The sequence below is a fragment of the Lactuca virosa genome, chromosome 1, assembly GCF_052849685.1.
Source record: "Lactuca virosa cultivar CGN04683 chromosome 1, Lactuca_virosa_CGN04683_v6, whole genome shotgun sequence".
NCBI lineage: Eukaryota > Viridiplantae > Streptophyta > Magnoliopsida > Asterales > Asteraceae > Lactuca > Lactuca virosa.
Genome location: NC_136426.1, coordinates 176,446,026 through 176,578,855, shown reverse-complemented (window position 1 = coordinate 176,578,855; position 132,830 = coordinate 176,446,026). Strand labels below are relative to the sequence as shown.

Below are 132,830 nucleotides of genomic sequence, written 5' to 3'. Positions count from 1 at the left end.
CCTATCGACCTAAAGTAGCCAAGGTTTCCAACGTTCCTTTCCCCGTTTCTTTCTTTCTTTCTTTCTTTCTTTCTTTCTTTCTTTCTCTCTCATAATATTCTTATTAGGGTGGATGAAGTGGCAGCGGGTTGGGGTGTTTTGTAACATCCAAAATTCCACAAAAAATTTAAACTTTTCAAAACAACCCATTTACTAAAAAGAGTGTTTACAAAACCATTGTTTACAAAACATTAGTTAAAATTAGAGTCTCCCAAGATCCAATCAGTCGTAAAACCAAGGATGTGTACGGTCACGCCTTCGCCTTGCCATGGTCCTCTGAAATACCTGAAACAAAAATAAAACTGTAAGCCAATGCTTAGTGAGTTCCCCCAAAGTACCACCATGAAAACATAACAAATAACAACATGCACTAGGTCCACAACTAAAAGACCGGACTACCCCTGAGCCCACAGTATGAGTGTGGCTTGTCTATCGGGCCCACAGATCATATTTGGCTTGCTCTTGAGTCCACACCATAAGTATAGCTTTCCCTCGGGACCACAACTTCTGTCTAGATTACCCCTGGCCCAGTCAGTCATCGGACTGGAATGCAAATATACAGTGGGTCCACTCAATCATCGGACTGGAATACCCTCAGGGCCTCAGTACGAGTCTGACATACCAACCGACCCTCAGCTCGTATCTGGAATGCTCTTGAGCCCTCAGTATGAGTATGGCATGCCAACCAGCCCTCAACTCATATCTGGAATGCTCCCGGGTTTGTTGGCTACATCACAAAGCAGTCTAACCTCAACCCAATACAATATGTCGACATATAACAAATAACAAACATAAGTAACAGACAGATAGTCATGCAGACAGAAATCACATGTAGTTCTATAGATCTACCAGTCTAAGCATATCAACAACTAACCTATAATCATGTAGATCTCTCCCACACTAAGCATATCAATGTATAGTAGGATATTAATCCAATGGGCCGACTTTGGTGCCTTCGACCCGTAAGTACAGTGAGGAAAACTCACCCCTTGATCTGAACAATAGCTGATGAGGTCCTGATTCCGAATATCAGCTCTAACCTACACCTATCCATTCAAATGACCAATTCTCAATCACAATCCAAAATACCCAAATTGCCCTTTGGTCAAACTTAGTCAAAAATAAGGTAAAAGTCAAAATTCCCAAAAAGTAGACCGAGTCAACCCTGCTGAGTATGCCCAACGTACATGACGTTTGACTAGGCACGAGCCTGTTGACCATGTACGCGCAACGTACGCCTAGTATGCCCAGCGTACGCAGCTGGCTGTGAACACAACTCAATAAGAGCTTAATCCTTAATCCTTTTAGTCCATTTTACAGATCCAAGTCCAAAACGATGTCTTTGACCATAAAGTTTCCAACTTTATGGTCTTGCATGGCCAATAAGTCCCAACACCAAAGATCCTAACCTCTTAATCCATTAAGACCATGCATGAGAAGAAACTAGTGTCCAAGATTACATTTTATGACTAAAGAGGCTCCAAAACCTCTGAAAGGACAACTCAAATGGATTAGAGTAACCCTTACTCATAATACCAAGCTTAAGGGACCAAAAAACATAAAAACAAGCCCAAAACAAGATCTAAGTATAACTTCACCAAATTCAAAACTTTATACATCCAAGTGATGCCAAATGATGGTGTGATTATGGATCTAAAGTGCTTCACTCCTCCAAGATGGTCTCTACTTCCTTCCTTCTTCTTCAAAGGCACAAAACATACACACACACTCAAGCTTAGAAATACTTCACAGGGTGGATTAGGGTTGCAAGAACGTTTTGAGAGGATGGAGGCTGATGAAAAGAACCAAGGTTGAGAGTTAATGAAGAATAAATAGGGTCTAAACCCTAAATATTAGGGTTTTGGACTTCACCCCGTACGCCCAGCGTACGTGGCTCTGGCCCATAAATCCAAAAGTGGAAATAATAAAACGTACTCCCAACGTACGTGGCTCCACCCCATAAATCCAAAAGTGGCAATAATAGCCCCTCCATTTCATAAGTCTTACATTATAAGGACCAAAATGAAATAAATCTCAATATAAGGGTCAAAAGTGAAAGTGCCTCAAAAAAAGATGTTACATGTTTGGCCTAGTGATACTGTCGGTGGAACCATTTCGGATGAGTTCTAGTACCGCTAATAAAGTCTGAAGCGGGTTGTTGAACCATCATATGTTGCTTGTTGTGATTCCCCATTTGTGTTTCCTTATTCTTTGACCATTGACTAGTCAAAGCAAATATTTTTTTTACCTATACATAAAACCATCAAACCTCAATTGTAATGTCTGGTTCCTGGTATGTATTTGAACTTATAATTTATTCATCTTTATAGAGCAACTCGACGAGTTGAAGGCCCTAGACTCGTCGAGTAGAGATGTTTTGGACCGCGCATTTTTGGTGACCAACTCGACGAGTTGGGAGGTCTCAACTCGACGAGTTGGCTGGGGAAAATGAAACCCTAATTCCGAGGTTTTGCACCCTATTTAAACACCTTACCCTAAGGTGTTGGCCTCATTTCCAGCCTCCAAGTCCCTAACCCTGAATCTCGGAACCCTAAAGCATATTTGAGTGATTGTGAGCCATTTTGAGTGTTTTTGTGGGTCTTTGAAGCTCTTGGAAGGAAGAGAAGCTTGAAGGAACAAGGAAGAGTTGCTAGATCCAAAAACCTCACTCCATTTCCGTCACTTTCTGGTAATCAAGTCTCAAACTTGCCAAATAGTTGATTAGATCTTATTCTTAGCACTTTTACTTGGTTTTTGACCAAATATCATGGTCCTTGGGAGTTGGATGTCCCAAGTGGATAACCCTTTCAGATCTAGGGCCTTGACGAACTTTCATGGCATAAAGGTGCCAACTTTATGGCCATGGAGGTCTCATGCAACCTCTAAACCATCATTTTTGCCTTTTGAGCTTCTAAAGGCCATGCATGTAGAGAAAGCTAGGAACTTTACGTGACCATCTAGTCCCTAGTGTCGAGATCTATGACCTCATGGTCTATCTTGAAGTTTTGTTGGCTTTTGGTTTTAGACTTAAGCCTTTTTGGACCTAGGGTTGAGGTTAATCTCTTCACGAGGGGTATTAGTGGGTAAAGTTGGAAACATTACCCTTCTAGAGGCATTTCCAGTCTAGATGTGGAACATAGGGCTTAGATCTGAAGAATAATGGCTTAATGCATTAAGAAGGGATTAACAGACTGAAGAACTCGAAGAGTTCATGGAGGAACTCGACGAGTTGATTTGAAATGTCACGATTCTGTTAAAAAGGAAGAACTTGACGAGTTGGGAGGAAAACTCGACGAGTTTACTCGGGAGATCGCGATTCTGCGATTTATGGAAACTCGCCGAGTTGAAGGATAACTTGACGAGTTGAGTCAACTCGTAGTGATGACATTAACTTTGAATTTGACTTTGACTTTGAATTTGACCAAGGTTGAATCTTAAAGGGGTATTGAGTATGGAATGGTATCTAAGGGTTTGTTCTGTTTAGGGGTTTGAGTAGAGTCGATCGCGGAGCAGAGACGTTTCAGCTAGCACCCGACACTTGAGGTGAGTTTACTCCTAGATTGAACGGGTCGAAGGCACCAATTCCGGCCCGTGTATATTATATGTGCTGATTAGTAGCTAAGTGTGGGCAGGGCCCATACCTTAGCATTACTTGAGTATGGATATGAAATGGATTGTTAGGTTTGGTTATACTTGTATGTGTTTCTTAGTTAGCTGAGTATGGGCGGGGCTTGTATATCACTATTAGTTGAGTGTGGGTGGGGCCCGTATCTCTTAATTAGCTGTGTGTGGGCGGGGCCCGTATCTCACCAAGTGTGGGCGGGGCCCGTTATCCCAGTGTGGGCGGGGCTCGTATCTCCTTGATTGTGGGCGGGGCCCGTATCTCCTATTTGCTTGATATGTGTGGTATGTGGTAGTTTGGGGGAAATTCACTAAGCTTCGTACTTACAGTTTTCAGTTTTGGTTTCAGGTACTTCCGGTAGCAAGGGGAAGAGCTCAAGATGACTGCATTGCACACACCTCGATGTTTAGCTTGGGATGTGTTACTCTGATTGTATTGTTTTGGATACTTTGACTTATGTTTTGACGGGATGTTTTGATAACTGCAGTTTTATTTTATAATTAAAAATGAAAGTTTTGGGACCATATTTTATGTATGTTACAAGTGGTATCAGAGCCTTGGTTTGAGGGATTCGGGTACACTCTCGGGTGTGTCTGAACTCAAACTGAGGACTTGGTACGAAAATTTTGAAAAGAAAAACATTTGTTATAAAAAGGATTTTAAAAAGAGAAAAGGGTGTGGTGCATGCAATCAGCCGAGCTCAAGTAAGTTCTCCCAAATTACCCGTATATGTTTATATTATGATATGAATTGTGAATATGTGAACTGCATGCTAGATTAGGGGTAAGGATCTAGGAAGGATGCCTTGTATGCCTACTATATGTGCTTATTGAACTGCATGCTAGTACTGATTAGTCAGTGATATGATGGCCTGATTAGGATATGCTTGGTTTTGGTTACTCTATGCTCGAATGCTGCTTGCTTTGTGCTTTTAGGAGTTCTAGTTATCTTTAACTAACTAGTAAACGAATACGCTAGGTTACATATTACGAGGACTAAATAATTTCAGAAGGTTAGGTTTAGCCCTATTTCACAGCTCTTGTTTGAGTCCAACCGTTGTAGGGAGAGACCTCTCATTCAAAGAATTATCTGGTCTTAGTAATATATAATGGTATTCGCGAGCTAGTTAGGGAGAGGTAGCATGGACTTCTTACGCAGCTGATGGCATAGAGTGGGTCGGAAATTACCTTAGGATAAGCCTAGGATGAGATTAGCGCGAAGAGCAGTAGTAGTGAAAGGGACTTGGTGAAGTCAAGGCAATCCTAGAGGAAAGTACGGATATATGTGGAAGGTAGTATGGGACCGTACTACTGAGAGCAGAGGATCCATACTCGAGTCAAGGAGGGCTGAGATAAAACCAGGGAATTTGTAGTGTGTGATGTATGTGACATAGGCAGGGCCATCTTTTTTGAGCCTTTGTCTCAAGAGATCTAAAAACTTGATTTCTTCTTGGTCCCTTTCTCCCACGTCCACTTCCAATTCCCTCCGGTCCAGTCGGTCGCGATGTTGGCCCAAGAAGTCGTTAAACGCTTCTTGGGGGTTGTAAGGGGCCTGGGCGGCCAAGGTAGGATTCTGGGTTAAGACTTTTTGAAAAAGTCGTAGACACTCATGTTTGAGTTCTCGGATCTGTAGATCACTGTTCTCAAACTCGAGTAATCTATGATACTCTTGCTCCCTCGAGTTATGATGAGTATTCTGATGATTGTTATGGTGTATTGTCAGTATGGTGACGCTACGTACCAGACCAATTAGCAGTTCTGGCGCCGACGAGGGATCAGGCTCGGGCTCTGGAGCTAGGCAGCTCGATGATCAGATGAGGGGGTTCATTTCATCTGAGATTACGCGTAGTATCATTGACCAGACTCCTGTGATCTTCGGTACGCTTAAGGAGGGCATCTTGGAGATTGTTGATGAGATGCTGAGTGCGATCCGCATTGAGATGGCATCCATGATGGGGGCGCGCACGTTGACGTTTAGAGAGTTCCGAGCTTGTGGAGCTCTAGACTACCATGGGGCTAGGAACCCCATTGCTAGCAGCAGGTGGTTGGCGGATGTTGCCAACGCCTTTCGCATCATCCGTTGTCCCGAGGGGGACAAGGTCTGACTTGCTTCCTGCCTTCTGAAGGATAGGGCGCGGGATTGGTGTGAGGAGATTGGACATGCTATTGGTGATGTTGTCCTTGATACTATTGTTGGATTAGGTGTCTAAGCTCATAACTATTTTGGTATGTACTTGACCCGATTATGAGCATGGTCCTTTTGGGTTGCCTTCACCATAGTAACTTGTAGGATGAATTATGAGAAAGAGGATTTATTATGATTTATTAATAATATATTAAAGGATAAATCATATTATTTAATTAATATTGGTCAAGAATTAATTTAGAATTAATTTTGTGGTCAAAAGAGATTAATTGAATAAATCAGTAATATTTATAGTTTGGGCTCATGGACCTTATTGGTATAAGGTGGACGAAATATCTATGAGAGTCCATAAAGATTTCGTCCAAGGCTTGTCCATTAAGGAGTCCATATGTTGCTTAGGGCCTAAGCAAGGGAACTAGGGTTTCCAAGTTGATAACCCTAGAAGCCTCAACTATAAAAGGAACCCCAAAGGCTCCCAAAAAACGTGCTAAGATATTCTAAGAGAGTCCTAGACGTTTTTGAAGCCTCCTCCTCTCTATCTTGTTCTTCCTTGTTGCTAGTGGTGTTTGTGACTCTATTAGAGGTGCAACACTTGAGGCACTAAGCTTTCAAGAGTCAAGGACTTTGTGGATTGACTTGTTATTGCTACATAACAAGTAAGGTAAGATTCCAAACCCTTATTTACATATGAATTTCGTTCTTAGACATGTTAGATTAGGGTTTATACTTTGGAAGATTGTTTGCATGTTTAACTTGAGGAAAACCTAGGTCCAAAGCATTAGGGTTGCATGAACACCATAAGAATGATGTTATGTTCAAAACCCATCAACTATGACCTGGAGCGAATTCACGACCAGGTTCAGGGCCGAGTTTGCACCTGTGGTCGAGGTGCAGCAGTTTGCGCGAGAGTTCCAGGATCTCCAACAGACGACTAAGATTGTGAATTCGATCACCGCCATGTTCAGGGAGCGGGCCCTTCTCGTTCCGCAGTATATGGCGGACGAGGAAATGAAAAAGGCCCGGTACCATGAGATGTTGAGGAGCGACATTCAGCAGTTTGTGAGCCGATCCAGCTGCAAGACGCTGGAGGACATGATAGCGAGGCCTCGTGAGAGGGAGATTGATTTAGAGATGGAGAGGAAGAGGAAGTTAGATGCGACATCTAGTGTCGAGGGTTCGGGCAAGAGGCCCAAGGTGGATTCCCGAGGGAAGGTCCAGCAGGGCCGAGGCCGCTGCGGCAAGTGTGGTAGGACGCACGAGGGAGTGTGAAGGGTGGGTGGTTCTGGTTGTTTCAAGTGTGGCTGGACTGGTCATGTCAGCAGGGATTGTGCTGCTACCACCACCATCACCCCGATATCTGATCTGATTTACTTTCAGTGCAATCAGAGGGGCCACAAATGGGCCCAATGTCCAAGTTTGGCTGCAGTGGGACCAGTGTCAGCACCTGCTCCTATGACCTTGAGGATTACGGACGGCCGCCAGGGCCGGGCCAATGCGCCAGTGGCAAATAGCAGGGCCTTTCAGTTGACAGCAGAGGAGGCGCGTGCAGCTCCCGATGTAGTGACGGGTATGTACTTTCTCCTTATCTCTTGATTTATATTGATTTATCGCATATGTTTATGTGTTTCGTTATAGGATCATTCCTTGTGAACGGTATATCTGCTATGGTATTATTCGATTTGGGAGCTACCCAATCTTTTGTATCGCTCGCGCTTAGCAAGCGATTTGTTGGAGCTCGAGGGGAGCTGGACTGTCCCCTTTATGTAGAGATTGCGGATGATAGGACCGTTCGGGTCGCGAGATTTCATCGGGGATGTATATTGTAGTTGTTCCATGAGCAGTATTCCGTGGATTTAGTCCCTATTCCCCTGTGAGGGAATAAGGTTATCGTGGGTATGGACTGGTTGAGCCCTAATGGGGCAGTGGTCGACTGCGAGAAGCAACTAGTGCGAGTTAGGACCCCAAGTGGGGGAGGGTTGGTGATTCAGGGCGATAGGCCGCAGTAAGGCGACCATGCATGATGTACCGATCGTACGGGAGTATCCGGACGTGTTCCCGGAGGAGTTGCCTGGGATACCTCCGGAGAGACAGGTAGAGTTCAGGATCGACCTAGTTCCTGGTACAGCTCCGATAGCCAAGACACCGTATCGGTTGGCTCCTCCCGAGATGTAGGAGTTGTCTACACAGCTGCAAGAGCTGTTAGACAAGGGATCTATCAGGCCGAGCAGTTCGCCATGGGGACCCCCGATTCTGTTTGTGACGAAGAACGACGGGTCACATCGGATGTGTATAGATTACCTGGAGTTGAATAAGGTAACGGTGAAGAACCGTTATCCCCCCCCCACGAGGATTGACGATTTATTTGACCAGCTTCAGAGTGCATCTTGGTTCTCCAAGATTGATCTGCGATCGGGTTATCACCAGATGTGAGTTAGGGGCGACGATGTGTAGAAGACAGCCTTTCGGACTCGCTATGGTCATTACGAGTTCGTGGTGATGCCGTTTGGGCTCACCAATGCTCCTGCCGCGTTCATGGATCTCATGAACCGCGTGTGCAGACCAATGCAGGACCGGTTTGTGATAGTCTTCATCGATGATACCTTGGTGTATTCCAAGACTCAGGAGCTGCACGAGGAGCTGAGGTAGGTGCTGGAGACATTGAGGAGGGAGAGACTTTTCGCAAAGTTCTCTAAGTGTGAGTTTTGGTTGCGCGAGGTGCAGTTTCTGGGGCATCTTGTTAACCAGAACGGTATTCTGGTCGACCCTGGCCAAGGTAGAGGCCGTGATGCAGTGGGAGTTTCCGAGATCTCCATCCGAGATTCAGAGTTTTCTTGGCCTGGCAGGTTATTATTGGAGATTCATCCAGTACTTCTCCAAGATTGATGTTCCGTTGACCTGACTGACCAAGAATTCAGTGACATTTCGATGGGGGCCTGAGCAACAGGCAACGTTCGAGACTTTGAGACAGAAGTTGTGCGAGGCACCGATATTGACCCTGCCAGAGGGCGTCGAGGATTTTGTAGTATGTTGCGACGCGTCTATCTCGGGTTTAGGCGTAGTGTTGATGCAGAGAGGGCGCGTCATCGCTTACGCCTCGAGGCAGTTGAAGCCTCATAAGGTGAACTACCCGACACACGATCTGCAGTTGCGTGCAATTGTTTTTGCCCTCAAGATTTGACGCCACTACCTCTATGGGTTTCGTTGTACCATTTACACGGACTACAAGAGCATGAGGTATCTGATGGACCAGCCGAATATGAACATGAGGCAGCGTTGTTGGTTGGACGTGGTGAAGGATTACGACTGTGAGATTCTTTATCACCCGGGGAAGGCCAACGTGGTGGCCGATGCTCTCAGCCGCAAGGCGGTTGCAGCACCGATTCGGGATATATGCTTGAGGATGACAGTGATTACTCCATTGCTGGAGCAGATCCGAGAGACACAGGTAGAGGCTATGAAGGAAGAGCACCGGAAGAGTGAGCGCATTGTGGGTCAGGTGGCTTCCTTTGATTATGATAGCAGTGGGTCATTGACCTTGCATCGGAGGGTCTAGGTGCCATATCTGGGCGGTGTACGTCAGGTTCTGATGGAGGAAGCCCACAAGTTTAGGTTCTCCATCCATCACGTGGCGACGAAGATGTATCACGATCTTTGCCCTGACTATTGTTGGCCGTGCATGAAGCGGGATGTGGCCTGGTATGTGGAGCGGTGCTTGACTTGCAGGAAAGTCAAGGCCGAACATCATCGACCTCACGGAAAGATGCACCCGTTGGAGATTCCCGTGTGGAAATGTGAAGACATCACTATGGATTTTATCACAAAGCTTCCCAGGACTGCACGTGGAGTGGATTCTATTTGGGTCATCGTGGATCGGTTGACCAAGAGTGCGCATTTCATACCGATCCAGGAGAGTATATCAGCTGAGAAGTTAGCTGAGATCTACATTCGCGAGGTGGTGGCACGTCATGGGGTGCTAGTTTCGGTATTGTCAGACCGAGACGTTCGCTTCACTTCCAAATTTTGGAAGCGGTTTCATGACGAGATGGGCACTCGTCTCCACTTCAGTATAACTTTTCACCCTCAGACGGATGGGTAGAGTGATAGGGCAATTCAGAATCTGGAGGATATGCTATGCGCATGTGTATTGGATTTTGGTGGGAGTTGGGATACGTATCTTCCATTAGCGGAATTTTCGTATAACAACAGTTATCACGCTAGCATAGAACGACCTCCCTTCGAGATGCTTTACGGGAGGAAATATAGGACCCCAATCTGTTGGGACGAGGTCGGTCAGAGAGTCATGGGGAGTACCGAGGTGGTACTCAAGACGACAAAGATGATACATCAGGTCCGGAGCAGGCTCCAGACAGCTCAGAGTCGGCAGAAAAGCTATGCCGACAAGCACCGGTTGGACCTAGAGTTTCAGGTGGGGGATATGGTTCTCTTAAAGGTGTCACCATGGAAAGGTGTCATCCGGTTCAGGAAGCGGGGCAAGCTGGGCCCCAGGTACATCGGTCCGTTCAGGGTTATGGATCGGACGAGTCGGGTTGCGTATCGACTGGATCTGCCAGCTGAGCTTAGTCAGATCCATAACTGAAAGAACCTCTTTCTAAACTTTCGTATTTCTGAAAGACCCAAACTTTAATACTTCACAATATTGTGACTCCAAAACATGCTACATGCATATTCATAAAACAATATTTTACATTGATAGTTTATTAACATAGACTGGATACAAACCGACTATTAAGATTTTTACAAAGTTTTATATATATTACATACTTTCCCAGGAATACAATACAAAAGTTATAATATTATCTATTCTACATCTCCTACCAGTACAAAACTATACTGGATGCTTATCACCTACAATAATTAAACATTGAGAGGGATAAGCGGGTGACGCTTAGTGAGTTCAATAACAGTTACAATATAACGCTATGCCATATACATATCAATATGACAGAAGCAAAGAGGGACAAGGAACAAGAAAGGCAAATGAGTATCATATGACAAGATTTCCATATCAACGAATAATCAGATTCAAAGATTTGTAATCAATGAGACATAACAATTTCAATACTTGATATACATCAATAAGACTTCAGCCCAAGTGGCGCAGAAAATATAATTTCAGACTATCATTTTGCTAGAATACACAGGCTTTCAGCCCTATCTTAGCATTCTATCAATTCCAAAGTGATGCTTATGTCATACACTTCATGGCCAAAGGCTACATACCTGTACACAAGTGATGCTTATGTTATACACTTCATGGTCTAAGGTATAGCTCATTATCATAATAACATGGGAAAGCACATTGAACATATAACAGATAACATACAATTGTCCCTATATTGAACTCATCGTGAAATAACCGGGGATTAAATGATAATTTGGGCAGCACTTCGGCTCTAAATATGATTTTCTGTGACGAAACCGGAGATTTTAGTTGAAAACCGGCCTTACTCGGGCATAGTTTCGGCTAGAAAATATGATTTTCTCGGGAACTTCGAAGTGTCGGGACTTGCTTCGGGTGTCGGGGATGATACCGGGACTTCGGAGGGTTAAAAGTGGGCTAAAAATGTGAAAGAGGGTGAAAGAGATCAAGAATTAGCAACCATTTCCGGACAATCTCGCATCCCTTTTATAGGGGGCCGAAGCCTCGGAGTACGCTGAGCGTACTTCGGTACGCTGGGCGTACGAGGCGTGGCTCCTGCTCGGTTCCTGGGTCTCGGACGTGTCATCTTATGCGTACGTGGCATCTAAGCGAAGAGAGGGGGACGTGGCTGGCTCTGGGTCGCATACGTGTGAAGTACGTTGGGCGTACGAAGCGAAGTACGCTGGGCGTACCTCCTCGGATAAGTCTCGAATTTTTATTTATTTTTATTTAAAAACTTCAAAAATTCATATCTTTTGCATACGAGCTTTGTTTTTTACGTTCTTTATATCCACGCGTAGGTGAGATTACACTCTACAACTTTCGTTTAGACTCCGTTGGCTAATTTTGATTTCATTTTTAATATTATATTTTTAACGGGCCGGGACAGGAAAAGTCCGTTAAAAATTCATAACTTTTTCATCCGACGTTTGTTTTCATCTGTCTTTTTACCGTTGTACTACTATTGACGAGACCTTCGATTCTCGTTTAGGTTGCGTAGGCTAAAAATGACTCGATCTTTATTTCGAGTTTTTAGCTGTCTACTGCTATTCCGAAACTTAGAAAAATCATAACTTCCTCATACGAAGTCAGATTTGGACGTTCTTTTTATGAAAAATCTCAGTTTAACGAATACTACGACTTTCATTTAGATCATAAGGGCTAAAAAATAGTTTATCGAAAACTCACTTTTTACGTCATTTGGCATTGTACCGGTTCTGTCGCGAAACTTCAAATAGTCATAACTTCTTCGTTATAACTCGGATTTCGATGAGGTTTTCGCCTAAATGTTTCTAACGAGATTCTTTACAACTTTAAATAAGGGAAAGTCACAAGGTTACCGAGAATCTAGTAATTGATTCCATTTTGTTCAAGTATGTCGTTACCATCGTTTCGGTAATGACTAAGAAGAAGATTGTTATTCCGACCCAACTGGTCATATCAAATTGAGTCCGACTAAGATGAGTATGTTACATGGTTCAGAGAACCAAGTTCGATGTAGCATCTGACCTAAGCCAGAAGATTGAAGTGAAAGATAATCGAAGCAATCAATAGAAGTTCCGCGATCGTTGTTAAAGTAAGAAGCTTGTAGCTAGAAGTGCTGCATGCTAGAATATGATTATCTCACATTAGAACATGAAGGAAGGTATATTCCTTTCTGGAATTTGACTCTAAGAGACATGAGTCTAAGCATTGCATCATACGATGAGAGGTCATTAGAACATGACCCATCGGTCTATTACGATAATCGAAGTAAAGTCTGTTTACGAAGGATCAGGAGTTTCTAATAAGGATCAAGATTGTAACTCGGACGTTACAATTGAAAGTCCAACACCGTATGAAGAGCGGGTGCAAGATTGAGCACCGCCAATAGTCAAGAAGTCCAAGAGTTAAATACTCGTTTGAAATGACATAAGAGTTACGATTATTACCTAGGATGAAGAGATAACTTATGGAGTCATTATACAAGCCCTGTTTTGTTGATGATTCTGGGACGTAATCATCCTAAGGGGGAGATAATTGTAACGCCCGCAGATTCGGGCTAGTCAATTTAGAGACAATAAGCGTCAAAAATGACTTTTTAATAGAAGATTATTTAGAATAAATAATCTTAACCAAGTTATAGTACATGTCACAAGGGTTCCGTACATATAAAGAACGCCGAAATCTGAGTTATAACGAATAAGTTATGACCCGTCGAAGTTTTACGGCAAAACCGGCACGACACTGAGAATCGTAAAAAGTGGATTTACGATAAAATACTTTCTAGCCTTAGCGATCTAAACGAAAGTCATAGTATATGTTAAACCGAGAGTGTGCATAAAAAGAACGTCCAAATTTGACTTCGTATGAGGAAGTTATGATTTTTCTAAGATTTAGCATAGCAGTGCACAACCCGAAATTCGAATTTTAGATCGGTCGATTTTTAACCAAAAAAGTCTAAATGAGAAATGAATATATCGTTAATAGGAGTTCAATGATAAAAAGACAGTCGAAAACGGAGCTCGTATGCGAAAGATATGGACGAAACTTAGTCCCTACTCTTCAAGCGCGGCGAATTCGATACAGATTTGTAAATTCGAGATAGAATGAGAATTAGCCGATGGAGTCTAGATGAAAGTTTTAGTACTCATAAATTCCAACGCGTGGATATAAATAACTTCGAGAATAGAGCTCGTATGCTAAAGATATGGACGAAACTTGGTCCCTACTCTTCAAGCGCGATAAATTCGATACAATTTTGTAAATCTGAGATAGAATGAGAATTAGCTGACGACGTCTAAATGAAAGTCGTAGTACTCGTAAATACCAACGCGTGGATATAAAGAACTTCAAAAATGGAGTTCGTATGAACGAGTTATAATTTTTAATAGCACATTTACGTATTAAAATAAAGCGTCAATCATATATACGTGTACATATATATACATATGTATATATCATTAGAAAGGTATCGACGATGCGGTCCTTATAAGACTAATGTTGAGTACTTTCGACATTAGTTTAGTACAAATATCATTAAATCTATTTAAAATAGTATTATAAATGGGTATTTAGTCATTTATATAACTATAAGGTCATTAAGTAACTATGGAGGGTAGTTTTTGAAAATTCAATCACTATAAATAAGAGCATCTAGCTCTCATATTTCTTGCACCATTCTCTTGATTCAGGAGTCTTTATCTTCTTATCCCCCGAGCATTTCGGTCCCTCGTGATTCGACTTCTCTTTCTGTAGTTTTAGTATAGTAAGGTAAGCGCTGAAGCGCTACAAGAATCTTTCTAAGAAAGATTCATCGACGAAGTTCTGCCCATGCAGAGCCCGACTCCTAGCTAAAGCTCCCTTGTAAGTAAGTTATGCTTACCCTATTTTAAATATAACTTATATTTAAAATTAGTATTGTTATTATGAACTTATAATAAATATTTGGGCTATTATTATGACTTATATAAGTGTCGTTATAATATCTTTTTTAACTACTCGCGGTACGGAGAATCTGGTTTAAAGGGCCGCATAGGGTTGTTGGATTTCAGAAGTGCTATATGCCAAAATGGTCATGCCCTCCGTTGTTTTATGTCTGGCTCCTGTCTGTACATAGTGGTTAGAAAATATTGTTTAAACGCTTATATAATAATAATAATAATAATAATGCTAAGACTAATAATTAGTCACGATAAATATTAGACTAAAATCTAGTGGTAATAATACTAGGTTTTGTCGAAGGAAATTATATTGTTAAGAAGCGAAACGATGTCCGAGTTTGGAATCATCACTTTAACAAGTGAGTGCATAGTTACTTTCATCTTACACATAGATATGAAGTATTTTATATAAATTACGTGCTATGTGTGCATATTATTTGAATACTTGCTTTCTATGCTGGATGAACGATTTTATACATGTTTTAAATAATTTAAACTGTATATGTATTTTATATCTACGAATATGTTGGGTAAAACATGGGTAGATGAATGATGAGAGATGAAAGATGATATGAGTGAACATTGGCAGCTATAGACTTAGTGCCTAACAAATAACATCGACATCTATGGACTTAGTGCCTATCGAATAAACATTGGTAGCTATGGACTTAGTACCTGTTAGATAAACGTTGGTAGCTATGGACTTAGTACCTCTTAGATAAATGTTGGTAGCTATGGACTTAGTACCTGTTAAATAAACGTTGGTAGCTATGGATTTAGTACCTATTAGCTGAACACTGGTAGCTATGGATTTAGTACCCGATGAATGAACTTTAGCATATATGGAATTAGTGCTTTACAAACAAGCATTGGCAACTATGGACTTAGTGCCTATCATATAAACCCTGGAATCAATGGGCTTCGAAATGAACGAATGCAGGATAGATGATTCTTAGGGTAGATACTTAAGAGTAAGGAAGATAATGGGGATGAGTAATTGGGTTGATTGTATGATGTTTAAGCATAATAATTAAATTATTGTGGGTTGAAAACCCTATGTACTCACCAGGTTTCCCAACCTGACCCACTCAAGCTTATTTATATCACAGGTGTCGATACGAAGCTACTTTACACTGAGGGATTTAAAAGAGATGTAGATCACTAGTGTAAATGAATGTAAGATCTGTTTATGCATATGTTTCTGTATTGACGATGACATCCCAATGTTTTCAAAAAGAATAAAAAAATACATTTCTTCGGAAATGCTTTGATAACATTTTTATCATGAATTTTTGGAAACAAATTCCGCAGCATTTTTATTAAAAGAGTACTCTGATTTTTATAAAGCATAAACAAAATCGGTCTTTTCTGGCCGTAAAAATGGGGATGTCACAGGCAGCACCGCAAGGGTTCTGAGTGCACGTGGGAGCCCGAGGAGGAGATGAGGGAGCACTATCCAGAGTTGTTTTCAGACGCAACAGACTTCGAGGACGAAGTCTAAGACAAGTGGGGGAGAATCGTAACGCCTGGTTCCTGGTATGCATTTAACTCATTATTTATTGATTTTAGAAGGGTAACTCGATGAGTTGGTGGCTCTAACTCGTCGAGTAGAGGGTAGTCGATGCACGGGGTTTAGGCTATCTACTTGACGAGTCAAGAGCCCTCGACTCGGCGAGTAGATCGGCCAGAATGAAACCCAAATTTCGGGGTTTTGCACCCTATTTAAGCTCCTTAACCCCCACCCATTGGCCTCATTTTCCAGCCTCCTTGTCCCAAACCCTAATCCACGAAACACTAGAGCTTTCTTTGAGTGTGTGATCCATTTTGAGCGATCTTTGTGTGCTTTTGAAGCCTGTGGAAGAAGAAGAAGATAGAGGGCTCAAGAGGGGAATAGTAGATCCAGAAGCTACACTCCATTTGCTACATTTTCTGGTAATCAAGTTTCTATCTTGGCTATTGGTTCATTAGATCTCTTTATGTCCTCTTTATGTGGGTTTTTGGTCCAAGATTGATAGCTTTTGGGAAATGATCGACCCAAGAGGGTATTCTTCCAGATCTAGTACTGTGACAACCGTCAATTTAGTCAATAAAGTCAACTCAACTTATATTTGTATGTTAAGGTTTACGTCATATTTCCTAATGTACAACTTACTATTATAATACAAAGTATCACTCGGAAGTTTCTTATGTTTAACAATCTAAACCCTAAATAAGGTGAGTGATGTACCAAATCGATAAAACATAACTATGTATCCTTCAAGGATGGAGAACACTCATAACACAACGTAGTGGAATTCATAAACCTAACACTACGGGGCAAAGCCATAAGAAAAACTACACACACCATCTCTCTAAACTCTCTCTCTCTCTCTAAAAATCTCTCTTTTTGTCTCAAATCTCTCCCAAATCTCTCTACAAACCTCTATTCCAAATCTCTCTCAAACTTTTTCATAAACACCCACATCATCCTATCCCTTCCTATGTTGAAAACAGCCCAAAACGGGAGTAGAAAACCCAAAAGAACAAGTCCACTTCGGAACTAGAAGCCCCACTTCGGAACCTTATGCTTCACTTTGGAAATTGTGCTTGACTTCAGAAGTTGTGTTTCGACTCTGGAATAAGAAGGTGACTTCGGAACTTCAGTTTCGACTCCGGAACCTGAAGACAGACTTCGGAATTCCCCATGTCACTACGGAACTTGCTGATTCGACTTCGGAAGTTGAAGGACCACTTCGGATTAGGGCTAGATGACTCCGGAACATGAAGAACCACTTTGGAATTCACCATTTGACTCCGGATTTTTGACCATTTCAGACCTTTTCTTCATTTTAAGAGATTTTGACGCCAAAAATTTCCTCAAACTTGTATTTTTCATGACTTAAACCCTCTAAACCCCTATTTTATGCCAAAATTGAAGCCTTTAAATCACATTCACATAAAAATAATAAAGATATATTAAATCCTAAAGAAATTACCCACTTGGCCACTTGTGTTAACACTTGATGGTTAATTCCTTCCCAAGGTGATATATTGCTTTTACCAAGGCAAACATCACCTCACTTACATCACCTCATCTTAACTCTTCATATATATACATGTGTTAGAGTTCATTTCACACTTCCAGTACACAAATGTTCTCCACTCAAACTCCCTTATTTTCAATACTCATATTCATTTCACTTTCTCTCAAAAATCAAACCCCGTTTTTTTATATATCCAAATTCAAGAAGCCCCTGGAGCTTTCCTTCAAAGTTGTAAGTATTGTACATATAATCCAACATTTATACAAACAGTTTTATGATTATTCATATTATTCACACAATAGTATGTGTTAAAAACTCTTAGGATTCAATCATCTTCAAGTGTTCGTAACTTAAAGATCATCACCGTCGTCTCGTTATCAACCCGCAAACAAACATAAGGTGAGTTCATACCCCTACACTTTTCAACGATTTTTCTATATTTTAGGGGGGAAATACAAGTATAACACAAGGAAAATTGTGTTAAAATACAAACCATTATTTACGTTTTCTTACATGTTATGTATCTTTTTACGTAAAAATATCAAATATACGAAACGACATTACTACCAAATTTATAAACGTTTACATGCAAAGTTGTCAAAATACAAAGTCGTTCATTTTATCGCTACATACATTTTAAACTATAATATGTATAGTTTGGGGATCAATGACGTTATTTTACCCTTTCGGGATTTAGAAATAATTATATAAAAGTATAATTATTTTCATACTATACAAACACTATGAAAGAGTAATATTTACATTTACAACAAAAAGGAGTTTTCATTTCATTTGACATAAACCTGTTAATGAATAAATTTGTGAGACATTCGGCTTCACGGTACCTTTAAAGTACTGCATTAAATTCCTGTAATTATAACCAAAATCTCTTGTAGGAGAGCGTGATAGTTGTGTATAGATCTATACAGGACTGACAATCCCACACCTAATTTGTTAGCTACAGTTAGACCGGTAGGTCTGGGGTGACAAATGTCATAACATTTCCGACGCCTGAAGAACGTCGTTACAGGCCGACTGGGTCATAGCATGATTATAATAACTCACATGGAGTATTAACAATACATACGATTTACAGGGATTAACAAACACACAAAAAGGAGTTTTATTTACATAAAACTACAATATACTATTACAAGTACATGAGCATTCATACATTTTCAGGTCTTAGGGTAGCTAAGACTACAATACATATTACAAGAAAATATTGGATTTTCTGGAAATCACACTCTATCATTTTTAAAAGGAAAAACGACATATTTCTCAAACAAAACTCTTATGAACTCACCAACTTAATTGTTGACACTCTTTTAAAAATTACTTGTATTCTCAGGGAATCAGTGAACATGTAACCAACCACTTTTGAGGACGGGACGCTAAGGCGTTAGTTCAAAACTCATTTTGTCATCATATTGTAATTTATTGGGAAACATGTAACACTATCAACAATATAAACTTTTAAATTATATCAATGATGGTTGTGTTTGCTTTCTTTACTATTACACATTTGTTATGATACTATTCATGAAGTCATCCGCCCCCGGACGTTTCCTCCGTTCTGGTTTGGGGGTGTGACAAGTACCTAGAGATTGATAGCCGGTGAGTCGTTGGAGCAGCCGTCAGAGATTCCTCACACGAGATTTCACAGCTAGCATTCGAGGTGATTTTCCTCCAGCAGGAACGGGTCTAAGGCACCAAGGCCGACCCGTTTAATTAGTAGTAGTTCCGGACTACGGTTCGATGCCGGTTGGGGCCCGATGTAGGTTTATATGCTTTTTCGGATTTCGATCTGATACCGGGGCGGTCCTGAGGAATGTTTGTATGCTTGATGTCTTTGTGATTCTTGCATGTGCTTGTACTTGCATGTTTCTGGACTTCATTCCGATGACGGGGCGGTCCCAAGGAATGTTAGTATGTTACCGGATTACGGTCCGATGTCGGGCGGGTCCCGAGGAATGTTTAAGTGTTAATGTTATATGCTTAGGTTTATGTGTATTATTGATTATGCTCATATGTATTCCGAGATGTGCTCGATGCCGGGCGGGGCCCAAGATATGTTTATGTGATATGTGTATGGTATGTGGTAGTTGGGGAGACTCACTAAGCTTCGTGCTTACAATTTTCAGTTTTGGTTTCAGGTACTTCCGGTAGAAGGGGAAGAGCTCGGGATGACTGCAGTACGCACACCATTATGTTTATGGCCTGGGATATTTACTCTGATATTTTGACAGATGTTTTGATATGAGATACTATTACTTATGTTTTGATGTGATGGTTTTTATAACTATGGTTTTATTTATTAATTAAAAATGAAATTTTTGGTCATGATTCTTGGGATGTTTCAGGATCTATCAACTATCTTCTAACTGAATGAAATAACAAACTATACTCTGTCTAATAGAATGTAGACACGTGTTAAGTAACTTAAAATTGTCCCCTCAAGATGAAACTAGGTGAATATCACGAAGATTCATCTTGGACATTAAAAGTTGGAATTGTGGCCCGAATAAACCTTTTGTGAAAATGTCTGCTAGTTGCTTATTTGTTGGAATATGTTTTGGTATAACAAATCCTAGTTTGTACTGATCACGAACTAGATGACAGTCTATATCCAAATGCTTCGTTCTCTCATGAAATATTGGGTTCTCTGTTATGTGAATTGTTGATTTATTGTCACACCATAATGCAATTGGTATCTTGAACTTCACCTTCAAGTTTCTAAGAATGTAACTGATCCATAAGAGTTCACAAACAGTTGCTACAAGACTTCTATACTCAACTTCACAAGAGGATTTTGACACTGTTTTCTGCTTCTTTGTTTTCCATGAAATTAGTGATGAACCCATGAATATGCAGTAGCCTGTGAGAGATCTTCTAGTATCTTTATAGGTTGCCCAATATGAATCGATGTATGCTGTTATTGTTATTTGTGATGAACCCTTTTCAAAGAAGATTCCTTTTGATGGACAACCTTTTAGGTATTTCAATACATGAATTGCAGCTTTCCAATGTACTTCTGTGGGACAATGTAAAAACTGACTTAGCTGTTGAACTGCATAGCTAATGTTAGGTCTTGTAAATTTTAAGTAAAGCAATCTTCCCACTAATCTTCTATACTTCTATGGATCATTAAGATCTTTGTTATGTTCAGAAGATAATTGAATATTTTTGATTGTTGGTGTAGGAACTGGTTTTGCTCCTGTCAAACCAGTTTCTGAAAGAATATCAAGAACATATTTCCTTTGATTCTCATACAATCCTTGTAAACCCATTTTGAACTTCACCTTGTAAACCCATTTTGAACCAATGGGTTTCTTATTTGGTGGTAGGGGCATTATGGTCCAAGTATTATTTTCTTCCAAAGCTCTAAGTTCTTTATCCATTGCTTTCACCCATTCTATGTCTTCACAAGCTTGTTAATAAGAAGAAGGTTCATTTAGAGAAGAAACTGAACTAAGAAGACTTTTATGACATTGGGTGAGTATCGGTGATTGTATATAAGGAAATGTAGGAGGAACATGTGGTGAAGTATATATTTTTGAACTTTCTCCATCATCAGATGTGTTACAATGCATCACATAATCTTTGTGCCAAGAAGGATTCTTTTTAGTACATGTTCCAACTCTGCCAGTATTCAGATTAATATGGAATTATTCTTGATTTTGTTGTTCCTCTTCAATTTTTGCAACATTATCAAGTTCTTCTATATCTGGAAAATCTGAATTGTAGTCATTTGATGGTATAAAATCTTGATGTTGAACTTGAAAATCCAATTCTTCAGCACTATCAACTGGAAGAACATCATTAGAAATATCATGTATGTTGCCTTTTCTTTTAAAAGGAAAATGATTTTGATAGAAGACTACATCCCTTGACATAATGATCTTTTTGTCAGTTAGATCATATCATTTGGATGCTTTTTGGCCTGGATTATAGCCAAGAAAGCAACACATTATTGCCCTGGATTCAAACTTCGTCTTGTGTGGAATAACATTCGTTGCAAATGCCAAGCAACCAAATATCTTCAAATTAGAATAAGATGGGCACTTGTTATGTAATTTTTCAAATGGAGTTTTCCAATTAAGAACTTTCGTTGGAAGTATGTTGATGATGTATGTTGCCATAAGAATAGCATGTCCCCAAAAAAATATAGGTAATTATGATTGTGACATTAATGCCCTTGCAACTTGTAGAATATGTTGATGCTTTCTTTCAACTTTTCCATTTTCCTGTGGGCTATATGAAACCGTTTTCTGATGAGTAATACCAAGGGAAGAAAAAAGTTTTGAGCAATTATGGTTTACGAATTCAGTCCCATTATCTGTTCTGATAAATTTAACTGAAGTGTTGAATTGATTTGAGGTATAGGCAAAGAAATTTGATAGGGTTAAAATAGTCATAGACTATGGTTAAGAAGAAAGATGCACCTGTTATGGTTTTACTTTTGTAAGGGCCCCAAAGATCCACATATTAGCTGAAAAATCCCATCAGTAACAGATTCACTATTTTCAAATGGAAATATGTGTTGTTTAACATGATGACAAGGTACACATAGTTCATTTCTTGAAACATCTTTGATTGAAATAAAGTCTAAATGACTTAATGCATCATGAGAAGAGTGTCCTAATCTTTAATGCCAAACATAAATTGCATCTTTATTCTTATTCTTGAACATATTACATTTCTCAACAAATGTTGTTGCCTTAGAATCTTTACATGTCTTAGATGAATTACATGAAAGAAAATCAACAATGCTACTATTATCCAATATGTAAAGCTTTCCAATCACTTTTCCTTCAACTACCACCTTCTTAGTTATCAGGTCCTGCAAAATGTGGTATTTTGGATAAAATTTGAACACAATCTGTGCAGAATCAGAAAGAGCTTGAACTGATAATAAGTTGCACTTAAACTCTGGTACATGTAGAACATCTTTCAAGATTAATCGAGAGTTTAATGTGATTAATCCTTTGTGAGTAACCAGTTTGATTGATCAATCAGGCAAGTAAATAGGGGTATACTTGTCCAGTTTACAAGATTTTTCAATGTATGATAATCTAGCACACATATGTGTTGTTGCCCCAGTGTCAAGAATCCAAGCAGTTTTATTAAATTGATTACTTCTTAATGAATTTTGTTGGGTTTTTGTACAAACAATTCTATGTGTGCATGCAACCCTAAGAATTGGATCTATGTTTTCAATATTAGATATACAACATTATGAACACATGAATAAAACCCTAATGTAGCTTGCTATTTTCGAAATTCATATATAAGGTTAGATCACATACCTCTTGTTGTTATATTGCAATAACAACTTAAATCTTCAAACCCTAAGTCTTGAAAGCAAGCACCACAAGTGTAGTGCCTCTAATGGCTCACAAACACCACAAGCAATTGGAGAAGCTATAGAGAGAGAAGGGGAGAGGTAGAAATCGTCCTTGGATGCTCTAGGGATCAAGTGGACGAAATCCTAAGGCCTTAGGGGTCTTTATATAGGGTTGGGATTAGGGTTTCAGTCCTTATCCTTATCCAGTTACTTGCCCACCAAGCAACCACAAGATAAGCCTTGAAAACCCTTATCTCTTGGACCTTGGACGATTTTAAGGATATCCTTATCCTTGAATTCGTCCATCCTTTAACAAGGATAACCATTGCCCTATTTTGCAACTATTACATAATTACAATTCAGCCCCTCTAGTTTAATTAATTACACTTGATCACAAAATTAATTCTTAATTAATTATTGACCAATATTAATTAAACAAATATGATTTCTCCTTTAATATATTATTCTTATAACATATTAATAAATCATAATAACCTCTCTCTCTATTTAATTTCTCCAGTCAAGTTGCTTTGGTGAAGGCAACCCAAAAGGACCATGCACAACCGGGTCAAGTACTTACCAAATATGGTTACGGGCTTAGACACTAATCCAACAGTCTCCCACTTGGATAAGTCTAGTAACCACAAATGTAACGTACAACTCGATTAGCAATCGTAGCTCTCAAAGACGCTGCTGAACTCTGATCTCATCAGTAACCTGTCCTTTAGATAAGGGATCGTACAGTCCTCTGTTTTGATATTGTGCGGATAATTTTTACGGAACTAATTGTCCAGCAGTTGGTTTCTCGATCTCAGATTTATTTGACATAGAACTTAATTGAACACATCAATTCAGTCCTGACCGGGCCCGGCACATAAGTCAAATCAAATCATCGAGCGGCCGTGATATCGCTTTTACCCTCTTAGGATAAAAGTAACAGATAAACTTCGACTTATATGCATTTACTTATCCACTAATCAGCTATACACAACAATGCGTTTTATAACATCAATTTACTGATGTGGTTTCGCATTATCAATGCACAACCAATTAGTAAATAATAAACCATATATCTAGGTTTTAAGACCATATGATATTATCGTCTTGCGATCACTTTTGTCACGTTCCGTAAAGTGATTCCAGCAAGCGCGGGTTTATTCCAATGCTCAAAACTTGTTCATAAGCACTCATGAACGTTGTAGCAAACCTTTGCTATATCTAATACCATTTAGACAATCTACACACCAATTCATGACAATCTTCATTCATATCTACTTCCAATATATGAACAATTGTGGACTATTTGAATAATTCGATTATTCCTAATAAAATCAATTATTCTGGAAGTCAAAACATGCAAAGTGAAACAATAGTTAAACAATTAACATAAGACAGTAACTTTACTCATAAATAATACTCCTTTATTTAATCATCAAACGTCAATTACATTTATCTATTACATGTTTCTAAAACTAATATCATCCTTCAGCCCAATGCTCCTAGCGTGCTGCAAGTGCTTAACCCTACTCAGTCCCTTCGTAAGCGGATCTGCTGGGTTATCTTCTGATGATATCCTCTTAACCACGAGATGTCCTTCTTCTACTCGATGTCTAATAAAGTGATACTTTCTGTCGATATGTCGAGATCTACCATGATCCCTCGGTTCCTTGGTTAAGGCAACTGCTCCTTCATTATCACAGAAAATTTCCATAGGCTCCTGTATGGCAGGTACAACTCCAAGATCACCGATGAAGTTCTTCAACCATATTGCCTCCTTTGACGCTTCGCTTGCTGCAATGTACTCTGATTCGCACGTTGAATCAGCTACTGTTTCCTGCTTGGAACTTTTCCAAGTAACTGCTCCTCCATTCAGGGTAAAGACCCAGCCCGACTGCGAACGGTAGTTGTCCCTGTCGGTCTGAAAACTGGCATCACTATACCCTCGCACCTTCAAGTCATCACTCCCTCCGAGGACTAAAAACCATTCCTTCGTCCTCCGAAGGTACTTAAGTATATTCTTGACCGCAATCCAATGGGCTTTGCCCGGGTTCCCTTGATATCTACTGACCATGCTCAAAGCAAAGGCCACATCAGGGCGAGTACAAGTCATAGCATACATGATCGAGCCAACTGCGGAAGCGTAAGGTACTCGGCTCATCTCTGCTATCTCGGCTTCGGTACTCGGACTTTGAGTCTTACTCAACTTGGCATTACTCTGTATCGGTAGTTCTCCCTTTTTCGAGTTTTCCATACTAAAACGTTTTAGTACCTTATCCAAGTAAGTATTCTGACTAAGTCCTATTAGTCTCTTACTTCGATCTCTCACTATCCTTATTCCCAAAATATAGGAAGCCTCTCCGAGGTCCTTCATAGCGAAGCATTTCCCGAGCCAGGACTTAACATCCTGCAGTGTCGGGACGTCGTTTCCTATGAGTAGTATGTCATCGACATACAGAACGAGGAAACTTACTATGCTCCCACTGGCTTTGACATATACACATGATTCATCTTCGCTTCGTACAAATCCAAACTCTTTGACTTTCTCATCGAAGCAAAGATTCCATCTGCGAGACGCTTGCTTAAGTCCATAAATGGACTTCTCAAGCTTACACACTCTATTCGGATGCTTCGTATCGACAAAACCCTCTGGCTGAGCCATGTAAACATCCTCAGCCAACTTTCCATTAAGAAAAGCGGTCTTGACATCCATCTGCCATATTTCATAATCATGAAATGCAGCAATGGCCAGCATCACCCTAATAGACTTTATTTTCGCAACTGGTGAGAAGGTCTCATCATAGTCAACTCCGGGAGTTTGAGTAAAGCCCTTCGCAACCAATCGCGCCTTATATGTGTGTACATTTCCATCCACGTCGGTCTTCTTCTTGAAGATCCATTTGCACCCAACGGTCTTACGTCCGGGCACATTATCAACCAAATTCCAAACTTGGTTATCATACATGGATTGAATCTCGCTGTCCATTGCTTCCTTCCATTTCGCAGAATCCGGGCCTGCCATGGCTTCCTTATAGCTTTTAGGTTCATCTAGATTTATTAGTGTACCATCACTAATATACGTATCCCCTTCGGTAGTAATATGAAACCCATATAACTGGGGTTGAACTCTAACTCTTTCGGAACGTCTTAGAGGTAAGGACTTGTCAATTGGTTCAACCGGAGTTTCCTCCTCGGGTTGAGTGCCAGCGGTAGAGGTTCCTTCATCACTCGACTCTTGAATCTCTTCAAGCTCGATTTGGCTCCCACTGTCTCCTTGGCTTATGAGTTCTCGCTCTCGGAAAACTCATCTCCTTGCAACGAAGACAACATTGTCACTTGGTCTATAGAAGAGATATCCAAAGGATTTTTGCGGGTAGCCGATGAAAATACATTGCTCACTACGAGGTTCGAGCTTGTCGTGAGTATCTCGTCTTACGAAAGCCTCGCAACCCCAAACCTTGATATGTGCCAACGAGGGAGCTTTCCCTGTCCACATCTCGTGAGGTGTTTTGGCAACCTTCTTTGTAGGGACTAGGTTAAGGATATGGGCGGCAGTCTCTAAGGCATACCCCCAGAAAGAGATAGGTAGTGAAGCACGACTCATCATAGAACGAACCATGTCCAACAAGGTTCGATTACGCCTTTCTGCCACACCATTCAACTGCGGTGTCCTAGGTGGCGTCAATTGCGAAATGATTCCGCATTCTTTAAGATAATCGTGGAATTCAAGACTTAGGTACTCTCCTCCTCGATCGGATCGAAGCATCTTGATTTTCCTGCCCAATTGATTCTCCACTTCATGTTTGAATTCTTTGAACTTTTCAAACGTTTCTGACTTTTGCTTGATTAAGTAAATATACCCATATCTACTATAATCATCGGTGAAAGTCACATAGAAGCGGTTCGCATCCTTTGTGGTGGATCTAAAGGGTCCACATACATCGGTATGTATGAGATCCAACAAACCCTCACCCCTTGCACAAGAACCAGTGAAGGGTGACTTGGTCATCTTTCCAAGTAAACAAGACTCACACGTGTCATCTTCCCTAAGGTCGAATGACTCCAACACTCCATCCTTTTGGAGTCGGGCTATGCGCTTCTTGTTGACATGTCCAAGACGACAATGCCACAAACATGCTTTATCCATACTATTGGACGAATCCATGCATAAAACATCATTTCCTAGGTTATCTACAATCATAACAGTTTCATAAATTCCATTACATGGCATTGCTTCAAAATATAAGACACCATTTAGATAAGCACAAATAGAACCATTCTCATTATTAAAAGAAAATCTAAATCCTTGTCTAAACAAACCATGAAATGAAATGATGTTTCTTGCCATTTCTGGCGAGTAGCAACAATTATTCAAATCTAAACATAAACCATTCCTAAGCACTAGAGAATACACTCCAATCTTGGTCACAGGCGACGATCTTCTGTTCCCCATGATTAGATTTATTCTTCCATGCTCCACATCCCTATTTCTTCTTAGTCCCTGCAAATCAGAACAAATGTGGTAACCACACCCTGTATCAAGAACCCAAGAAATAGCATGAGATGAATCATTAGATTTAATTGTGTATATACCTGCAAAAGATGGCTTGATCTTTCCTTCCTTGATAGCTTGCAGGTATTCTGGGCAGCTTCTCTTCCAATGCCCTATTTTGTGGCAATGGTGGCACTCTGCCTCCTTTGGGTTAGGACAGGGTTTAGCAGGATCAACTTTGGTCCCACTAGAAGAGGCACCATCTCGGGACTTAACCTTGCGATGGCTCTTAGACGAAGCCTTCCTCTTCTTTCCTCTTCCTTGCCCAATGGCCAAAACAGGAGCAGCGGGTGGATTGGGAGTGGGTGCAACAGACTTGTCCTTGAGGTTGCTCTCAGCAACCCTAAGGAGACCTTGGAGCTTACTTAGGGTGACCTCTTCCTTGTTCATGTGGTAGGTCATCCTAAATTGGTTGTAACACGAGGGCAAGGAGTGAAGAATAATGTCGATAGCCAAATCCTCCCCAAAGTTAACATTTAACTTGCGAAGACGATCAACATATCTTTGCATCTTTTGCAAGTGCACGGTAAGAGACTCTCCACTTCCCATTTTAGCAGTGATCATATTCGTTATGATCTCATAGCGCTCTTGCCTCGCGCTTTGGTGATATCTCTCCATCAAGTCTATATGCATCTCATAAGGATACATGTCCTCATAGGACTTTTGGAATTCGGAGTTCATTGTGGCTATCATGATGCAATGGACCTTCGTTGCATCACGTTCGTGGGTCTCAAAGACAGCCATTTCTTCGGGAGTAGCGATTTCTGGATTGATCTTCTCGAGCTTCTCGTCGAGGACATACTCTTTGTCCTCGTAACGCGCGATGGTGCGAATGTATCTTATCCATTCGCTAAAGTTCGATCCATCGAAAGTCACTTTTGGACAAAGACTCATTAGCGTGAATGAGTTAGCAGCAGCGTTGTTTGCGTTAGACATCTACAAATAGAAAAGGACAAAGTTTGATTAGAATTGAATCCCTAATTAAACACCCAAAATGAAAAATTAGGGCTAGGACCCAACAACATTATTTACATATTAGAAAAGGGATGCCGTAATCCAACACGCAAATAATTTGGAGGTAAGTGAATGACGATTCACTAATTCTTCACCATGAAAAACATAAGCTTAAGTTTTAAATGTATTGAGAATTCCTAGATTTTCTTGGAGATACATTGAACTTTTCAATGGCATGTTTGAATCTCGATATGCCCCTCTCGTTTGTGACTGGGATGCCGAGGATCACAAAATGGGTGTGAATAACCATGCAAATCTACATGGTGCCTTCATTGTTACAATCACCTATTCGATGTGCCGGTAAACCACACACGCTCCATCGAACTATGATAAACAATGAATCACCCTTTGCCACCTTTGCTTAGAACCAATTAGTGTGCTGGTAAACCACACACGCTCCACTAACTTCTTTAGCAAGGGTGCAAAGTGTAATTTCATGGGATTGCATCAATTTCACTTTTGCCTAAAGTAACTAGGATTGGGAATTTGTAAAAACGTTTAGTTACTTTAGTATACTTATTAATGAAGAGTGGATTGCCCTATCCTACCCGTTCGGCTAACGACCCTCCACCAGTCAAGCAAACGGTGGGTGTGAGTGTACACCTATTAAGCGCCATTTTATAGGCAGCAACCTTATACCCACCTTATAGACCGGCTTCGTGAATGAGGCCTACTAACGGTAAGACTAGCCTTTTAATTATACATATATATTTATTAAGCTTGTAATAATATAATAGTATAGGGTGTATTTTAGACATTTCAAAATACTAGGGTTTTAATCTTCAATTTAAAATTTTCGAATTTAATACCATTTAAATTAAAATTTTAAATATTAAAACAATTGATTTAATAATTATCTTAAATTAAACTATTAATTTAATTATCAAATCATAAGGGATTATCTAAATCATAAGGATAATTACCATCTAAACAATTAATTTATCCTAATCCCTTTAATCCCTCTAAATTTCGAAAATAAGGGGATGGGATAATTCCAAATCTTTGATTTAACATATTTAACCATTAAAAGATAATTACAAGATATGGGATTATCCTAATCCCTAAAATTTAGGATCTTATCTTGGGGAAGGAGGCAAATCTCGAAATCTAAGGGTTTGCAAACCCTAGATTTCGAAATCTTGGATTAAAAGGAAAGGATTCAAAAACCCTTTCAAGATTTTCGCAAATTAGGGTTAGGAAACCCTAATCTCGAAATCTATGGCCTCCTGGGGTTTATTGGCTATAAACCCTAATTTGTCAAGTTCATACAATTGAATAATACTAATTGAAAACAAGTTAACCAAAGGCTCTGGTACCACTGTTGGGTTTTTGTACAAACAATTCTATGTGTGCATGCAACCCTAAGAATTGGATCTATGTTTTCAATATTAGATATACAACATTATGAACACATGAATAAAACCCTAATGTAGCTTGCTATTTTCGAAATTCATATATAAGGTTAGATCACATACCTCTTGTTGTTATATTGCAATAACAACTTAAATCTTCAAACCCTAAGTCTTGAAAGCAAGCACCACAAGTGTAGTGCCTCTAATGGCTCACAAACACCACAAGCAATTGGAGAAGCTATAGAGAGAGAAGGGGAGAGGTAGAAATCGTCCTTGGATGCTCTAGGGATCAAGTGGACGAAATCCTAAGGCCTTAGGGGTCTTTATATAGGGTTGGGATTAGGGTTTCAGTCCTTATCCTTATCCAGTTACTTGCCCACCAAGCAACCACAAGATAAGCCTTGAAAACCCTTATCTCTTGGACCTTGGACGATTTTAAGGATATCCTTATCCTTGAATTCGTCCATCCTTTAACAAGGATAACCATTGCCCTATTTTGCAACTATTACATAATTACAATTCAGCCCCTCTAGTTTAATTAATTACACTTGATCACAAAATTAATTCTTAATTAATTATTGACCAATATTAATTAAACAAATATTATTTCTCCTTTAATATATTATTCTTATAACATATTAATAAATCATAATAACCTCTCTCTCTATTTAATTTCTCCAGTCAAGTTGCTTTGGTGAAGGCAACCCAAAAGGACCATGCACAACCGGGTCAAGTACTTACCAAATATGGTTACGGGCTTAGACACTAATCCAAAAAATTTAACAAAGAGATGTTAATACCTGTAAAATCTCTGAAGCGAGAGAAATTTGCAAAGTGTTCCATCTTCTGATTGGCTTTCATGAAATGGCTGAATTGCTGAAACAATAGATCCATGGAATTGTTGTTCTGTGAAGTTTGAGAGTATTCAGGTGTTTGGATTGGATTATCATATTGATTCACCATATGTGCAGAATGATTAACTTTCTTCTTCTCTTTAAGCTCTTTATACCAATCAGGATATCCATGAATCTTGAAACAAACATCCTTAGTATGTCAAACTTTCCAAAAATCACAATAACGATCGTTATTTGATTTTGTTTTTGGATCATACTTGGATTTATTTTGAAATGTCTTCTTGTTTGTGATTTGATTAGATGATTTTGCAAAAAGTGCAGTAACTTCAGTGGGAATCGAGAAGTTAATTTGAACTTCTCTCTAATTTTCGACACTTAAAGCCATGGAATAAGCTGTGTGCACAGAAGGTAATGGATCGAGAACCAAAATTTGATTTCTCAAATTATCATAGATATCATTAAGTCCCATTAGAAATTGCATCAATCTGGTTAATGAATTTAGATCTGATAAAGCTTTTGCAGATCAACAAGTACAAGAAGGTAATGCGATGATACAATTCAATTGATCCCATAATTGTTTAAGTTTCGTATAGTACTTGGACAGAGAAGAATCACCTTGATTGATCGAAGCTATTTGTCTCTGTAATTGATATATCAACGGGCCATTACTTTCTCCAAAGTGTTCTTCAAGATCCAACTAGAGTTCTCGTGCAGTAGTCGAGAACACAAAAGCACTAACAATCTCTTTAGAAATTGCATTCAGTAGCCAAGAACGAACCATGCAATCATTGCTAATCCAGTCATCAAGCTCAATTCCTTCGTTATCTGGTTTTTTCGAAGTACCGTCAATGAATCCAACTTTCTTCTTCGCTCCTAAAGCAATTTGAATTGAATACTTCCATTGAAGATAGTTTTCATTTCCGTTTAACGGATTGGATACAAGAAACATATGTGGATCATTACTCTTTGTATTAAGAACAGATGATCCAGAATTAGGAGGAACAAAAGAAGAATTTGTGTTAATCGGATCGGAACTCATGATTACAAAATCACGAAATTGCGGAAAAAAATCAGATCGAATGCTCTGATACCATTCTAATTCATGTAATGAAATGATAAGAGAGAATTGTGGAAAAGTGTTAACTCTATCATTGATGAATATGGCATATATACAAAGAGATATAGTGGATTTATCAACTATCTTCTAACTGAATGAAATAACAAACTATACTCTGTCTAATAGAATGAAGACACGTGTTAAGTAACTCAACATGCTCCATGTTGGAGAAGAACATGGATTTCCAGGTATGGTAGACAGTATTGACTGTATGCATTGGGAATGGAAAAATCGTCCCACCGATTGGGCTGGACAATATGTAGGTAAAAGCGGTAAGACAACAATAATTTTGGTCTAAGTTATAATATGTTTTTAATTTTGATATCAAGTTATAATAAACAATAATAAAGAAAATATTACTTTATTATTATATACTTTTTAGTCTAAGTCTTTTGGAGTTGAAAATGAAGTTAATGTAAATTTTACAAAAGAACAATATAACTTTTAGGTTATATGAAAAGGTGAGGGAAACACACTCGTGAGCTGACGTGGAAGCCAAAGTCACACGTAAGCTGCAATCCAACACCACCCCAATCTCCGTAGGTGTAAGCTCTCGTAGATGTGGCTACGCTTGCTCACAATCTCTCTCATTCCTTCCTCTCTCTATCTCTTCTCCCCTCTATCTCTCTCTTCCCACCGGTGAGTATGTAAATGAACACCAGTTGGTGATGATCATATGAAAATGTGTTTGAGTGATGTGGCTAGCTCAACATATGCGTAAGTTAGAGATGCTTTCTATATAACCTTAGTGTTAAAGATTGTAATTGTTTTTATACGATGAAGTTACACGTTTTCTTTTTCACTAGTCATGCAAAAAGGTTATGCATTTACCAACAAATTAATGTGATTTTGTTATAATATTATGTAATAAAATTCAAGTGTTACCAATTTATACATGCATCATAAGTTGATAAATGATATATTTTGTATATTCTAATAAAAGCATATAACTTTGTTAATATATACCGAGATCATATAAGTACAAAGTTTTGTCATTTTTATTATATATTTTATAGCTATAGATAAGTAATTTTAGAAAAAAAAAATTCACTCATTAATATATATATATATATATATATATATATATATATATATATATATATATATATATATATATATATATATATATTAAAGTTATGAAAGATAGTAAAGTGGCACATTTTTTGTCAATTTTGGTCCTCCAACTTACAACATTGACCCTTCATCTTTATGCTTTTGTTCACAAACAACCCTTTCACTTTGGTTTGAATTTTTCATAACCCTCGCTTTTTATTACATATTATTAGTATTTAGTCTTTTGGCAGAAATGGTCCCTCATCATTATTATTATTGTTAGACAAAATTACACGATTGGTCCCTATGGTTTACCAGATTTAACATTCTCTTTTTGGTTTTAAATTAATGTTTTATTTATTAGAAAATACCCACCCAATACCATAAACCCACCCACCATCTGCCATCACCACCACTACCGCCGCCAAAATTACATAAATGGTCCATATGGTTTACCCAAGGTGACAAATTCAGTCCCTACTACTTGAAAAGACCAAATTACCCTCACATTAACGGACAAAAAACAACCAACATGCTACTTTACTTTACAAAGCAATATCTTCCGACCCCGACAACGCCGGGAATCTTTTCTAGTTATTATTAAATGATAAGTGGAGAAGATAGATGATTGTGACATTAGTGATGTATGATGTATGTTATGAAATTCATCAAATTATTAAAATTCTTTACGATTTTATTTTTATTATGATAAAGTATCTTAATAATTCTTTGATATATGTATTTTGTCACCCTTTTTATATGTTTATTAACAAAAACTTTTGGTTTCAAAATTCGCCAAATAAAATATCTTTTGTGGCTATACACATTAATTTTTTTTAATTAACTACATATATTTTCATACTCATATGCTTTATATTACTTTTATCCAACTTTAGGTATTATTAAAATGAGAAGACCGACGTAATCTTAATAATATTATCTTTGTTTACAAGTTCGTTTGCTTTAAGAAGCATTTTGTTTTAATATTTGGATGGAAATCTTCAGTCACCTATATTTCTTAATAATTCATTTTGTAATTCCGTAAACCAAATGTCACCTATATTTTTTAATAAATTATTTTGTAGTTCCGTAAACCAAATGCCTTAAAATTATATTGCATAAAATATAAAGATATAGATAATATATGTTGCTATTTATTTCAACTTCTTTTCTATGTTTTATCGTATTTACTAGTTACATTCGTTTACATAACGTTTTTTTTTAATATTTTTTTTATTCCATACATTATTGAAGTAAAACGTGCCCTTGTTCTCATCGAATACGATTATTAATTTAACAAAGACAATATTTTGATTCTTTTATGGTTTAATCATTACCTTTTTATTTTGATCAATAGAAGTTTTTTTTTTTTTTTTTTTTTTTTTTTTTTTTTTTTTTTTTTTAAAGAAGTTTCTTTTTATTTTGATCAATAGAAGTTTTTTTTTTTTTTTTTTTTTTTTTTTTTTTCTAAAGAAGTTTATACTATGATCACTGTAACTGACTATTTGAGGTTTAATAGGTGCTACAACTAACACAACTTTTCATCACTGAGATGTCATTTAATGTCTTTTATAAATAATATTTTGTTTCTTGAAATGACTTTTTATATACTAATTTAACAGATTACAGTGTTCATTTAAATTGAAAAGTTTTTTTTATAAAATTAAATGATGTTTTAGAAATTAGAATACATAGGTTTAATGAAAATTAATGTTAAACCTGCTAAAAAATAGAATCTCACGTTAGAAATTTTTGATATATATATATATATATATATATATATATATATATATATATATATATATATATATTTGATTTATATTGCTCTTTAACAAAAAGCCAAAGTTATAGACCTAAGTGTAAAATTTAGTTTTATTTTTGTTTAAAGTAGCAAAGGTCTTCAACGTCCCTTTCTCCGTTTTTCTTTCTCTCTCATATGTATTCTCAGTGAAGCTTCTCTGCTTCTTCTTAGTTTTTACTTGTTTTCAGCTACTTTTTCTGATTGGATGTCTCCTTATCCATACACCCAACCACCCCACACACAAACTACATGTAATTAGTGAAAAGGAATTACTGTAGCTACTCATGCGAAGTTAGTTTCTATGGAACTTTGATGCGTTCAGTTACTTGGTAAGTTCATAATCGTCTTCATCGTTTGTTATTTGATGATCGTATGAAGATTCACTAATCGAAGAAGATAAAGTTACTTTAAGGGTTTTGACTTTATGAATTTGAACTTTTCCGATGAAAACTAGATTGAATTTTGGGTTTTAACGAATCTGAGATATTCGATGAACTCGGTTTCTTAAGGTCTTCGATTATTTTCTTATAATAACGACAAATTGAATAGAGTTGAAGCTCTTCCTTCAAAGATTCCTTAGTGAATTTCGAAAATTTGTCCACTGTTTGACTGTGGATAGAAAGTTGATCTTTTGTTTTCTGGCCAAACATGTGCTACTTTAGAATAACTGAAAGCTTCTCCCTCTCTCTTTCTCTTTATCTAATCGAAGCTTATCTGATCAAAAGTGTATTCTATATGATACTGATTGCTATACCAACAGGTAATTTAGAGTGAACTTAAGCTCTTCAGCAAGAAGAATCTGAAGAAACAATGGCTTACACTAGAAGAGGATCTGATCAGCAGCCACCTGGCAGGCTGCTGAGAACTCAAACAGCTGGAAATTTGGGTGGTGAGGCTATGATGGATAGTGAAGTGGTGCCTTCATCTCTTGTTGAAATAGCACCTATTCTTCGTGTTGCTAATGAAGTTGAACCAAGTAACCCTAGGGTTGGCTATCTTTGTAAGTACTCATCTGTTTCTGTATCTGACTAGATGTTCTTATTGTTTTCAATAATCCATACTTGTCCATGCTATTATTTTGGGACACATTCCTTTTGTGTTTTTAGCTTTAGCCTTGTGGTTGCAATTGGTTTAAGGGTTAAGAGTACAATGATAAAGCTACTTCATGTTGTGATAAAATTAGGGCAAGTTATTATAAGTTGGATATCTTGTTACTTGTTAGTTTGTCTTTAGTAGGGTATATCATTATTTTTTTAGCTCACTTTTCTTGCTTAAATGCGAAGACATCAAGAAACAAGAAACTTATCATATGCTTAATTAGGTCGATTCTATGCCTTTGAGAAAGCTCACAGACTAGATCCAACATCAAGTGGTCGTGGTGTTCGTCAATTCAAAACTGCTCTACTTCAACGCCTAGAGAGGGTATGTCTTCTCTTCTTTTCCATCAATTATTATATATATATATATATATATATATATATATATATATATTTTCAAAATTTCCTTATTTCCATTTTATGAGTATCATTTTTCATTGAAAACCTTCTTTGTATTCTATATAGGAAGATCAAACAACATTAGCAGGGAGAACAAAGAGTGATGCTCGTGAAATGCAAAGCTATTATCGCCATTATTATGGAAAGTACATTCAAGCCTTACAAAATGCTGATAAAGCCGATCGGTAATCACATCTCTTCAAGGGTATTTTTGTCTTTTTTGCATTTTTCCATTTCTTGATTGTAGATGTTTTCTTCTGATATCAGTACACGTCTTACAAAAGCTTATCAAACTGCTGCGGTTCTTTTTGAGGTATTAAAGGCTGTGAATCAGATAGATGGAGTTGAGGTGGCAAAGGAGGTAATGTTGGATATTTTTCTTCTTTCAAGAAATTTATTTAATATAGGGTTAATCTGATAAAAGACCTTATATTTTGTGTTTTTCCCGTATTAAACCTCATCTTTATTTTTTTCATGGAAAAGACTTTGTATTTTTTTTATTTTGTCCAATCTGGCCCTTTTAGTCATTCTTCTCCAAAAAAAGTGGGTTAATCTCAAAAAAGACCTTATATTTTGTGTTTTTTTTTTGGATTAAACTTCAAATTTATTTTTTGCTTGAAAAAGACCTTGTGTTTTTACATATTTTCTGAAAAAGCCCTCAACTTTGTATTTTTTTTCCAAAAAAAAAACCCTCAACCTTCTAAATGCTTCCAAATAAACCCTCAACTTTTTTAGTTTTTCAGGAAAAAACCCTCACATTTTACAATTTTTTTTGGAAAAAAATGACTAAAAGGGGCAAATTGGAAAAAAAAATGAAAAAATACAAGGTGTTTTTCAGGAAAAAAGTAAATTTGAGGTTTAATCCGGAAAAAACACAAAATATAAGGTTTTTTTTGAGATTAAACCTTAAAAAGTTGTAAAATGTGAGGGCTTTTTCAGGAAAAACTAAAAAAGTTGAGGGTTTATTTGGAAACATCAGAAGGTTAAAGGTTTTTTTTCAGAAAAAGTACAAAGTTGAGGGTTTTTTCAGAAAAAAATGAAAAAATACAAGGCCTTTTTCATGAAAAAAATAAAGATGAGGCTTAATCCAGAAAAAACACAAAATATAAGATCTGTTATCATGTTATGAGATTAATACTTTAATATAAACTTATATTTGTATATGACTATATGTAATTTTGGTGAATTATAATTATAGATATTGGAAGCAAACACAAAGGTTGAAGAGAAGACAAGAATGTATGCACCTTATAATATACTTCCACTTGATCCCGATAGTTCTAATCAAGCTATTATGACATATCCAGAGGTTTGTTCCAAAAATCTTTTACTTTTCCAATTCTACCCTTTTGCATTGTAAGGAATTATTTAATTTCTTATCTAATAAACTGAAGAACACAACAGAACTTTTAGGATTTTGAAGCTATCAACAAATATTTACAGCTGGACATCCTATGTGGATGATGACATGGCATAAAAACTTGTTAACTTGTGCCATGTAATTATAATTCAAATCAGCAGGTTACCTGTGTCTAATTAGCAAGGAGAAATGAATAGTATACTTTTAGGTTTCGTACTTTGGCCACAACAGTTTTGTATCTTGGCATGTTTGGTCCCTGTGTGGAAAATAAATTACAAAAATTGTCCCTGTAATATACAGAAAAGGTCCCTGTGCAGATTTTTTTCACTGAAACAGTCCATGTGTTTAAGACTTTTGTATGTTGGCAGGTTTGGTCCCTATGTAGAAAATAAATTACAAAAGTTGTCCCTGTAGTTTACATTTACAGAAAAGGTCCCTGTGCAGATTATTTTACAGAAACAGTCCATGTGTTTAAAAAAATTACAAAAATGGTCCCTGTCTACATTGCTTTTTCTTGCATTTTGCCCATATTTAATATAAAAAAGATTTTTACTTGTTGAATTTGTAGATACAAGCTTCTGTCTCTGCTCTCAGAAATACCAGAGGTCTACCATGGCCAAAAGGCTACAATAAAAAGGAAGATGAAGACATATTGGATTGGCTACAGGCTATGTTTGGTTTTCAGGTTTGTTGCTTTGTAATCCATACAATAAAATATGTTTTATTATTATTATTATTATTTTTTTATGATGATTTTGGTGTAACTTTTATTGATTTTCAGAAAGATAGTGTCTCGAATCAAAGGGAACACTTGATCTTGTTACTTGCAAATGTTCATATTCGACAATTCCCAAAGACTGGTCAACAACCAAAGGTATTTTACTCCAGAGTGTGGCATTGAATAGTTGTAAGAGTAAATTACAAAAATAGTCCCTGTACTTTCTGAGTTTTACCGTGTTTAGTCCAAATTGAAATTGTTTTTCAGTTTTTGTTCTTTCAAGTTTTCATATCGATTTTTTGGTTTGTGGGACTTCCATGTGGTCCTTTTGTCAAGGTTTTGTATCATTTTTGGTCCTTATTTCAAGATTCTGGAACCAAACTCGATATAAAACCTTGAAATAAGGACCAAAATTGACAATTCCCAAAGATTGGCCAACAGCCTAAGGCATTTTACTTCAGAATGTAGCATTAAATAGTTGTAAAAGTAAATTACAAAAATAGTCCCTGTTCTTTCTATTTTTACCTTGTTTATAGTCCTAACTGAAGCCTCTTTCAATATTGGTCCTTATTTCGAGGTTTCATGTCAGTTTTGGTCCTTATTTCAAGCTTCTGGGAACCAAACTCGATATAAAACCTTAAAATAAGGACCAAAATTGACAATTACCAAAGACTAGCCAACAATGTAAGGTCTTTTACTGCAAATTTGGCTTTAAACAGTTGCAGGAGTAAATTACCAAAATAGTCCCTGTGCTTTCTAATTTTTCCCATGTTTAGTCCAAATTGAAACTTTTTTCAGTTCTGGTCCTTCTTTTAAGGTTTCATATCGATTTTTAGTCCATAGGACTTTCTTTTGGTTCTTATTTCAAGGTTTCATATTTTGGTCCTTATTTCAAGATTCCAGGAACCAAACTTGATATAAAACCTTGAAATAAGGACCAAAACTGAAAAAAATTTCAGTTTTTGTACTAAACATGATAAAATCAGAAAATACAGGGACCATTTTCGTAATTCACTCTACTTTTAATGTACATATTTACATATTCATTTCTGCTGACATTCTTGCAAATTGTTTTTTTTAATAGTTGGATGACGTGGCAGTTGATGAGGTGATGGATAAACTTTTTGAAAATTACCTGAAGTGGTGCAAATATTTGGGTCGCAAAGATAGTCTTACGTGAGTTTAGTTTCCTTAAATTTTCTTTGTGGTTATTTAGTTCTTTGGTATCACAATAATGTTATATTTCAGGTTCCCAAATATTCAAAAAGAAAGGCAACAAAGGAAACTTTTATACATGGGTTTGTATCTTCTCATATGGGGTGAAGCTGCAAACTTGAGATTTATGCCTGAATGCCTTTGCTACATCTATCACCACGTATGCATTATTATGATCCTCTTATGCTCTTTCCAATACTCCTTTTTATTCTTTTACATCAAGTAATTTTAGAAGCCTAATTAAGCTTTTCGTTTATATTCGAGTAAATTACTATTCTGGTCCCTGAGTATAGCTAGTTATTTTAATTTTGATCCTAAAAAGTTTTTCTTGCAATTTTGCTCCTTATTTGAGGTTTTCGTAACGTTTTTGGTCCCTAAGTATAGCTGATTTTTGCAATTTTAGTCCCAAAAATTGTCATTTCACTTGGCGTAGGGACCAAAAATGTACAAAAACCTCAAAATAAGGACCGATATTGAAGTAATTTTAGAAACCTTATTAAGCTTTTCATTTATATTCGAGTAAATTACTATTTTGGTCCCTGAGTATAGCTAGTTATTTTAATTTTGGTCCTAAAAAGTTTTTTCTTGCAATTTTGCTCCTTATTTGAGATTTTTGTAGCGTTTTTGGTCCCTCTTCCCAGTAAAATGACCTTTTTGGTCCCTAAGTATAGCTGATTTTTGCAAAGTTGGTCCCAAAAATTGTCATTTCACTTGGGACAGGGACCAAAAATATACAAAAAGCTCAAATAAGGACCAACATTGAAGTAATTTTTATTAACCTTTCCATTTATATTCGAGTAAATTATAACTTTGGTCCCTAAGTATAGCTAATTATTTAAATTTTGGTCCCAAAAAGCTTTTTATTGCAGCTCTTCTCCTTATTTGAGGTTTTTGTAACGTTTTTGGTCTCTCTTCCCAGTAAAATGACTTTTTTGGTCCCTGAGTATAGGTGGTTTTTGCAATTTTAGTCCCAAAAATCGTCATTTCACTTGGGACAGGGACCAAAAATGTACAAAAACCTCAAATAAGGATCAACATTGAAAGAAATAGCTATTTTCAAGGTCCAATATATTCACAGATGGCATTTGAACTTTATGGTATGCTGGCTGGAAGTGTGAGTTCTGTAACAGGTGAGAATATTAAACCTGCATATGGAGGTGAAAAGGAGGCATTCTTGATGAAAGTTGTGACTCCTATCTACAATACAATTGCAAAGGTGTAGTACAAAAAGGTCTTTTAATTTCATGTAACTTACTAACTTACAGTTCATAATTCTCACTATATTGTTTCTTACAGGAAGCTCATAAAAGCAAAGGAGGAAAGACAAAACATTCTCAATGGAGAAATTATGATGATCTGAATGAGTACTTCTGGTATCTCATTTGTCATAAATCTTGAATCACATTTCTTTTTTTTTTTTTTGAAAATTTTGTTAAACATGTTACTAAATTGGTGTAACATTTTAGGTCAGTTGATTGTTTTCGCATAGGGTGGCCAATGCGTGCTGATGCTGATTTCTTTCATGTGCCTGATGAAGTTAAAGAGAATGAGGTGAGTATTATTATTATTATTTTTTTTTAAAACTTCCTGTATCAGATTCTTATTTTAACCCTTTTTGTTTATTTATTGTCAGGTGGAAAAACCTACTGGTAGTAGGAGGTGGGTAGGGAAGATCAATTTTGTTGAGATAGATTCATACTGGCATATATTTAGGAGTTTTGATAGGATGTGGAGCTTTTTCATTTTATGTTTACAGGTAATCTTATTGTTTTTTTTTTTTTTTTTTTTTTTTTTTGTCTTATGAATTATAATGCTTTCTTTAGCTTTGTTATATTGACAATAATTTATCTCATGGCTAACATAAACTACCAACTGAAGGCAATGATTATTATAGCATGGAATGGATCTGGTAAACTAAGCTCTGTCTTTGATGGAGAAGTGTTCAAGAAAGTTTTGAGCATCTTCATAACAGCAGCAATTTTGAAACTTGGACAAGGTAACTAACTAATGACATACTCTTTTTGCAGTCTCGATTTTGACTTTTGCAAGTCAAACCTAAAAGGTCTACAACTTCACTTTATCACCATGAAGACTATGTTACTGTTGGAAAAATGGCCTCAAAGATTCCCAACAATCTGTTCAATGAAAAATGATGGAGAAAATTGAACACTATAATTTACATGTAAAACTCCAAAACCAGAGAAGAACCATGAGAAAATCCACTATATGATAAATTGTTACAATCACATAGACTAGTATCTCAAGTCATTCCAATTACATTTACAATGATCCCATACAAGAAAGGGGATTAAACCTTAACACAGTGTGACTGTGACACTGCTAATCTATATATGATAAATTGTTACAATCACATAGACTAATATCTCAAGTCATTTTCCAGCTGTCATTGATCTGGTTAACACAGTGTGACACTGCTAATCTATATATGATAAATTGTTACAATCACATAGACTAATATCTAAAGTCATTTTCCAGCTGTCATTGATCTGGTGATGATGTGGAAAGCAAGGTTTAGCATGTCATTTCACGTGAAGCTTAGATACATATTGAAGACACTTTCAGCAGCAGCTTGGGTCATAGTTTTACCAATTACATATTCTTATAGTTTAAACAATCCTTCTGGATTTGGACAAACAATGAAGAGTTGGTTTGGAAGTGGACCAAGTTCCCCTTCTTTGTTCATTTTAGCAATTGTTGTTTACTTGTCTCCAAACATGCTTTCAGCATTATTATTCCTCCTACCCTTTTTCCGTAGAAAACTAGAGAGATCAAATTACAGAATTGTCAGATTCATCATGTGGTGGTCACAGGTACACAAAAAACCTTCCAAAATATAATTTTTGTTATATTTAAAAATGTTATATTTTTGTTGTTCAACCCCCCAATCATTTAATTGTACTAAATAGGGCGCTGAACATCTAATGCGTTTTCAGTTCCACCATTGGGACATATTGTAACTGTGTAAAAAAGTATTCGATCCTATGTGGCATCCTACTTGGCGTACAATTGGTAAATTTGTTCAAATTGTGTCCATGTCACCATGTGGACATATAATGTGAACATGGATACTGATTCATTAGATGTTTAGTGATCTATTTAGTACAAGTAAAATTTGTAGGGACTTAAATAGCAAAATGGGAATAATTGGTTGCTAAATAGTGACATTAACGATTCAGAATATTGTTTTTAACAGTTTTGAAAAAATTGCAGCTTCCACTTTATGTGGGGAGGGGAATGCATGAAGATCCTCTTTCCCTAATCAAGTAGGACTTCCTTAATAAAATCACATGTGCATATCGGCTGAATTAGTTCTTATATATATACTTAAAAATGTTATTTTTTAGGTACACATTCTTTTGGGTTATCCTCTTAGTGGCAAAGTTAGCTTTCAGCTACTACTTAGAGGTGTTTCTCATGTTCTTAAATCTTTTTCTTCCAACACTTATCTATACTTAATTTCTTATAGTCTTAGTGAGAATAATTTATTCTTTTTTTTTTGTTCTTATATTACAGATAAAGCCTCTAGTGGGTCCTACAAAAGCAATTATGAATGTTCACATAAGACGTTACCAATGGCATGAGTTCTTCCCCCAAAGTATATTTTTATGCATATAATAAACAAGTCCATTAGTTACATACACCATGAAATGAAATTGATTATGATTTCCACATTGTTTTTTTCCTCTTTTCAGCTAGCAACAATCTTGGTGTTGTCATTGCACTTTGGGCTCCTATTATTCTTGTATGTTACTTTTATTTATTTTCTTCTATCACTTTCCTCTTAAGTTTTTAAACTGAAACTTTTAATTTTATCTTCAACAGGTATATTTCATGGATACACAAATTTGGTATGCTATCTTTTCAACTATATTTGGTGGTTTCTATGGTGCATTTAGGCGTCTTGGAGAGGTTTGTATTTAACTATTTATTATATCTTGTTTTTGTTTTTGGTTTCTTATTTGTAAAATATTTTCTTTTTCAGATACGAACACTGGAAATGTTGAGAAGTAGGTTTGAGCAACTGCCATTTGCTTTTAACAAATGGTTAGTTCCAGCAGAAAATAGTGAAAAGGCTAAAAAGGGACTCAAGGCTACTCTATCACGTAGAATCACTAAGGTTAAATTTTATTATCTTCTCATTAGTAACCACAATGTACACATTCTTTTGACTCATATCCCTATATTTATTTATCTATGTATCTATTTCAGATCACATCTGATAAAGAGGAAGCAGCAAAGTTTGCTCAAATGTGGAATAAAATCATTACAAGTTTCAGGGAAGAAGATTTGATAAACAACAGGTCTTGTTCTAGATGATTTAAATCATTTCATACATATATGAATTTTTAGTTTTACTGATTTCTACTTGGATTCTTTTTTTTTTCTTTTATCAGTGAAATGGCCCTATTACTCATGCCATATTGGGCAGATCTTGATTTAAATCTCATCCAGTGGCCTCCATTTTTACTTGCTAGCAAGGTTTTTTACACATTCCACATGTTCTTTTATGAATTTTTTTTAAAGGCATACGTAATTTGAGTTCTTTAATTGTTATATTTCAGCTTCCTATAGCATTGGATATGGCAAAAGATAGTAATGGAAGATACTCTGAATTGCAAAAGAGGCTGAATTTAGACAGTTATATGGACTATGCAGTTCGCGAATGCTATGCTTCATGCAAAAATATTCTGATATTTCTGGTTTTAGGGGATCGTGAAAAGGCGTATGTAAATTACCATTCTAGTCCTTTCACTATTGATTTGTTTATTATAGCATCCTACTTTATTATTTTCCTATTACAAGATTCTACTTTGAAAATCTTCTCAATTATAGCAACATCATCTAATAAAAATCAATTTTTACTGCTATAAGAATGTCTTGCAAAGTACAATGCCTTGATAAGAATTTTTTTTGATAAGGGTTTTATGCAGAAAAGTCCCATTTTGGGAAAATCACATCATCTGTCATTTCCTGTTACAATAAAAAAAAGGACTTTTTCATTAATTTGGGCAAAATGTTAAATAATCGGGACTTTTCAGTTAAAATTTTTTTTTTAGGACTTTATCAAAAATTTTCCCAAAATAATGAGACTTATAAAACCTTTGACAGAAAGAAAGAAAGTAGGATGTGCTATAGTACACAAATAAGTGAAAGTATGTTGCTATTTCTTGCATTTAGCCTTATTTTATATGACTAACTTACCCTTTAATGTGGTTTGACTTTTTTCAGTGTTTTAACTGAGATATTCAACACGGTTGACATGCACATAGAGAAGGGAGAACTTTTAAAGGAGTTTGATATGCGGGCCTTACCTAGCCTCACTTTTCAGTTTGTTAAGCTTATTGAGTTTTTGGTAACTATTTAAAAAATCATAGTACACTTCAATAACATAATTTTAAAGATATTTCCTTAATTCACAAATTTTGTTTTCTACAGATGAAAAATGAAGAAGGTGACAAGGATGGTGTTGTGATTGTATTACTTAATATGTTGGAGATCATGACAAGAGACATAATGATGGATGCACCAATTTCTAGGTAAAATCTCAAGTAGCATAATTGACTTTCTTGAATAAATATTATTAATTAATTAAATCGTTTTGCTTCTGATATATATAGTTTGATGGAATCAAACCATGGTGGTGCTTATGGAAACCATGAAGCTCAACAAGATAAACAATATCAGAAGTTCTTTGCAGCTCTTAATTTTCCTGTTACAAAAGAAACAGATGCTTGGAAAGAGAAAGTAAGTTTTTACTTTTTACTCCAAACATTTACCTTATTTCATTATTTGTAAACCATTTTTTTATTAATATTGTTTCCAGATAAGAAGGCTTCATCTGTTGCTTACTGAGAAGGAATCTGCTATGGATGTTCCATCAAACATAGAAGCCAGAAGGCGTATCTCTTTCTTCTCAAATTCCTTGTTTATGGATATGCCTATGGCACCTAAAGTTAGAAACATGATTTCTTTCTCGTAAGTTTTCACCTTATTTACTATTTAATTAAATATAATCAGAAAATAAATGTCATTTGGAACACTTATAATACATCCCTTGATTTGTTTGTATAAGATATACGTTCTTATTGCGATCTAGACACTTCCATTTGTATGTCACGTATATAGTTAGCAAGTCAAAAACAATATTTATAGATTGAGATTTTGATGATATGACACAAATTAACAGGTTTTAATGTCATCTTTTACCAATTTTCAAGAATGAATATATTCTTTTTCCTATCTTGTTGCTATAATGGATAAACTTTTCAAAGTACACTGTTATAATAAAGAAAAAAGAAAAGCACATTGCTATGTCTTGCATTTAGCCTTATGGGAAAAAGAAAAACGTGTCCTTTGGATACAAGTTAACTTATATAAACACTCCTTGATAAAAATAGCTGAGCTGATAGATCTTTTGTAATATTCATTTTATCAAAGGGTTCTTACTCCTTACTTCAATGAGGATGTTCTTTTCTCCATGGATGCATTGGAAAAGCCAAATGAAGATGGAGTTTCCATCCTTTTTTACTTGCAGAAAATTTTCCCAGGTCAGTTTACTTTATTTATTTATTATTATTATTATTTTTATTATTTTGTCATTAAATCCATGTGATATGATAAATCCATATGAATATGATACTGAATAACTATGTGATATACAGATGAATGGGACAATTTTCTACAAAGGGTGGGATACAAACATGAAGATGAAATGAAAGGTAATCCAGAAATGGAAGAAGAGCTTCGCCATTGGGCATCATATAGAGGCCAAACACTAACTAAAACTGGTATATATATAATATGATCTTTTGATGAATTTTGAATTTTGAAATTTGAGATATTGTGCTAACTAAAAATGATTATCATCTTCTGTTTTAAATTTGTTTGAAATTTAGTTAGAGGCATGATGTATTATAAGCAAGCATTGGAACTTCAGACTTTCCTTGACATGGCAAAAGATGATGGTAAGTATATAAGCTAGTGTTTGGTATGATGGAAATGGAGAAGGAATGGAATTGGCCATTCCATTCCTTCGTCTTTCAATTCCATCCAACTAAACTGTTTCTCTTTGTTCCCATAACGTTAACATGTTATATAAATCGTTTATTCAATTGGAATGAAAAAAGTTGTTTGATTTGCTTGATGGAATAGAATCTGTGATTCCTTCCATTTCGTTAATTTTCATTCCTTAGGCTGGTGTATGTGTGTGTGTGTGTGTGTTATTATTATTTTTTTTTGAAATTGTATTTTAAGTTTTTAACCCATTCTTATTTTTAAATTTAGTGTTCATCTCATAAAAGACCTTATATTTTGTGTTTTTTCCGGATTAAACCTCAACTTTATTTTTTTCCTGAAAAAGACCTTATATTTTTTCCGAAAAAAACCCTCAACCTTCTAACTGCTTCCAAATAAACCCTCATTTTTTTTTGTTTTTCTCGAACAACCCTCACATTTTACTATTTTTTTTGGATAAAAATGACAAAGGGTCAGATTGGAAAAAATGAAAAAAATACAACCTCCTTCAGGAAAAAACTAAATTTGAGGTTTAATCCAGTAAAAACACAAAATATAAGGTCTTTTATAGTGGCATAAAATATTTCACAAATTTGTTTTCTAAAAGTAACCAAAGAATATTTTTTCTTTATTATAATCTTATTTGTGTATATTCATGTTTGTTCAATTTGCTAGTTTTGTAAATAACGGAATGTAATGACTTATTACATTCCTCCCTCTTTCAATTCCATCCAACTAAACTGTTGCTCTTCGTTCCCATGGCTTTTTTCATGGTATTTAACATTAGCATGTTATATAAATCATATAATTTTTTTTTTTTAGAATTAATGAAAGGTTACAAAGCTGCTGAATCCAACACTGAAGAATATTTAAGCAATAATAGATCATTATTGACACAATGTCAAGCAGTGGTGGATATGAAGTTCTCATATGTGGTATCATGCCAACAATATGGAATCCAAAAAAGAGCAGGACTTGCTCATGCTCATGACATTCTCAGACTCATGACAACGTATGAATCATGAAATTTATCATATGTTTAAATGCAATAAATAGCAATCTACTTTCATTTCTTTCTATTACAACATTGCACTTTTAAATTACAATGCTATAATTGAATCATGATTTTTTTTTGTATTGTATGTTTTAACATGTTCTTTTTTTTTTTTTTTTTTTGGTATATGGTTACATTGATGATCAGGTATCCTTCTCTTCGTGTTGCTTTTATTGATGAGGTTGAAGAAACCAGCAATGAAAAAACAAAAAAAGTGGTGGACAAAGTTTCCTTTTATTCAGTTCTTGTGAAAGCTGTTCCAAAGTCTGCTGATTCCTCTGATCCAGTTCAAAACCAAGATCAGGTACACAAGGGCATTTTCGTCCATGGGCTACTTAGTTGATTCTTTTATTTTTTGTATTCTTTCCTTTTTAGTCCATATTTCACTCTTTCATTACGTTTTTGGTCCCTCTCACTCACATTGTCAGTTTCATCCTGTTAAGCCCATTCTCATGCCTTGTACACAAGGGCATTTTGGTCTTTTCCTTGAGGTGGGTGGTACTAGTAGAATCGTCTTCCTGGGTTTTTGAATATCCATGAAGTTTGAATCAAAGAAGCTCTTCCATATGGCCATTGTTACAAGGAAAAAGACCAAAATGCCCTCATGTGGAACTCAAGTGAATGAGCCCAACAGTCTGAAACTGAAGGGACAAAAAACATTATGAAACGGTAAAATAAGGACCAAAATGGTCCAAAACCAAAAATCTGTAAAAAGGTTAAATAAAACTTGTGTTGTATAAGATTTTTATATATAAATACACTGAAGTGACAATTTATTTATTTATTTATTTTTATTTTTTTTCAGGTTATATATCGTATAAAACTTCCGGGACCTGCGATACTGGGAGAGGGAAAACCAGAAAACCAAAACCATGCAATAATATTTACACGTGGAGAAGGCCTTCAAACAATTGATATGAACCAAGTACTTATGCTTTCAAATTTTTCTTATTAATTAAATTACACTCTTTTATTTAAATTAGCTTAATATTTATTGTCATATATAAATTCAACAGGATAACTACATGGAAGAAGCATTTAAAATGAGAAATTTGCTTCAAGAATTTCTTGTCACACATGGCGTAAGGACCCCAACTATACTTGGCCTCAGGGAGCATATTTTCACTGGCAGGTAAATAACATTTTTTATTATTATTATTTTACCTAATATTGCATTTTATCACAAATTTACTCTGTTTTATGGTTAATAACTTTATATTAAGTATTAACCTTTTTTTTAATGATATTATGCTTTCAGTGTTTCTTCTCTTGCGTGGTTTATGTCAAATCAGGAGACAAGTTTTGTAACCATTGGACAAAGATTATTAGCCAACCCTTTAAAGTAAGCCTTACAATCTTTTTACATTATGTTGACAAATAATATTTATACCAATTTTACCCCTGCACATTTCAGAGTGAGATTCCACTACGGGCATCCAGATGTATTCGATAGACTATTTCACCTAACCAGAGGTGGTGTCAGCAAGGCTTCCAAAATCGTTAACCTCAGTGAAGACATATTTGCAGGCATGTCTTTTCTTCTTTTATATTTCATTTATATATTTTTTTTCACATTTTTAATATTTAATTATTTCTCAGGTTTTAATTCTACATTACGTGGTGGAAATGTTACGCATCATGAATACATCCAAGTTGGAAAAGGAAGAGATGTTGGTTTGAATCAGATCTCATTGTTTGAAGCAAAGATTGCAAATGGAAATGGAGAGCAGACAATGAGTCGTGATATTTATAGACTTGGACACCGTTTTGATTTCTTTCGCATGCTCTCTTGCTACTTCACCACTGTTGGATTTTACTTCAATACATTGGTAAAACTTTAAAGTTAAATTCAATCTTCTAAACAACGAAGCATATACAAATGGAACCATAAACTTGTGTTCTATTCTATCTCAGGTAACTGTGCTTATTGTATACGTGTTTCTCTATGGACGCCTATACCTTGTTCTAAGTGGACTCGAAAGAGAATTAAGCACAAACAAACAAGTCGTAAACGACAAACCCCTTCAAGTCGCTCTCGCATCCCAATCCTTCGTCCAAATCGGCTTCCTCATGGCGCTTCCAATGATGATGGAAATCGGCCTCGAACGCGGTTTCCACAAAGCCCTAACTGATTTCATCCTCATGCAACTCCAACTCGCCTCCGTCTTCTTCACCTTCTCCCTCGGCACCAAAACCCACTACTACGGCCGCACTCTCCTACACGGCGGCGCACAGTACCGCGCCACAGGTCGCGGATTCGTCGTCTTCCACGCCAAATTCGCCGAAAACTACCGACTCTACTCTCGCAGCCATTTCGTGAAAGGAATCGAGCTTTTGATTTTACTTGTTGTGTATGAGGTTTTTGGGCAATCGTATAGGGGATCGGTTGCGTATATTTTGATTACGATTTCGATGTGGTTTATGGTGGGGTCGTGGCTTTTTGCGCCGTTTTTGTTTAATCCTTCGGGGTTTGAGTGGCAGAAGATTGTGGATGATTGGACTGATTGGAGTAAGTGGATTAGTAATAGAGGGGGAATTGGGGTTTCGGTGGATAAGAGTTGGGAGTCGTGGTGGGAGAAGGAACAAGAACATCTTGTGGCGTCTGGGGTTAGGGGGACTGTTATGGAGATTTTGTTGGCGTTGAGGTTTTTTATTTATCAATTTGGGCTTGTGTATCATTTGAGTTTGACTGAGAGTAAAAGTTTTCTGGTATGTGTTTTGTGATTGTGTTATTTGGTTGATTGATAATTGGTGATTTTTTGATTGTGGATTTTGTTTTTGTTTTTGTTTGTAGGTTTATGGGATTTCGTGGCTTGTGCTCATTGGAGTATTACTCGTAATGAAGGTATGTAACATAGGAGTAACATATTTTGAATAGATTTAACATAAGAAAGTAAAATTTATAAGATTATATTTTATTTTATTTACTAGGCTAAATTCAATGAAAGACGACGTAGTTTGAATTTTTTCTTTTGGTTTAACTACCGGAAAAATATTTTCTGGTTTAATCACCAAGACTTTTTTTTTTTTTTTTTTTAACAAAAAACTCTACATGAAACTTTGAATTCTATAAAACCCATTATAGTTTGCCATTTCTTCAGTTTAACTTTAACCATAGGAAGAATTTTTATATATATATATTTTTATTTTTTTGTGATTTAACCATTATAGTTTGGATTTTTTTTTTAAATAACTTCAACTAGAAATTTTTTCTCTTTCAGTTTTATTTATTTATTTTTTTGTGATCTAACCATTATAGTTTCGATTTTTTTTTAAATAACTTTAACCAGAAATTTTTTCTATCGATCTCTTTTTGCAATCCATTACCAAGAAATACTTACAGTGGTTTTTCCGAAAAAAAATTAAAAAATAAACTCATTCGTTAAACCAGAAAAAAAAATCTTTCGGTGATTAAACGAAAAAAAGTCAAAATATAGAGGTTTTTTTTTATAGAATTTGGCCTAATTATTAATACAAAGCAAAGATTATATTAAGAAAAACATAATATATATTATTAATGTGTAGTTTATAATGGAGTAAATTACACGAATGGTCCCTATGGTTTGGGGTAATTTGCACGCTTGGTCCCTAACTTATTTTTTTAACTCGGAAGGTCCCTACTGTTTATTTTTGTTACATGCTTGGTCTCTACATATTTGTTTTTGTTACGTGCTTGGTCCCTATCTTACCTTAAAAGACTATTATTTAAATAGGGAAAAATAGTAAGGAAGGTAAGGTAAGGTAAGGTGAGGGGGTGGGGTTAGGGGTGTGTTTATTTAAATAAATTAGAAAATCAAGGGCAAAATAGTCTTTTTAGGTAAGACATGGACCAAGCGCGTAACAAAAACAAACAGTAAAGACCTTCTGAGTTGAAAAATTAAGTTAGGGACCAAACGTGCAAATTACCCAAAACCATAGGCACAATTCGTGCAAAGATTATATTAAGAAAAACATAATATACATTATAAATAATGTTATTTATTTCATAATCAAGTAATAAGGCAATCTCCAAAAAAGTCCTAATATTTTGGGAAAAGTTACGATTAAGTCCCAACTTTTTTTTTTTGAACAAAAAAGTCCCGATTATTTGATTTTACACGATAATATATCATTTCCTGTTAAAAGGAAAAAAAAAAGGACTTTTTTGTTAATTTGAGCCAAAATGAAATAATCGGGACTTTTATGTTCAAAAAAATAAATTTGGGACTTAATCGTAACTTTTCCAAAAATATTGCGACTTTTCTGACAATTTCCCTTAAATAATATATTAATTTATATATATAATCCGTGTAAAAACGTGGTCTCTTTTTAGCTTTAATCTATGAAACATTTTTGTATAGTTGTTGCATTTGCTTCTACTCTAAACATTTTTGACCAACATATCAAATCTGTTTGACTTTTTACATCAAATTTCAGGCCATGTCATATTGGAGAAAAACCCTTAGTGCTGATTATCAACTTCTCTTCCGATTAATCAATGGTTTCATAGTTGTTGCATTTGCTTCTACTCTAATCACATTGGTTGCACTACCACACATGACAATCAAGGATATTGTCGTATGCATCCTCGCCTTCCTCCCTACTGGCTGGGGACTACTTCTGGTTAGTATTTTTGTCTTAACTGTATTTACAAAATTACCCCTCAGTGGAATTTTTTACTTTCTGCTGACGTGGCAGGGTTATTTACTTTTAAATCTGTTCCGCCATTTTCATATTACTATTAGTGATGTTAATCGGTATTATTTATCTGTTGTATGTTATCTGTTGTTAGATATCACAAGCTTTGAGGCCATTTTTGCGAAGATCTGGACTCTGGTCATCGATTAGAACCCTAGCGCAATACTATGAAATAATCATGGGGTTACTTTTATTCACTCCGGTTGCATTTCTTGCATGGTTTCCATTCGTGTCAGAATTCCAAACACGTATGCTTTTCAACCAAGCGTTCAGTAGAGGTCTACAGATATCTCGTATTCTTGGTGGTGGACAGAAGAAAGATAGGTCTTCTGACAACAAGGAGTAAATACATTCATGTAAATTGCATACTTAAACGATGTGAGTTTTTATTTGTAAGATGTATAGTAATCTTAAGTTGAGTTATTATTGAATAAATTTTGTAAATATGGGAAGTGGGATTTGTGTCTAAGTGTATATTTCTTATTATGTATGTGGTATTGTAGGTTAGGACATGGTTTATGTACTTTCTAAGACTTTGGGAGGGACTTTTACGGATTTAATATGGATCCAATATGTTGAAAACATTATTCCAACAAACAATCGAATCCCTAACATCATTCAAATTCGAAATAATCAATGGATTAGACGATTAAACTTCATTTCATCAAATGAAGTTCAATTCTAACTTATTGAGTATTTGCAATGGCTTGGACATAAGGTATTGAAATATATGTTCTTGATGTATGTAGTGACTCTTTTCTTTTTATACCTTTTCTCGTAATGGTTGCTCAAAAATTAATTTAAATATCCTTGTTTACAATCATAAGTCATAATTAAAAGGGAAGTTATTCGTACATAATATTTTTTTTTACCGTACACAACAATATAAGGTCCTCGAATCCCAACGTAGCCGATTAATCCCTTAACCTCAGTCAAAGAACATTTTTTACAACTTAGGGAATTAGTAAGAGCATAACTTAAACTACATATATAAGAAATATAAGAAATAAAATGCAAGTATTAAGGAAATAAGACTAGAGAGAGTAGTGGTGTGCTAAGCGCCACATCATCTTTTTTGCATGCCATGTTAGAGAGCTGTGATGTGCCTTGCCATGCAATTTCATTTTTTTAAAATCATTATTAGTTTTGTTTATTTTTAACAACTAATAATAAAAAGACAGACAAAACATATATTAATATTAGACTTAAAACATGATTGCCAAAACCACAAATCTTGTAAGAGTATAACTACATGTACGACCGTCGGATAATGATAATTACCTTTTGTGTATTGCCCATAATATGTATTTGGACACATAATCATTCTCCCATGCAGTCTGAACTTCCTAACATTCCACGGAAGCCATGCACGTTTGCATGATTAGCATACAATTGTTTTATGTCACTGCAAGTAGGACGACACAAATAACGTGGTTTGTACAAATGCATGATACTTATGCAAAAGTCTTGAAGAATTTCTTGTGTGGTACATGCAAACATCCTAGAACTTTCATCTAGTGCATCAAGGTGGGTGCCATACTGTGACATCCCAAAATTTAGGGCAAAAATTATAGCTGACCAATTCACCGTGAATCTCGTGATAATCTGACTTATTGAGTTTTAGTGCATCTAAAGTAAAATAAATAATTTTATTTCAATTATTATATGATGTCAGATGATACCTTACTTCCAAATGTGTAAACCGTCAACCGAATCAAACTGTTTAAACGACAACGCTAATTAATGCGTTTGAAAAAAAAAATTGAAATTTTACATTATGCAGTTTTGAGCAAAACGAACATTAAAATATTATAGTACATGTTCCACTGTTTTCGAAAATATAAAGAACGTCTAAAACGGAGTTATGTATGCCGTAATTTAATCCCGTCTGAATTTTTGGAATCACCACGACTTGAACCTTAAGCAGGCACTTTTAGAAAATTTATATAATCTGGGTAAGGACACGAGAATCGTGGTATACATCACGATATATATATATATATATATATATATATATATATATATATATATATATATAATGTATTGTAGTTATTATTGTGAAAAATGTTTATAAGTCATATAATGACAATGCCAATATATATGTATATATATTTTTGCTGTCGTATGCGACTTCAAAAGATCCAAATTAGTCGTGTATGTCACAATTCATATATGTTATATAATTAAAATTATGTAGCAACACTGAATATATATATTTATATAAATCATACATCATTTTTTCAAATACCAATTGCTAAATATATGACAATTTAGACATTTATATTATAAATCTTCAATTCCTTATATATCGCATAAACATACGTTGTGTATTTGTCAATTTTTAATCTCACAAACCAAGATTTAACAATATAATAAATTTTACATTTGTAACATATGTCATAAACTCATAACAAATAAAAAATAAATAAACTATATTTATCAAGAATGGTTTGTAAAAATCTTAAACATATATATATATATATATATATATATATATATATATATATATATATATATATATATATATATATATATATATATAAAAGAGGAAACCAACTAATAATACATACTGTCACACCCCCAAACCGAATTGGCGGAAAACATTCGGGGGCGGAGGACGTCATGTAAGTATCACAACAATTGTAGAATAGTAAAACAAGCAACAACATCCATTGTATTAATAGTATAGTGTTTACAATGTATTTGAATCACATATGATTAACATCAAAAGTAGATAACAAAATAAAGACTAGAAGCTATTATGCTTCGTCTTCTAGAATCCTTGAGCGCACCCGTCTATTAGTTTCCTGAGAATACAAGTGATTTTGAAAGTGTATCAACATTTAAGTTGGTGAGTTCATAAGTATTTTGTTTTATAAGATATGTTCTTTGTTTCTTTGAAAACCTTTGTTTGTTCTTTGAAAACCTTAGTTTGTTCTTCCAGAAAATCCAATATTTCCTGATGTAATATGATGTAAGAAAATGTGACCCAATATAGTTCCTTCTACAGTTACCTAGTGTATACAAGTTATATACACTACAAATGACATAGACAGTCGATTGTGTGGTTCTGCCCTAAGCCCACAACCAAACAAGGAACATGAAATGAGGCAGAATCCACACATCCCACTGTTTGTCTGATCCACATTGTATGTAACCCTGGTGTATGCACAAGGTAATTATAGAGTTAACAGTGTTGGCCCTTTTGAGTGATATCTTCATTTAACTTAGAAAGCAATGTAGTACCGTTGTATTTGTATGCAAGCTTTTGTATATGTATGCACCTAGTGAATCGTTCTTTCCAAAAAGTATGTTTTGTACTAGAAAATAGTGTAGTGTTCTTGTATATGTATATGTATGTTCCTTTTGTTCTTGTATATGTATAGACCTGACCTATACTTGATTTCTCCTATGATTTATTAGTGCATACGAGTTATACATATAACCAAGATTGAATAGATAGTAAATTGTGTGTATCTTCTCTAAGCCCACAACCAAACAATGAATAGGAAATGAAGCGGAAGGCACACATCCTACTGTCAATCGGGTCCCGCTCATATATAACCCTGATGTATAAACAAATGAATCATAGAATGAATGGTCATAGATCCCTTATCAAATGTGTGTTCATGTTCTAGTGTAGTAGTGTAGTGTCCTTGTATTTGTGAAAATTATTTAAGTTATGAAATACTGTTATCTAGACACCTTAGTTAATACCATTTGTGAGTTTTCCCATAACCATACTAAATCTGACTAGTATAAAACACGACGTATTGTAGACGTCGAAAAGCTGGTATGACATTTGTCACCCGTAGACCTGTCGGTCCCACTGTAGCTAACATCAAGGTGCGGGATTGTCAGTCCCGTATAGATCTATTCACAAATTCACGCTCTCCCTCCAGGAGACTCTGGTTATAAATGATAGGACTTTAAGCTATACCTTAATGGGTACAACTAGATAGTAACTCACAACCTTGTATAGCTAGATACGTAGAGACTATTAGTGTTGTTTTGTACTTAAAAACGTATATGTTATCCTGTACTAGTAGTGTACAATAGTTATAGTTAAATAATCCTTTTAGTATGATAAGTATGACTTAGTAAAATAGTTTTAGTGTTCCCTAAACTATACCTATTATAGTTTACTTATGTTCTAAATGTAGTGTAGAATCTTAGTAACTAAACAGTTTATATTATCATAATGAAATAACTTGAGTAAAATACCTTTTGCTCGACATGTTACAAAAGGTTTTAAAACGTTATTTAAATAAATTTCATGTCCAATATAGATATAACATGTATATGATTGTGATCAATCAGGCAGCCGGACAAATGATTCCAACCTTAGTCCACAACCAGACAAGGAACAGGAGGTCAGGTGGGCACACTAGTCCTAAGCCTGTTGGATCTTAATTATATACCTATATGTATATAAACATGTATTTTTGGGAAAAATATAAGCATAAAACAATTTAAGTAGTTTGAAATATTCTTTATAAAATAGTTTACAACAGCTGAAATAGTTTAACATGTTTGAAATCATTTGAATGATAACACAAGATTTCCTTGTGTTTTACTTGTATTCCCCCCTTCTAAAACATTGAAAAACATTAAAACATAGGGGTATGAACTCATCTGCTGTGAGTGACTCGATTGAAGACTGGAATAAGAGTGTTACTTCCACGAGTGAAGTTCCGAGCACAAACGGAGCATATTTAGCATATAATAATATATATATGTATACAATTAGTGCTTGTAACTATAAAGGTGTTTAGGAAACAACCTAGGATGCAAGAATAACTCACCAAAAGAGTGTTAGAAGCAAGTTGGAAGGCTGAAAGGGAGTTCACGACCAGAAGGAGGGATCACGACCCAAGAACACATGAATGTTCACGACCCAAACATGAAGGGTTCATGACCCTGATGAAGGGTTCACGACCCTATGAGTGGTTCACGGCCCATAAATGATGAAGAACACTTGAAGATCTTGAGGATTGGTGAGTCTTTGAAGGCCCTTTGTGGTATACCAAGAAGATATAAAAGAAAAGGGATGAAAAAGAGTGAAAAGTGGTGTTCTTGAGGATGATACTTGAGAAAGAATGGGAGGATTCACAGCCAAGGATGAAGAAATGAAAGAAAAATGAGTTAAACTTATATATATATATATATATATATATATATATATATATATATATATATATATATATATATATATATATATATATATATATAAGGGTGGGTTCACGGCCTAAGAAGGGTTCACGACCGTAAACATGGTTTGCGGCCGTGAACCTCACTTGATGAGGTTTCAGGCTCGAATGCAGTACTCCGTTCCTGATTCCTTAGCAGTTCACTTCCCAACACACAACCCTGACTTATACTAGGCCTAGAAACCTATAAGTTTGACCTTTGGTTGCCGTGTTTGTCTTTACAAGACGGAAATTTCGGGTTGTGGCACATACACATACCACTAAATACATCACTTTAATCTACCAAATACAAATAGATAAATAAATAAATAAATAAATAAAAATAACAGCCAAATAATATTTCTTAGCATTTCATTTTAACTAGAATAAGTCTACACACAAACCTATTGGGCAATTCTATACACAAAGGAAACAAAATTTATTTATTTTTTATATCAATCCACACAAAGAAAATATGAGTTGTCTTAAACACAATCAACCTTCTTCTTCCTTGTTCTGTTCTGCACATCAAAAAGGAAACTTGCACGATCTCTGCAACCCAAAACCACAGTCCAGAACCTGTACAATGTCAAAATTTACACTCAATCTCAAAGTAAAAACGTGTTCTTTTTCTCAAATAAAGTTGTCACAAGGACAACCCCTCACCTCCTTTCTCATTCTCCATTCCCTATCAATGAAACTCCAACCATTCACCTCCATATATATATATATATATATATATATATATATATATATATATAGGTAGGTTCAAATGTTTCTCACATCTATTGTGTGCTAGAATGCACCAATAAAAATTTAGTATTAATTATATGTATATTAAATGCTATCCATACTTATAACTCATTTTTATGGAAACTAATTAAATTCGTCATTAATGTCAACAATAATATTCTTTCAGAATGAATTCATATATAGAAGAATGAGAGTGTAGTATTTTATTGTAGTATTTTAAGTGAGTGAGTCCTGAAACAAAATACGAACTCATATATAAAAACCTAGATGCGAATTCATTCTGAAAGAAAGTTATTGCTGACATTAATGACGGATTTAATTAGTTTCCATAAAAAGAGAATTATAATTATGGATATCATTTAATATACATATAATTATGAAAATCATTTAATATCTATATTTGTTTAATTAAATAATTATTTAATTTACTAAATTCCTATTGGTGCATTCTAGCACACAATAAATATAAGAAACAAAATAACCTAGCCCTATATATATATATATATATATATATATATATATATATATATATATATATATATATATATATATATATATATATATATATATATATATATATATAAACTTTTTTATTAGATGCCCTATACTCACCCTCTTTGGTAGATCCTAACACGAATTATGTACACTATACAATGAGGATCACAATCATTGATACAGTTTGGACACCAAGCTATCTTAGAAATATATTTACAAAAAAGCCTTCGATGTAGTGATGAAATTGTGATCCATAATCAATCCTATTTGTTTTGTTCATTACTAAAGAATCCTATAAAATCTTTCTCTTTATCCTTTGAATTACTCATATATATATCCTATGAATTTCATTTCGCACCGGAAACTATTCTAGGAGAAGTTTGAATCCGTTCCGTTCGGATATTGATCCCCGAAGATCGAAAATCATGAATTTTCTTACTCGAAAACCGGAACGTTTTTTGGTGTATCGGGTTCGGGTTCGGTCCGGTCCGGGTACTAAACCGGGTTTCGGGTTTTGGACTGAATTAGGCTTTGAAATCAGTACATTGTGGGACTTTACTTAGATCACTTGTAGATAAGCTGTCTACAAAAAAAATACAAACTTATTAACATTTGGAACAAATAAAAATTGCACTTTTTATAATTTTTTTTGTATGTTTTAACAAAAAAAGCAGCATTGTTAAAAAAATGTTGCACTTTAACAGCTTTTATGTGTAAAAAACAACAAAAAACGGCATCATTTATAAAAAAATTGCATGCTTTTAAAAAAAAGAATGCATATTTTTATAAATTTTTTTTTTGCATGTTTTAACAAAAAATAACATGCTAATACATTTTTTCTTATAAAATGATAGGGACAAACGTTGATCATGATTTATAAACAACTAGGTGGGAAACCCCTCTCCGCGGGGTTCAGTTTTGAGCATAGTTTTCGTCTTTTGATAATCGAATCAGTCAAGCCATCTTCAAAATCAAAAGACGAAAACTATGCTCAAAACCAATTTTGAGAGAACATTTTTCACAATATCGCGGGGTTCGATTTTGAGCATAGTCTTCGTCTTTTGATAATCGAATCAATCAAGCCATCTTCAAAATCAAAAGACGAAAACTATGCTCAAAACCGATTTTGAGAGAACTTTTTTCACAATATTAAATTTCCACTCTGCATAACAAAGCACAAAATAACAACCTAGTTTATTCAATCCATGATATGTGTTTTTGTAGGTGGGTGCTTGTTTTACTTCAAACTCATTTAAGACATAAGTAATGGTTGTTGATCATACTAAAAAAATCTACACAATGTCGGAATCTATTTCTAAAGACTAAAAAAAAAAAATCAATAATAAAACATGATACATCACCTAACCTACTTTAAATCGTATATGCACTTTTTAAACATCAAAATATCAATGATAATGTCTAAAATATCTTCCATCTACAACATGATAATAATCAACAACAAAAACTAAACATTCCATAGAGAGGGTTGAAGATGAATCTTTTTGTTTGTCAAGAGGACAACATTCCAACAATTTAAAAGTTTATATTCCTTTATCATAGACGTAAGGATAATATGATTAATTTTTTAAATTATTATAATAATTCTAAGATATAAAAAAATGATTATAAAATATTAAAAACATTATAAAAAAGGATTTGGGCAAATATTATATTTTGAAGGTTTATAAAGGGTAAATATGATATTGAAAAATTAAGCTGGACAAATATAATATTTTGAAGTTTAAGAGGGGTATATATGAAATTCTCAAAAAAAAAAAAAGGAAGAACTCTATTAGAAGATAGAATACATGTAATTTTTTTTACCAAGATATTGTGAAAGAAGCTTACTTGCTCGTGGGCTTGTGGAAAATAGACCACGACGCTTTCAATTCAAGGTAAAGGGACTATAAAGGGCTAGCACACGCATGCCATGACTATGAATTCATCAACTTCCTTGCACCTTACAAAAAAAATTGAGTAAGAATCTTGACTTTTAACAAATTCATGATTGTTTGTGCTAACGTCTTCGATTATCAATCAAAATGAATTTCAAAACCCATAAGATGAATTTCATGAATCCCATTGTTAAATTGAAATTGAATGAAAACAAAGAATCGGTGATGGATAGAATGCATACCTGAAACTGTGTTCAGCATAACTGAACTTCAATAAAATCCCAAATCAAAGGAATTGTCAATCTGTTATGAAAAGAAACCTGAGAACCTAAAATGCCAAAAATCGATAGTTCTTCCCCAAAACGTTGCTGTAAAAACCTAAAAATAATAATAATGCGTCATTCCACGAAAGTCGGATAACAAAATCCATAATATTTGTTATGAATCAACATTCGTTACATACCAGATCCAGTGTGAATAATCAAAAGCATAATTGATTAAGAATAAAACTAATTCTTTTTCAGTAAATAAATGAAATAAAAGGAAAAGAATTAATGAAAGTTGAACTAATTCATTTTCAGTAGGCATTTTCAACCAAAACCCAGAATGGAATTGAATTCAAGGTCTAGTAAAATAAAAAGGTAACAAACGTCATCCCATGAAGGCTCCAATCTGGTAAAATAAAAAGATATTATATATGTAACTAAGCCGGTGAATGAAAAATGTGGAATAATAGTTCGATATGCCCATTTAGCCCAAAAAGGTTATGGTCACAAACAATCTAAATGTTCTTTACTGTGCACCCATTACGAAAATAGATTACAAATTACAATATTAAAATAAAAATAAGTAACATACTACAGATAGTCACGAATTGCTACCTTTACAGACTTTCATGTTTCTCCAATTTGAAGTTAAAAATTTAGCATTTTGCTCATGTAAAGTGAGTGTCTGAGTCATGAAAATGATACCAACTTCCTACTTTCCAAGTGCTTCTTCGTATTTTCCTACAGCCAATATTAGAAATAAGAACAATTTCAAGTAATCAAGAAACATGATATACTTATTAGAGTTTTGATCTTATCTATGACTACTTTCCTACTGCTAATACTCACAATTAGCACAAACTTACAAAAAATAAAAGCATTTGAAAATAAAGTTTAGGAAACGAACTCCATTTTCAAGACTCTGCTGTAGGCATCCTGTTGACCTTCTTGTTCTTTTCAAAAACTGCTTTTGAAAACGAATCCACAAGTCTCTGCTGTGAATCCAGAATCATCTCTGTCCTTTTCATCTCCATTTCCATTCGCATGGATTCAAGCTCCCTTGCCATCATCCTCTCTATCCTCATAAACCCATCTCCCAACATCTTTATAGCTGTCACCATATCCTCCACCGGATTATTGCTATTTCCTGTCACCTTCTCTCTCCTCTTGATTCCGCCACCTCTATCTTTCCTGATTCCAAACCCTCCCTTAGCATACCCATCTCTCAAACCCTTTCCTAATCCGTAATTTGACTTCACGGGAGGTCGGTAGTCGTCGTATGCGCTATTATTGTTATTATACATATTCATCCCGGTCGGTGGTGGTGGAAGGGCTGCGGTGATTGAATGATGAAAAATACAACTAACTCACAACTTACATTCAATAATAGGGTTAATGAAGTTTTTTGACTGTTTATAAAGCAACTGTAAAAACCTCAAGATCTGAGTTGATAAACTTCTGAAGTAAATATTATTCTGAAGTGATATTAGAATGCAAAAAGATAGAAATTAAAATAAAAAAGCTTACAACATATCCTGCAGTTGTTGATGGTATCGCGAGTTTTGAAGCATCCCTGTTTAAAAAAAAAATAAGCATGAGCTGTAACTTTATTCACCAATAAAAAACTTAAAACTTAAAATCTGGAAAATCGATAACTTATGGGTAGACCATTTTTTGTACAGTTGGATCCTCCATCATCCTCTCCAAAGCTTCAACAGATATAACATGACCTGTTGACCGTCTTCCTTGAACACCAACCCTTTGGATACCCAAATACTACTCACCAAGAGACGCGTACGTGAAGAATAGGAAAAGCGAAGCAAAGATGGGCACACGTCTATTGCCATCATCTTCAGTGTTTACTCTTCTATGAAGCGAAGCAAAGAGGAGGCGTACTGTTGGGGACAATTTCTATGAAGGTACTTCGTTCTAAATCACAAGAAAATCAATTCAACAGTGAAGAGTAAATTATTCAGTTCACTTTTTGATAAACAACGTCATAAGTTAACGTATCTTCTTGCTAAAAGTTGTATTTAAAAACCCCTAATCTCCGGTTACAAATTAAAGAAATACAGAATCTTCTTTCACAAAACCTGAATAGCAGGAAAAAGCTCTATATCTGAAGAATCCATAAGTCCAAGTGTTGATTAACTGCATATAACACAAATATAGCTAAATATCAGTTGGATGTTTATAGATAGAAGTTGTAAAAAGGGGCATATGGCGGACTAACACCACCACACTGGAAGTACCTTCATAGAAAGAGGTCAAACTGTCTCGATGACTGTCACACCCCCAAACCAAGGATGACGGAAACGTCTAGGGATGGAGGACTTCATGTATAGTATCATAACGAGTAATATAGTGATCACAGTACATACAACCAATCATAAATATAATTGAAAAGGTTACATGGTTTCAAGTGTTACATGTTTCAAAATCGATTACAATATGATGTCAAAAATGGTTTGTCACACGCCGTAGCGTTCCATCCTCAAAAGCTTGTAGTTACCTGTTTTCATTGATTTCCTGAGAATACAAGTAATTTTGAAAGAGTGTCAACAATTAAGTTGGTGAGTGCATAAACTTTTGTAAGTAGAGTTGAAAACCATTCTTTGTAATAGTAGTATATGTTCAAGAAAAATCCAATATTTTCCTTATAAAATGAATTGTAGTCTTAAAACCCAAAGACCGAAGTGCACAAGTATATTTCCCATACTTATGATAGTATGTGTAGTTTTAAATGAATAAAACCCCATTTTGAATGCATGTAGTTTTATATGAATAAAACCCCTTTTGAATGTATGTAGTTTTATGTAAATAAAACTCCTTTTGAATGTAATAATTCCCCGTAAACTATATGTGTCGTTGTTTCCCTATGTGAGTTATTATAACCTTGCAATTGACTTAGTAGGCCTGTTACGACGTTCTTCAGGCGTCAGAATGTTTTGGCATTTGTCACCCCAGACCTACCGGTCTAGCTGTTGCATGCAACTAAGGTGTGGGATTGTTAGTCCCAATATAGATGTATACACAAGTATCACGTTCTCCCTACAGGAGACTAGGGTTATAATACAGGACTTTAACCAATACTCTATGAGTACAATGAAGTAGTGTCTCACAACCAGATTCAACGAGTTTACGTGTAGTGTGAATGAAACCTTCCTTAGTATGCTTGTATGTTAATGTACCATAAACTACACCTATTATAGTTTATCATGTGTATTTGTACTTGATGAAAACTCTTATGATGAATAACTACTTCTATTTCATGAAGGAAATCTAACATGAAACACAGTTTATATGTAGCTAAACATAGTTATACACTTTGCTCAACATGTTACAAAGTGTTAATGAATATATAAACTATTTTACTAGTTTAACTTTTCTGTAACTGTTATTAGAAAAATCACAGAAAAATCACTTTAAGTCGAAAACAGAATCCGTAAATTCTGAGAGTTTAGGAAACGTGTCTAGTTTGTTCATAATTTTTTTCATGATTTATAGAGGTCTCTAATCAGTGTGAAAATGTCCATCTTCACAGACTGGTCCGAAATCTTTTCAGAAATGATAGGTTGTCTTGAAAAAAAATCGCCTTAAATTGTAGAAAAATCGTATGAACATGTGCAAGTAGTCATTGGAAAGGTATAAACCTGAACTATTTGCACATTAAACAGTTTTGAAAGACATTAAGTTTAAGTTGGTCAAAACTGTTCGTGAATGAACCTTAACTTTTCTGTTGAAAGCTGTTGGTTGTATTAGAGTATGTTTTTGGTATTGTAACTTGTATTCCCCCCCTTAAAACTTGAAGAAAATATGAAAAGATAGGGGTATGAACTCACCTTGAGTGATTCCCTGATACGGATGTTGAAGAAAAAGGGTTTCCAAGTCAAGAACACTTGGAAGATGCTTGAAGATTTGAAGTTCCTAAGAACAAATATGTCGATATTTGTATAAGAATCCCATGATTTGGGTGAAGGAATGTAGAACATTCAAGAGTGGGAAATGAAGAACTTACCAAGAGTGAAGTGAAAGCTGAGAGATTTCTTGGGATCTTCGAGTTCTAGAGAGAAAAGTGGAAGGAGAAAAGGGGTGTTTTTGGAGGATGTGATTGAGTTTTATAGGTGAAGGTTGAAGATCTTAATGAGTGGATTTGAGTAAGAAAATCTGGTGGAGTGTTGGAGTAAAGATATCGATTTGACTAGGTACTATGGGAATAGTGCCATAAAGTTGTCATAGAGTGGGTATGGGGAAATAGGTTGTGTCATAACTTTTTGGAAAAGTCAACCAACCCTTTTTGAGCAATATCTTGTACAAAAGATATGGCTTATAACAAGATTTTCCTAAATTATGATTGACATATTAAGCCCTAGATTATCATAGACGTGTCCTGGCTCTTCAAGGTTGACAACAAATAGGAGTGTCCGGAGTCAGGAACGTTCGTCCGGAGCTCATCCTTGGTTCCGGAGCGAAGGTGCGGAGTCTCGGCCCATGAGACTAAGGACCGAAATGAATTGAACCGAAAGTAGTGATGACCCGAAAGTAGCCGGAACCGAGAGTAGTCTGGGCTGAGCCGAAGTGGGCTGAACCGAACGCGGCCTCGGACCGAAAGTGAATCCAGACCAAAAGTAAGTTGAACCAAGGTAAGCTTTGGACCGAAGGTGAATCTGGACCGAAAGTGGGTTCGGTCCATAGGTGGTTTCGGTCCACTTCGTTGTTTCTCGAGAGATCTTCCCGTTTTGAATGGTTTTTGACTAAGCTAAGGGGTCGGGATGCCCCGGGTTTTTATAAAAAGTTAAAAGAGATTTTGAGAAAGATTTGGGAGAGATTTGGGAGAGTTTTAGAGAGACTTTGTTTGTGACTTTTGTTAGTGTTTAGCCTTGTAACGCAAGGTTTGTAAACCCCATTATGCCTCGTTATGAGTGTAATACGCCCCCGAAGGGTATGTAATAGGGTGTTATCGAGTCGTTACATCACTTTCCCTATTTAGGGTTAGATTTCCTGAATATATGAAACCTCTAAATGATACTTTGTATTAACATAGAGAATTGTTCACTAGAATTTTTAAAGTAAGCCCTAACATACAAGAGCTAGTTGAGTGGACCGGTTTGACTCATTGACTTTATTTGACTTTGTCTTGACCAGAAATTGACGGTTGTCACAATGATCGATAATGGTGGAGTAGACGACGATGCCTCCACTGATGGACCATGGTGGAGTGGTTGTGGTTGTTCTCTTCTGTCTGAAACCGTGACCATGCATCGATCCACACCCCAACGGTAGCCGTCTGGGAGGGTAGATTAGACTCGGTGGCAACACGAACACCGTTAGGAAGACTGGTAAACAAACCCTAATCAAAAATTGATGCAAACTTATAGAATCAATAAGGGAAACCCGATAAATTAAACTTACTTGTGTGGCAAGAATACCACTGACTTGAGCGGCGATGCCCTGAACGCCTCTCTAGAGAGAATACTCCAAGTAAATGCTTATAGAGATGATGGTCAGATGGTGAACCCTACCAGACGTAGGCGATGGTGGAGGTGGGAGAGGATGATGGTGGGTGGTGGGCTTCCTCGTTCTTCGGCGTGATGAGCAGCTTTCCGCCTACGTCGGCGCCGGTGGCCACTGTCACAGCAATCGCTCCATGTCGGGTAAATAATGGAGGTATCGACTGAGTAAAGCACGGGTGGTGGATTTTAATCAACGCAAAATGCCAGACCGAGAAAGGATTGAGAGGAGAAGAAAAATCGAGATGAAGCTGTAAATCCAGACGAAGAGTTGAGAGGAAGAAACTTTTGAATAAGTTTGACTGAAGATATTTGATAAGGAGGCGGTGGGAAGGATCCGGAAGTGGATAAATCCAAACGATGATCAACACGTGTATAAAAGAATGTAAGTATTTCCATAAAATGCCCGGGTACAAAAACAAAACGGAAACAACAACTAAACGATAATGAGGGGACCATTTCCGCTAACCCCTTAGGCAGTTTACTATTCCTAAGCTCGCACAACTTTAATATATATATAATAATGTTACAATAAAAACATCAAGCTTTATACATAATGTTACGATATAACATTAACTAATAATTCAATATCATTATCTATATATTTTAAGGTGAAAATGTTTTCCGGTCCAGTCCGGGTTAAATCCCATATTTCGGGTACGGTCCGGTCCAAACCCGAAACCCGATTAATGGTAAAAGCAAAACCCGAAAACCGGCCCACTAATATGAATATTCGGTCCGGTCCGGGTCCGGTCCCGGTTTTTTCCGGTCCGGTCCGGTCCAACGGGTCGTATGCTCATCCCTATATATATATATATATATATATATATATATATATATATATATATATATATATATATATATATCACTTATACAATATGCTCAAACTCAAATTATACAAAGGTATCACAGAAAAACATAAAAAAAATCTCTACCTTTAGATGGAGCAGTCGACTGTGCCAACCCGCATCCACCTTCTTCTTCGTACTTTTCTTTCCACAGTAGCAGGAGCACAAATGGTGCTATTTTGACTCATCGATCAGCCAAGAATCGGACCTCCATCCTTCCCGCTTCTTTTCCTATGAAAAATCAAATCCAGACATCCAATTTATTCTTCCTTTGAATGCTGTTAAACATCAATCAAACACCCACCAAAATCTATTGGCGAATCCCCATTGATTTACTGTCACACCCCCAAACCAGGATGGCGGAAACGTCCGGGGTGGGTGACTTTCATGAATAATATCATAACATAGAGAATAATAGTGACCAAAGCAAACACAACCATCATAAATATAATTGAAGTAGTTACATTGTTGTATGAGTTACACGTTTCAAAATCAATTACAATATGATGATTTAAAATGATTTATCTGACGCCTTAACGTCCCATCCTCAAAAGCTGGTGGTTACCTGTTTTAGTGATTTCCTGAGAATACAAGTAGTTTTGAAAGAGTGTCAACAATTAAGTTGGTGAGTTCATAAGAATTTGTAATGAGTGAAATGTTATCCTTTCCTTGGAAAATGGTAGTGTTTAGTTCAAGAAAATCAAATATTTTCCTTAAAAACGAAATGTAGTCTTAGAACTCTAAGACCGAAATGTTCAAGTATTTCCATACTGAAAATAGTAATATGCAGTTTTATTATTATATAAAACCATTTGAATGAAAATTTTCTGTAAACTAAATGTGTCGTTGTTTCCCATGTGAGTTCTTATAACTGTGCTATGACCTAGATGGCCTGCTGCGACGTTCTTCAGGCATCGAAATGTTAATGACATTTGTCACCCCAGACTTGCCGGTCTAACTGTAGCTAACAGTTAGGGTGCGAGATTGTCAATCCCATATAGATCTATACACAAGTGTCACGCTCTCTCTACGGGAGATTCTGGTTATAATTCGGGAGTTGAGTACGCACCTTGGTAGGTACAGTAAAGACAAATGTCTCACAAATAATTGATTCAACGAGTTTACGTGTAGTGAAATGAAAAATCCTTTAGTAAGTGAAAATATTACTTTTCCATAGAAATTTCATAGAGTAGAATAATTATAGTTTAAAATAATTATTTATTCACCCCAAAATGGAAAAATAGTGTAAATGACCCATAAACTATACCGATTATAGTTTATCATAAATGTTTTGTAGTAATGTAAATCTTTATATGTATGATTATCACTTTTCCATGATGACAAAATAGCACGACAAGTTATATATAAATTTCAATGTGTTCATACACTTTGCTCAACATGTTACAATAGTGTTAGTTAACTCCGAAACTATACTTATTATAGTTTATTGTGATATTTGATTTTTGTACTTATATATATATATATATATATATATATATATATATATATATATATATATAGAGGCTAGTATGCTTAAATAATCATAAATAACAAGTATTTTATATTTAGTACAAGTAAGTGAGTCTTTAGTATGAAAATGTCAATTTTCTAGTTTTTGACTTTTCTGTCCATGTTTTTAGAAAAATTGTAGAAAAATCATCGTAAGTTGAAATTTGGGTCCGTAATCTCTCAGAGCTTAGAAAAAGAGTCTACTTAGTCCAATATTTTTATCCTGACCTTAAGTGGTTCCTAACCAGAGTAAAAATGTTCATTTTCACACACTGGTCCGAAACTGTTTTGAAATGATAGGCAGTTTTGTAAAAATCACGATAAACTGTAGAAAAATCGTATGAACGCGTGCAAGTAGTCCTTAATAAGGTATAGACCTGAACTATTTTCATATTGTACAGTTTTGAAAAATATTAAGTTTAAGATGGGTAAAACAGTCCGTGAACAGTTCACAACTATTCTGAAAAAGCTGATCTTTAAGTTTAGATTAGGTTTTGGTGACGTAGCTTGTATCCCCCCCCCACGTAAAATTTGGAAAAACTAGAAAATGTAGGGGTATGAACTCACCTTATGTGTTTTCTTGATGAGGGGAAGGATGTGGGTGAAGAGTTTTCAAGTCAAGAACACTTGAAAAATACTTGAAGATTTGATGGTCCTTTGGACATTTATATATAAATGTTTGTGTAAATGATTTGAGATTAGTATAGAATATGTAGAAATCTTAGAAGTTGGAGGAAAGACTTACCAAGAAGGACCCAAGAACACACTTGGAAAAATCGTGACTTAGAGAGAGAATGAGAGTTTCTTGTGGAGGAAAAGTGAAATTTTGGAGGAAATGGTGAAGTGAGATTTTAATCTCCTGGACATGTGTTTATATGGAAGAGAATAAAGCAAGTGGATGAGTTGTTGGGATGTGTAATGAGGGATAATGATTTGACCAATGGAGACTAGAGAAGTGACATAAAGGTGACATGGGTCTTGATGGGGGATCCACTTGATCCACTTGTGCTATTACTTTATGTATAAAATAATATATATCTTTTTAAATTTAGTTATTATTTTATGCAAACATGCGTTTTATATTTAATAAAGCTTAAACAAGTGCATAAAATATGAGTTTAGGAGGTCTAAGATGTGAAAAATAAGAGTTTGATGGAAATCCGACATAAAAAACTCTTAGAAATGACGAAAAGTCCGAAACTGCCAAAACTCTGGAGTGGTGTGCGAAGGCTTCGCAGGTTGCGAAGGTCAGAGGTGCGAATGCGAAGGTACAAGCTGCGAATGCGAAGGCATGAGAAAGTGAAGGTTCGTATGCGAAAGCTCAGGATTCGAAAGCGAAGGTTCGCATGCGAAAGTTCAAGGATGCGAAGGTAAGAGGGCTCACTGCGAAGCTTCCGACTGCGAAGGTGAGGAGGCTCGCTGCGAAGGCTTAAGAGAAGGTTCGATGCGAAGGTTTAAGAGAAGGTTCGCTGCGAAGGTTTAAGAGAGGGTTCACAGTGAACTTGTTGTTTCCCATTTCTCCTCCCATTTCGAGTGGTTTTCAACAATTCGAAGGGTTGGGATTGTATGGGTGTTTATGGGAAAGGTTAGTAGTATGGTTCTTGTTACTAAGAAAGATTTGGGAGAGATTCGAGAGAGATTTGGGAGAGAGAGATAGATAGAGATTGTGTTTGTAGCCTTTGTTATGGTTTTCCCCCCGTAGTGTTAGGATTATAAACTCCACTATGCCGTGTTATGAGTGTTATATATCCCCGAAGGATACATTGTTGAATTTTATCGAGTTTTTACATTATTCACCCTATTTAGGGTTTATATTTGAAAATTTGAAATCCCCGAGTGATACTTTGTATTATAATAGTAAGTTATAAATTAGGAAACATAGTGTAAACCCTAACGTATTAGTACTAGTTGAGTTGACCGGGTTGACCGGGCTGACTTGTTCACTTTGTTTGACTTTGCTTGACCAAAATTTACGGTTGTCACATTTACAATCAAAATAAAGATAAAAGAGAAAGACGAACCCGTACCTGGGTTGATAGCTGCCAAGCCCCTTTGATTTTTGATTGGGTCCGTTCATTTTTCAAAAAGAAGAAGAAACGAAGGCAGTGGAGCTGCCATCGCCACCCCATTGCTGTTGACGGAGCTCTTTCCTCCACCACCAATTACCGTTGTCGATGCTGATTCCTCCCTTCACCTTCTTCTGTTCCGACAACCAATCATACCCTAAAATACGTCGCTATTGATGCCCTATATTTGGTCGATCGCCTCCTCCTACCTTCCCTTTCGACATGCTTGTTTTGCCATCGATCGTGCTTGATAACCGGCGACATGTAGGAACTCACGATGGAGTCGCCGGAGGTCGGGGTTCCCTCTCCTCCTCGCGAAGGAGCGATCGTCACCACCCAGTCGATGCCCAATGCGTCTTTTCCCTCTCTTCGGTCATCTATTTCACTCGATCATATCTTTTTTTCCTTCTATACCCGATAACCGAAGGAAACGGGCCCAAAATCCCTAAACCATCTCGATCTATACCAATTAACCGTATTCAACCCCTTTGTTAAACCCTTTTATTCAAAACAAGTCATTTTCTCAAAACCATGGCGTATTTTAAACAAACAGCCCCTCATTTGGTTATTTTAAACAAAATAAATCCCAATCTTCAAACTATGAATAAAAGTAACCATTTTATCCCCTACTTTGAAATTATTTTTGCCAAATCAGTCCCCGATAGTTCAAATTTGTTATGAAACGGTCCCGAGAATATTTCAAAGCTCAAGAAGCGTGACATTTGTGGTTTCTCACGACAAGTTTCTAAAAAGAATCCGATTCCGAATAACTGAAACTCACGCTTCAAGGGTGAATGTTATGACCCCATCTTTACATATTTGGGGGGGGGGGGGGGGGAATACATGTACTACTTGTAATATATTATAAATATATTTTCTAAATGCTTTGTTTATACAAACAACATCATCATTTTTATGCAATATAAATCACACAAAAATATTAATTATTACTCTACTACTTACGATACGGGGAATCTGGTTTGAAGGGCCGCTTGGGTTGTTGAATTTTAGAGCGGCTTAATTGCTAAAATGATCATGCCCTCCGGTGTTTCATGTCTGGCCCTCGTCGGTACATGGTAGTACGTGTACCAAGTAATTTCTATCATACAAAATACACATGAAATGTCATTGTTTTGTGTAAACACTTTACCAGTTTGAGAAATAATTGTTTAAACGATTACATGTTAAGTAAAGATAATCGTTTTAAAACATCAAAATTTACATATGTTATATTGTTAAAATAACACAACTAATAAAAATAACATATGCGAGCGACTATAAATGTGCTATGACTGTATAGACAGTTATCATCTTGGTAGTTTTAATATATCTTATACGTGCATAAAAATATATAGTTTATATATTTATACAAGTTTTAGAACTTGTATCTTAGGCTCATACATGTGCTCGTGAACACTATACTAAGTATTAGCAGCTATTTAAACAAGTATCATAAATTTTTACGTGTACGCTTATCAAATATACTTGTCATTCATCCGTTTATCCGTATCTGCGGTTGCTAAAGTACAACCTTGGCAGATAACTTTATTCGTATATCCGTATGTCTGTTTATCCGTTATCCGTACAATTTTGTCACTATAAGCTTTAACTAGATTTCATTATCTAGAAACCACAGTTTATATTACTATCTTTATCAATCATTTCCGAACACAATATTACTTACAAACAAAGGCAATACTTTTTAGATCATATTAAAAGTATCATTATTTAGAAAACCTGTGACACTCACTAACCTTTGTGTTGACCCTCAAACTTATATGTATTCTCAGTGGATCATTAGACAGGATTTCAGGCAGAAGATTAGTCGATGATTGCAGATGACCTAGCTAGCTTGTTTTTGTTATCTGCCCACCTGTTTAAGGCTAAGGCTTCTACAGTAGTATTATTATCTGTAAGTACCCTTTATTCAAACTTAATGATGGAATACAAATGTTGTTTTGTTTATCGTTGTACTTGTGCTATATATTCAGTTTATCTGTGATCCATGAACTTAGCCGCACTCCCGGCATGTTCCGCCTTGGTCGGAGTGTGACACATATACTAGCAAGTGAAGTACAACTATACACTTTTGAACTGGATGAAAGTCAGGCGCACCTTTTTCATTTGGAGTTTTTCGTATATATTCATAGACTCTTGTAATGTCCTCAACAATATGCATAAACAAATGTTTGTGCATTCAGAACTGCCTCCGATACTACTATATCTCAAAGATAGCATGCTCATCAAAATAATCACACATAAGACGTTGGTGGGAATCTTCACGTTGTCTTCTGATATATCTTATTTGTCTATCCTGCATACTACACTCTTCCTGGTAATAGCTTGTTGTAGCCTATTATGCACACAGATGGTTGCTTGTAATGTGATCTGTAAAAGATCGTCGAAGGAAGATGATGATGAAGACATTTTTATAAAATGATGGAGGTTTTGAGAGATGTAACGAGAATTGCATGTGTTGAAATGTGAATGTTTAAGTGTGTATTTATAGTGGTTGGATGGAAGTTTGACAGATGTAATTTTATAAAAAGACCGCCATTTAAAAAAAAGGTTTCAATTGTATAAAAAAGGGTTGGTTTTTTACAAAAATGTTAGCCGATCTATGTATATTGTGTTTATGTTATTAGTGTAGCCCATATTGTTAACACTAACAACTTGGCGAATGGGCGTGGCGCACCCATTCCCTGTGGCTTAAGAGAAGCACATGTTATTGAGTGATAATATATGCGACACTATTCAAAATGATCCACACAAATTCCAGTAGAGAAAAACATTATAAGCTTCTACGGAAACAAAAAGTATAAAGTACATTATGACCAAAGAAATTACGGTGACGCTTGTTTTTTAACATGGTAGGTCCAGGATTTTTACGGGCTATGACCGAGGTTTTTATGGGATCTGTTGGGCGTGAGTTGGGCTTGTGGGCTAGGCCGGGCGAAAACCATTCAAAAACTAGCAAGATGCTTACATCTTTAGACCAGTCCAATAACTAATTGTTGTATTTGTTAAACATGTGAGCTTATTGAACTGATATAACATGATCTTTAATAAGTTTCGTTAAGTGCAAGTATTAGCAACATACTTTAACTATAGTGCAAGTAGTACCTTTGGTGCTTCACACTTTCATCTTTTATCCGGTGCAACCACTATTCCATAAGGCTTCATTTGTTCAACTTGTGAACTAATCTAACTGATGTAGCATTCTCTTCGATTGGGTTAAATGTAGTTTTACTAAGGGTGCATTTGTTACTAATACGTGGTGCACATTTATATTATTGGATCTGTATTAATGGTTTTTGCATAACTTACAGTACAAAGCCAACACATTCTCATCATGCAAGGATTTATTTTACAAATAGAATTTAGTATCATCTATAAAATAATAGGCGTATAAAGCAAATTCATTAGAATGGAGGGACAACTATTTACCCCTCATAGTGGTTGAGAGTAACTATCACTCCTAAAAATCAGAACAAATTATTGAAAAAAATTAAAATATAGAGAAAATTGTAAATTTAGCTAAATACACTAATTATTTTGTGGAAAATAGCTAAAAAAAAACCAATATTATATTTTTAGCCACTAAAATCACAGATAGGTATAATCCATCTGTGATTTCGCCATGCCATCTGCGAACGTACAAGTGGCTAAAGCACAAACGTGCTTTAGCCACTTGTACATTCGCAGGTGGTTTTTTTCGTTGTATATATACCCCCCTTTCCAGCCTAAAATCGCAGATGGAGTATGTCCTTCTGCGATTTCCTCTCTATTCACCTGCGATTTTGTGATTTTTTAAATTATTTTGACTACGAAATTGACAGGGTTTGATTACGAAACAACCTTATTATATATAAACTTTTGCAAAAAATTATTATTTTTGTTGTTATTTCTTTAAAGAATTTGTTTAAAACCTCTCTAAAAAAATAAATGAATATTTGGTTTGCGTTGTAACTGACGGGAGGTGGAAAGAGAAAGAGTTTCTCTAAAAAAGATAGTGAAAAACGAAGGAAAAAAAAACGTTTTTATACAAAATAGTTACGAAATCACAGATGGAATGTACAAAATCACAGATGGACTGTTCCATATGCAAACGTACAAGTGTCTAAAACACAAATGTGCTTTAGGCACTTGTACGTTCGCAGATGGAAATGCAAAATCACAGATGAGCTTAATCCATCTGCGATTTTAAGGGCTAATTTTATAATTTAGGGATTTTGGCTATTTTCCACACAGTAATTAATATATTTGGCTAAATTTGTAATTTTCTCTAAAATATATTATAAAAAATAGCATTAAGGGCAAATTAGTCAATTTAAAACAGTCCAAGTGCAAAATCAAAACCTAAAAACGGTTCTAGTAAAAAAAAATAATAATAAATAATAAATAAATAAATGACCCAAGGTGAAATTTTGGTAAACTATAGAGACAATTTCAATTTCATGTTCTAAAAATTACTCCCTCCGTCCCAAAATTATTGTCTACAGACAAAAAACACATAGATTAAGAAAAACAATCATTATATTTGTCTTTTTGAGTAAAATGGCCAATCTTGCCTTTTTCTAAAACCAATGGGAAATGTGTGTTTGTAATTATTCAAGTTTACTTTATTAAAAGTTAGGGGTAATATGGTAAAAGTGTAATCAATTTTTGGTAGTGGACAATAATTTTGGGACAAACTAAAATAGTAAGGTGGACAATAATTTTGGGACGGAGGAAGTAATAAATAACATGGGGGCGTATATTAATGCAAGTCGTCAATCATCCAAAACTAAATTATATGCGACCTGTAACAGTGACGATTGTTCGATTGCAGTTGACCATAAATGAATGCTATGAGAAATGAAATATAATTCACACAAATTAAATTCACTCTGCCCTTTTACATCCATTCCTTTCTTTGAAATCAAAACCGTCGACCAAGAAATTATCAAGAAACAATCTTTCCTTTTCCAAATTCCAATGGCTGAAATCGTTGTCACTGCCGTCATAACTGTGCTCTGTGAGAAGCTGATCGCCGGAGACTTGATGAAGCTGGCTCAATTGGAAGGACTCGACTCTAAGCTGAACAAATGGAAGAAAACCTTGCCCCTGATCCAAGCTGTGCTTGCTGATGCAAGTGAGAAGCAGATAACAAAGTCAGCTGTTCGATTGTGGGTGAACAATCTCCAAGATTTGGCTTACGACATAGATGACGTACTCGATGAATTGACCACCGAAGCTCTGCGACGCAAGCTGAATCAAGAATCTTATGCCAGCACCAGCACTAGTAAGCTATTCAAATTCGTCCCAACTTGTTGTACTGATTTTACACCTCGCAACATTATGTATGGTCAACATATGAGTTCAAAGGTCGATGACATCACTACCAAACTGAATGATATTGTTGAGGTGAAAAATGGTCTGGGTTTAAATGTGTATGTGAACGTTGATAGCTCAAATAGAACAGAGAGACGCTGGGAGAAAACATCAGGTGCTGATGAGTCGGAAGTCATGGGTCGGGAAGGGGATAAATATGTATTGTTAGGGAAGTTGTTGGGGAGTGATGAAAAAGTGAAGATAGTTTCGATAGTTGGTATGGGTGGGATTGGCAAAACCACTCTTGCCAAAGCTTTGTATAATGACGATAAAGTGAAAGATCAGTTTGAACTAAGGTCATGGGTTTGTGTTTCGGAAGAGTTCAATGTACTTAATATTAGCAAGGCTATATTTCAAAAAGTAAATGGGAAAAACAAAGATTTTGCTGATCTAAATCTGCTCCATGAGGCACTTAGGGAAAAACTTCAAAAGATAAGGTTCCTACTTGTTCTAGATGATGTTTGGAATGAAGAGGAGAGTAAGTGGGAACTTCTCAAAAACCCTCTTGTAGGGGCACCTGGAAGTAAAATTATGGTCACAACCAGGAATACTAGGGTCGCATCAGTGATGGACTCTGATGAAGTTTACCATCTGGATGTTTTGTCAAATAAAGATGCTATGTCTTTGTTTGCACAACATGCACTTGGTGAAAAAAGCTTTGACAAATACCCATTACTTAAATTACATGGTGAAGGTATCATAAAGAAATGTGGTGGATTGCCTTTAGCTTTGAAAACACTTGGGAGGGTCTTGAAGGGAAATAGAAATGAGGATAAATGGGAGAAGTTGTTGAAAAGCGAGATATGGGATATACAAGATGGAAAAGAGATTCTTCCGGCTCTAAGACTAAGCTACTATCATCTCCCTACACATTTGAAGCAGCCATTTGCATACTGCTCCTCATATCCGAAGGATTATGTTTTTAAAAAGAAAGAATTAGTCCTACTGTGGATGGCACAAGGATTTTTATCCCAGTCACAAAGCAATAATACATCAATGGAGAGTTTAGGTCATGAGTATTTTGAAGAGCTACAATCAAGGTCATTTTTTCAACAATCACCGAATGACAAATTAGGATATATGATGCACGACCTAGTAAATGACTTGGCCACAAGTGTCGCAGGAGAGTTTTTCTTTAGATTAGATGATAAGATGGATGCATATGGAAAGCATGAAACTTTTGAGAAGTTTCGTCACTTTTCACTGATTGGTCAACAATGTGGATCATATACAAAGCTCAAGGAACTACATAGAGCAACACGCATGCGAACTCTCTTACTAGTGCCATATGGTCGGGCAGGTGACAACTTATTGGACAATTTTCTTGCTGAATTACTTCCTGAACTAAAGTTCCTAAGGGTGCTTAGCATAACTAGGAAAATCACTAAGGTACCAGAATCCATTGGTAGTCTCAAGCATCTTCGGTACCTGAATTTTTCTTATGCTCCAATCACATGTTTACCTGAACAAGTGAGTCACCTTTATAATCTACAGACCTTGTTGCTTCGTGATTGTTATTACTTATCTAGCTTGCCAGCAAGTTTTGTGAAGTTAATAAACCTAAGACATCTTGACATTAGTGGTACCTTGAAACTCCAAAACATGCCCTTAGGGATCGGTGGGTTGACAAGTTTACAGACTCTAACTCATGTCAAAATTGAGGGACTTAACGGGTTCAAAATATCCGAGCTTAAAAACCTATCAGATCTTCAAGGCCGGCTTTCCATCATGGAGTTGAACAAAGTGATTAATCCAGTAGAAGCAAAGGATGCCAACTTACATCAAAAGAAAGGTCTTGATGATTTGCATATGGAGTGGAGTGATGTATTTGATGATTCTCGGGATGAGATGATTGAATATGAAGTACTTGAAGGGCTAAGGCCTCATCATAACTTGGAAAACCTCATGATTTTGTACTACATGGGACCACGATTTCCTAGTTGGATTGGTGATCCTTCATTCTATCGTTTAACAGAGCTAAAATTATATCGTTGTAAAAGTACACATTTACCAACACTTGGACAGCTACCATCCCTTGAGAGATTGTTTGTTGAAGGGATGGATGAGGTGAAGACTTTGGGTTTTGAGTTTCTTGCACCTGATGATTCTTTCCTTGGGATTGCATTTCCATCTCTTGAAGTTCTGAAGTTTTATGGTATGCCAGGGTGGGAGAGATGGTCAACTAATAATGGTCAAGACAATGGAAGTGGTAGATGGTTTCCTCGTCTTCGTGAGATCTCTATATCATACTGTGGGAGACTAGAAGAAGTATCAATTGGATTGATACCATCACTTCGGGTTTTAAAGATAGAAGAATGTTCCGCAGAGGTGCTAAGAAGCATGGTTAATTTGTCTTCATCACTTGTTGCATTGAGCCTTTCGAATGTTGAAGGACTTACTCAACTACATAGAGAAATTTTAATGCAGCTTCGGTCAGTTGAAACTCTCAACATTGAATATTGTCATGGACTTAGACACTTGTGGCCGGAGCAAGAATGGAAGACATGCAAGATTTTTCCATGTTTACAAACGTTGGAGGTAAGTCATTGTATAGAGTTGGTGTCATTAGGAGAGAAAGAGATGATTAATATGGGGAGTATGAGTATCATGGAATCTATTAAAGAAGTGATGATTGTTCGAAATTTTGTAATGGAGAGTTACACTTGTCCACGTAGTGTTGAGAGGTTACGACTCTTTCAATGTAGTTCAATGACATCCTTCACCTTCTCAACATGGCAGGAGCACCCCCACCCCACTCCAGAGAAAGGTTTTGGTTTTCTTCAATTTTTTTGTCTCAGATATCTTCAGATTGGTGATTGCAAGAATCTAAAGTCGTTTCCTCATGAGCATTTGCAAAATCTCACATCTTTGGAAGAACTGTTTATGAAAGATTGTCCAAGTTTGGATTACTCATTTCCTTGTGGGTTGTGGCCTCCTAATTTAAGTACCCTATCTATAGGTCGACTAAATAAACCCATGTCAGAGTGGGGCCATCAGAATTTTCCAACCTCATTGGTTAAACTAAACTTATCTGGCCAAAATTCAGGAGTGGTTTCATTTGCAGTTGCACAATATATGAGGAATGCCGTTGCTCCATCATCTTTTCTTCTTCCACCATCTTTAGTTTCTCTAGAACTTGAAGGTTTTATGGATGTAGAATCACTATCGGAGGTCTTACAACAGCTACCATGTCTTAAACATCTTCTTACTTCATCATGCCCGAAGCTTAAAGATCTGCCTAGACAACTTCCGCCCCATAAAGATGTGATAGTAAGAGAGGTATGTAATCTCCATGCCTACCATCACTATCTCTTGCGAAAGTACTAAAAGTAGAATGAAAAATATTTATTTATATAATTATAATTAAATTTTTTGTTTAACAAATATGCAAGAGGGTTCAACAACTGACTTGTATTCCCCTTTAAAATTTAAAGGTATTCTGATACTGCATCCGTTGGTATTCTGCTTCTGTTCTATAGTTACATGTCCTTTTATTGGACAAGCAACATAAATTTAAAGGTACGTCTGTTTATAAATAATCCGTGGATAAACCTGGTCTCTTTTTGGCTTTAATCTATGAAACATTTTTGCATAAAAATTCATAACCATAAGCTTGGCTAGCATATCAAATCTGTTTGACTTTTTACATCGAATTTCAGGCCATGTCATATTGGAGAAAAATTGTTAGTGCTGATTATCAACTTCTATTCCGATTAATCAATGGTTTTATAGTTGTTGCATTTGCTTCTACTCTAATCACATTCGTTGCACTACCACACATGACAATCAAGGATATTGTCATATGAATCCTCGGCTTCCTCCCTACTGGCCAGGGACTACATCTGGTTAGTATTTTTATTTTAAATGTATTTACAAAATTTCCCCTCACTGGAATTTTCTACTTTTTGTTGACGTGGCAGGTTTATTTACTTTAAATTTGTTCCAACATTTTCATAATACTACTTAATGAACTTGTGTCAATAAACTTGTCACGTCAGTGCCACATCATCAAAATTAAAAAAATTAGCGATGTTAATCGGTGTTATTTATATGCTGTTTGTTATCTATTGTTAGATATCACAAGCTTTGAGGCCATTTTTGCGAAGATCTGGACTGTAGTCGTCGATTAGAACCCTAGCACAATACTATGAAATAATCATGGGGTTACTTTTATTCACCCTGGTTGGTTGCATTTCTGGCATGGTTTCCATTTGTGTCAGAATTCCAAACACATATGCTTTTCAACCAAGCGTTCTGCAGTGGTCTACAGATATCTCGTATTCTTGGTGGTGGACAGAAGAAAGACCGGTCTTCTGACAACAAGGAGTAAATACATTTATGTAAATTGCGTATATGAATCCGTGAATCAATATATACGTAAACGATGTGAGTTTTTGTTTGTAAGATGTATGGTAATCTTAAATTTTTATTTTTCTTGGTTATTGAGTTGAGTTATTATTGAATAAATTTTGTAAATATGGGAAGTGGGATTTGTATCTATGTAAGTTGTAAATTTATTATTATGTATGTGGTATTGTAGGTTAGGACATGGTCTATGTATTTTCTAAGACTATGGGAGGGACTTTTACGGATTTAATGTGGATCCAATAAGTTGAAAACATTATTCCAACAAACAATCAAATCCCTAACATCTTTCAAATTCGAAATAATCAATGGATCAGATAATTACACTTTATTTCATCAAATAAAGTTCAATCCTAACTTATTGAGTACTAGCAGTGGGCCCGCACAAAGCGGCGGCAAAATTTTAGTTTGTTATTAGAAAACATATTCCAAAAAAACACTTACCGGATAGGTCAATCGAAGGTGGAAATTTTTGAAGTTTTGTGCTTTATTGGACATGCATTCTAAGTCTATTGATTGTTTTTGTCTTTGTTCGGTGTTGAAAGTATGATTATTTATGACAAGATTAACATTGAGCATATATTCTTAATCTGGGCTAAAACTGTAAAATTGGAGAAAGGTTTATCGTGAGAATGATGTAAGATTTGTGGTATTGGGTGTATTGTGTATTGTTTTGTTATTGCAGGGACTGCTGCTCATTTTCTATAAACTTAGGAAACACGTTGATCCTTGATTATGGGTTTGGGTCGGATAGAATCCGGTTTTGATCCATGGATATTACTCGAAGTATATATTTGGTTTCAGCTGTGATCAGATCATTTTATCACACACTTATATTCGAGTCTCTCTGTTCTCTCGTCTTCTTCTTCAGATTAGGGTTTTGGTCTGTTTAGGGTTTGTTTTATTCTTGTTAATTTTGTTTTGTAAAATCTTAAATCTGTTAGTTTCTGTTATACACGTTTGAGTGTGAGTGATGTAGTGAGTTTTCAAGTTGTAAGTTCTTGAAAGCCAAGTGGATCTTATTTTCAGTTAATAAAAGATTTGTTGATGTTGTTATTAGATTTGTTGTTTACGTTTTTAACGTGGTATCCGAGCGGGTTTACTCATGCGTCGTTTTCTTTTGATTTCGAGTTTTCTGAGTTAGGGTTTCTCGATCTGTTTTGAGTTAGGGTTTCTCAATCTGTTTTTGGTTCTTGAAGCTTCGTTGGAAGTTTTTTTTTGTTCTTTTGTTCCGATCATCTGTTGATCTGGTTGCTTGTATTGGGATGTTTAAACTCTCTCAGACATCGTCGATCTTAATAGTAAACGATCACTTGAATGTAAACGTTAGGTCTAATTTCTTGCTGTCTAACGGCCAACGTTAAGCGACGGTCAACGTTAAGGTCGCAAACGGTGTAATCTGAGGTGTTTGGTGGTTTTTGGCATTTGAATGCACGTCTACTTCAGTGTTAGACTCTATTTTATATAGATCTAACGGTAAACTACTTTGCTGCTTGCTGAGCGATTGTGTGGATTTCTGTAAGTTTTCGCACGCTTTTTCCTTTTCTTGTTTGTTCAGGTTAATTTCTTGGGTGCTTCTGTTGTGTGTTGATTGTGACTCTTACAATTTGTTGATAACGAGGTTGTGGTCTTGTGGTTATACTAGCTTGTCTACCCCAAGAAAGGTGGTCAGAATCTGGTTTAGTATAGTCAATGAGTCATGGTTGGGGAAACTCCTTCTGCATCTGGCTCTAAGAGTCCAGATCATTATGATTTTGATGATCTGTTGTTCTTACATCCTTCTGATAATGGTGTAGTGGCAGTTATTAGTTTTAAATTGACTGGTACTGAGAATTTTAGGATTTGGAAGAGTTCTATGACTAGGGCTTTGAAAGGTAGGAATAAATTAGGTTTTGTTGATAAAACTTTTCCTAAACCTAGTCAGGATGGAACTAAAATTCGTAATGGGGACGTGTTAATGTTGTGGTATGTTTTTGGATTCTTGGTTTTGTTTCTGAGTCTTTATATGCTAATCATACCTGTAGTGACAATGCTTCTGATATTTGGTCTGAGCTAAGTGAAACATATTCTAAAGCTGGTGGTTCTGTTGTCTTCAATATACATCAAAAAATAAACTCTCTTACTCATAGTGGTTTATCTGTCTCTGAGTATTACAATAGGGTTGATGCCTTGTGGAAAGAATTTGATGGATTAGTTAACTTGACTGAATGTACATGTGAAGCCTCAGCTGACTTTGTTAATCACTCAAAGTTAATGAAGCTAATGCAGTTCTTGTCTGGTTTAGATGATACATTCAGTCAGGTTAAAAGCCACATCTTGTTAATGGAACCTCTTCCTAATGTAAAATATGTTTTTTCAATTGTATCTTGTGAGGAATCACACCAAAAAGGAGGTTCCATTTCTTAGTCCTCCACTAAGTCTTTGGTTACTGTTTTTGTTGGTAAATTCAATGATCAGAAACGTAATAAGACTCGTGGAAATTCTAATCTTCAATGCAAAAACTATGGTCTTAAGGGACATACTATTGAAAGATGTTATAAACTTATTGGTTTTCCAAATGATTTAAAATTCAAGAATGAATCTCATAATATTAATAAGACATTTCCTTCTAATAACTCTGTCTCTTCTGATGTTAATGGTTCTTTTGATTCTGATGTTAAAACTAACAACTCTTCTGAAAAGTTTTTTCTCACAAGTGAGCAATATACGAAGTTTCTCAGTCTCATTAATGAGAAAATTTCAACAAGTGAAGTATCTGCAAATATGGCAGGTATTTGTTGTAACACTTCTGTGTCTACTAATAGGAAGTGGATTGTTGATTCTAGTGCAAATCATCATATGACCAAAAATGATTTTAAGTTAGATAACATTGTTGATGTTTCAAAACTTGATCTTAAAGTAGATCATCCTAATTGATCCTTTGCTAGAATCAACAAAATTGGGAATATGAGATTGTCTGAGTCTGTTGTTTTGTTTGATGTTTTAGTTGTTCCTGAGTTCAATGTTAATTTACTTTCAGTTCATAAACTTTAAGGATAATAAATGTCAACTTGTTTTTGATGAGTTTAAATGTTGTATTCAGGATTCCAAGTCCAAGGTGACTGTGGAGACTGGTAGTGAATCAGGAGCGCTGTATTATCTTAAAGACTGTTACTCTTCAGGTAATATGGCCTCTTTAAGTAGGATTAATTGTTATGTTTCAAAAATTACTTGGCATAATAGATTGGGTCACCATGCTATCCAATCTTTAAATTCTCTTAAGAATGTTCTGTCCTTTGGGTCCGAGTATCTTCCTCCTTGTGATGTTTGTCACAAAGCTAAGCAGTCTAGGAACTCTTTTCATTTGAGTGAAGATAAGAGTGTTTCTTTAGGTGATTTAGTGCATATGGATGTCTGGGGTCCTGTAGGGTTGCTACTACTGATGGTTTCAAATATTTCTTAACTATTGTGGATGATTTCAACAGAGGTGTATGGGTTTATTTGTTAAAATCGAAAACTTAAGTTTTTTATTGGTTTTCTATGTTTTATAATTTCTTGAAGAATCATTTTAATTCGAGTGTTAAGATTGATAGATCAGATAATCGTATTGAGTTTGTTAATTCTCAATTTAAAGAGTTTTGTTTGATGAAAATGGTATTTCTCATCAAACTACTTATACTTATACCCCACAACAGAATAGTGTTGTGGAGAGAAAACATATACATCTTTTGAATGTAGCTTGGTCTCTTTTATTTCAGTCCGGTTTACCTCTTAAGTTCTAGGGTGAATCTGTTTTAACTGTTTTTTTTTGATAAATAGACTTCCTACTTCAGTTTTAAAAGGGAAGTCTCCTTTTGAAATGATTTACAAATGTTTGCCTAAATTTGAGAATTTAAGAGTGTTTCGGTGTTTATGTTTTTCTGTTAAGCAAAATATATCAGATAAGTTTGTTGAAAGGTCTGAAAAATGTGTTATCATTGGTTATTCTAATGAAAAGAAAGGATATAAGTTGTACAATCTTGATAATTCTTGTGTTTTCTTTTCCAGGGATGTAATGTTCTATGAGGATGTTTTTCCTTTTAAAATGAAGAAGGATTTAATTGATGAAAATTTGTTTTCATTTTTTAATGATTTTGTTTTTGTTGATCCTGTACACCTAAGTCCCTATGATGAAACTCTTCAATCTTCCTATATGGATGATGTTCCTGAAACTGGTACCATGTGATAAGCCACCAGACTGATGACACTAGTGCAAGCATTTCTTTTGAGCCAGCTAGTGTTAGCAGCCATGATGGTTTGGTACAAATGTCTCAGTCTCAGGAGGTTGGTCCATGTGTTTCTAGTTCTTTTGAGGGAAATAGTTCAAAAAATGTTGAACCATCTGGTAGTATTTATGTTAGGAGGTATAGTAGAAAGTCTAGGATGCCTCTTAGGTTTGATGATTATATTACTGAAGGCAAGTACAAGTATGGTATTGAAAAGACTTTAAACTATGCAAAATTAAATCATGAGAATTTCTGTTTTGTTTCAAACTTAAATAAATCTGTTGAGCCATGGAATTTTTTTGAAGCTTCTACCGACTCAAATTAGGTAACTGCAATGAATGAGGAAATAGAGGCTTTGTACCGAAATAAAACCTGGGAAATTACAAATTTGCCTTATAATCGAAAACCCATTGGATGTAAATGGGTATACAAAATTAATTATAATGAAACTCTTCAATCATCCTATATGGATGAAGTTCTTGAAACTGGTACCCTGTGGTAAGCCACCAAAAACTGATGACACTAGTGCAACCATTTCTTTTGATCCAGCTAGTGTTAGCAGCCATGATGGTTTGGTACAAATGTCTTAGTCTCAGGAGGTTGGTCCAGGTGTTTCTAGTTCTTTTTAGGGAAATAGTTCTTAAAATTTATGTTAGGAGATATAGTAGAGAGTCTAGGATGCCTCATAGGCTTGATGATTATATTATTGAAGGCACGTACAAGTATGGTATTGAAAAGACTTTAAACTATGCAAAATTAAATCTTGATAATTTCTGTTTTGTTTCAAACTTAAATAAATCTGTTGTGCCAAGGAATTTTTTTTGAAGCTTTTGCTGACTCAAATCGGGTAACTGCAATGAATGAGGAAATGGAGGCTTTGTAACGAAATAAAATCTGGGAAATTACAAATTTGCCTTCTAATCGAAAACCCATTGGATGTAAATGGGTATATAAAATTAATTATAAGGCTAATGGTGAGGTAGAGAGGTATAAAGCTAGACTTGTAGCAAAAGGTTATAGCCAGAAAGAAGGTATTGACTACGAGGATACTTTTTCTCCTGTAGCTAAACTAGTAACTGTTAGAGTTGTTGTTTCTTTAGCTGTTAATAATTCTTGGAAACTATATCAACTTGATGTTAGTAATGCCTTCCTTTATGGAAATCTTGATGAAGATGTTTATTTGACTCTTCCTCAAGGGTATCATACTCCTAGTGATACTTGTTTTTGTAAATTGTTAAAATCATTATATGGTTTAAAACAGGCTCCTAGAAAGTGGAATGAAAAGCTTTGTTCTTCCTTATTTGATTTTGGTTTTTTCCAAAGCATAAATTATTATTCTTTATTTGTTAGAAATAAAGGTGGTACTATTGTTTTTTTTTTTGCTTGTGTACATTGATGGTATTGTTATAATAGGTAATTGTGAACTTGAGATTACTAAAGTAAAAGATTTTCTAAAATCCAAATATTTGATTAAGGATTTAGGGAAATTAAAGTTCTTTTTAGGCATTGAAGTTATTGATAAATTTGATGGAATTTGTTTAACTCAACGCAAGTATTGTTTGGAATTAATTCATGAGTTTGGGAAGTTAGCCTGTAAGCCAGTCAGAGCTCCTTTAGAATTAAATTTTTAATATTTCTGAAAAGGAATTGATGATAAGGATGTTTTGTTGAGTAATATAACTGAATATCAAAAACTTATAGGCAAGTTAATTTACTTGACTATAACTAGACCTGACATGTATTTTACAGTTCAAACTCTTAGTTAGTTTATTCATTCTCTAAGAAAGTCTCATTTGGATATTGCAATGCGTGTTTTGAGATATCGTAGAGGCATTAGTTTTTCTAAAAATCAAAATCTTTCTTTATGTGCTTATGTGGATGCTGATTGAGCAGAATGTGTTACTTCTAGAATATCTGTTACTGGTTAGTGTTTATTTTGGGAATTCTTTAATCTCTTGGAAAAGTAAAATACAAGACACCATATCCAGATCTTCTACTGAGTCTGAATACAGGATATTGGCTTCTGTTACTTGTGAAGTTATGTGGATTCTTAAACTTTACTTTGATTTGGGAGTTAAAAATTTATTTCCTATAAATGTATTTTATGATAATGATTCTGCTATTAAGTTAGCTCTTAATCCTGTATTTCATGAAAAAACTAAACATTTTGAAGTAGATGTTCATTTTTGTGTGAGATAGGGTTTCAAAAGGAATTTTGAAAATTATAAAGATTGATTCAGAACATCAAAGAGCTGATATTTTTACTAAAGCTTTGTCTTCAAAGCAACATGATTTTTTATGTTCTGGATTGGAGTTGTATGATCCATTTAAAGTTGAGTAAAATTGTTTTCCTCTCTGAGTGTTCATCTTGAGAGGGGGTGTTGAAAGTATGATTATTTATGACAAGATTAACATTAAAAATATATTCTTAAACTGGGATAAAACTGTAAAATTGGAGAAAGGTTTATTATGAGAAAGATGTAAGATTTGTGCTATTGGGTGCATTGTGTATTGTTTTGTTATTGCATGGACTGCGGCTTATATTCTGTAAACATAGGAAACACGCGAATCCTGGAATATGGGTTTGGGTCGGATATAATCCGTTTTGATCCATGGATATTACCTGAAGTATATATATTTGGTTTCAGCTGTGTTTGAGGTCATTCATATCATTTTTATCACACACTTATATTCGAGTCTCTCTGTTCTCTCGTCTTCTTCTTCAGATTAACGTTTTGGTCTGTTTAGGGTTTGTTATGTTCTTGTTGATTTTGTTCTGTAAAATCTTAAATCTGTTAGTTTCTTTTATACATGTTTGAGTGTGAGTGTTTATGTAGTGAGTTTTCAGTTGTAAGTTCTTGAAAACCAATTGGATCTTATTTTCGGTTAATAAAAGATCTGTTGATGTTGTGATTAGATCTGTTGTTTACATTTTTAACATTCGGTATATATTTTCTTTCGTTGGGTTCGTTATACCAAAAACAAACAAAATAAAACAACATTTTCATTTGGTATGATACCAGGAAAAATGTCATCGGTGAATAGCTTTCTCTCGGAGACGTTTTACATTCCAAAAAAACACATGGTGTATCTTTTTAATGGCATTGCTACTCATATTAATTAGGTAGGTTGGTTTTAAGACGCTATTCTAGCTCTTTGTTGATTTTATAGGTTTTGGCTAGATTCTTTCTACAACTGTTTTTACAATAATCTTTTTTGTGCTTCAAGAAAAAACATGTGGCGAACAAAAATATTTAGGGGTCTGTTTGCTTTTTGATTGACGTGTATTTTAATATATTTATCGTTTTTGGCATTTGTTGAATGTGTGTTTTAATATATTAATCATTTTTGCATTTGTTATATATGTTTGGTTTGCTTTTGGATTGATTTAGAAATTATTCAAGATCATTTATAGAATGTTTAGCTCCCATTTATTAGATTTGGTTCATGAAAACTTTTTTTAAGTACTTATAAGAATATTTAAATGAAGTTTGTAACAATATTTTCTTCATCAAAATATTATGACTACCTTTAGGTATAAATAAAACAATACACATTAGTATACACAAATCAATTCATGCAGAAAAATTATAAAATTAAATATATTAATATACAATTTAAAATTGAAAAAAAAAGAGTTACAATGATGAGAAATGCCGTTTGAATGTGAACTATACAACATATATATGGAGTGTTTAAGTAAATTATATGAAATTGGATAAGTGCCACAAACCTTTACATATGTTAGTAAACATTACAAGGAAAAAAATAACAAAATTCTATTTTACCACCAACTCCAAACCGGAACATGAACACATTGTGTGTTTCCGTAAAACTATTGCATAAACAATGGAGCAACAAAGCACTGCATATTCCTTTCAAAAATTCTATAAAAGAATATCGTTGTGTATACTATCACAAAGAAGGCAGATGAGAAAATATTGATTGTGTTATGGATCAAGATGTTTGTTTATCTTATCCTAATCAGTCGGCTCACAAACATACATCTTCTAAATCAAAGGAAAATAAAAAAAACTTAGAACCCAAATAATTTATTAAATGTAAAATTTGCAATTTTTAGGGATGTTACTTTTAACCCTTAGTTGTAAATTCTTTTCATTTTCGTCCCTAGACGAGTACGTTGGGCATACTGGCTTGATGGTTGGACGTGGAAGCACCCACGTACGCTAGGTGTACGTGGGAGTACATTGAGCCTACTCTTATCAGGAAAAAAATCCTATATTTTAGGGTTTGTGCCCTATTTAATCAACTTATGTTGCTTTGGGAGTTTCTTATGATCAACCTCCACTTCTCCAAACCATAAGAATGAAACCCTAGCCATCATTTGAGTGTTTGTGAGCCATTGTGGTGATATTGTGGTGTTTTTGGATCCTTTGAAGGAGGTGAATCTTTGGTGGACTTGGAGCTTGAAGATCCAGAATCTTCATCAATTTTGCAAGCTATTTGAGGTATAAAACTCTTAACTTGATGCTTCCTTAATATAGATATAATTTAGGGCTTTATTTGTGCATTTTTGGGTCCTTTAAGCCATGCTTGGGAGTATGGGCTACTCCAGAATCTTCATCAATTTTGCAAGCTATTTGAGGTATAAAACTCTTAACTTGATGCTTCCTTAATATAGATATAATTTAGGGCTTTATTTGTGCATTTTTGGGTCCTTTAAGCCATGCTTGGGAGCATGGGCTACTCCAGAAGCTTGGGATGATAGATCTTGGATTCTATGAGGTCCCTTGTACATAAAAATGTTAGGTTGATGGGTTTAGCTCAACCATGTAAGGTTGATGTTCTTCTTAATGGAGTTTAAATGGTAGATTTGGACTTTGCGGTGTTTTTAGCCATGCAAAGGCATAAGCTCTTCGAGTTTATGGTTTAAGGCCCTAATATGATGTTGATTTGAGGACTGGATGTTAAGTTCTTAAGTTGTTAAGGATTTTGGGCAAAAACATGGATTCAGACCGGTACGTTGGGCGTACTCCTAAGTACGGATGGCGTACTGGGTGTGAGCCTTGTTTTTGGATCAGTTGGATACGCAAGGCATAGGAGTCAGGTATGCCGAGCATAAGCTAACCAGTAAGACGATGAAGGCATATGGACTTTGGGATATTATTTGGCATTGGGCCTTCTTGGATTGTGACCATAATTGGATTTGGGTTGCATTTAAGATTTTAGGCCATATTGGGCTTTTGGAGCTATTAGGTTGGGCCTTGGTTATTGGGCCAAGTGAGGAAAAGGTAAAGCAGTCTTTTACCCTGAGTTCTGGACTATTGGACTAGGATTCCAGTTATGGGTTGTGGACCAAATAGTAATTAGGTATTATTTGATGGTGTTAGCACAGGGATTTTCCGGATCAGCAGTCCGAGCTTTTATCTGAGATATTCAGCAGCTTGAGGTGAGTTTCCTCACTGTGCTTGGCGCGTCGAAGGCACCAATGCCAACCCATGGTTTATTATGATTAGGATGCTAGTTGTCTGTGTAACTATTACATGTATGTTATATAGTATGTACACCAGGCGAGGCCCGATGCCAGGCGTGGCCTGATGAGTGTATCGTATGTTATTTATCTTAGTGATTCTTGCATGTGTTTTATGTGTTTGTATGAATGCCGGGCGGGGCCCGATGTGAAGCGGGGCCTAATGAATGTGATGAGGCGGGGCCCATCATGCTACTGATAGATCAGTTCCGAGCAAGGCTCGATGTCGGGCGGGGCCCGATGCCGGGCATGGCCCATTGTATATTTGATATGTATGGTATGTGGTGTTTTGGGGAACTCACTAAGCTTCATGCTTACGGTTTTCAGTTTATCTTTTAGGTACTTCCGGATCAAAAGGGAAGAAATTGGGGTGATCGCATCACACACACACCATGATTTCCGCTTTATATAACTTTGATGTATTGGATTGGTTGATTGGCATACTCTAATTTTCTTGTATGGTTTTATAAACACGTTTGGGTTGATGGTTTATTTATAATTCAAATGAAAGTTTTGGTCTTAATTTTTCGGACGGTACATTGGAGTTTATAAATTATAAAGAAATAGTCATACAAATATTGAGTCGTTTTATCCTAAAGAGTAGTGGTATGATGCTTAGGGGTTCTATTTGATGCAATTGGGTGATCACGTGAATTGTAGCGGAGTGTTTGGCTTCAGGAATACTTTGTTTCACCTCATTCCAACCACATAATATGCCAAGATGGTTTTATGCCTTTAAAATTATTGAAGCTCTGTCTCCTATTTTACACTTGCTTCTTCCCTACAACTATATTCAACTACGGCAAGATGGTTTGATGCCATGATATCTTAAATCTATAATTATTTTATGATTTTAAAAAATATACAAGACAACAATAATTCAAATGAACAAAAGGTTATCCTACGACAATATAGATATATAATTCTCTTTCTTTTTATTCACAAACCCTATTTGGCTATAGCTTTTGTCAAGACATTTTTTTTAGTTAATCTAGTATGATTCACCATGCTATAAGAAGAACACAAATAATCTAATAAGATTCAAAACTGAAAGAATTGCTATAGTTAGGTATATTTTTAAAGGTAAAATAAATCAAACTAAAAGGGAGAAATAAAATTGCACCACTTGATGCATGGACTCAAACCAGAGGTACTTTCTTTGGTCCATCATTACTTTTAAAGCCTTATGAGTTCCGAATTAAAGGCAAGTATTAAGATTATCAGCGAAAATTAAATCCAAATTTTTGTTAGCTCTATATTGTTATAAATTTTCCCAAAGAAAAGAAGATCAAATCCAATCTACGTGAACAACAAACACAAATAAGATTGATGTACAAGTATATTTAAAAGTAAGCGGGATTAGGCTACCAAAAATAATATATAAGCGAGAATAGGAGGTGAGTTCACAGAAGATATATTCTTTCATATAGAAATCAACATATGCTAATGTAGGTAATGTAATGGTTACCTTTGGGTATGTTAGATAAACATCAACAAAAAAAGAAGTAATTGTCCTTGTCCAATTCCATCCAAATATCCAATGTTTTTTTAGGAAGTTTACCCTCGGGATCAGGTGCCCTACATTGCAAAGCATAACATCATGACAAAATAATCGCTTCCTATTTAGCCACTTTGTATGTCAATAAACATTCACGTCACAAATAGGTTCAAATCATAAATAAAATCAAACAATGGTACCTGAGTTTTTTTTATAATCCAATTAACATTCACCAAATCAGTAATATTTTGTCAATATAAAAACTTTTAAAAAACATCCAAAATAAGAGAAAGGAATTAAGAACTACCTGTTATAGCAACAAACGTAGTTAGAATCCTTGATTCCTCATGCGCATCCCGTGAACTTTTTTAACATAATTCATTTTCTAATATTTGGAACATTTTTCTGGCTTCAACCTAACAAAAAGAATCAAATTTAGCAATCTACAAGTAAGCTTAAATCTTGTATGATTGGGTCAACAATTACACACTGTACATGCTAGACATATGAGTAATTGATGCAGTTAATGACACCAACGACATTGTTTAGGGGTCGAACATGCTAGACATATGAGTAATTGATGCAGTTAATGACACCAACGACATTGTTTAGGGGTCGAACATGGCCTTTTTCTATTTTATAAGTTTTATTTTGAACTTTGGGATTTGTTTTCCTTTTTGGTAATTGCTGAGTTTTCTTTCCTTTCCTTTTAGGTGGTTAGACTTATAATCGGTGTTTAGGGTTTTCAAAAGACGGGGTTTTTTTGATAGATATTTTTTATTATTATTCTGATAAGCTAAAGGCGATTCTCCCAGACATGGGAGTCGGTTATTATTTGTTCTTGCTTATTGTTTGGCCATCGATCAGGCACCATTTGGTATCAGAGCTGATAGGTACTAATGGCCGAACGTGTTCGTCGTGAAGACCTTCGGGGGGTGGTAATCGTAGAAACGCCGAACGAGGCAAAGATCCCGATCCGCACGACGTAGAGATTGAGCGCCTTAAACAGAGGATTCAAGAACTGGAATTACTTCAGGAGGAAGAGAGTACTGAATTAGATCACATGTGGGGACCCTATGAGGATGAAAATCCCTTCAGAAGGTATCGTCCAGGATTTCAGGGTGGTTATTGTGATGACCCATTATGAGGTATTGGAATGAAGATCGAAATTCCAGAATTCTTCGGTAAGGTGCATCCTGATGATTTTATTGATTGGTTACGTACTGTTGAACGTGTCTTTGATTTTAAAGACATAAACTAGTTGCTATTAAGCTTCGAAAATATGCTTCAGTGTGGTGGGATCATGTAAAGAAACAACGGGTTTTAACTGGGAAATCCAAAGTTGTCACATGGGAAAAGATGAAAAAATTGTTAAAGGCAAAGTTCCTACCTGATAACCATAGGCAGGAAGCATTTCTGGATTATCATAATTTTTTCAACGTGCGTTAATGTGACAACCTGAAATTTATTCCGTCACTGTAACCCGTTTCTGTCAATAAAACTCGTCTTTATCGAATTGTTCCGTTAACATTTTGGATTAGATTATTTAAATTGAGACTTTTATTATGACTTCATAAGTGTCCAAACGCATTAGAAACACGTTAAACACCCTCAATATTCTTTTAAAAGTTTTCTAGTTCACGACTAAGTCGAGTTACGCTTATTTAATCGGGTAAAATTCTTAAACTCCGTTTAATATCAGGATTAAGTGGGTCCCCACCGTGAACTCAACCCTATATAAGGGTTGAGTGGCCACCATTTGAACCTTTTTCACCCACCTTGGAACTTTCTCTCTCTACTCTCTCTCTAAAAATCGGGTTTTGATCAAGAATCACCTCATTCAAGCTCCAAAATCGTAAGTAATCCTTCCTAGCTTGTTGTTTAACTTAACATGCATGCAAATCTATGGGTTAAACTCTCAAAAACCCCAAAAACTTGTGTTTACGGTTTGGGAACACCTCCCAAAACCGTAAACTCCCATAAGGGGGTTTTGAAGCCCCAAAACCCTTCCAAATAATGTTTGGCTATGACTTAGGAACTTGCATGCATGAACTTAGAACACCAAAATCATGTCTTTATGGGACTAAACATGAGTTTACGGTCCATGAACATTCATGAACCGTAAACACCCTAAAATGGGGTTTTGATGCCCCAAAACCTTTCCAATGCTTGGCTAATGACCTACAAACTTGCTTGAATGATCTTAGAACCCTAAAACATGGATTGAGAAGTGTAAACATGAGTTTACAGTTTGGGAAGGTCTCCCAAAACCGTAAACACCTCTAAAGGGTGTTTAAGTTCCCTTAACACCTTGTATGGCTTATATTTGGGTCTAGAACCTTGCATGCATGACCTACAACCACCAAAACACATGAAAAATGGACACACATTAGTTTACGGCCGTAAACCCATGTGTTTACGACCGTAAACTCCTCAAGGAGTGGTTCACAAACCGTAAACCCCATTTCCAAGGTCATTTCAGGTCCCAAACACTTCCTAAGCCTTTGATTCAACCCTAGGACCCTTCTTTGTGAAGCATGAGACCTTGAAACACCCAAATGCCCCATTCCCATGAGTTTACGGCCATAAACTCATGGGGGATATGGTCTTGAAACCGTAAACACCCCTAAGGACTTACACTTGAAGAGTAAACTCCTTAACGAGGCCATACACTCCTTAAAATGCAACCCGTACCATTCCTAACACTTGAAATAAAGTGTTTCCTCGCATTAGAGTGTATTTACTTGATTAATTAGTAGTTTAAAGACTAATTAGATACAATTATGTATCACTTCATGTTACCTAGGACCCTTGTGTGTGTTCAAGTCCTAAGTTGTCACCTAGCATCCTAACCGGCACACCCATGTCAGGTGAGTTCATACCCCTACACTTTTCTGAGTTTTTCATGTTTTTCAGGGGGGGAATACAAGCAAATCATAAAGGTTTTCGTAACTTAAAAACTGATGTAATTATACGATTTTCTGACAAACTTTAGATTACTGAATCCCTTTTGTAATATGCGGAGCATAAGGGACGTTTTCTGAATATAATTACATAGTTTTCAAAACAGCGTGGAACTTATCAAACCATTCAAATTATTATGGGAATAATTTGGGATCTTTATTACTTGTTTTACGGATTCAGATTTCATGCAAAGTCAATATAAATAAACTATGTCTGATTTAGTTTATCCATGTTTAATCTAGAGTATCATGCTAAATAATTACTTTGTATTTAATTATTTATACTCTACTTTGTTCCAAAAGATTTCGAAATTCGATAACGACCAATTATCCCGTGAATTAGTTAATACTAGCTTGTGAGACTTGTCTTCGTTATACCCTTCGGGGTACCAGTAAATCCTCTCCGGAAGTATAACCAGATTCTCCTGGAGGGAGAACGTGAAATTTGTGGATAGATCTATTCGGGACTGACAATCCCACACCTAAACTGCTAGCTACAGTTAGGCGGGCACGCCTGGGGTGACAAATTTTGGAAATCGAACGACGCCTGAAGAATGTCAAGGAGGTCACGGGTCAAATTAGTATGGTTATACGACTCACAATACGCATTAAACAAATTAACTTTGGTCACATATTCCTTTCTTTCTTCTATAGTTTTATGTATTAAAACTACATACTTTCGTACCGGAGGGAAATTCCAGGATCATAACTTATGGTTTTCTTAACTTATTGATGATTAGTCAAGGTTTTTCTCATCTTATGGAAATCAACTTACATGTTAGAAAATATGGGATTTTCTGGGAAAACATGCTTATGTATTTCATAACTCAGTAACAATGGTTTTCCATATTACAACAATCTTTATTAAAGGAAATGAAGTATTTATCACAAGATTAAATAACCGGTTTTCCTTACAAAACATGCTTATGAACTCACCAGCTTTATGCTGATATTTTAAAACTGCTTGTATTCTCAGGTTCCCGTTAGACAGGTATCAGGCGTTCTTTTGGAGAAGACGGAGCGTATAAAAGTCACGTCTTTACTTTTGTTAAAACTAATGTATCTATAAAACATGTATTGTTTTGCTATTAAACGAATGTAAATATTCCTATGTAATGTAATGGTTGTGTTTACTATGCTTGCTATGTACATTGGTTGTGATACTTTACATGATGTCCTCCGCCCCGGAACGTTTCCGCCATCAGTTTCGGGGTGTGACAGATTGGTATCAGATCCCTTGTTTATAGTGAACTAAGTATACCGAACCTTACATGGTATACAACTATAAACACTAAGGGGCCTAAGAGCTCTAAACTAAAAGTATGCTTTTAAAATACAAGTATTTTTATAAAAGTATACAAGTATACCCGAGTACCAGAATCCGTGTCAGGAGAAGATCAAAACAAAAGTATTTTGGATGTTCAACACTGTGGTTAAACCTGGGCAGTTATGTAATCATGTCTAGGGTCAATATAGCCTGATCAACTATATTTATTCGAGACATGACCAACATGTGCTTGGGAGTGACTTTGGTGTTACAACAGGCCTAAAACTTACCTAATATCCATCCAACTCAAAATACTATAGGAGTATTTTAGTCAAAACCGAATGCATTGTAGAAATTCATTCCAAATGTTGCTACTCATTCCTTCCTTATCGATAGTTTACTTGCTTTAGTAACTTTTCCTGTTCTATCGCTTAGTAGAACACTCTAACTGCCATAATGAGATATCCCTTGTTTCATATCTCTTAATTCTATCCAGAGGACTTACCATCCTCTCTTTCCTGATCATTTTAGATCAAGATGGCTCCAAAGAAAAGACCCAGCTCAAAGAACAACAATCCTCCGCCACCACCTCCTCCTCAATTTGATCATGTCATGTTCCAGGCAGCTGTTACTGCTGCTGTGGCTGCAGCGATGTCACAAATGAATCCTGGCGGATCCGGTGGACAAGGAGGTGGCATGCATCCCCAAATCCAGGAGGGTGGTCAGGAGCGCCAGAAAGAATGCTCTTATAAGGATTTCATGAACGCAAAACCTACATCTTTCGACGACAAGGGAGGTGTTATTGCTCTGACTCAATGGTTCGAAAAGATTGAGTCCATTTTCGAAATTTGTGCCTGTTCCGAGGCCAACAAAGTGAAATTCGCCGCTTGCACTTTCGTCAATAAAGCTTTAACCTGGTGGAATGGCCGGGTGAAGTCCTTAACCCTACCGGTGGCAAATGCTATGGGTTGGGAAAGCCTAAAGGAACTTATGATAGCCCAGTACTGCCCACGGGGCGAGATGCAGAAACTTGAACACGAACTCTGGACCCTAAGGATGAAGGGTTCCGACATTGCTACCTACACTTCTAGGTTTGAAGACCTAGCACTCCTTTGTCCGGGAATGATATCCCCGGAAAGCAAAAAGATTGAACGATTCATTTGGGGGCTGACCCAGCCAACCAAGGGAAATATTTTGGCTGCGAAGCCAGACACCTTCGACAGCGCTAAATGTTTGGCGCAAACTCTGATTGATCATGGTGACGATCTCGAGGAAGTGGCCACCGTTCCTGAACCGGCTAAAGGGAGCGGTGAAAATAGAAAGAAATTCTGGAACAAACGAAAGGGTCAGGGTTCGCAAGAATCCTCGAAGAAACATCAAACTGTGGCAGTTCACGCTACTACAACTCCTGCCGCCACTCCTACAACTCAAGCTCCTACCAGTGGATACACTGGTACCCTCCCCTGGTGCGACAAGTACAGTTACCACCATCGTACTTCCAGGCCTTGTCGTGAAAATCTCTGCAACAACTGTGGCAAGAAGGGCCACATTTCTCGAAACTGCAGAAACCCAGCCCAACCAATCAGTCAAGCTTCCGGAGCAGGTGTCGGTCAGGCCTGCTACGGTTGCGGTGAAGTCGGGCATTTCAAGCGAAACTGCCCCAAAGCAGCAACAACCAACAACACCGGGAGAGTTCTAACTATGGGGCAAGAGGAGGCAGTCGCCGACCCCACCGTTGTCACGGGTACGTTCCTCCTCGACAACTCTTATGCATGCATCCTTTTCGATTCTGGTGCTGAAAGAAGTTTTGTTAGTCATGCATTCAAACAATTTCTTAAACATAAATCCCAACCACTAACCGAAAAGTTTACCGTCGAGATGGCTAACGGTGAGAAAGAGAGCGCTAACGAGATATACGTAGGCTGTACCCTTACCCTAAACAATCATTCTTTTCCCATCGACCTTATGCCAGTCTCCATAAAAAGCTTTGATGTCATCATCGGCATGGATTGGTTGAGCCCCAATCATGCTGATATCCTTTGTTTCGAAAAAGCTATCCGTCTCAATCTTTCTCCTGATGAAACTGTTGTAATCTACGGCGATAAACTCAGTTCAAACCTTCGCATCATTTCGTGCATCAAAGCCCAGAAACTCCTGCGGAAGGAGTGTTATGCATTCCTAGCCCACGTCATTAACGAGAAGCAGGAAGTTAAAGACCTCGAGAGCATCCCCGAAGTCTGCAACTTTCCTGATGTTTTTCCAGAAGATCTCCCAGGAATCCCTCCTGAACGCCAAGTAGAGTTTCGTATCGACTTAGTCCCCGGAGCTACCCCCGTAGCCAAATCTCCCTACCGATTAGCACCAGCAGAAATGCAAGAGTTATCTAGTCAGCTCAATGAGCTGCTCATCAAAGGATTCATCAGACCGAGTTCCTCACCCTGGGGAGCCCCGATCTTGTTTGTGAAAAAGAAAGATGGATCCTTTCGAATGTGTATCGATTATCAGGAGCTGAATAAGCTCACAATCAAAAACCGTTACCCTCTTCCTCGAATCGAAGACCTCTTCGATCAACTTCAAGGCGCCAGCTACTTTTCAAAAATAGATTTAAGATCAGGGTACCATCAGCTACGAGTCCATGAGGGTGATGTTCCTAAAACAGCCTTTCAGACTCGATATGGTCACTACGAGTTCGTAGTTATGCCCTTCGGTCTAACCAATGCACCGGCAGTATTCATGGACCTGATGAATTGGGTGTGTCGTCCTTTCCTGGACAAGTTCATCATCGTATTCATTGATGATATACTTGTCTATTCCAGAAACGAGGAAGATCACAAACAGCACTTGAGATCAGTACTGGAAACCTTAAGGAAGGAGAAGTTGTATGCGAAATTCTCCAAATGTGAATTCTGGATCCGAGGAGTAACCTTCCTAGGTCACGTGGTAAGCGAGGAAGGCATACACATGGACCCCTCCAAAATCAAAGCGATAGAGAACTGGTCAGCACCGAAGACACCCACTGGAATCCGTCAATTCTTAGGTCTCGCTGGCTACTATCGCAGATTTATCCAAAATTTCTCCAGAATTGCCAAACCCTTAACCACTCTAACTCAAAAAGGTGTACCCTTTTGTTGGAGTGAAAAGCAAGACACTGCGTTCCAAACATTGAAACGGGCCCTATGCAGTGAACCTATCTTGTCTCTACCCGAAGGGACAGAGGACTTCGTTGTCTACTGTGATGCATCCAATCAGGGTCTAGGTTGTGTGCTCATGCAACGGGGAAAAGTCATTGCTTATGCCTCAAGACAGTTGAAAGTTCACGAAGTCAACTACACGACGCACGACCTAGAATTGGGAGCAGTGGTCTTCGCATTGAAAATATGGAGACATTATCTCTACGGAACTAAGTGCACTATCTTCACTGACCATAAAAGTCTACAGCACATCCTTGACCAGAAGGAGCTGAACATGAGACAACGACGATGGGTTGAACTACTCAACGATTACGAGTGTGAAATCTGCTACCATCCCGGCAAGGCCAATGTGGTGGCAGATGCCGTCAGCCGGAAAGAGTACTCAGGTCGTAGAGTGAAGGAACTGACTATGACTATCCATTCCCACTTATCCGCGCAAATCAAAGAGGCTTAGTTGGAAGCCTTAAGACCATAGAACATGCCAGGCGAAGCCCTGAGAGGAATGGATAAGAATCTTGAGATCAGAAGTGACGGAGTCTATTGTTTCATGGACCGAATCTGGACCCCCAAGTTCGGAGGTTTCAGGGAGGTTATCATGAACGAAGCCCACAATACTAAATACTCCGTGCACCCAGGTTCGGATAAGATGTACCTGGATCTCAAGAAACTATACTGGTGGCCAAACATGAAAGCAGAGATCGCTACCTTCGTGGGCAAGTGCCTGACTTGCGCCAAGGTGAATGTCGAATATCAGAAACCGTCCGGTCTACTCCAACAACCAGACATACCTGAATGGAAGTGGGAGAGGATTACTATGGATTTCATTACCAAACTACCCAAATCTCCGAGTGGGTACGACGCCACTTGGGTAATTGTCGACCGACTAACCAAATCCGCTCACTTCCTTCCTATCAAGGAAAACTTCAAAATGGAGAGACTCACGCGAATCTACATCCAAGAAGTAGTCCGACTGCACGGTGTGCCTGTATCCATCATTTCCGATCAAGATAGCAGGTTCACTTCGAGGTTCTGGCAGTCACTACAGAAGGCTCTTGGAACTAAGCTGGATATGAGCACAGCTTACCATCCTCAAACAAATGGACATAGTGAGAGGACCATCCAAACCTTAGAAGAAATGTTGAGAGCCCGCGTCATCGATTTCGGCGCATCGTGGGACACTCATCTTCCTTTGGTTGAATTTTCCTACAACAACAGTTACCATACCAGTATCAAGGCTGCACCCTTCGAAGCTCTCTACGGCCGCAAGTGCAGATCCCCTCTGTGCTGGGCTGAGGTGGCAACACGCAGCTTGCCAAAGGTCAAGTCTCTGACAGCACTCTCACTGGTCCAGAAATCATCCGCGAAACTACCGAAAAGATCGTACAAATCCGAGAACGACTTAAGGCCTCCCAAGATAGACAAAAGAGCTACGCCGATAAACGACGAAAACCCTTGGAATTCCAGGTTGGAGACCGTGTCCTGTTGAAAGTCTCACCCTGGAAAGGCATGATACGCTTCGGAAAACGTGGAAAGCTGAATCCAAGATACATAGGACCCTTCGAGATCCTCCCTAGGATCGGTCCCGTAGCCTACAAACTCTCATTACCTCATGAACTTAGCAATATCCACCCTGTCTTCCACGTCTCTAATCTTAAAAAGTGTCTTTCCGATGAGACTCTTGTGATCCCTCTTGATGAGATCGAGATCAACGAAAATCTGAACTTTGCGGAAGAACCAATCGAAATCATGGATCGAGAGATCAAATGAACGAAACAAAGCCGCATCCCGATAGTGAAGGTTCGCTAGAATGCCAAGCGGGGACCCGAATTCACTTGGGAGCGCGAAGACTCGATGAAACAGAAATATCCGCATCTCTTTCCAAATCCATGATTTGTATCTTAATTCTAAATTTCGGGACGAATTTCCCTCTAACAGGGGGATAATGTGACAACCTGAAATTTATTCCGTCACTGTAACCCGTTTCTGTCAATAAAACTCGTCTTTATCGAATTGTTCCGTTAACATTTTGGATTAGATTATTTAAATTGAGACTTTTATTATGACTTCATGAGTGTCCAATCGCATTAGAAACACGTGAAACACCCTCGATATTCTTTTAAAAGTTTTCTAGTTCACGATTAAGTCGAGTTACGGTTATTTAATCGGGTAAAATTCTTAAACTCCGTTTAATGTCAGGATTAAGTGGGTCCCCACCTAGCCGTGAACTCAACCCTATATAAGGGTTGAGTGGCCACCATTTGAACCTTTTTCACCCACCTTGGAACTTTCTCTCTCTACTTTCTCTCTAAAAATCGGGTTTTGATCAAGAATCACCTCATTCAAGCTCCAAAATCGTAAGTAATCCTTCCTAGCTTGTTGTTTAACTTAACATGCATGCAAATCTATGGGTTAAACTCTCAAAAACCCCAAAAACTTGTGCTTACGGTTTGGGAACACCTACCAAAACTGTAAACTCCCATAAGGGGGGTTTTGAAGCCCCAAAACCCTTCCAAACCACTTCTAATGTTTAGCTATGGCTTAGGAACTTGCATGCATGAACTTAGAACACCAAAATCATGTCTTTATGGGACTAAACATGAGTTTACGGTCCATGAACATTCATGAACCGTAAACACCCTAAAAAGGGGTTTTGATGCCCCAAAACCTTTCCAATGCTTGGCTAATGACCTAGAAACTTGCTTGAATGATCTTAGAACCCTAAAACATGGATTGAGAAGTGTAAACATGAGTTTAGGGTTTGGGAAGGTCTCCCAAAACCGTAAACACCTCCAAAGGGTGTTTAAGTGCCCTTAACACCTTGTATGGCTTATATTTGGGTCTAGAACCTTGCATGCATGACCTACAACCACCAAAACACCGGAAAAATGGACACACATGAGTTTACGGCCGTAAACCCATGTGTTTACGACCGTAAACTCCTCAAGGAGTGGTTCACAAACCGTAAACCCCATTTCCAAGGTCATTTCAGGTCCCAAACACTTCCTAAGCCTTTGATTCAACCCTAGGACCCTTCTTTGTGAAGCATGAGACCTTGAAACACCCAAATGCCCCATTCCCATGAGTTTACGACCGTAAACTCATGGGGGATATGGTCTTGAAACCGTAAACACCCCTAAGGACTTACACTTGAAGAGTAAACTCCTTAACGAGACCATACACTCCTTAAAATGCAACCCATACCATTCCTAACACTTGAAATAAAGTGTTTCCTCGCATTAGAGTGTATTTACTTGCTTAATTAGTAGTTTAAAGACTAATTAGATACAATTACGTATCACTTCATGTTACCTAGGACCCTTGTGTGTGTTCAAGTCCTAAGTTGTCACCTAGCATCCTAACCGGCACACCCACGTCAGGTGAGTTCATATCCCTACACTTTTCCGAGTTTTTCATGTTTTTCAGGGGGGGAATACAAGCAAATCATAAAGGTTTTCGTAACTTAAAAACTGATGTAATTATACGATTTTCTGACAAACTTTAGATTACTGAATCCCTTTTGTAATATGCGGAGCATAAGGGACGTTTTCTGAATATAATTACATAGTTTTCAAAACAGCGTGGAACTTATCAAACCATTCAAATTATTATAGGAATAATTTGGGATCTTTATTACTTGTTTTACGGATTCAGATTTCATGCAAAGTCAATATAAATAAACTATGTTTGATTTAGTTTATCCATGTTTAATCTAGAGTATCATGCTAAATAATTACTTTGTATTTAATTATTTATACTCTACTTTATTCCAAATGATTTCAAAATTCGATAACGACCAATTATCCCGTGAATTAGTTAATACTAGCTTGTGAGACTTGTCTTCGTTATACCCTTCGGGGTACCAGTAAATCCTCTCTGAAAGTATAACCTGAGTCTCCTGGAGGGAGAACGTGAAATTTGTGGATAGATCTATTCGGGACTGACAATCCCACACCTAAACTGCTAGCTACAGTTAGGCGGGCACGCCTGGGGTGACAAATTTTGGAAATCGAACGACGCCTGAAGAACGTCAAGGAGGTCACAGGTCAAATTAGTATGGTTATACGACTCACAATACGCATTAAACAAACTAACTTTGGTCATAGATTCCTTTCTTTCTTCTATAGTTTTATGTATTAAAACTACCTACTTTCGTACAGGAGGGAAATTCCAGGATCATGACTTATGGTTTTCTTAACTTATTGATGATTAGTCAAGGTTTTTCTCATCTTATGGAAATCAACTTACATGTTAGAAAATATGGGATTTTCTGGGAAAACATGCTTATGTATTTCATAACTCAGTAACAATGGTTTTCGATATTACAACAATCTTTATTAAAGGAAATGAAGTATTTATCACAAGATTAAATAACCGGTTTTCCTTACAAAACATGCTTATGAACTCACCAGCTTTATGCTGATATTTTAAAACTGCTTGTATTCTCAGGTTCCCGTTAGACAGGTATCACGCGTTCTTTTGGAGAAGACGGAGCGTATAAAAGTCACGTCTTTACTTTTGTTAAAACTAATGTATCTATAAAACATGTATTGTTTTGCTATTAAACGAATGTAAATATTCCTATGTAATGTAATGGTTGTGTTTACTATGCTTGCTATGTACATTGGTTGTGATACTTTACATGATGTCCTCCGCCCCAGAACGTTTCCGCCATCGGTTTCGGGGTGTGACAGTTAACAGTTGAAGAATTCATTAATGAGTGTGAAAGGTTGCGTATGCGTTGTGATGCGGTTGAAGAGGAGGAGCAGGTCATTGCACGGTTTCTAGGTTGTCTCCGACCTGATATTTCTGATGTAGTGAGTCTGCAACATTATATGACTTACTCAGATGTTTGCCGGCTAGCGTTAATAGTGGAGAAACAACAAAATAAAGGTAAAGGGAAGGTAACTATTACTCGGTTTACCCCTACTTCGAAATCAACACCTTCAACAACGACTAAAGGGAAACCTGAGACAACAACGAGTAATGCCCCCAGTGGTAACGTTTGTGAACCGCGTTGTTTTAAATGTCAAGGGTCGGGTCATTATGCAAGAGACTGTCCGAATCAGAAAGCAGTCACACTTATCGATGAAGAAGTAGAACCGAGTTATGACACCGAAGGGGACGGGGCTGACTTGGAGACTCACGAAGAAGTTGTCTATGTTGATCGGGAGAAGCATTAGTCATTCAACGAGTTTTAAATGTTGCAGTTTCTCAATCCATTGATGATAATTCCTGGCTCCGCAACAACATTTTTCGCACTAAGTGCACTTTGAAAGGTAAAGTGTGTAATATGATTATTGATGGGGGTAGTTGTGAGAACGTGATTTCACTTGAAATGGTTGACAAGTTAGGCTTGAAAACGGAAGCTCATCCCGAACTATATCAGCTAACTTGGTTAAAAAAACGGAATGTTTTCAAAGTTAGTAAGCGGTGTTGGTACAGTTTTCTATCGGAAAAAAATATACTGATGAGGTTTGGTGTGAGGTCATTCCGATGGACGCATGCCACATCCTTTTGGGCAGGCCATGGCAATTCGACCGGAAGACAAAACACGACGGATTCCGTAATACATATAGCTTCCAGAAAGATGGCGTGAATATCATGTTAGTTCCACTTGATACCAGAAAATCCCAAGAAAATAATTTTGCCCTTTATCTTAAACAGTCTGAGTTTCAAGAAGTGGCTAAATTCAGTCCGGTTGTGTTCGTTTTAGTAGTTGAGGAGGCAAACGAGTTTGCACCACCGCACTACAACAATAAGCCTCTATAGAGACGAGGTCTACAGGGACGACATATGTCGTCTCCATATAGTTGACAATTTTTATTTTGACTTTTGGAGCTACAACGGTCGCACAATGTTAAAGCGGGAAGGAAACTGGATTAGGCACATTTTGGGGAAGGCTGTAGGGACGACTTGTCATCCCCAAATCTTTCTACGACTTAAATTAGGAGAACAACCTCCTTTGTTTCGTTCACGCACACTCAATCACTCAATCATTAGTCTCTATCTGTCTCTCTCACTCTCGATCGGAGATTCTCGCTTCCCTAATCTCGACCATTATCTTCTCCTCTGGCGACTTCCTCACCTCCCACTCCCCGTGCATCTTCTTCCTCTCTCCATGGATTCTCATGCTAGTTGTCGAACACCACCATTAGGCTAATCAATTTCGATTAGTTTCAACGCCGCCGATTCTGACTATCGGCTTCCTTTTTACATCCAGTTACGATTACTATTGAATACAAGCCCTACACCGGCTACCAGGTTAGTAATTCTCTGTTTCAACCTATAATTGAGGTATATGTTAGCAATTATATATTTGAAACTGGAATTGGGATATAAGTTAACGATGATGACGACGACAAACTCAAATTCGATAGAGATTTGGTTTTTGTGCAATTCCTGTATGCATACTTGTTTATTATGCTTTTGAATTGCACAATTGTGGTGTGTGTAGGATTGGAGATGCAATGGCAAAGGCTATGTGGCTTATCGCAATTTTATTACCAGGCTGGAGAATCGAATGAAGTTGCAGTCACCTAGCCACCTGAGTAGTCCTGGAACCAGGTGATTGCCATTTTTACTTGATGTTCACTAAATGGTTATTACTTGTTGACTTACATTTGTGTTCCCATACATGATCTAGAAATAGATGGCTGTATCATTATGGGGAGGGTTGACTGCACTGAAGAAGTTGACATGTGTAGAAGGTAAGAAGCCCTAAACCTGAAGCCCTAATTTTGATGAATACAATGCTTTAAAGATATATCATACAAGGTTATCAGCAACCACATATAAGGTTATCCATCTATACGGATATTCCAAAAGGGCAGTGATGTTAGGTATGTGTAATTTCTTATACTCTACTCTCTATTTTGAATCTAAGTTAGTAGATTATATTTCTCTTTACCTATTTTTTTTCTCAAAAATAAATCAGGGATGAAAATGGGCACCATTAGCATGAATCATAAAACATTAAAATTGTATTTTAATGTTTTAAACAAATTTTTTTTCACTACAGTTGAAGCTTCAAGGCGGAAAGACCGGACACAAGGGTCATTTATCTGTTGCAACAGAGGTATACTTTTGTTTTTTATTTTATTTAACTGGAACTTTTTCCTATTTTTTTGGTTATAAAAATAAGGAAGTTATATATGTTAATATAAATATGATGTATTACAAATTTAAAATATTGCTATTTTCAGATTTTTGAAGTGGCACCTTCATTGCAAATGGTTGAGGTTCGAAAAGAAGGAGGAGATACATTAGAATTTCACAAGGTATACAAATATAAATGCCATGAATTCTTTGCGTTCATGTTTGATTTTAATTTTATAAATCTTTTTTTCGGGTAAAATGTTGTTAATATGTATATATTTGTTTGTTGAGTATGTAGTTTTACAAGAACCTTTGATGCAGACAACGGAAGAATTGGTTGCACCTATTGCAATGGATTCACATCTGGCCTTGGAGGGTAAATCCGGAAAAACTGAAGAAAATGCAAAAAGGCCTGCACCATCAGAAGCAGGATGTAGAATTGAGTCAAGAAGGTAAACCCAATATCAGATTTTGATGTTTAGTCTTTTCTTTAATGCTACTTGTTTTATTACCAAATATCATAACATAATGATTTTTGTTGTTAATTATGATCATATTGACTTCAGACTTTGATTTCACATTGCATCATCTTCACTGGATAAAACTGTGAGAGTGTGGGATATACCAAAAGGCCTTTGCATTCGAGTAATTTACGAAGTTGCCCCTCAGCTATGTATCCGATTTCATCCTGTAAGTGCACTTACACACTGACATCTATAAGTTTTATTTTGTTTAGAAAAAACATCATAAATGGTCCCTGTGGTTTCCCAAAATCTGATGTTTAGTCCCCGTGGTTTAAAAACCTCATAGATGGTCCCTGTGCTTTCAAAACTTTTGACAGTTGGTCCTTATCCCTCACACCGTTAGAACCCCACCGTTAACTCTTATTTCATTAAAATAATACAACGACAAATCGGTCTTTTCACCTGTGCCCTCTTCTTTATTGAGGGAAATGATTATGCCACTGTCTTCTTCACGTCAACTCCCAAACACTTCTCATCTCCCAAGAGTACAGTGACTTCGTCTTCAACAGATCACTCTCATCCAAGAAACGAAATTGGGGTTTAAGGTTTACACAGCACTAAAGGACAATGATTCTGTCAATATGGTGTTTACGTGAAAAAAATGCGGGCTTGAAGGACTTGCAATCGAGATACGGTAAGATTTTCCATAAAAAAAAGCTACAGTTTTTTGTTTTCCTTGAATGTATTCGTGAAGACAAATCATCTTCTTTACCCTTTCTATTTTTGTGTTTGCAGAGGGATATGATAACTATTTCACGTTGAAGATACACTATAGTGGTGTCTTCACCAAGTCACCTGGAAGGAAATACGTCGATGGTACTGTATCATACGTAGATGACGTTGACATTGATTTATTTTCAGTCCATGAACTCGATGACATGGTTCGAGAATTAGGGTACAAAGGTGAACAAACTCTTTACTACCATTTCTGTATCCCTGAATTTCCCTTAGACTACGGGTTATTGCCTTTAGGTAATGACCAAGATGTTCTTAAATTGGTTTCGTATGTCCCTAAACACAGACTTGTAAAGGTCTACATTGAAATTGGTCAGCCTAGGGTAGCTAGTTATTTTAAGTCTCCTTCCAAAGTTGTTATTGAGGAACTCGAACCTGAGAGTGTGTCACCGGAACTTAATAGAAAAAAACATTGTAGAAGAGAAGTAGGATCGTGTAGTAAAAAGCTTAAGTTAGACCACCATGCCAACCATGTTGTTGACCAGTCATAGGTAATAGATATGGATGAAAGTCAGGATAATTCAAAGACTATTGTTCCATATGTTATGTCTCAACTTAGCCAACAAAGTAATGTCATTGATGTGAATGAAGGAGTGATCATGGGGCACATAGATGAAGTGTGTAAGGGTAATTTAGGCAATCTTGCAGAGGAACCAATTTGTGAAGATATTGATGGACAACAAAGTGTAAGACTCGATGAATTTGAAGCATTTGCAGATGATTATTCAACTTATGAGGTTTTTAAACCACGGGGACTAAACATCAGATTTTGGGAAACCACATGGACCATTTATGATGTTTTTTCTTTTGTTTATAATATTGCATATATTAGTAATTTTTCTTCTGTAAATGCTTATATAAATTTGTAACTTTGACTTGTCTTTTTATATTAAAGCGCCCTTCTGTAAAAATAATCAAACTAAATTTTGTAATTTAAGCTTCCCTGTAGGAATATAGTGATTGAATGAGTATAAACTGATTATCTTTTTTTTTTCAATTGCAGGTGAATAATAACTTCCTTTCGGTTGGCAATGCAAACAGAGAAATTTTGGTAATAAAAACTTCACTTGCTAATGTGGCTTTTCTAATTTTATTTTTTCTCTGTTATTAATATTTCTAAGAAAAAAATCACACAAATAAACTGAAAGCCTAAGTGAGGGACTATATACAGTTACTGTATATAGTTACTGTTGTACATTCTAAAAATCACACAAATAAAAGTTGTCTCATCATCAATTCTTTTCTTTTTGTCAAATTCTGTTTTATTTTGTACATTTTAAAGTTTCATTTTTTTTATATAATTATTGTCTCAGGTATTCATTTTTAGCACAGGAAGATTTACAGATAAAATAGTTGTGGACAGCAAGGTCAATTTATTTTTTGTATTTGAGAAAACTGGTAAAGTAAACAAAAAATAGAAGCTGAATGTAAATTCTATACAATATCTATAGAGATGACATTTCGTTGCTATAGGTCTAGCTATGGGGACGACATGTCGTGTCTATAGGTCTAGCTATGGGGGCGACATGTCGTCTCTATAGGTCCAACAATAGGATGACAACTAGGAACCATCAAAAACGATATGTCGTCTCTAAAAGGTATCTATGGCGACGATATCTATAGCGACGACCCAAGCTATCTATTGCGACGGGGCTATAGCGACAAAGGCTATAGGGACGACTTGTCGTCATAACCACCTATAGAGACGACTTTCTATAACCTATAGAGACGAAATTTGTCGTCCCTATAGGTCTCGTTTCTTGTAGTGCCGGTACCCGTTCATGTTCAACCCTTATTGAGGGAATTTTCTGATGTTATACCGGATGATATTCCACCTAGATTACCTATGGTGCGGGATATTCAGCATTACATCGACTTTATTCCAGGTTCAACAATCCCTAACAAGCCTGCATATCGAATGAATCCTCGGGAGTATGAGGAATTGCATAGGCGGGTGACAGAATTATTGGACAAAGGGCTCATTAGAGAAAGTATGACCTCGTGTGCAGTGCCTGCGTTATTGGTTCCTAAGCATGGCGGCGCATTTCGTATGTGCATTGATAGTCGAGCTGTTAACAAGATCACTATCAAGTACCTTTTTCCTATTCCACGTTTTGATGACTTACTTGATCAATTATATGGCGCAATATTTATCTCGAAAATTGACTTAAGAAGTGGGTATCATGAGATTCTGGATGAGACCTGGGGACGAGTGGAAAACCGCATTCAAGACACGAGACGGACTGTACGAGTGGATGGTCATGCCTTTCGGCCTCTCTAATGCGCCGAGTACATTCATGAGACTCATGAATCATATTTTTAAACCTTATATTGGTCATTTTGTCGTTGTGTACTTTGATGATATTTTGGTCTTTAGCAAAACTATGGAGCAACACTTATCTCACCTTTGTCAAGTTTTTTTCTGTCCTGCGTGAACATAAATTATATGCTAATGGTAAGAAGTATCATTTTCTTGTTCATGAAGTGACTTTCTTAGGATATAACGTTTCTGGTAATGGGATCAAGATGGATGATTCTAAGATCCACTACGATTCATGTGATCCGAAGTTTTCATGTGTTGGCTTCCTTTTAACGTCGTTTCATCAAGAATTTTAGCACTATCATAGCTCCTGTCACCGAATGTATGAAAGGAGGACGTTTTTCGTAGACGGATGAAGCAACCACGACTTTTGAACTACTGAAACTTAAGGTAACACAGGCTACTGTTTTATCTTTACTTAATTTTAGTGAAGTTTTTCAGGTTGAATGTGATGCCTCGGGTGTTGGTATTGGTGGTGTTTTGAGCCAGAAGTCACGGCCCGTAGCCTTCTTTAGCGAGAAGCTTAGTGATACTCGTCGCAAATACTCTACATATGATAAAGAATTTTATGCGATCGTACGAAGTTTGGATACTTGGCGACACTATTTATTACCTTCTGAGTTTGTTTTGTTTTCAGATCACGAGGATTTGAAATACATCCAGGGCCAACACAAGCTTAATCCACGACATGCCAAGTGGATCGAATTGCTCCAAGCTTTTTCCTTTGTGATCAAACACAAAGCAGGAACACAGAATAAAGTTTCTGACGCACTTAGTCGACGACATTCGTTGGTTACTACTATGCAGGTACGCGTTCAAGGTTTTGATACCTTCCGAGACCTGTATAGAGATGATCCTACTTTTAAGGATGTGTGGCGTAAATGTACCAAGAAACCATTCTAGCAGTTTTCAATGCAGTACAGTTATTTACTTAGAGGGGCTCGATTATGTATTCCACTTAGTTCCCTACGTGATGACATTATATTAGAAAGCCACGCAGGTGGTCTCGCGGGTCATTTTTGTCGTGATAAGACCTTGGCTTTCATTCATGATTAGTTTTATTGGCTTCGCATGGAGAGGGATGTTAACCATATTGTGGAGAGGTGTCGGATATGTCATATCGCTAAGACTCAGGGCAGTAATGCAGGTTTGTATACCCAATTATCAGTTCCCAACGCCCCCTGGGAAGATATTACTCTTGATTTTGTATTGGGATTACCTCGTACCCAACGTCATAAGGATTCTGTGATGGTCGTGGTTGATCGGTTTTCTAAAATGGCCCATTTTGTTCCGTGCTCCAAGACGCTTGATGCGAGTCAAGTTGCTAAGTTATCTTTTTCTGAGATTGTTAAACTTCATGGTATTCCTAAAACACTCACTTATGACCGTGATGTGAAGTTTGTTAGTCACTTTTGGCGTACTTTATGGACACGGATGGGTTCTAAGTTGCAATTCAGTAGCTCTCATCATCCGCAGACCGACGGACAGACCGATGTCACTAATCGAAGTTTGGGTAATCTCCTACGAAGCTTATGTGGTGACAGCCCAAAACAGTGGGATCTTACTCTTCCACAAGTTGAGTTTGCATTTAACAGGTCAGTTAATCGTACGACGGATAAGAGTCCCTTTGTGGTTGGGTACGGTTTCAACCCTATCACACCCCTTGATTTGGCACCTATTTGTGTGACTGAACCAACTAACGGGGAGGCTGAACAGCAGGCCACGAGTATTCAACAGTTACATCAGCAAGTTCGCGAACAGATTCTTCATCACAACAAACAATATGCTGATCGAACTAATAAACATCGCAAGCGTGTTATATATAAAGAAGGCGATCTGGTGTGGATTCATTTGCATAAAGAGAGGTTTCCAGCTGGTCGTTTTGGGAAATTAAAGCGACGGTCCTTTTTGCATGCTCAAGAAAGTTAATGAAAAAGCTTACAAAATCGAGCTGCCTGGTCACTATAATGTTTCTGCTACTTTTAACGTGGCTGACTTATCACCTTAAAAAGGTGTGGGTGACAACTATCCAGACTCGAGGTCGAGTCTTTCCAAAGAAGGGGAGGATGATGCAGTTAATGACACCAACGACATTGTTTAGGGGTCGAACACGGCCTTTTTTTATTTTATAAGTCTTATTTTGAACTTTGGGATTTGTTTTCCTTTTTGGTGATTGCTGAGTTTTCTTTCCTTTTAGGTGGTTAGACTTATAATCGGTGTTTAGGGTTTTCAGAAAACAGGGTTTTTTTGATAGATATTTTTTTTTTGATTATTCTGATCAGCTAAAGGCGATTTTCCCAGATAGGGGAGTCGGTTATTATTTGTTCTTTCTTATTGTTTGGCCATAGATCCGGCACCAGTAATTCTTGAACTTAGTGGTACTCACCTCACACCAAGTAATTCTTTGTCCAGCTATATCTGAAAAACAAAATCCAACAATTACAAAGTAAACAATCTACTATAAGGAACAAAGTTAGCAAACAGGAAAAAATAAGAAATGGATTGAGCCAATTTGTGTGTAAGCAGATGAAAAAAAGCCTTTTTTTTGTTTAATTCCTTCTTTCAAACTTTTAGGGTTCATGAAGAGGAGATGTGAAGATGGGGTCGTGTAACAGGAGGACTTATGGAGCAACGGGAAGTAGGTCATCCACCTATCTCCTCTTTTATCAGGGTGGCGGAGATAACATGCTCTTCATTCTACCGATTTCAATTTCAAGGATGACGATCATCTGTTGAACGCACAAACATAGTTAAAAAAAGGGTTAATTTCGAACCAGAATATTAAAGGGTGAAATAGACAGATTTCATTTTTAGGGACATATATAATGCATGGATGAGAAAAAGACCACATTGTAGAAATAAAAATCAAACTTGGGAAAATAAAATGTCAAAAACTAAAATTTGTGAAATCAGAAAACAAACCTGGTATGTTGATTAAGTGAGTGAAAGGAGATGGTGACGACGGTGAGGACGTTGGGCATGTCAGTTTGTGCTGTGATTTAGGGTTTCCTAGTTGGATTGATGATCCTTCATTCTATCAGTTAACAGAGCTAAAATTATGTGGTTGTACAAGTACACATTTACCAACACTTGGACAGCTACCGTCCCTTGAGAGATTGTTTGTTGAAAGGATGGATGAGGTGAAGACTTTGGGTTTTGAGTTTCTTGCACCTGATGATTCTTTCCTTGGGATTTCATTTCCATCTCTTGAAGTTCTGAAGTTTATGATATGCGAGGTTCGGAGAGATGGTCAACTAATAATGGTCAAGACAATGAAACTGGTAGATGGTTTCCTCGTCTTCGTGAGATCTCTATAGCATACTGTGGGAGACTAGAAGAAGTATCAATTGGATTGATACCATCACTTCGGGTTTTAAAGATAGAAGAATGTTCCGAAGAGGTGCTAAGAAGCATGGTTAGTGTGTCTTCATCACTTGTTGCATTGAGCCTTTCGAATGTTGAAGGACTTACTCAACTACATAGAGAAATTTTAATGCAGCTTCGGTCAGTTGAAAATCTCAACATTGAATATTGTCATGGACTTAGACACTTGTGGCCGGAGCAAGAATGGAAGACATGCAAGATTTTTCCAAGTTTACAAACGTTGGAGGTAAGTCATTGTACAGAGTTGGTGTCATTAGGAGATAAAGAGATAATTAATATGGGGAGTATGAGTATCATGGAATCAATTAAAGAAGTGATGATTGTTCCAAATTTTGTAATGGAGAGTTACACTTGTCCACGTAGTGTTGAGAGGTTACGACTCTTTCAATGTAGTTCAATGACATCCTTCACCTTCTCAACATGGCAGGAGCACCCCCACCCCACTCCAGAGAAAGGTTTTGGCTTTCTTCAATTTTTTTGTCTAAGATATCTTCAGATTGGTGATTGCAAGAATCTAAAGTCGTTTCCTCATGAGCATTTGCAAAGTCTCACATCTTTGGAAGAACTGTTTATGCGAGATTGTCCAAGTTTGGATTACTCATTTCCTTGTGGGTTGTGGCCTCCTAATTTAAGTATCCTATCTATAGGTCGCCTAAATAAACCCATGTCAGAGTGGGGCCATCAGAATTTTCCAACATCATTGGTTAAACTAAGCTTATATGGCCAAAATTCAGGAGTGGTTTCACTTGCAGTGGCAAAATATATGAGGAATACCACTGATTCATCATCTTTTCTTCTTCCACCATCTCTAGTTTCTCTAGAACTTGAAGGTTTTATGGATGTAGAATCACTTTCAGAGGTCTTACAACAGCTACCATGTCTTAAACATCTTGATATTTCATCATGCTCAAAGCTTAAAGATCTGCCTGAGACAACTTCTACCCTATAAAGGTGTGATAGTAAGAGAGGTATGTAATCTCCATGACCATCACTATCTCTTACGAAAGTACTAAAAGTATAATGACAAATATTTATTTATATAATTATAATTATTTTTTTTTAACAAATATCAAGAGGGTTCTACAACTGAACTGTATTCCACTTTAAATTTTAAAGGTATTTTTATACTGAATCCGTTGGTATTCTGCTTCTGTTCTATAGTTACATGTCCTTTTATTGAACAAGCAACATAAGTTTTGAGAAACTTTGATCAGTTGTGTATGGTACGTCTATTTATAAATAATCTGTGAAAACACCTGGTATCTTTTTAGCTTTAATCTATGAAACATTTTTGCATAAAAATTCATAACCATAAGCTTGGCTAGCATATCAAATCTGTTTGACTTTTTACATCTAATTTCAGGCCATGTCATATTGGAGAAAAACCCTTAGTGCTGATTATCAACTTCTATTCCGATTAATCAATGTTTTCATAGTTGTTGCATTTGCTTCTACTCTAATCACATTGGTTTCACTTCCACACATGACAATCAAGGATATTGTCGATTGCATCCTCGCCTTCCTCCCTACTGGCTGGGGACTACTTCTGGTTAGTATTTTTGTCTTTACTGTATTTACAAAATTACCGCTCAGTGGAATTTTCTACTTGTCGCTGACGTGGCAGGTTTATTTACTTTTTAATTTGTTCCAACATTTTCAAAATACTACTTAATGAGACTCACGAAGAAGTTGTCTATGTTGATCGGGGAGAAGCATTAGTCATTCAACGAGTTTTAAATGTTGCAGTTTCTCAATCCATTGATGATAATTCCTGGCTCCGCAACAACATTTTCCGCACTAAGTGCACTTTCAAAGGTAAAGTGTGTAATATGATTATCGATGGGGGTAGTTGTGAGAACATGATTTCACTTGAAATGGTTGACAAGTTAGGCTTGAAAACGGAAGCTCATCCCGAACCGTATCAACTAACTTGGTTAAAAAAACGAAATGTTTTCAAAGTTAGTAAGCGGTGTTGGGTACAGTTTTCTATCTGAAAAAAATATACTGATGAGGTTTGGTGTGAGGTCATTCCGATGGACGCATGCCACATCCTTTTGGGCAGGCCATGGCAATTCGACCGGAAGACAAAACACGACGGATTCCGTAATACATATAGCTTCCAGAAAGATGGCGTGAATATCATGTTAGTTCCACTTGATACCAGAAAATCCCAAGAAAATAATTTTGCCCTTTATCTTAAACAGTCCGAGTTTGAAGAAGTGGCTAAATTCAGCCCGGTTGTGTTCGTTTTAGTAATCGAGGAGGCAAACGAGTTTGCACCACCGGTACCCGTTCATGTTCAACCCTTATTGAGCGAATTTTCTGATTTTATAACGGAGGATATTCCACCTGGATTACCTATGGTGCGGGATATTCAGCATTACATCGACTTTATTCCAGGTTCAACAATCCCTAACAAGCCCGCATATCGAATGAATCCTCGGGAGTATGAGGAATTGCATAGGCGGGTGACGGAATTATTGGACAAAGGGCTCATCAGAGAAAGTATGACCCCGTGTGCAGTACCTGCGTTATTGGTTCCTAAGCATGGCGGCACATTTCGTATGTGCATTGATAGTCGAGCTGTTAACAAGATCACTATCAAGTACCGATTTCCTATTCCACATTTTGATGACTTACTTGATCAATTATATGGCACAGTAGTTTTCTCGAAAATTGACTTAAGAAGTGGGTATCATGAGATTCTGGATGATACCTGGGGACGAGTGGAAAACCGCATTCAAGACACGAGACGGACTGTACGAGTGGATGGTCATGCCTTTCAGCCTCTCTAATGCGCCGAGTACATTCATGAGACTCATGAATCATATTTTTAAACCTTATATTGGTCATTTTGTCGTTGTGTACTTTGATGATATTTTGGTCTTTAGCAAAACTATGGAGCAACACTTATCTCACCTTTGTCAAGTTTTTTTCTGTCCTGTGTGAACATAAATTATATGCTAATGGTAAGAAGTGTCATTTTCTTGTTCATGAAGTGACTTTCTTAGGATATAATGTTTCTGGTAATGGGATCAAGATGGATGATTCTAAGATCGACACTATTATTAACTGGCCATCCCCCACTATGATTCATGTGATCCGAATTTTTCATGGGTTGGCTTCCTTTTAGCGTCGTTTCATCAAGTATTTTAGCACTATCATAGCTCAATGTATGAAAAGAGGACGTTTTTCGTGGACGGATGAAGCAACCACGACTTTTGAACTTCTGAAACTTATGGTAACACAGGCTCCTGTTTTATCTTTACTTAATATTAGTGAAGTTTTTCAGGTTGAATGTGATGCCTCGGGTGTTGGTATTGGTGGCGTTTTGAGCCAGAATTCACGGCCCATAGCCTTCTTTAGCGAGAAGCTTAGTGATACTCGTCGCAAATACTCCACCTATGATAAAGAATTTTATGCGATCGTACGAAGTTTGGATACTTGGCGACACTATTTATTACCTTCTGAGTTTTTTTTGTTTTCAGATCACGAGGCTTTGAAATACATCAAGGGCCAACACAAGCTTAATCCACGGCATGCCAAGTGGGTCGAATTGCTCCAAGCTTTTTCCTTTGTGATCAAACACAAAGCAGGAGCACAGAATAAAGTTGCTGACGCACTTAGTCGACGACATTCGTTGGTTACTACCATGCAGGTACGCGTTCAAGGTTTTGATACCTTCCGAGACCTGTATAGAGATGATCCTACTTTTAAGGATGTGTGGCGTGAATGTACCAAGAAACCATTCTAGCAGTTTTCAATGCATAACAATTATTTATTTAGAGGGGCTCGATTATGTATTCCTCTTAGTTCCCTACGTGATGACATTATATTAGAAAGCCACGCAGGTGGTTTCGCGGGTATTTTGGTCGTGATAAGACCTTGGCTCTCATTCATGATTAGTTTTATTGGCCTCGCATGGAGAGGGATGTTAACCATATTGTGGAGAGGTGTCGGATATGTCATATCGGGGCAGTAATGCAGGTTTGTATACCCAATTATCAGTTCCCAACGCCCCCTGGGAAGATATTACTCTTGATTTTGTATTGGGATTACCTCGTACCCAACGTCATAAGGATTCTGTGATAGTCGTGGTTGATTGGTTTTCTAAAATGGCCCATTTTGTTACGTGCTCCAAGACGCTTGATGCGAGTCAAGTTGCTAAGTTATGTTTTTCTGAGATTGTTAAATTTCATGGTATTCCTAAAACACTCACTTCTGACCGTGATGTGAAGTTTGTTAGTCACTTTTGGCGTACTTTATGGACACGGATGGGTTCTAATCTGCAATTCAGTAGCTCTCATCATCCGCAGACCGACGGACAGACCGATGTCACTAATCGAAGTTTGGGTAATCTCCTACGAAGCTTATGTGGTGACAGCCCAAAACAGTGAGATCTTACTCTTCCACAAGTTGAGTTTGCATTTAACAGGTCAGTTAATCGTACGACGGATAAGAGTCCCTTTGTGGTTGGGTACGGTTTCAACCCTATCACACCCCTTGATTTGGCACCTATTTGTGTGACTGAACCAACTAACGGGGAGGCTGAACAGCAGGCCACGAGTATTCAACAGTTACATCAGCAAGTTCGCGAACAGATTCTTCATCACAACAAACAATATGCTGATCGAACTAATAAACATCGCAAGCGTGTTATATATAAAGAAGGCGATCTGGTGTGGATTCATTTGCATAAAGAGAGGTTTCCAGCTGGTCGTTTTGGGAAATTAAAGCGACGGTCCTTTTCGCATGCTCAAGAAAGTTAATGAAAAAGCTTACAAAATCGAGCTGCCTGGTCACTATAATGTTTCTGCTACTTTTAACGTGGCTGACTTATCACCTTAAAAAGGTGTGGGTGACAACTATCCAGACTCGAGGTCGAGTCTTTCCAAAGAAGGGGAGGATGATGCAGTTAATGACACCAACGACATTGTTTAGGGGTCGAACACGGCCTTTTTCTATTTTATAAGTCTTATTTTGAACTTTGGGATTTGTTTTCCTTTTTGATGATTGCTGAGTTTTCTTTCCTTTTAGGTGGTTAGACTTATAATCGGTGTTTAGGGTTTTCAGAAAACAGGGTTTTTTTGATAGATATTTTTTTTTTTATTATTCTGATCAGCTAAAGGCGATTTTCCCAGATAGGGGAGTCGGTTATTATTTGTTCTTTCTTATTGTTTGGCCATCGATCCGGCACCAGTAATTCTTGAACTTAGTGGTACTCACCTCACACCAAGTAATTCTTTGTCCAGCTATATCTGAAAAACAAAATCCAACAATTACAAAGTAAACAATCTACTATAAGGAACAAAGTTAGCAAACAGGAAAAAATAAGAAATGGATTGAGCCAATTTGTGTGTAATCAGATGAAAAAAAGCCGTTTTTTTGTTTAATTCCTTCTTTCAAACTTTTAGGGTTCATGAAGAGGAGATGTGAAGATGGGGTCGTGTAACAGGAGGACTTATGGAGCAACGGGAAGTAGGTCATCCACCTATCTCCTCTTTTATCAGGGTGGCGGAGATAACATGCTCTTCATTCTACCGATTTCAATTTCAAGGATGACGATCATCTGTTGAACGCACAAACATAGTTAAAAAAAGGGTTAATTTCGAACCAGAATATTAAAGGGTGAAATAGACAGATTTCATTTTTAGGGACATATATAATGCATGGATGAGAAAAAAACCACATTGTAGAAATCAAAATCAAACTTGGGAAAATAAAATGTCAAAAACTAAAATTTGTGAAATCAGAAAACAAACCTGGTATGTTGATTAAGTGAGTGAAAGGAGATGATGACGACGGTGAGGACGTTGGGCATGTCAGTTTGTGCTGTGATTTAGGGTTTCCTAGTTGGATTGATGATCCTTCATTCTATCAGTTAACAGAGCTAAAATTATGTGGTTGTACAAGTACACATTTACCAACACTTGGACAGCTACCGTCCCTTGAGAGATTGTTTGTTGAAAGGATGGATGAGGTGAAGACTTTGGGTTTTGAGTTTCTTGCACCTGATGATTCTTTCCTTGGGATTTCATTTCCATCTCTTGAAGTTCTGAAGTTTATGATATGCGAGGTTCGGAGAGATGGTCAACTAATAATGGTCAAGACAATGAAACTGGTAGATGGTTTCCTCGTCTTCGTGAGATCTCTATAGCATACTGTGGGAGACTAGAAGAAGTATCAATTGGATTGATACCATCACTTCGGGTTTTAAAGATAGAAGAATGTTCCGAAGAGGTGCTAAGAAGCATGGTTAGTGTGTCTTCATCACTTGTTGCATTGAGCCTTTCGAATGTTGAAGGACTTACTCAACTACATAGAGAAATTTTAATGCAGCTTCGGTCAGTTGAAAATCTCAACATTGAATATTGTCATGGACTTAGACACTTGTGGCCGGAGCAAGAATGGAAGACATGCAAGATTTTTCCAAGTTTACAAACGTTGGAGGTAAGTCATTGTACAGAGTTGGTGTCATTAGGAGATAAAGAGATAATTAATATGGGGAGTATGAGTATCATGGAATCTATTAAAGAAGTGATGATTGTTCGAAATTTTGTAATGGAGAGTTACACTTGTCCACGTAGTGTTGAGAGGTTACGACTCTTTCAATGTAGTTCAATGACATCCTTCACCTTCTCAACATGGCAGGAGCACCCCCACCCCACTCCAGAGAAAGGTTTTGGTTTTCTTCAATTTTTTTGTCTAAGATATCTTCAGATTGGTGATTGCAAGAATCTAAAGTCGTTTCCTCATGAGCATTTGCAAAGTCTCACATCTTTGGAAGAACTGTTTATGCGAGATTGTCCAAGTTTGGATTACTCATTTCCTTGTGGGTTGTGGCCTCCTAATTTAAGTATCCTATCTATAGGTCGCCTAAATAAACCCATGTCAGAGTGGGGCCATCAGAATTTTCCAACCTCATTGGTTAAACTAAGCTTATATGGCCAAAATTCAGGAGTGGTTTCACTTGCAGTGGCAAAATATATGAGGAATACCACTGATTCATCATCTTTTCTTCTTCCACCATCTCTAGTTTCTCTAGAACTTGAAGGTTTTATGGAGATAGAATCACTTTCAGAGGTCTTACAACAGCTACCATGTCTTAAACATCTTGATACTTCATCATGCTCAAAGCTTAAAGATCTGCCTGAGACAACTTCTACCCTATAAAGGTGTGATAGTAAGAGAGGTATGTAATCTCCATGACCATCACTATCTCTTACGAAAGTACTAAAAGTATAATGACAAATATTTATTTATATAATTATAATTATTTTTTTTAACAAATATCAAGAGGGTTCTACAACTGAACTGTATTCCACTTTAAATTTTAAAGGTATTTTTATACTGAATCCGTTGGTATTCTGCTTCTGTTCTATAGTTACATGTCCTTTTATTGAACAAGCAACATAAGTTTTGAGAAACTTTGATCAGTTGTGTATGGTACGTCTATTTATAAATAATCTGTGAAAACACCTGGTATCTTTTTAGCTTTAATCTATGAAACATTTTTGCATAAAAATTCATAACCATAAGCTTGGCTAGCATATCAAATCTGTTTGACTTTTTACATCTAATTTCAGGCCATGTCATATTGGAGAAAAACCCTTAGTGCTGATTATCAACTTCTATTCCGATTAATCAATGGTTTCATAGTTGTTGCATTTGCTTCTACTCTAATCACATTGGTTTCATTTCCACACATGACAAATACTTCTGGTTAGTATTTTTGTCTTTACTGTATTTACAAAATTACCGCTCAGTGGAATTTTCTACTTGTTGCTGACATGGCAGGTTTATTTACTTTTTAATTTGTTCCAACATTTTCAAAATACTACTTAATGAGACTCACGAAGAAGTTGTCTATGTTGATCGGGGAGAAGCATTAGTCATTCAACGAGTTTTAAATGTTGTAGTTTCTCAATCCATTGATGATAATTCCTGGCTCCGCAACAACATTTTCCGCACTAAGTGCACTTTCAAAGGTAAAGTGTGTAATATGATTATCGATGGGGGTAGTTGTGAGAACATGATTTCACTTGAAATGGTTGACAAGTTAGGCTTGAAAACGGAAGCTCATCCCGAACCGTATCAACTAACTTGGTTAAAAAAAGGGAATGTTTTCAAAGTTAGTAAGCGGTGTTGGGTACAGTTTTCTATCTGAAAAAAATATACTGATGAGGTTTGGTGTGAGGTCATTCCGATGGACGCATGCCACATCCTTTTGGGCAGGCCATGGCAATTCGACCGGAAGACAAAACACGACGGATTCCGTAATACATATAGCTTCCAGAAAGATGGCGTGAATATCATGTTAGTTCCACTTGATACCAGAAAATCCCAAGAAAATAATTTTGCCCTTTATCTTAAACAGTCCGAGTTTGAAGAAGTGGCTAAATTCAGCCCGGTTGTGTTCGTTTTAGTAGTCGAGGAGGCAAACGAGTTTGCACCACCGGTACCCGTTCATGTTCAACCCTTATTGAGCGAATTTTCTGATGTTATAACGGATGATATTCCACCTGGAATACCTATGGTGCGGGATATTCAGCATTACATCGACTTTATTCCAGGTTCAACAATCCCTAACAAGCCCGCATATCGAATGAATCCTCGGGAGTACGAGGAATTGCATAGGCGGGTGACAGAATTATTGGACAAAGGGCTCATCAGAGAAAGTATGACCCCGTGTGCAGTACCTGCGTTATTGGTTCCTAAGCATGGCGGCACATTTCGTATGTACATTGATAGTCGAGCTGTTAACAAGATCACTATCAAGTACCGATTTCCTATTCCACATTTTGATGACTTACTTGATCAATTATATGGCGCAGTAGTTTTCTCGAAAATTGACTTAAGAAGTGGGTATCATGAGATTCTGGATGAGACCTGGGGACGAGTGGAAAACTGCATTCAAGACACGAGACGGACTGTACGAGTGGATGGTCATGCCTTTCGGCCTCTCTAATGCGCCGAGTACATTCATGAGACTCATGAATCATATTTTTAAACCTTATATTGGTCATTTTGTCGTTGTGTACTTTGATGATATTTTGGTCTTTAGCAAAACTATGGAGCAACACTTATCTCACCTTTGTCAAGTTTTTTTCTGTCCTGCGTGAACATAAATTATATGCTAATGGTAAGAAGTGTCATTTTCTTGTTCATGAAGTGACTTTCTTAGGATATAATGTTTCTAGTAATGGGATCAAGATGGATGATTCTAAGATCGACACTATTATTAACTGGCCAACCCCCACTATGATTCATGTGATCCGAATTTTTCATGGGTTGGCTTCCTTTTAGCGTCGTTTCATCAAGTATTTTAGCACTATCATAGCTCCTGTCACCGAATATATGAAAAGAGGACGTTTTTCGTGGACGGATGAAGCAACCACGGCTTTTGAACTTCTGAAACTTATGGTAACACAGGCTCCTGTTTTATTTTTACTTAATATTAGTGAAGTTTTTCAGGTTGAATGTGATGCCTCGGGTGTTGGTATTGGTGGCGTTTTGAGCCAGAATTCACGGCCCATAGCCTTCTTTAGCGAGAAGCTTAGTGATACTCGTCGCAAATAGTCCACATATGATAAAGAATTTTATGCGATCGTACGAAGTTTGGATACTTGGCGACACTATTTATTACCTTCTGAGTTTGTTTTGTTTTCAGATCACGAGGCTTTGAAATACATCAAGGGCCAACACAAGCTTAATCCACGGCATGCCAAGTGGGTCGAATTGCTCCAAGCTTTTTTCCTTTGTGATCAAACACAAAGCAGGAGCACAGAATAAAGTTGCTGATGCACTTAGTCGACGACATTCGTTGGTTACTACTATGCAGGTACGTGTTCAAGGTTTTGATACCTTCCGAGACCTGTATAGAGATGATCCTACTTTTAAGGATGTGTGGCGTAAATGTACCAAGAAACCATTCTAGCAGTTTTCAATGCATAACAGTTATTTATTTAGAGGGGCTCGATTATGTATTCCTCTTAGTTCCCTACGTGATGACATTATATTAGAAAGCCACGCAGGTGGTTTCGCGGGTCATTTTGGTCGTGATAAGACCTTGGCTCTCATTCATGATCAGTTTTGTTGGCCTCGCATGGAGAGGGATGTTAACCATATTGTGGAGAGGTGTCGGATATGTCATATCGGGGCAGTAATGCAGGTTTGTATACCCAATTATCAGTTCCCAACGCCCCCTGGGAAGATATTACTCTTGATTTTGTATTGGGATTACCTCGTACCCAACGTCATAAGGATTCTGTGATGGTCGTGGTTGATTGGTTTTCTAAAATGGCCCATTTTGTTCCGTGCTCCAAGACGCTTGATGCGAGTCAAGTTGCTAAGTTATGTTTTTCTGAGATTGTTAAATTTCATGGTATTCCTAAAACACTCACTTCTGACCGTGATGTGAAGTTTGTTAGTCACTTTTGGCGTACTTTATGGACACGGATGGGTTCTAAGCTGCAATTCAGTAGTTCTCATCATCCGCAGACCGACGGACAGACCGATGTCACTAATCGAAGTTTGGGTAATCTCCTACGAAGCTTATGTGGTGACAGCCCAAAACAGTGGGATCTTACTCTTCCACAAGTTGAGTTTGCATTTAACAGGTCAGTTAATCGTACGACGGATAAGAGTCCCTTTGAGGTTGGGTACGGTTGCAACCCTATCACACCCCTTGATTTGGCACCTATTTGTGTGACTGAACCAACTAACGGGGAGGCTGAACAGCAGGCCACGAGTATTCAACAGTTACATCAGCAAGTTCGCGAATAGATTCTTCATCACAACAAACAATATGCTGATCGAACTAATAAACATCGCAAGCGTGTTATATATAAAGAAGGCGATCTGGTGTGGATTCATTTGCATAAAGAGAGGTTTCCAGCCGGTCGTTTTGGGAAATTAAAGCGACGGTCCTTTTCGCATGCTCAAGAAAGTTAATGAAAAAGCTTACAAAATCGAGCTGCCTGGTGACTATAATGTTTCTGCTACTTTTAACGTGGCTGACTTATCACCTTAAAAAGGTGTGGGTGACAACTATCCAGACTCGAGGTCGAGTCTTTCCAAAGAAGGGGAGGATGATGCAGTTAATGACACCAACGACATTGTTTAGGGGTCGAACACGGCCTTTTTCTATTTTATAAGTCTTATTTTGAACTTTGGGATTTGTTTTCCTTTTTGGTGATTGCTGAGTTTTCTTTCCTTTTAGGTGGTTAGACTTATAATCGGTGTTTAGGGTTTTCAGAAAACATGGTTTTTTTGATAGATATTTTTTTTTTGATTATTCTGATCAGCTAAAGGCGATTTTCCCAGATAGGGGAGTCGGTTATTATTTGTTCTTTCTTATTGTTTGGCCATCGATCCGGCACCCGTAATTCTTGAACTTAGTGGTACTCACCTCACACCAAGTAATTCTTTGTCCAGCTATATCTGAAAAACAAAATCCAACAATTACAAAGTAAACAATCTACTATAAGGAACAAAGTTAGCAAACTGGAAAAAATAAGAAATGGATTGAGCCAATTTGTGTGTAATCAGATGAAAAAAAGCCTTTTTTTGTTTAATTCCTTCTTTCAAACTTTTAGGGTTCATGAAGAGGAGATGTGAAGATGGGGTCGTGTAACAGGAGGACTTATGGAGCAACGGGAAGTAGGTCATCCACCTATCTCCTCTTTTATCAGGGTGGCGGAGATAACATGCTCTTCATTCTACCGATTTCAATTTCAAGGATGACGATCATCTGTTGAACGCACAAACATAGTTAAAAAAAGGGTTAAATTCTGAACCAGAATATTAAAGGGTGAAATAGACAGATTTCATTTTTAGGGACATATATAATGCATGGATGAGAAAAAGACCACATTGTAGAAATCAAAATCAAACTTGGGAAAATAAAATGTCAAAAACTAAAATTTGTGAAATCAGAAAACAAACATGGTATGTTGATTAAGTGAGTGAAAGGAGATGGTGACGACGGTGAGGACGTTGGGCATGTCAGTTTGTGCTGTGATTTAGTGTTTCCTAGTTGGATTGATGATCCTTCATTCTATCAGTTAACAGAGCTAAAATTATGTGGTTGTACAAGTACACATTTACCAACACTTGGACAGCTACCGTCCCTTGAGAGATTGTTTGTTGAAAGGATGGATGAGGTGAAGACTTTGGGTTTTGAGTTTCTTGCACCTGATGATTCTTTCCTTGGGATTTCATTTCCATCTCTTGAAGTTCTGAAGTTTATGATATGCGAGGTTCGGAGAGATGGTCAACTAATAATGGTCAAGACAATGAAACTGGTAGATGGTTTCCTCGTCTTCGTGAGATCTCTATAGCATACTGTGGGAGACTAGAAGAAGTATCAATTGGATTGATACCATCACTTCGGGTTTTAAAGATAGAAGAATGTTCCGAAGAGGTGCTAAGAAGCATGGTTAGTGTGTCTTCATCACTTGTTGCATTGAGCCTTTCGAATGTTGAAGGACTTACTCAACTACATAGAGAAATTTTAATGCAGCTTCGGTCAGTTGCAAATCTCAACATTGAATATTGTCATGGACTTAGACACTTGTGGCCGGAGCAAGAATGGAAGACATGCAAGATTTGTCCAAGTTTACAAACGTTGGAGGTAAGTCATTGTACAGAGTTGGTGTCATTAGGAGATAAAGAGATAATTAATATGGGGAGTATGAGTATCATGGAATCTATTAAAGAAGTGATGATTGTTCGAAATTTTGTAATGGAGAGTTACACTTGTCCACGTAGTGTTGAGAGGTTACGACTCTTTCAATGTAGTTCAATGACATCCTTCACCTTCTCAACATGGCAGGAGCACCCCCACCCCACTCCAGAGAAAGGTTTTGGTTTTCTTCAATTTTTTTGTCTAAGATATCTTCAGATTGGTGATTGCAAGAATCTAAAGTCGTTTCCTCATGAGCATTTGCAAAGTCTCACATCTTTGGAAGAACTGTTTATGCGAGATTGTCCAAGTTTGGATTACTCATTTCCTTGTGGGTTGTGGCCTCCTAATTTAAGTATCCTATCTATAGGTCGCCTAAATAAACCCATGTCAGAGTGGGGCCATCAGAATTTTCCAACCTCATTGGTTAAACTAAGCTTATATGGCCAAAATTCAGGAGTGGTTTCACTTGCAGTGGCAAAATATATGAGGAATACCACCGATTCATCATCTTTTCTTCTTCCACCATCTCTAGTTTCTCTAGAACTTGAAGGTTTTATGGAGATAGAATCACTTTCAGAGGTCTTACAACAGCTGTGAGTGTAAACCTACTTGGGTGTGAACCTGCCATGAGTAGCTATACCACCCTCTTTTGTTGACAAATGAATGCCTCCTTTGTTGACAATAAGAACTCAAATGGCAACTTCGTATGTTCACATAATGAACACAATAAATGGTAGCAGTAGTAATTGTAGGCTTGTTTAAGTATAAATAGAGGCTCTAACCTCAGTTGTAAGACACCACAAAACAGAGAGTGTAGTGTGTAATACTTAGAGTAAGTATTAGAGGGTTGTTTCTTTTTCTTGTAATATTGAGCGTGTAAGCTCTTCTTTTTTGTTCTAGTTCTGAATAAAAGTGTGTTTCAACCCCAACAAGTGGTATCAGAGCTTGGTTAAGCTCCGGGGGAAGCATTCTCTATTTTTTGGTCGAAATTTTTTTGTCTCAAAAACAATTTCGGAGTACACCGTTGGAAAGGTCTCGTTCTGAGGATTCCGAAAATATATTTTTTTAAATTTTTTGACCACCGGAAGGCCTCCAAATCACCGGTCAAAGTTGGTCAAATCTGCTGGAAAAGTCGCCGGAAAAACCAGGGTTCGCCGGAGAAGACGACACTGTAGCAAGCACTGTAGCAGTGACATCAGCAGTGACGTCAACAGCTGACCAAAGTTCTGGAAATTACAGTTTAGCCCCTGTTCTTCCGGAAAGTGCAGTTTGGCCCCTGTTTTTCAGAAAAATTGCAATTTTGGTCCCGTTTTTCAGAAAAATTCCAATTTAGCCCCTGTTTTACTTCTGTAAAAGTTCTATTTGCCCCCTGAACTTCTGAAAAGTTCATATTGGTCCCCGTACTTCAAAAAAAAATATTCTTACTCGTGTATGCCCAAGTATATGCCAAGAATGACTACACCAACCTCGTCATCTTCTTAAGCCGGAGTTGAAAGTTTTCAAAGGACCGGGAAAGACGGTAGCGTTACGTTACACTATCCAATGCTCACGAAGATGAACTACGCGGTGTGGGCCATAAAAATGCGAGTGAATTTACAAGCACAAGGAGTATGGGATGTAATTAAAAATGCAGAAACGGACGAACGTAAAGATCGGATGGCTCTTGCGGCTATTTATCAAGCAATTCCAGAGGACGTACTTCTGATGTTAGTTGAGAAGGACACAGCTAAAGAAGCATGGGAAACGCTCAAGATGATGCACATGGGAGCCGATCGGGTCAAGGAGGCTAAAGCTCAAACCTTGAGAAGTGACTTCGAGGTGATCCGGATGAAAGACAGTGAATCGGTAGATGATTTTTCCATGAGATTGAATACTATCGTAACCGGTATTCGATCTCTAGGTGAAAAGATTGAAGAAATTACGGTTGTGAAGAAGTTTTTGCGAGCCGTACCGATACGATTTATACAAATCGTAACATCGATCGAGCAATTCGGAGATTTGAAGAATATGACGGTGGAAGAAGTTGTGGGTCGTCTTAAGACCCATGAAGAGAGACTTCGAAGCTATGGAGAAAAAGAAGAAGGACCTTCTCTATTGCTTACACATGCCGAGTGGGCATCTCGTTCGAAGCAAACTGGCGAGAGAAACTCGTCAAACACTTCAAGAGGACGAGGAGGACATGGTAACCGAGGCCGGGGACGAGGCCGAGGTCGTGGACGTGGCCAAGGAGGTGGTCGCGAGTACAATACAAATCGGAATGACCATAATCCTTCTCGAAATGATAAAAGTAAAGTCAAATGCTTTACTTGTGAACAATTTGGTCATTATGCTTCGGAGTGTCCAAACAAGATTCGAGGTGAGGAGGCAAACCTCACTCAAGCCAATGAAGAAGAGCCTATTTTAATGATGGCAAACTCACAAGAATATGCACACAAAAAAGTGTCTCTAAGAGAGAAGATTTGTGTTAATCTTCTTGCATCGGGAGAAAGTCGAGTCGAGTCTGAGGTATGGTATCTCGACAACGGTGCTAGCAATCACATGACTGGAGACCGCTCAAAGTTTCGGGAACTAGATGAGCACGTTACGGGCCATGTGAAATTTGGGGATGGTTCGACCGTCGCTATTTTGGGAAAAGGGTCGATTTTATTCGATAGCAAAAATGGCGACCAAAGACTCCTTAATGAGGTATATTTCATTCCAAGTCTAAAAAACAATATTATTAGTCTTGGACAAATGACGGAGGAAGGGAGTCGGGTCATAATGGATGGGTCGGATCTGACATTGTTTGACAGAAACAAAACTCTACTTTTGAGAGTTAAACGATCCCCAAACCGGTTATATAAAACTCCTTTAAGGACCGGTAGACCGACTTGTCTTTTAGCAACAAAAGACGAACCAGCTTGGATATGGCATTCTAGACTCGGTCATGTTAACTTTCTCGCCTTAAAGAAGTTGTCCGAAAAGAATATGGCAATCGGAGTCCCAAAGATTGAGCACCCAAACCAAGTATGTGAAGGGTGCGTTCTTTCCAAACAAACCCGAATTCCTTTCCCGGATCATGCAGTTTTTCGAGCTCAAAAACCTCTACAACTTGTTCATGCGGACTTATGTGGTCCGATCACACCTACGTCTGTTGGAGGGAGTAAATATTTTCTCCTTTTAATAGACGATTTTAGCCGGTGGATGTGGGTTTACATGCTATCGGAGAAGTCTCAAGCCTTGAGCGCTTTCAAACGGTTCAAGTTGATGGTTGAAAAGAATTCGGGTTATCAAATAAAGACACTTCGAACGGACCGAGGGGGAGAGTTCACTTCAAAAGAATTCTCATTATTTTGTGAAGAAAATGGTATTCAAAGGCATCTTACGACACCATATTCGCCTCAACAGAACGGAGTTGTAGAAAGGCGAAATCGGACCGTTATGGACATGGCAAGAAGTCTGCTCAAAGGTAGAAATGTTCCGCGAGAGTTTTGGGGAGAAGCGGTTAGACATGCAGTTTATCTTCTCAACCGCCTGCCAACAAAAGTACTTCCCGACAAGACGCCTTATGAAACATGGTTTGGCAAAAAGCCCAACCTTGAACATCTAAAAGTTTTTGGTTGTGTTGCTTTTGCTAAACTTGTAGGTGGTCACTTGAAGAAGCTTGATGATCGAAGTAAGAAGATGGTGTATTTAGGTGTGGAAGATGGAACTAAAGGCAACCGCTTGTTTGATCCGCAAGACCGAAAGTTGCGAGTTAGTCGCGATGTTGTTTTTGACGAAAAAGAAGAATGGAATTGGTACAAAAACAAAGAAGAAGAGATGGCGACTCCTAAGACCTTTACCATAATTGAACCACAACCCCAAATACACCTCGAAACACCTCAAAATGACCTCGAAATCAATCCGGAACAACCAAACAGCCCAGGAATCGATGCTATCCAAGTTGGACAACCATATGTTGAATTTGACGAGCCTGAACCAGCTCCACATACTCCTGTCTCAGCCCCGTTTTCTTCAACCTCGCCCCATATGGAAAGCCCTTCTAGTGAGATTGGGCCAAGGGGATTGCGTCCGTTAACCGATATTTATTCTGAAACCGAAAATGTGTTCCTTGAACCCCGAGAATTATTGATGATTGCAGCGGATCAACCCTTGAACTTTAAAGAGGCGGTAACCTCTAAGGCATGGCAGGAGGCTATGCAAACAGAGTTGGATGCAATCGAGAAGAACAGGACATGGCAACTTACCGATTTGCCACCCGGACACAAAGCAATCGGTTTGAAATGGGTGTTTAAAGTGAAGAAAGACAACTTGGGAAAAGTGGTGAAGCATAAAGCTCGACTTGTAGCAAAAGGATTTGTACAAAAGGAAGGAGTCGACTTTGATGAAGTTTTTGCACCGGTAGCACGACTTGACACCGTAAGGCTCATTCTTGCCTTAGCAGCTCAACATGGGTGGGTTGTCCACCATCTCGATGTCAAATCGGCTTTTCTCAATGGAGATCTCAAAGAGGAGGTTTATGTCACCCAACCAGAAGGTTATGTTGATAGAGCAAACAGTCATAAGGTGTTCAAGCTTCATAAAGCTCTTTATGGTCTACGACAAGCTCCTCGAGCTTGGAACATTCGTTTGGATAAAAGCTTAAAAATGCTTGGTTTTACAAAAAGTTCACAAGACCCAGCTGTTTACAAAAGGAACTCAAAAGACAAAATTCTTATTGTTGGTGTCTATGTTGATGACTTGATCATTACCGGGTCAAACACTAATGATGTTGTCGAATTCAAAGAACAAATGAAGAAAGAATTCGAAATGAGTGACTTGGGATTACTTTCTTACTACCTTGGAATCGAAGTTTCGCAAAAGAAGTGGGGAATATCTTTGCGACAAACGCCTTATGCAAAGAAAATTTTAGAGCAATTTGGGTTGCTGGATTGCAATCCGACAACGTCACCAATGGAACCTAAGTTGAAGGTCAAGAAGGATGAAGATGATGAAAAAGTTGATCCAACTGAATATAGGCGAGTGGTAGGTTGTTTAAGGTACTTGACTCACACTCGACCAGACCTGTCATTTTCGGTTGGAATTGCAAGTCGTTTCATGGAGGAACCAACCACTTTGCATTTCCAAGTTGTGAAACACATCTTGCGATACGTAAAAGGAACCGTTGATTATGGAATCAACTATGGAAGAGGTCGTGAAATTGAAGATTTGGTTGGTTTTACCGATAGTGATCTTGGAGGTGACCCTGTTGATAGCAAGAGCACAAGTGGAATGATTTTCTATCTGGGAAGGAATGCGATATCTTGGCAATCCCAAAAGCAAAAGACTGTTGCTTTGTCCACGTGTGAAGCCGAGTTCATGGCAGCTACAACAGCAGCATGTCAAGCCATTTGGCTTGCTAATCTCGTGAAGGAGCTCACGGGACATCATATTATGCCTATCACCTTATATGTCGATAACAAGTCAGCAATCGCATTGATGAAAAATCCTGTGTTTCATGGTCGAAGCAAACACATTGACATTCGTTATCACTTCATACGAGAATGTGTTGAACGTGGGCAAATTATAGTGGAATATGTCAACTCGAAGGATCAACGGGCGGACATCTTTACAAAGGCTTTAGCATACGTGAAACATGGTGAAATGCGAAACATGATCGGAGTGACGAATCTCGAGCCAAGTTAGGTTTAAGGGGGAGAATGTGAGTGTAAACCTACTTGGGTGTGAACCTGCCATGAGTAGCTGTACCACCCTCTTTTGTTGACAAATGAATGCCTCCTTTGTTGACAATAAGAACTCAAATGGCAACTTCGTATGTTCACATAATGAACACAATAAATGGTAGCAGTAGTAATTGTAGGCTTGTTTAAGTATAAATAGAGGCTCTAACCTCAGTTGTAAGACACCACAAAACAGAGAGTGTAGTGTGTAATACTTAGAGTAAGTATTAGAGGGTTGTTTCTTTTTCTTGTAATATTGAGCGTGTAAGCTCTTCTTTTTTGTTCTAGTTCTGAATAAAAGTGTGTTTCAACCCCAACAAGTGGTATCAGAGCTTGGTTAAGCTCCGGGGGAAGCATTCTCTGTTTTTTGGTCGAAATGTTTTTGTCTCAAAAACAATTTCGGAGTACACCGTTGGAAAGGTCTCGTTCTGAGGATTCCGAAAATATATTTTTTTAAATTTTTTGACCACCGGAAGGCCTCCAAATCACCGGTCAAAATTGGTCAAATCTGCCGGAAAAGTCGCCGGAAAAACCAGGGTTCGCCGGAGAAGACGACACTGTAGCAAGCACTGTAGCAGTGACATCAGCAGTGACGTCAGCAGCTGACCAAAGTTCTGGAAATTACAGTTTAGCCCCTGTTCTTTCGGAAAGTGCAGTTTGGCCCGTGTTTTTCAGAAAAATTGCAATTTTGGTCCCGTTTTTCAGAAAAATTCCAATTTAGCCCCTGTTTTACTTCTGTAAAAGTTCTATTTGCCCCCTGAACTTCTGAAAAGTTCATATTGGTCCCCGTACTTCAAATATCAAGAGGGTTCTACAACTGAACTGTATTCCACTTTAAATTTTAAAGGTATTTTTATACTGAATCCGTTGGTATTCTGCTTCTGTTCTATAGTTACATGTCCTTTTATTGAACAAGCAACATAAGTTTTGAGAAACTTTGATCAGTTGTGTATGGTACGTCTATTTATAAATAATCTGTGAAAACACCTGGTATCTTTTTAGCTTTAATCTATGAAACATTTTTGCATAAAAATTCATAACCATAAGCTTGGCTAGCATATCAAATCTGTTTGACTTTTTACATCTAATTTCAGGCCATGTCATATTGGAGAAAAACCCTTAGTGCTGATTATCAACTTCTATTCCGATTAATCAATGGTTTCATAGTTGTTGCATTTGCTTCTACTCTAATCACATTGGTTTCACTTCCACACATGACAAATACTTCTGGTTAGTATTTTTGTCTTTACTGTATTTACAAAATTACCGCTCAGTGGAATTTTCTACTTGTTGCTGACATGGCAGGTTTATTTACTTTTTAATTTGTTCCAACATTTTCAAAATACTACTTAATGAGACTCACGAAGAAGTTGTCTATGTTGATCGGGGAGAAGCATTAGTCATT

At 36.8% G+C, this 132,830-nt stretch overlaps 5 protein-coding genes across 6 annotated transcripts; all 5 read left to right on the top strand.

The window, feature by feature from the left end:
- Positions 1-34,608: 34,608 nt before the first annotated feature.
- On the top strand, positions 34,609-52,638 carry LOC145161650 (callose synthase 2-like). Of its 2 annotated transcripts, none has more exons than XM_079081233.1 (43): positions 34,609-34,828; positions 35,260-35,499; positions 35,821-35,921; positions 36,062-36,180; positions 36,263-36,356; positions 37,194-37,304; positions 37,924-38,040; positions 38,137-38,229; positions 39,158-39,249; positions 39,322-39,448; positions 40,367-40,504; positions 40,585-40,661; positions 40,755-40,839; positions 40,922-41,044; positions 41,167-41,284; positions 41,785-42,119; positions 42,520-42,572; positions 42,654-42,714; positions 42,823-42,904; positions 43,002-43,051; positions 43,132-43,218; positions 43,292-43,426; positions 43,519-43,610; positions 43,704-43,788; positions 43,872-44,032; positions 44,539-44,662; positions 44,746-44,846; positions 44,928-45,054; positions 45,134-45,285; positions 45,748-45,857; positions 45,972-46,097; positions 46,206-46,274; positions 47,146-47,335; positions 47,525-47,681; positions 48,183-48,302; positions 48,394-48,509; positions 48,636-48,719; positions 48,792-48,904; positions 48,977-49,206; positions 49,292-50,086; positions 50,172-50,222; positions 51,794-51,979; positions 52,149-52,638. In XM_079081233.1, exons 2-43 carry the CDS (start codon positions 35,310-35,312, stop codon positions 52,398-52,400), a joined length of 5,829 nt encoding a protein of 1,942 aa, XP_078937359.1. In that variant the 5' UTR covers positions 34,609-34,828; positions 35,260-35,309; the 3' UTR covers positions 52,401-52,638. The 2 variants fall into 2 exon arrangements, with proteins under 2 accessions (XP_078937359.1, XP_078937350.1); XM_079081224.1 differs by having other exon boundaries at positions 40,238-40,504.
- A 22,740-nt stretch (positions 52,639-75,378) lies between these two features.
- LOC145161645 (putative disease resistance RPP13-like protein 1) lies at positions 75,379-80,478 on the top strand. Its single transcript, XM_079081216.1, has 4 exons — positions 75,379-79,237; positions 79,393-79,477; positions 79,618-79,803; positions 80,033-80,478. The coding sequence occupies exons 1-2, from the start codon at positions 75,443-75,445 to the stop codon at positions 79,399-79,401; spliced, it is 3,804 nt and encodes a 1,267-aa protein (XP_078937342.1). The 5' UTR covers positions 75,379-75,442; the 3' UTR covers positions 79,402-79,477; positions 79,618-79,803; positions 80,033-80,478.
- A 32,402-nt stretch (positions 80,479-112,880) lies between these two features.
- Positions 112,881-113,984, top strand: LOC145124412 (uncharacterized). The gene has a single exon (XM_079059738.1). It carries the CDS (start codon positions 112,881-112,883, stop codon positions 113,982-113,984), a length of 1,104 nt encoding a protein of 367 aa, XP_078915864.1.
- Positions 113,985-119,104: 5,120 nt separating this feature from the next.
- Positions 119,105-120,208, top strand: LOC145124392 (TMV resistance protein N-like). Its single transcript, XM_079059719.1, has one exon. It carries the CDS (start codon positions 119,105-119,107, stop codon positions 120,206-120,208), a length of 1,104 nt encoding a protein of 367 aa, XP_078915845.1.
- Positions 120,209-125,288: 5,080 nt separating this feature from the next.
- Positions 125,289-127,056, top strand: LOC145124375 (uncharacterized). Its single transcript, XM_079059699.1, has 2 exons — positions 125,289-126,273; positions 126,812-127,056. Exons 1-2 carry the CDS (start codon positions 125,289-125,291, stop codon positions 127,054-127,056), a joined length of 1,230 nt encoding a protein of 409 aa, XP_078915825.1.
- Positions 127,057-132,830: the final 5,774 nt, after the last annotated feature.

Coding starts and splice junctions, on each gene's coding strand:
- LOC145161650 (XM_079081224.1), top strand. CDS start 35,310: ATGGCTTACACTAGAAGAGGATCTGATCAGCAGCCACCTGGCAGGCTG. Junction 42,120..42,519: donor TCATCATGTGGTGGTCACAG/GTACACAAAAAA, acceptor AAAAAATTGCAG/CTTCCACTTTATGTGGGGAG. Junction 48,303..48,393: donor AAACAATTGATATGAACCAA/GTACTTATGCTT, acceptor TAAATTCAACAG/GATAACTACATGGAAGAAGC.
- LOC145161645 (XM_079081216.1), top strand. CDS start 75,443: ATGAAATATAATTCACACAAATTAAATTCACTCTGCCCTTTTACATCC.
- LOC145124412 (XM_079059738.1), top strand. CDS start 112,881: ATGCGAGGTTCGGAGAGATGGTCAACTAATAATGGTCAAGACAATGAA.
- LOC145124392 (XM_079059719.1), top strand. CDS start 119,105: ATGCGAGGTTCGGAGAGATGGTCAACTAATAATGGTCAAGACAATGAA.
- LOC145124375 (XM_079059699.1), top strand. CDS start 125,289: ATGCGAGGTTCGGAGAGATGGTCAACTAATAATGGTCAAGACAATGAA. Junction 126,274..126,811: donor AGTTTCTCTAGAACTTGAAG/GTTTTATGGAGA, acceptor GACCACCGGAAG/GCCTCCAAATCACCGGTCAA.